The sequence below is a fragment of the Sminthopsis crassicaudata genome, chromosome 6, assembly GCF_048593235.1.
Source record: "Sminthopsis crassicaudata isolate SCR6 chromosome 6, ASM4859323v1, whole genome shotgun sequence".
Classification (NCBI taxonomy): Eukaryota; Metazoa; Chordata; class Mammalia; order Dasyuromorphia; family Dasyuridae; genus Sminthopsis; species Sminthopsis crassicaudata.
The window spans coordinates 38,512,977-38,657,155 of NC_133622.1; the positions used below are offsets into that span (position 1 = coordinate 38,512,977).

General features: G+C 37.1%; 2 protein-coding genes and 2 non-coding genes across 6 annotated transcripts; 3 read left to right on the plus strand and 1 right to left on the minus strand.

Moving 5' to 3' along the window:
* Nucleotides 1-15,732: 15,732 nt before the first annotated feature.
* Nucleotides 15,733-73,833, minus strand: USP46 (ubiquitin specific peptidase 46). Of its 2 annotated transcripts, none has more exons than XM_074275408.1 (9): nucleotides 73,704-73,833; nucleotides 49,307-49,387; nucleotides 45,523-45,736; nucleotides 40,264-40,493; nucleotides 33,255-33,331; nucleotides 27,370-27,453; nucleotides 23,524-23,721; nucleotides 21,805-21,883; nucleotides 15,733-19,112 (listed from the first exon to the last, which is right to left on the minus strand). In XM_074275408.1, exons 1-9 carry the CDS (start codon nucleotides 73,737-73,739, stop codon nucleotides 19,011-19,013), a joined length of 1,101 nt encoding a protein of 366 aa, XP_074131509.1. In that variant the 5' UTR covers nucleotides 73,740-73,833; the 3' UTR covers nucleotides 15,733-19,010. The 2 variants fall into 2 exon arrangements, with proteins under 2 accessions (XP_074131509.1, XP_074131510.1); XM_074275409.1 differs by lacking the exon at nucleotides 73,704-73,833 and adding an exon at nucleotides 71,228-71,351.
* A 49,472-nt stretch (nucleotides 73,834-123,305) lies between these two features.
* GVQW3 (GVQW motif containing 3) lies at nucleotides 123,306-128,703 on the plus strand. Of its 2 annotated transcripts, none has more exons than XM_074276010.1 (3): nucleotides 123,306-123,443; nucleotides 124,221-124,388; nucleotides 125,140-128,703. In XM_074276010.1, the coding sequence occupies exon 3, from the start codon at nucleotides 125,388-125,390 to the stop codon at nucleotides 125,796-125,798; it is 411 nt and encodes a 136-aa protein (XP_074132111.1). In that variant the 5' UTR covers nucleotides 123,306-123,443; nucleotides 124,221-124,388; nucleotides 125,140-125,387; the 3' UTR covers nucleotides 125,799-128,703. The 2 variants fall into 2 exon arrangements, with proteins under 2 accessions (XP_074132111.1, XP_074132110.1); XM_074276009.1 differs by having other exon boundaries at nucleotides 123,337-123,573.
* LOC141548104 (small nucleolar RNA SNORA26) lies at nucleotides 124,004-124,125 on the plus strand. Its single transcript, XR_012483807.1, has one exon. It is a non-coding gene; the product is annotated as a small nucleolar RNA SNORA26 (small nucleolar RNA).
* On the plus strand, nucleotides 124,713-124,835 carry LOC141548103 (small nucleolar RNA SNORA26). The gene has a single exon (XR_012483806.1). It is a non-coding gene; the product is annotated as a small nucleolar RNA SNORA26 (small nucleolar RNA).
* Nucleotides 128,704-144,179: the final 15,476 nt, after the last annotated feature.

The following is a 144,179-nucleotide window of genomic DNA, read 5'->3' on the forward strand; positions in this document are numbered from 1 at the left end:
AAAAATGAATACAAGGGATAATATTATAAAATATATATATATATATAATAAAAAAAATTAAAAAAAAAAAAAAAAAAAAAAAAAAAAAAAAAAAGAAACCTTTTCTGACCCTTCCACTTCTAGGGTCTTCCTTCCCCAAATCACTTTATATATACCCTTAAATATATGGCCATAGGATCATAGCTTTAGAAATGGAACAGACTTTAGAGATCCAAACTCATTTTATAGATTAGTAAAATCAGATTTCAAAAAGGCTGAATGATTTAGCCAGAGTCACACAGCTGAAAAACAAGAGCGCTGGCCTTGGAGGCACAAATCCCTGAGTTAAATCCTTAGCTGTGTTCTCTCCCCACCCCCTTCCTCACCCCAGAAAAGTACTTTAATGTCTTTTGCCTCAATAATAATAATATAACCTATGTGTGAGGTTTGTTGCAAGGATCAAATTGTGTGCATGTATGTATATACATTTATAATTATATTTTTCAAATTAGTATCATCCTTAAAAGGATTACTATTTACAAAAAAAAAAGAAAAAAAAAGAAAAAAAAAAAAAAAAGAAAGAAAAAAGAACTTAGCAACCTTCCATTTGGGACCTGGAACAATTCAGGAAGTTGTAAGCTAGGAGCAGGGAGATGAAAGCCTAGACCAGGATCTAGACATTCACTTTACTGAGTAAATTTCAGACTCCTTTGCTTAGCATTCAAAGCTCTTCCTTATCTGGCTCTAGCTTTATTTTCCCTTCTCACTATATTCAATGCCCTAGCCAAAGTGGAGCTAGAATAGAATTATAGTCCAATTTCACCACATTTGGATTTTGATGCATGGAAAAATCTTCTTATAACAAAATCTATACAGAGAAATCCTTATTTCAAGTTCAAGCACAAATCAAAATGATGCAAAGCATGGGTAGTTCCTTGGACTTGCTTGTCATATGGCTTTGACCCTTACTAAGCTCTTTAAAATCACTTTCTAATTTGGGATCTTAAATACTTACTTTCTTGTTAAATTTATTTTTGCTTTCAAATGTCAACTGAAAATATCAGTTACCTCAATTAGAACTGTGGAATGCTGCAGAATTCTTTTGATAATCATCACTAAGTAAGCATAATAAAGCATCCCCTTCCCTCTGACATGTTTTTGTTTTTTAGTTAACATTCTTTCATTCCTTACTCACAGCTTCAATTCCCAGAATCATCACTTAGATTTCTGTCCTTATTCTCCCACCACTCCCCATCCCTAGCTAAACAAAGAAGAAAAACAGCTTCTGCTTACAACCTCAAGCTTGTGGCCAAATATCATTCAGATTCATTGCCATGCTATAGTTTACAATCAGTACGTCACTTTGAGAAAGAGCAATAGCCAGTGAAATTAGATTTAATTACATTAACATTACATTGTATATCTGTTTCAGGCAAAGTTGCCAGGGTTAATTATTTATTTTTGAGATAAATTTTATAGATGCTTTTTGTTTACTATCACAGTAATTTCTGGATATTTTCCTTCCAATCTCAGAACAATTAAATTAAAATAAACAATAGAGTAATCACAACTGACAATGTACGCAACATTCTGCCCCAAAAGTTCCTCACATTTCTGCCAAGAGGAAGGAGACATATTTCATTATATTTCTCTAGGAGTTGTCCAAAAGATGGTGGAGAGGAAATAGAAAAGTCCAGCTCTCTCCCAACAATTCCAGAAAAGATTAAAAATAAATAAAAAGGACCAGATCAGGAAAGAATCAAGATACCCAAGGGGAAACTATCATAAGTACCTTTTTCCAGGCCAGGCCCTCACAAAGACATAGTCAGAAGACTAGGAGTACTAGGCAAGGTTTGCTCCAGTCAGAAAAGTCTTGCTAAAGAAACTAACATCTTGCTATTTAGGGGAGGTGGGAAATGGGGAGAGAGAGAGAAAAATTTGGAACAAAAAGTTTTGTAGGGGTGAATGTTGAAAATTATCTTTGCATGAATTTTGAAAAATAAAAAGTTAGAATTATTATAAAAGAAAGAAAGAAAGAAAGAAAGAAAGAAAGAAAGAAAGAAAGAAAGAAAGAAAGAAAGAAAGAAAGAAAGAAAGAAAGAAAGAAAGAAAGAAAGAAAGAAAGAAAGAAAGAAAGAAAGAAAGAAAGAAAGAAAGAAAGAAAGAAAGAAAGAAAGAAAGAAACATAGCAACCTTCCATTTAGGACCTGGAACAATTCAGGAAGCTATAAGATAAGAGTAGGGAGATGAAAGCCTAGACCAGGATGTAGACAAAGGTGTCTGGTGTCTTTATCTGAGATGAACTGGTTCCAAAATGGGATCAGAAGCCAATAGTGCTGAGACCTGGAGAACAACAGAGTGTACTCTGATCATTCGATCCCAGTGAAGACGGATCCCCTTTACCACAGAATGTTTCACCATTCATTCTAAAAGAGCACAAAAACTATCTCTGTTACAAAGTTACAATTCAAGAACTAAAGCAGGAAAAATTAGCAAACCCAATTTTAAAAAGCCAACAATCAAGAGATATTATGGAACAAAAAAATATTTTTAAAAACTATTCTCAAAGAAGAGAATAACATTGCTCATTAGGATAATCCAAAAAAGCCACAACAATAACATCCTCTCTTTATCTTTCTATGCTGGCCCGAGTTTCTGCAAAATAAAAGGAAAATATGGAACTGGAAGGAAGAAGGCAATGGCTTGGTCACCTTTCCTTCACTTTTTGTTCTTAGCTGACTTCATTTGCATGCCAATCAAAGGGGATCTTAGAAGAGAAATAGCTTAATAATCCATTATATAACTCGTGTATTATCTAGTTGTTGGTTTTTTCCTTGGGTAGAGCACTCCAAAATGGTTGTGGGGACACATAATGCCAATTGGGGATGTAAAAAGGAGTTCAATTTTCTAACTCTAAGTCGTATAATTATCTGAGGCCATGAGCTTTAAATCAGTGCCAAACATTTGTTGCTAGGTCTTTTCAGTTGTATTCGACGTTTCATGACCCCATTTGGGGTTTTCTTGGCAAAGATATTGGAGGAGTTTGCCATCTCCTTCTCCAGCTAATTTTACAAATGAGGAACTGAAACAGGGTTAAGTGACCAAATGAACTTCCCATATTTCAAAGTCTGCTCCAAATGTCCCTTCCTCCTTGGAATTCTCAGTGGGTCACGTATTCCTCCCTAAGACTTCACAGAATATTTTGTACTTTAGATTTCTTAATTAAAAATTCACATTCTCTTCCCATCCCACCCTTCCCCCATTAGAACAGAAAGGAAAACAAAACCTTTTTTAAATACACAGTCAATCAAAACGAATCCCTACATTGGCCATGTCCAAAATGTAGGAGTATGTACATAAATAGATAGGTGGATATAAACAGATAAATATAGGTATAGATATATAGAATGGAAATGAATGCCAGATGAGTCCTTCATCTTTTAAAAAATTCTTTAATTCTTTCTTTTATTCCAAACACTCAAAAATTATATTAAAAAATAGACCAGTAAAAGAACATTAGGGTAACCAGGTGGTACAGTGGATAGAGTGCCAGGTATGAAATCAGGAAGAGTTGACTTCAAATCCAGCCTCAGAAACTTACTAGTTGTGTGACCCTGGGAAAGTCACTTAACCCTGTTTGACTCAGTTTCCTCATCTGCAAAATGAGCTGAAGAAGGAAATGGCAAAATACTCCCAGTATCTGCCAAGAAAAGCTCAAAAAGGGTCATAATGAGTCAGACATAACTGAAAACAAAAAATAAAAGAGGTTTATTATTATATGAAATTGCAAATCTCTATTATTTGCAGCTTACACTTTTGCACCTTCATAAAGCATTCATCTTGATAAAATATTTTGTCTAAGAGTTAATTGTGCATGTGTCATATCCCTCTACTTAACTGCATCTCTCCAAGGCAAGGGTCTGTCTCTTAGCTAAACTTAGCATCCTCCCCTTCATCCTGTCATAGCACAATGTTTTGCATGCTGTAGATTGATGTTTGTTGAATTGAACTGACTTTCAGTCCCAGCTCTCTCAATTCTCAGTGTGATTTCCATTCCTAAATTTATTAAATGAGAATGATAATAATACTTGGAGGAACATATGATATAGTTGAAGAAGTGTTTAATTTGGAGACAAAAGATCTGAATTCAAATTCCATACTTCTGACTATATGATCTTGAATAAGTCACTTTCCCTCCCTGATTCCTTATTTTCTCATTTTTAAAATGAAGAGGTTGCCCAAGATCAGTGATATCAAGCTCAAATAGCAATGGGGACCATTTACCATGGTTAAGGGACTATACATTAACTCAGAAAACTACATATTAATATTATCTGTTTCTATTGAATTTTAATTTTGTTTAAAATTTCCCAGTTACATTTCAATCTGGTTTATATCACACTGAAGAGTGTTGCTGGAGATAATATAGTGAGTCGGGCACTTCTGGATTAAGTGACCTTTGGGGTCCCTTTCAGGTTTCAATCTGTGATCTTTTGCTGTTGTTCACTGTTGTTCAGTCATTTCAATCATGTCCAACTCTTTGTGATCCCATTTGAAGTTTTCTTTGAAAAGATACTGGAGTAATTTGTCATTTCCTTCTCCAGCTCATTTGACAGATGAGGAAATTGAGGCAAACAGGTTAAGTGACTTGTTAGTAAATATTTGAGATTAGATTTGAATTCAGAAAGATGACTCTTCCTGACTCCAGAATTGTTACTCTATTTGTACCACCTAATTGCCCATAATCCTTTACTATGCTCAAAATCTGTGATCCTTTGCTCTTTACTTTACAGTATTATTTTGATAAGCAAGAGCTCTATAAGACATTCTACCAATGTGGTCTATTATTAGTATTCTGTTACTTATATGTACTTGTCAAAAAGAGGTATTAAAGTAGGCAGGGGTAAAAAAAAAAATAGACTCTGGCTGAGATACCATCTGGCTTAAGTTTTGGCTTGAGTCTTATAGAAATTGTCAAAAATCAGTGATAAGAATAAACACCATCCCAACCTGGCAACCCCCCAAATAACAGAGTAAATGGTTAGCTTCAAAATTCTTAGCTGAACAAGAGGATGAAGAACAAAATTTAATCTCTCCGTTCTAAGCCCATTTAAGAAAGTTTTTTCCTGATCAAAACAAGACAGCTACCACAGGAAGGGCTTGGGTAAACCACAAGTCTCACACCTGGAGAAAAAAAAATCCACTTCACAAGTACACAAGACAGAGATGCTTGGTTAGACAGCAGTTGTTTGGGGGGAAAAAAAAAAGATGTGGGAGTTGTAATGTACTGCAACTTCAGTGTGAGTCAGCAATATGACAGCAAAGTCAAAAAAAGCTAATTGATCTTGGGCTCCATTAAGAGGGCCATAGATTCAAAGCTCAGCAAGTGATGGCCCCACTCTATTTTGTCCCAGTGAGATCTCATCTAGCTATTGAATTTAATTCTGGGCACCTCATACTGAGAAGGACATTAATTAACTGGAGAGTGTTCAGAGAAGGGCAGTTGGGGGATAGGGCTTTGAGTCTATGTCATATGAGAATCCTTTGAAATAATTTGACATATTTAGCTTGGGAAAGAGAAGATCCAAGAGGAACATAATTGGGAAAGAGAAGATTCAAGTTGTTTTAAAGGGATATTATGGGGAGAAATGATTTGATTGAACCAAAAGTAATGGTTGAAAGCCATCAAGAGGTCAATTGAGCCTTGATACCCACAATCAGAGCTGTCCAAAAGTGGAATGGGATGCCCTGAGAGGTGGTAGTCCCTCATTCTTGGAAGTCTTCCTGAACAACAACCTGTCATGTATCTTTAAATAGGGATTCCTCTTCTATATAGATTAGATTAGATGGCCACAAAGTCCCTTCCATCTTTCAAAATTCTGTGATTTAACAATTACAAATGTGCCAATTTCAATTGGCTTTGAGGGGTGGTAAAGATTTAATCTCAAGCATTTATAGCCTTCAAGTTGGGTCCTTGAGGTTCCACTCACTGATCCTTGGTTTCCTCCCAAGCAATGTCCAATGGTCAGTTTTTCTAATAGAGTACTAAAACAAAATCTTGTAGCCTTCCTTCTCCCTGTTTTCTAGCCCTTCCCCCAAAAGGAAATTCCAAAGGAAAGGTCGATGGCTTAATTTATCTCTATTCCACTCCTCTTTGCTCTGCCTTCCAAACTAATGAATTTTCTCAAGTCTAAGGAAGCAACAAGCTGAACTTGAGACCCTCCCTGCTAGAATGAATTAGGATCTTTGCAGGAAAACTCTTATCTTCATAATAATTCATATTTCTTTAGAGTAGAGGTTCTTGATCTGGAATCCATGCACTTATTTTTAAAATGACTATCTCAAAATAATTAGATTCCTTGGTAAGCCTGTGTATTTTATTTTATGCATTTACAAACACTGCCCTGAACAGAAGTCAAATTGCCAAAAGAATTCATGAGACACATTAGAAGGGGTAAAGAACTTCTGATCTTGAGGCTACAAAACACTACCTCCACCACAAAAATCCTGTGAGATAGTGTGCAAGGCTATAATTGTTAATTTTTTTTAAATTTTCAATGAACAAATATTTATTTTCTCTACTTCCTACAACTCCCAACTGAAAAAACAAACAAACCTTGAAACCCAAATCCTTGTATCAAATATTTATAGTCACTTGTATGAACTGATGCTAAGTTAAATGAGCAGAACCAGGAGATCATTATACACTTCAACAACAAGATTATACGGTGATCAACTCTGATGGACGTGACTCTCTTCAACAATGAGATGATTCAGGCCAATTCCAATGACCTTGTGATGGAGAGAGCCATCTGCACTCAGAGAGAGGACTGTGGGAAGTGAGTGTGGATCACAACACAGCATTTTCACCTTTTTTGTTGTTGTTTGCTTGCATTTTGTTTTCTTTCTCATTTACTTTCCTTTTTGATCTGATGTAGCAAGAGAATTATATAAATATTTTTACACATATTGGATTTAACATATATTTTAAATATATAACATATATTGGCTTGCCTGCCATCTAGGGGAGGGGATAAGGGGAAGGAGGGGAAAATCTCAAACACAAGGCTATGAAAAATTAGCTATGCATATGTTTTGAAAATAAAAAGCTTAAAAAAGAGAGAGAGAATTAGTATCCTTACATCATCTTATATGTTTCAAACTATGGACCCAACTAGCGTAACTCACAGGAAGAATTAATTGCAAAATAATAATAATAAAGAATGTCAGATAATTGAGAGACTAAAAAAAAGAATGCATGTCTCATTCTGTATCTTGATTCTATCACTTCTCTATCAAGCGATAAGTAGATGTCTCATTTCCTCCATTATATAAAGAGATTTGATGGGGAATCCTTATCAGCTTGATGAAGCTTCAGGAAGATGAGCCTTTGCTTGAAACTTCTATTACATCTCCTCCTGGAAAATATCTACGTACTTGTTGGTGCCCCCTTGAGAGAGTTAAAGATAGCTTCTGGACTTAGATACCTGGAGTAGATACGGAGGAGGAATGATTATGTTTTAGCATCCAGGGTTAATTTGACTGATCCAGGCTAGTGTAGATTAGAACTCCCCTTTACCTGGCCTGTAGAAGGGAATTTTGAAGCAGTGGAAATATTGTAATTATCTCAGTTGTACAAAATGGGATTAGTGAGATCCAGAAGGAGTGTTGACCTATAGCAGAGAGAAAAGACTGGACCTAGGAAAGAGTATGGGGTGTAGAAAGTGAGGGAATGATGACCTAGTAGGAGATCCAAAGTCTCTACTCTATATAACTTCTCCCATTGGAGGAGCTAATGGCACTTAAGAGAACAATGCACAACCCCTCACTCTGAAGAGAGGTTTGTCATAGAGTTACCCCACAGGAAAGTCTAGAGCCACATAACCAACTTCCTAAATGATTCCAGATCCTGATCTTATATAGAAAGAAGAGGGACATCTTGCCCAGTTCCAGTCTTCTAGAGAAAAGTAGACTGAGGATGTGGTCCCAAAGCTTGACACACAATTGATCCAAATTAATGAAGATCACAATCCTAGTCTTTACCTTTGCCAATGTTGTGTTTTTTGGACAGTGCCGATCCATGGTTAGGGGACTGCCTCTCTATCAATTCTGAGTTCATTTTGCTTCTGAGAGAACTCCCATCCTTAGGTACTATTATGAGGCTGGAAATCTGTATGAATGTTGACTCAGAGGAAAAGGAGAAAACTTGTATAACTAGGATCATAATTCTTTTAAAAATATTTCAATTTATGATTTTATTTATTTATTAATTTATTTGCTGAGGCAATTGGGGTTAAGTGACTTGCCCAGGGTCACACAGCTAGGAAATATTAAGTGTCTAAGGTTACATTTGAACTCAGATCCTCCTGACTTCAGGGCTGGTGCTCTATTCAACTTTTAATTTTAAAAAATTATTAGGATCCTTAATTTTTACAGTATTTTTATATCCAAATCCTTTATTTCCCCCTTAGTGTCTTCCCTTGTAACAATGACAAATAATAAATAGGAAAAAATGGCATTCAGCAAAACTACTAAGCACAGAGAGGAATCTGATAGTATGTGAAATATTGGATACCCATAGATAATCTTCACTTTTACTAAGAAAGAAGGGAGGCACAGGTTCTCAAATCTGGTGGTCCAAGCTTGTCCTTATTATAATAAAAGTATTTGGTTTAATTTTATTATTCTTTCCACTCTCATTATTATAGCCCTTGTGTTTACTGCTTTCCTAATTCTACATCAATTCATCTACAGTGTTTCTGTGAATTCTTCACATTAGTCATTTCTCATGTTACACTGCATAAGTGGAATGAGTGAAAGCCTTGCCCTCCTTCTCTTATTCATCAATAAGTCTCACAGTTTAAGTACATACCCAACAAGAGTATGTTTCTTAGAACACTGGGAAATGAGTGTGGAACTACTTGCATTTTTGTTTTTCTTAGGTTATTTTTACCTTTCTGAATCCGATTTTTCTTGTGCAACAAGAGAACTGTACAAATATATACACATATATTGTATTTGAGATATAGTTTAACATGTATGGGACTGCCTGCCATCTATGGGAGGGGGTTGAGGGAAGGAAGGGAAAAGTTGGAACAAAGTGATTGCAAGGGACAAGGTTGAAAAATTACCCATGCACATGTTCTGTCAATAAAAAGCTATACTCAAAAAATAAAAAAACTATGTTTCTTACATCATTTTAAATTTCATTTATAATTTTTGTTCCTTGAATTTTTAGGTGATGCTTTCAGATAATTTGGTATTTAACAAGCATTTTTAAGCAATTACTAGAAATCAAGCACTATAGAAAGTGATGAAGATACAAGAAAGGCAAAGGGTGGTCCCTGCACTGAAGGAACTCCCATTCTACTGAGGGAAGACAACATATAAATAAATAAGTACATACAAGACATATGGAGAGTCAATGAGGAGAATCTGAGGGAAGTCTCTAGCAGTTGGGAGGAGAGGGAAAGATTTGTGCAGAAGATAGGATTTGAGTTGAGTCTTGAAGGAAGCCAGGGGGAGGAGGTGAGGAAGGGAGAGCATTTCTGACATAAGGAACAGTCAGTGGAGAGGCAGAATCAAGAAATAGAGAGCCATATGCAAGGAGCAGCAGGAAGACCAATGTAAATGGAAGATGCAAAGTGGGAGAAGATTACAAAGGTCAGAATGTGCCAGGTGGTGAAAAGCTTTAAAAGCCAAATAGAGCATTCTCTTTAATCCTGGAGATAAAACTGGAGTTTTTAAAGGAAGTTTTTAAAGAACTACTGGAGTTTATTAAAGAAGGGAATAGCAAGATCAGTTCAACAATTTAGAAACACCATTTTGACATTCAAGTGAGAGAGGGATCGGAGAGACTCTAGAGAGGAGACCCAACCGAAAGCCTGAGTAGTCTGGGCATGAGAAGGTACTGAGGGATGGCACCAGGGTAGAGACCAGGGGATACCGACAAGAGAGACTCCAACGGTAGAAATTACAAGACTTGGCAAGAGCTTGGACATGATAGATAATTGTGAAAGAGTCAAGGATGATACAGAGATTGCACATTAAATGACTGGTGCAATAGTAGTGCCCTAAAATGTAATAGGGGATTTTTTAGGTAAGATGAGGGCTTGGTAGGAAAGATACTGAATTTTTTGGACTGATTAAGTTTGTGGTGCCTGAAGAATATCCAATTTGAGATGTTGAAAAGGAAGTTGATAAATAAGGAATGGAGTTCAGGAGAAAGATGAAAGGTAAATAACAATAAGGCTAACATTTATATAGCCCTACTAAAGTGCTGGAAACAATGCTAAACACTTTATAAATATTATCTCATTTGGTTGTCTTAACAACCATGGAAGATAGATATTATTATTATTATCCCAATTTTGTTGTTAAGGAAACTGAGGCAAACTGAGGTTTATGTGACTTGCTCATGGTCAAACAGCCAGTAAATGTCTGAAGTTCCACTGGAACTCAAAAATTCCTGATTTCTACCCAGCTGCCTCCTAGTTGCCTGCGTCACCAAGCTGGATCTGGGATCTGGGACATCATTTGCATAGGGATGATGATTGATCCCATGGGAAGTGATGTGAACACTAAGGGAGATAGTCTAGAGGGAGAAGAAGGACCAATTTAGATTCTTAAGGGACCCCCATAGCTGCCTAGATGGAAACTGAAGGGTCTGAGAAGTAGAAAGATAGAATGAGAAAAAAAGGGGGGGCAGCTAGGTGGCGCAGTGGATAGAGCACCAGCCTTGAATTCAGGAGGACCCGAGTTCAAATCTGGTCTCAGACACTTAACACTTCCTGGCTGTGTGACCCTGGGCAAGTCACTTAACCCTAGCCCCAGGGGGGGAAAAAAAAGAAAAAAGAAAGGAAAGTGTATATAGGAGAAGAAGGTGTACAACCAGGGATGAAGACTGAGAGAAGGTCCTCAGGTCAAAAAGGTAAAGAGTTTGTTGATAACTTTGGAAAGAGCAGTTTCAATTGAAGGTTGAGGTTAGAAGCCACATTGCAGAGAGTTTAGAAGACAGCAAAAGGAGAGGAGATGGAAATAATATTTAATTTTTTTCTTTTTTGCTTTTTATATCACATTCATTTTTCTTAACCAATCTCCACCCTTCCATCCCAATTCTGAACCTTTGCTTATAGCCACCAAAACAAAAATCTCCTGTGCAAAGTCAACCAAGATGGCAGTTGTAACTGACTGCACATATATGTCTGGGGGCTTCTCTGTCAAGAAGAGGATGGGATACTTCCCTTACAATTCTCGGAAACAAAAAGGATTCATAACAACTCATGGCAGAATCAAGAAATTCATGATAATTCAGTTGCTTTTTAATGTTATCGACAGCTTTGGATATTAAGGTCAACCTTGAGGCTAAACCAGAGAAGGATCTCTGGAGTGTGGGACAGGATCTCTTGTGAACTTATGGAGGATCACGGCTAAGGGTTCACCAAGGATGAAAAAGCATATGCAGATCATGAACCAGAAAGCCCACATAGATGATACTGATACTAAGCCAATAATGGCTCACTTTCATCCACAATGGTTGTTTTAAAGGCTTCTCAGTCATGAAAATTTCCTGAAGTAGGGTCAGATAAAGGACTATAGTACCAATGCAAGTTATGGATCATAAAACTCACCTTATTTTAAATATACAGGTAATACCATAGACAGAAAACAGTGGCTCCAGTCAGTGAAATATTTCCCTTCCAATAATAATAATAAAATGCAAAGCCAAACAAACATCATCTCGTTCTTTCCCTTCATCCCTGCTCACACAGATGAGGCACTGGATTCAAATCTCCGTGTTGCCGTTATCCATGTGCCTTCAAACAAACTGCTTCCACACCTCACTGGGACTCAGTTTCTCCTTCTGTAAGTGAGGGGGTTATAATTCCAAGATTCCTTCCAGACCTAAATCTGTGGTCCTTTAATGTGGGTCCCTAACTTTCCCCTAACAATGTCCTTTAGAACCTGGCTTTTCCAAGGTTATTTCATATACCTTCACACCATCTTCCAGAGAAAGAGGATCACTTCCTGTTCCTTCTATTTCCCAAACTCAGAATTCTTGTCTTTGCAGGCTCCCTTGGTCTGGAATGGCCTCCCTCTTCACCTCTGCCTCTTAGAATTGCATTTTATTCATCTCTTGGCTCAAACTGAGTTGTGTTCACTCTCTCCTCCAGTTATCATGTACACAATTATTTTTTGATGTATTCTACAGAAATGTATCCCACCTCCAATAGCATATATGGTCCTTTAGGGCAGTGACTAATTTTAATTCATCTTTGCTAGCTGACTGATTTTAGAAAAGCTTCAAAAAAGAACATTGTCCACAGGAACAAGATTCTAACAACCTGGCTGGGCTCGGCTCTTTTCAACAAGGAGCTTGAAGGCAATTCCAATACATTTGTGGAGAGAGCCATCTGCATCCACAGAGACTAAATGTGGATCAAAACAGTATTTTCACCTTTTGTTGTTTCTTTCTTATCTTTTTCATATTTTCCCCTTTTGATCTGATTTTTTTAGCAGCATATGAATATGGAAATATGTTTAGAAGAATTGCACATATTTAACTGATATTAGATTGCTTGCTGCCTAGGGGAGGAGGGAGAGAGAAAAAATTTGGACCACAAGATTTTGTAAAGGTGGATGTTAAAAACTATCTTTACATGTATCGGGAAAAATAAAAAGCTATTAAAAATAAAAGATATTTATATTTGTATTCACAGCACCTGGCATAACATCTTGAACATAGTATGAGCTTAATACGTGTTTGTTGGACTGGCTGAAAGAACGTCATCATGAAAGCCACTAGGGATGCTGGGCTTGCAGCTGCCAACTATTGTTTACCATAATCCCTCTAAACTCAATTTATTTTTTTCAGATTGAGATGGTTATTTGTAATCCATAGCCTGAAAAGTGTGCTCCAAACTTGGTAGGATTATAATTACAGAAAACAAAAATGTGCAAATAATTATAGCTTATGCCTGGAAAGGAGGTAACCGAGTCTCACAGCAAGAAGGAGGCACAGCAGATTGCAGCCCACGTCTGTGGGGGTGTCCATATGACAGCAGGAAGCTTGGGGGTAGGCTCGAGCATCCTGGGTGACCCCTTGTGGCATATTTACCAGAGAATACAGACGAGCTAGAACAAGGAGACACGGAGAGGCTTTGATCTGCACCATGGGAGACGTCACATTGATGAGAGTATAGAGCCGTGGAGATTGAAAGTATTAAAATGTACAGGAAACAGGCATGAAATTTGCCATTTATTGTTCAGCCTCCGGGTCCCCAGTTAGGATTTTCTTGGAAAAGATACTAGTTTGCCATTTCCTTCTCCAGTTCATTTTACAGATGAGAAAACTGAGACAGAGTTAAGTGACTCATTTAGGGTCACAGAGCTAGTAAGTACATGAGGGTGATTTGAATTCAGAAAAATAGTTCTTCCTAACTCCACGCCCCAGAACTCTCTCTACTCCACTCCAGGCACAACAAACATGAAATTAGGAATCTTTAAAAAAAAAAAAAAAAAAAGCCAGCTTCTGGTATCTCATATCTAAAATGCAGTTGGAATGTTTTAGGAAGAGAACAATATTTGAATTTCTCCTCATTTACCTACAGATTTTTAAACAAGTGTAATGTGAGAACTTATTTTGCTAGACTATATTTCATAATGAGAATTTTATTTAAATTCTTTTCTATTGGAGGAATAGATTAAAATACACACACACACACACACACACACACACACACATATATATATATAAATTTTTTTTTAAAGAATTCTAAAGAAAGTCTCTATGTCTAAATTTCCTGAAAGACTAATGATAATAGTACCTACCATACAGGGCTGGCTAGGATGATCAAAATAGCTAATGTATGTCATGTTTTGCAAACTTGAAACACACTATATAATTATCACCTTGGCAGAGGAGACAGAGTACCAGACTGGAGTCTGCTGACCCAGACCGAAGCCCGCCCTCAGCCACAGCCACGGACACACCACAGCCTCTCATTAACTTAAGTTTCCCAGGCTATACAATTGGGATACTATTCTGCTACCTACCTCAGAGGCAGTAAAGTAGTTAAAAAAAAAAAAAAAAAAGTACGCAGACAAATCTCAAATGTGAGTTTATTTCATTTTTTCGTAGAGGGCTCCAAGAGCAATCGTCCACAGTGAATCACATTGGTGAAGATAAGAGTGGGAAGGGGCTCTCTATATTTAAGGCTCAAATCTTCCTCATCCCTCAGAACCCTTAACCTGGCCGGGAAGGGACAAACACTAATCCGGTACCTATTCTGTGCCAGGTACTGTCCTAAGTGCTTTACAAATATTATCTCATTTAATCCTCACAAACCTCTTATTATTCCAATTTTATAATTGAAGAAACTGAGGCAGGAGTCAAATGACTTGACCAGGGTCACATTAGCTAGAAAAATTAGATCTAAACTCATGTTTTCCTGACTCCAGGACCAGAACTCTATCCACTACAATACTTAGCTGCCTGTGAAAAGGAGTTACAATGAATTTTATTCTCCAGGCATGTATACGTCCTGAGGTTGGTGACTACACAAAGTGTACACTCCTTTGCACCAAAGGATAGGTAACAGGCTATTAGAACATTGATGGTATTTCCAATATACGATTTCTAATAAAAGGTTTCTTTTCTCAAGTTCCTCAATTTATAGGGCACAACCAATAGCCCTCAACCTGCAGGATCATTTGGAACCAAAGTGGAGCAAAGGGCCAGGGTTGATAAACACACCTGGGGAATTTTCTTCTGATACACCCACTGGAGAATCCCCATATACCCAAACATTCTCTAATAAGATCTGGTCCCATATTATAACCTAAAGCACAAGCTTTATGCATTAAACCCATGGGACATCATTATTTCCAAAAACCCAAGTTTCAAAAGAAATGTACCATTCCATTTCAGAAAGTTACATTATAAAATCACTTTGCATTAAAAAAAAAAAAAATCAAAGTAGATCCCAGCTGTGCAGTTATTTTTGTCTCTTAATTGCCACCTCTTGACTACTCTCCTTATTTTGTTAACTCGACATATTGTTCCATAGACTTTGGTTATAGGTTCAGTGTTGATTTTTTGTGTGTGTTTTAAAGAAAAAGCAGCAGTTTTCTCCTGGAAAAATTCATCAGTCCTAATAAGAAGAGAGCCATTACTGGGAAATAAAGAGGACCCAGATTTTCTTCAAATTCCAACAATTTCAAGACCAAATTATAAATAACTTTTCCATGTCACCCTGTCCCTTTCTTTCACATCACCATATTTTGAAGTCTTCACGCAGAACATTACCCGACATAGTTCTCTACAGAGAGAATTTCCATTTATTTATTTATTTGTTGTTGTTGGGTTTTTTTTGTTTTGTTTTTTGTTTTTTGCAAACTCCATTTTAGAGGCAAGGGGTTAAACTGATTGAATTTTCACACGATTGAAATTATTGCTTAAAGTGCTTGGGTTGGTTACATTTTTAAAAAATGAAAGTACAGAGTATTTAAAATTAAAACTATAGGTATTAGCAACACAAATAGAAACTACATGGATACAGCAAATACTTCAGTTATGCAGAAACAGGAGGCAGAAATAAATTAATATAACACTGGAAAACAATTTACTTATGTAAATTGAGCAAGAAAAAAATATACTTATTTTTCCCTGACTCACACCACTTACAAGGGCAAATTATTCGGAATGGTGGCTATGAACACCTTGGCTACATAATAGCAAACAAGGGCAAAACATTTAGTGCATGATATTTAATTTCACACGAATATACAAAATTGAACAAAAAGTCACGTTTGAAGATAAAATCCATTGGTGGTAAAATGTAAGAATCCATGTATCTAAAATAAGCCTTAAACCTCAGTTAGAACTTGGTTCGCCATTATGCAGCTCCATAAAATTCAAGGTATAGGAAAATGTTTCTATCACTTTTCCCATCTTCAGCTGCCTCAGTCTAGCAAACCCCAAGAGATGCCCGTCCCATTTTCAGATCCACCTTTATTTAGCTGGTGGTGTTTCTCTCCTCTCCTTCATTTTCAGTTGCTCATAGAATAGCATCTCAAAATGAGGAACGTCTTGAGCTGAGCAAGACTAGGAGCTGACGATCTCCCTTTCAAAGTGCATCCTTCAGTGGCTCTTCCCAGAGAATGTTGTCCTGAACGCTACTATATTCTCATTTTTAACTAGGAACCCATAAAACCAAAAGATTTCTTTTTTCCTTTAGCACGACATAGCAGCTTGTTTTAAAATACACAACCAATAAGAATGATGCTGTAAAGCAATTTTTGCAGGGGCCCAGCAAGCCAAACACAAAGATGAAAGCCACAAAGTTGTGCTGAGTCTCTGAAATCTGAATTCTTTAGGTGATTTTGAAGATGGGTTTACTTGTTTTACACCATTCTTAGGCTCTCTCATAATGGGAAGAATTTGTTAAAAAAGAATCCACTTGGGTGAAGTCATCTTTAAATACAGTGAAAAGATTTTTTAAAAAAGGTTATAGCTGATCTCTATTACTAATGGAGGAGAAATGGAGGGGTAAGTGGGAATGGAAGAGTGAGCAAACAGATCTAAAACAAAGTAAATGCTGATTAAATTTTTATAGTAGGTAAGTTAATTTTTGACTAGTTACCAATTGCTTACTTGCACTAGTCCACACGCCTCTCTAATACCTTCCAAAATACCTTCTTACAAATACCAGAAATCTGTTCATAAACTCTACATTTTCCTTTTTCTTTTGCATGAAAAAAATAAACTATCATAGTAAAAATCATTGGGAAAAGCTGCTTGTAACCTCATAAAAGGTCAGACCGTAACCCTGGTTTAACATTTCAATATTGCTTCACTCATCACAACTTAATTCCTTAACAGTTTATAAACCTCTTCCTAGCAAAATGGACATTTATTTCCAAAAATCTATTTTAAAATAATTTTAACAACTTCTCTCCCCAAAGTTATCATTCAGTCTCCCAACTCTGATTGTGTAAGGTTCGCTATACATTTCTTGAGCTTTGCAATCTACAGCCAAGGATCTGGGGTACAATAAACATAGACATTCTCTCCTCATCTTCAGTCTGGAAAGTGCACTCATTCACAACCAGAGCCCAAGATTCACCTGCTAAGCAAGTGATTGCTATATAACTTTAATGGGGGGAAAAAAAAGCGAGGCATGAATATTCAAAAATAGGAATTCGCCTCTAAACAAGGTAAGGCATTTTATACTCTCACCAAGAAAGTGGGAAGGGGGAAGGGAATCACCCCGTTTTGGTCTCCGGATGGAAAGCTGAACATTTCCCCTTTAGCATGACAAAATGAAGCACGTGGGACTAATGAGTCACGTTCTGAGTAATAAACATTTCAAGGTATTTCAAAGATAAGAAATCCAGTTTCTCTCTGGTTAAAGTGCTATATTCCTTATGATACAAAATGGTGGTTCACCTTTCCCATTCCATTTCAAACCACATCATGCCAAAGGCTTATAAATTCATGGATCATAAGGTACAAAATAATATCACATTCACAGTAGATTATAACATCGAGAAGTTAACTGACTTCCTTAACAGAAGCAGAAATCCAAAATGAGAATTTCAAACAAACTTTGCTAAGAGGGTTGGGGAGGAGAGGAAGGGAAGGGATGGAGAGAAAAGGAAAAGACAAAACCAGCTAAGGACAGAAAGGCAGTTGACCCTTTTAATGAAAAGTACTGAACTGTCTAATAAATATACATTAAAAAAAAAAAAAAAAACAATGAAAATAAGTAAAAGTAAATGTGTGAGATGAGGTTCTTTCTTGGAAATCTGTCTTGTCTAACAGCCTACGGGCTGATTGAACCAAGAAAATGTCCGTCACTTAGTCCACTTTTCCTCCTCCTACTTGTCCTACTTCCACTTCCTTGGACTTTGCCTCCTTCCTACTTGGATATTTCCAGTATTCCCCCTAGGGAACAGTTCTTTATTAGCCCTGACACTTGCCAGGTCCTCAGTAAACTAACTGAAAAATAAAAATTACTAACAGTCACATAATGTGGCTGAATAGCAGTAAAAATGTGATTTCCTGTTTAGTCCCATGATATAAGGGCAGTGCGGGTACTAAATGATTTGGGGGGGACTGGAGTCAGGTGTCTTTTTCTTTAGTCCCTACTACTGTAGGAAGTATTCAAGGATCAGCTGAAGTTACCCTGAAAAGATTAAGAGGGCTATTTCCTACCCACAGGGCCTGATAAGAGAAAATGTTGATGGTACTGAAACTCCTTGAAGTATATTTTGAAGCTAAGGATCGCTGTCCTGAAAATTCTCTCCTGTTTCTTCCTCTTTCTTTCACCTACCCTTAATGCCATACCTGGTTAGACCCTTGAACTTTGACAGTTGGTTCCAAGGCCCAAAGGGCTAACACTAATGTCACCATAATAAGCTCCCTACCCCTCTCCCCTCCTTTGAGGCTATTTTTAGTACTGAGGTTACTCATTTCTAAAAGTTTTTCAACTTAAAGTTATGGTTTCGGCCCCAGAGGGCATGAAATCCATCCAGTTCTTTAAGCCTACTCTATAGAAAACTTGGCTTAGGAGCTAGAAATGGAGAGCCACAGAGCCTCTGACTTACACCATTAAGAGGAATGCATCATAAGTTGGCCCCTGAAGCCATTTACAAAGTTCAGTAAAAAGCCCCAAAAGAGAACACGGCCATTTGTAGAAAACATTACTCTAGTTCACTGGGAGGCAGCGGATGGCATAGTGTGTACTCAATCCTAAAAATCTGTAAATGTTATTCATGTAAATCTGACTACAACTGGATAACATTGAATTCTACCTCGGACTGAAAGAAAACCAAAAGTGCTGCATATCAAAATGGCGGGAGGAGGGGGGTGGGGGGGAAGGGGGCAACAGCCTAACACCGTTAGACCATTCAGGCTCAGGGTGTCGATGGCGGGCCATTAAGAAGGAAGGTGATTGATCTGCGGAGAAGCCAGTCAGAGTGGGCACTATGCCATTCTCCCACTTGAAGCAGTTCTGCACTTCTTCACATCATTCTCTTGATTGATAGAATAAAATATATCCTGACTCCGAATTTTTTGATATATCTGATGTCAGACCATAGAATTCTTCGATAGCTTGAGCATCTATTTTCTTTGGGAAGGAATGAAGGGGAAATATAAGAGAGAGAGAGAAAAAAAATTAAAATAAACACAAATGTTCAAAATGCTAATTGGAAGAAAATAATACAAACACATTACAAATAAATGGCATCTCAAGGTCAAAACATATAAAGAAGCAATTCAAGGAGCCAGAACAATCCAGTACTTTAAGTTCTTCTAATAGTTAAGAGAAGGGGGTGAGAGAGGTGAGAGAGCCAGAGGGAGTATGAAATAGAGTCTAATTTTAACTGTTTCTGTTTACCAGGAATCCATTTAGTGTTCTGAGGAATAATCTCATAAAATAGTCCCCTAGTCAAATTTAATGTGTGTCTCAAGCATGGAATTTACACTTATAAATCCCCCTTACACCAAAACCATGACACAGAAAATATCCCTGTAACAACAACAAAAGATCCTATGGTTCCAGCTGATGGTCCATTTAACTTAAGAAATAATTAATACAATAAAATTCTAGCACAAGAAAAAGAATTTGGACAGACCTTTGAAGTATAACCAGAATGCATTCTGTCCTACTTAAGAATACCATCGGCTGCTTGTGTCCATGGCCAATTAGTACAGTTCACTGTATAATATTAATGAGGTCAAGGTCATAAGTTGAATTGAAGCTCGGATCAGTTAATTTTATTTGGTTTCTCTGCTACAGACAGTAATCCTAACTCTTTTTTTGCCCTTCTGAAAATTTGTCCCCCTTGGCCCAAAGCGGATTCTGGGTGAGGGGGATATTAATGAATGTATCACTACTACTGGAAAAATGAGTCAAAGTGAATGAGCTACCCAATAGTGGCAGGAGCCATTAGTATCACCTCATTAAGAGACTGTTCATATATTTAACATGTATGGGACTGCCTGCCATCTAGGGGAGGGAGTGGAGGGAAGGAGGGGAAAATTCGGAACAGAAGAGAGTGCAAGGGATAATGTAAAAAATTACCCATGCATATGTACTGTCAAAAAAAAAATTATAATTATAAAATTAATTTTAAAAATAAATTTAAAAAAGAGAGAGATTGTTCATACGTTAAATTACTTCTATAGAAGTTTTCTGTTATGACTATGGGACAGTGATGATAACTGGAAAATATGTTACGAACATTTCCTACTAATGTGTTATAAAGAGAATTTTTTAGGAGTCAAATTTGATTACTCAAACTTTCATTTATTCAGTGTTTTCATTAGTGTATTATCTTCTAAGAAGTTTCAAGCACTTAAATCCTATCTCCCAAAGGGATCAGGGGAAGAAACAAGTCCCACCCTTTTTTTCGGTCCCTTCTGGTGCCCAGCAGAAAACTTTTTGGATATAGCAGTTATTCAATAAATGTTTGCTGAATTGAATTAAATGTAAACCATTCATTGCAGTAATTCAGAAATACTGGATGTCAAAGGCTATTTGAATCTCAAACTTTCATCCTGAATTGCAAATATAAAATTTTGGAACGCTCAATTTGAAAGTCAAATGTTCTTAACTCTCAGATTCCTTGCAGAGATTGCACACAAAGCTTTCAGGTAATTGCCATAGAAATTTGTCAAGTTATGTCCTCTTCCTGCTTTGTGAATAGGGATGTGTGCAGCAGACTAGTCAAACACATCTACTGGGACCTATTTCCTATCTTTCTCTACTCCCAAGCAGAATTCATCAGAACAGGGGTCATGTAGGCCATGCAGTTTTATAGCTCCTATGTGCATAATTGGTAGCATTAAACAATGATTACAGACATTCTAATAATAATCCACTAGGATATAAAATGCCAAGTTAGATGAGAAAATAGAATCTGGCACATTTAAGTCACATTTAAGCATAAATTTTTTAAAATCTGCTTGACTTAAAAAACTCTGCCCTCTACATGTTTGCTTCTCACTACATCCTAATTTCCAATCTTCAAAAAATTCAACTTGCTATTTGGTCAATTATGTAGCGTAGCATAATTGCTCACAGGTACTGTTTAGTAATAATCTTACTCTTTCCTCAGAATCTTAAAACTCCCTCATGTTCTATACTAGAGATTCTTAAGCTTTTTTGCCTCATGTAACCCTTTGGCAGTCTGGAGTCCATAAACCCTTTCTTATAATATTTTAGATTCACAAAATGAAATCTGTAGGATTAGAAAGAAAATCAATTATATTGGAGTAAGAATATAATCCTTTTCTCATTCAAGTTCATGAACTCCCTGAAATCTACCCTCAGGAGTCCACAATCCCCAGCCTAAGAATTCCTGCCTTAAATCCCAGCTTCTTTTTCTTTTAATTTAAATTTAATTTTTTTTGTTTCTTTTTCTTTTTTTTAATAATAGTATTTTATTTTTCCAAATGCATACAAAGACAGTTTTCAACATTCACATTTGTAAACTCTTGTGTTCCAAATTTTTCTCCTTCTCTCCAAGACAGCAAGCAATTTGATATGGCAAACATGTATAATTCTTCTAAACATATTTCCATATTCATCATGTAGAGTCTAGCTTCTTAAACTGTGAACCCATGAGATCTCATAACTGAATGTGGGAGTTGCAAAATTGTGATTTTCTATCAATAAATTTTTAATTTGTATTTGCCTATATGTCTGGAGTCATGGCACAGAAAAAGAGAGGAGAGAGGGAGGAAAAAAAAATAAAAGATAGAGAAGGAAAGAGAGAAGAGACAGAGAAAGATATAAAGAGAGACTTCACACTGACCTCTACAATGTCATCATCAAATAAAAGCCAGAAGCCATGACTCTTCACAATGGTAATATAATGCCCACGATTAGGCCCACTAAAAAAAAAAAAAAATTACAAAGAATTAGCTGTGATTGGAAGAACATTTCCCCACTTTGCTCTTCTATTTTTCTATGACTATTATCAGCTTTACTGGGTTTGGGAAAATGAAAAGCTTTGATTTAATTTTAGATGTGCGTCAACACTGGAAGGATCCAATTCCCCCAGGGTTTGTTCAAAATGACACGAGATCTCCTAGGTACGTCCTAGAAGAGCACAATAGGATTTAGGGGGTCCCCTTCAAAAGATGTTGACTTAATAACATTTCTCTAAAGAATTAACAATCTGGCCAACCCTTGGAGCCACCTATATTGAAATCACTGGCCGAGGACAATTCCTTAGGAGTTGAAGTTTCAAAAGAACTTAGATTTAAACGAAAAATGGAATAACTGGCCAAGAACTTTATGGTGTGAATCTTAAGATGAAGCTATCACTACTACTTCTTAAAATACTACCCTGAATACTACAGTGACAAAATTCCAAATTTGGTGTTTTCAAAATTATAGAATACCAGGGTTGATAGAAACTTAAGAAAAAAACAACCAGTAAGGCTGATGAAAATATATCTCAAAACCACAATTGAATCTCCTCCACTTTGTGTTTGTTTGATGTATACTTCCAGTTTTGTCTATAAATGCTCTGTATTATCTGGCTTAGCTGGATCTCTTCCAGATTTTCCAATGGGTGCATCATCAACTTTTTCAACTACTTTTTCAGTGCTCATGATCTTTTGTTGGTCTTCTCTGTGAAGTCTATAAATGAGCACTCTATACAAGAGAGCCTTAACTACGCTGGGAAAACCCAATACCACTGTGGTCTCCTGCTTACATTCAGACTTAAGGAAAAATGCTAGCTGGAGGGTAATGAAAATAAAAATATAATATTTTTCCCTATTCAAGTTCATGGATTCCTTAAAATTATCTTCACGGACTGTAAGTGAAGAACTTCTGTGCTAAACCATTAGTGTCCTTGGGTGTCATGTCTCTTTGTTTGGCAAGCACATATGTCTGCCAGCCAAGGATGTACCTGAGCTCTCTTTTAGCTATTAGTTGTGATGACAATTTTCCTTTGTTTCAAGTTTTCTTTCCATCCTTCCATTTAGTCACTATTTCTTTCTGTTTTCATTTACAGTGGAAATGTAAAAATAAGTATGGTTTATATCTTTCGGTAGCATGCCAATACACCCTTTACAAGTCATATATGAAGAGAATCACAGTTAAGTTAAATTTGCATTAATTTATTGTATTGTTTGCAAATGCTCTAAAAACTGACATTCTTGTACTCTCTGGTGATTCCTTCAGAAATCCTTTCAGAAAATCCTAACAGAAATATAAGGAATATATTTTTTTTAATTGGGCAAAAAAAAAAAAAAAAAAAGCTAAATCAAGCCTGTGCAAATAAGAAAATGAACAAGGATAAAGATTTTCAATTTTTCTAGATTTTTGTTATCTTGAAGAATAAAGACATCTTTGCCCTTTATTTGGTGGAACAATCTGGGGGACCTCTATAAAAACAGGTAGCAGCTTTTCCTATATAGATCAGTGGTTTTCTTCAAATTGTACTCAGAATCTCCCTAGACTATGTATTTTTAATAGCCCTTCAAAACACGAATAATGACCACTCAAGATGCAATGATACCTGCCACAGTGGACTACTACAGCCACCAAATCATACATGCGGTCCAGATTCACTGCGTCACTGGATGTATTGAACAGACGGAGCTCCAACGGGAAGACCACACGGTAGGAGAGCTTGGTATATCTGTGGAGTTGTTCCATATATTTGAACCTCTTAAGATGTAATGCTAGGATCATCGGAAGCTTTTTTACTCTCATCCTAGAAAGTTATAAATAAGTTGTCAGTCAAATCTCATCCTTTTTTGGGGTGGGAAAAAAAAAAAAAAAAAAAAAGCACAATCTGTTTTCTGTATTGGTTCATGGAGAGCAGACATGGCCCTGGTAACCTAAAGTAGAAGGTACTAAAACAAAAACTAGTATACTTCACTATCTACTAGACACCATCTTGTATAGTAACCTCAACTATCCAAAACATGGCTGAACAGATCTCTGAGCAGCCCAAATGGTCAGCACCAGTCAGTCCACCAAATACAATCCACATACTTAATAAATAGGACCAGTCCAGGACTCAGGTCTAACAAATTTGGTTATCTAGTTTCCCTGCCCACTACAGATGAGAATCATCCAGTTGATGCTCTAGAGAAGAAATAGCTAACAGGATCAAAATTAGAACGACAAGGGGTCTTAGAGGTTACTTAGCTTAAGCCCCTCTTGCAGTTGAGGAAATGGGCACAGAAAGGTAAGGGGATGTGACTTGTAGCAAGTAACAAAACCCAGATTCTCTGATTTCAATCTAGGCTCCTTTTCCATTGCATTACCGTGCTTTCCTCTTGAGGCAGGGGAAGAAAGAGAGAATGAAGACGCCAACTATCTCACATAAATCATGCAGCTCCTTAGAATTGTCAACGTCCCTTTAATGAAGTTCTAGAATGAGACATTTTGCTGACAATATCAGTGATGAAAACAGAAGCTAGCCCAATAGATAGCATGCGCCTTATTTCCAACCTCGAGTTAAGAGATATGCCTCTGCCATGTGCTAGTTTTGCGTCATGGTATGGAACAGAAGGGAGAGCTCCTTCAGAGTAGGGAAGGCAGAGCTGATCACCCTGCCTCAATGGTTTCAACTTAAGTCTTCCATTTAATTCATTTACTCTCAACCAAGCTTCCTCAATTCAATGGCAAGATGTGAGATCCAAAGGGGAAGAGACAGAAAAATTACAAAAAGTAGAAATAAGAACCTAAAGGTATAGTGTGGAGCCATTGAATGTAGGGATAAGCAATCCTACTTATTTCCCAAAGCTCCTAAGGGCATTATATTATTATAGTAGAGTGGGCAAGGACTCAAAATAATAGAGATGGGGGAACCTTATAGATTCCATTCCCAAGTCTTCCATTTTACTGAAGTCGAAATGTATCAATCCTGAGAAACAATCAGTACTCAAGTGATACAATAATAGATACACATAATAATACCCTGCAATTATCAAGGTGAGATCAAATTATGTTCAGTAAATGCTTTTTAAGCCTAGGGAATGCTATGCCTCGCTGGGTCTCCTTTGGTGGATCATCTCCTATCCATTAAATGACCCCTTTGGTGGACCATCATCCATCCATCTCCTATCTATTAAATGATCTCCTTTGGTGGACCATCATCTATCCATCTCCTATCTATAAAATGATCTCCTTTGGTGGACCATCATCCATCCATCTCCCATTTATTAATGACAGTATGTTCCAAGGCTTAGGTCTGCGCCCTCTTCTCTTTTTTTATGTTGTCTTGGTGACCTTATAATCTCCCATGAGTTCAACTAATTGACACATAAGATATGCAATGTAAATGATGATCCAGAGAAGGAGACTGAGTAAAATTGATTACACGGGTAGGAAGAATAGTGTATCCAGTAGTGAATGCTCAAGAGTGTAAAACAGGAATGAGGAGTGAGAAAAAAAGCCACTGAATTTGAAAATTAAGAGATTATTAACAATCTTAAAAAGAAAAGCATTAGTCAAGTAGTGAGCTTCAAAGCTAGTTTACAAGGGTATGAAAGATAGAAAAGAGAATGAAGATAAAATATAAATTAGATCTATATATTACTTCAGAGAACCAAAACATTTCTCTCATTTCTTGCTTATCAATCTATCATGCTTATTTAAAAACATTTTTAAAAATAGAACAGAAGATAGTATCTGCAATAAAGATTTCCTCTTTTGCCTTTCATTCTATGGAATAGACCCTTTGGAAGATTCTACAAAGCTGGAAAGGTTTCAAGCACAAGTTCAATCAAGAATTGTACATTGATATTCAAGGTCTAGACTAGACTGGCAGCAATGTCATGAGCAGGTAACAATTCTCAAGTCCCATTTACTAAGTTACAGAGGCCTTGCATTCTGCACTATTGGAAGTAATACCCATGCTCATAAAATCCCAGATCCCTGAAGCATTTAAGTATGAGGAGACAATGTGGGAACATTTCTTGAGTACTAATGATTCAGAGAACAAAGGAGTTCTCTTTCTTCAACTGGGAGAAATGGTTTGACAGAAAGTTATGTTAGAAAACTACAAGGATTTTAGCTGACTACAGGTTTAATAAAGTATAGTGTACAAGATGGCGGCAGCCTCTCAGACTATAATAAGGCTCATCTTTTGACATCAGACACAGAGTGTACTCAGTGGCCTTATATTCACAGCCTGTCAAACTTGTTAGAATCTGCCAGACCCTGAGAACTCTTAAATCACTATAAGGATTTCCGAGCAAGACTTTAATGATCTTACTCAGCATTTACACATAGTTTCCAGAATAAGCAAGATGATAGTAAAATTTCTTCTAGAAATTTCACATATTTGCAAACTATATTCAGAGAAAAACAATTTTTAAAAAAAGACAACTTAAAACTATTCTGTAACCATGAAATATAAGGACTAACTGGAGAAAAAGGGGGTAGTAAAGCTGGAGAAAAGATTTGGTTAGGGGGTGAAGGTGAAATGAGACAACTAACTTCCACTGTTCTAAGACCTCTCACAGGAGAAAAAGGATTAACCATTCCAGAGGGTCCAAGAAGGGAAAACTGGACCAAAGGTTAATTAATTTTGCACATTTTGCCTTAACATGAGAAAGAATTGTCTAATGTTATAACTTATAAAAAAGAAGACTTTGTGAGCTACAAAACTTCCTGTTGTAGGAAGGGTCAAGTAGAAATTTGACATCTCCATTTGTTTATAGAAGGGGTTTCTGCACCAGGAAGGGTTTGCCTATGACAGAAATGATTATTAAACAAATGATTTGGAAAGATTCAGATTTCACCCTTTTTAAAATCTTTATTTGAAGCCCTCAGTCTCTGAAGGTTGAGCTAACTTTTTCTTCGACCCCACCCAGGTGGAGCAGCTATGTGTTCTTCTTGGGTTTGGGTGGGGATAAATTCTTTGAATAAATTGCTCAAAGCTGGGAGGAATTTAAGAACCAGATGACACAATCAAAGGTCAGGTCTCGTCCCTCATAGTAATATTCATTTTCTCATTAATTGTTAATCAGAGTTGATTGCTACTTTGGGGAATACCAACTCTTCTAAGGGCATAAAAACTGTAAGTCACCTCCATGATTGTCTTTGGTCTAAGAGAGAGACAAACAAATGACCATCCTTTTATTAAAATGCTGATAATATTAATAAAATGATTAAATTACCCAGAAATGTATTTTTTCAAACTTTTTAAAATGCTACACTTAGTTGTCCTCTCAGATAACTTCCAAATCTAAAATTCTGCAATCTCCATAACCTACCACCTCTATGTCTAAGGCTGATTCCCCGTCCCTTTCTCACTCATTCCCACTCCCAATCAGGTGAGTATCTACATCCCCTGTCCTTAAAGACCAAGACAAATTTGGAAGGTGCATCTGAAGTTTCCACCTACCTTTTCTGGGCCTCCTGTTTACTGCAGCAAGTTTCACAGTAGTATTTCTGTTCACTACACAGTGTCTCAGTGTTACTGAAGTCTCTGTAGAGAAATACAATCTCATTTTTAAAAGGGACCAGGATATATTTTGTTTACTCGATCAAAGACACTTCTTATGTCACATTGCAAAATCCATATAAAGATGATTTGTAATCTGAATATAGAAAAACAAAGTAGAAGACTTCTGAAAAACATAAAAAATTGAAAACTCTGAATTATTTTCATCTGAAGCCTGGAGATAATGTTCATAGCATTATTACTTCCATTGTCTGGGCTATTATTTCACTAGACAAGAAAATTTGAGTCACTGAATGGATCCTAGAGCTACAACCTTAAATCCCCTAATGGTTCAGAAAACTCCAGTGTTCAACAGAATGGACTTTTAATGGAAGATCAAACAAATATACAGATAATATTACTGGTTGAAAAAACCTTTCTTCAGGCTTCTTTTTTCAAAGCTCCTTAAAATAGTCTTTAAATCATTACTTGAGGGAGTCACTGGGAACGCTATTTTTAGGCTATTGACAACAGTATTTAGCATCTTCAAGAAGATGCAGAAACATGGGTGGCTTTGTTATTTTCACATTAAATTTCATATACTCTCTTGAAAAAAAAACCACACATAATACAAATCTGAAGACCCCTTTTTTTTTTGTATATTGAAAGGTTTACATTTGTTAAGATTATAATAAAAACAAAAAATCATTTTAGAGATGTTTCCATTTGCATATATCTGTGCAGAAGTGAAGTCAAACCAGGAAACATCACATGTCATCACCATCATATTTATGAAGTATTACTATGGGATAGACACTCTGCTAAACATTGCAATCATCATCTTATTTGATTCTCAAGGGAGGGGCTATTATCATCCCCATTTTACAGATGAAGAAATGAGGCAAAAAGAAGATTTTCCAGCTTAGTAAGTGTCTGAGGCCAGATTTAACTCATCTTCCCAATTCCAGACCCAGCGCTCTATCCACTGAGCAAACTAGTTACCATGACTACAATAAAATGATAGAACAAAACTGTAATGATCATTTGATCCCAGAGAAGAGGCAAGAAAATGCACTTCCCTCCCCAATTCCCAGTTTCCCCATAGCACTGGGGGACCTCAGCTATAGAATGTTGCATACACCTTCAGGTTCCATTGATGGACTGAATAGCTTCTGCTATCTCTTTCCTACAGTCCTACCAAGTCCCTTTCCTTTGTATTCCTTGCTTCAAGGGACAGGCTTTTCCTTGTTTTGGGGAGGGAAATGGGAAAAAGATATATTTAGAAATACCACATGGATCCTTGCTCCAGCTCTCAGGTCATACATATTAATTAATGAATAATTCTGCTATATTCTGGGTTAAACAGGCTTTGATGACCTTACTAACCTAATCCTTATGTAAGGCAATGTTGCTTGGACTCTTTAATTAAGATGCCTTCTGTCTACTGAACACAGCACACAAAACATAGAATACAAATAAGGAACCGATTATAGAAGACAAGTAGCTATCAGGTGGGTTGTTAACTTTATATTTAACAAAATGATTGACTCAACCAGGAAGTCCTAAGTCACCACTTCTGACACTTCCCACCTCTATGACCATTTTATTTAATCTCCGAGTCTATTTCCCCATCTGTAAAATGAGGCAAATAATACCTCAGGGGATTATTCTGAAGCACAAATGAAATAACAGATGAAAATACTTTGCAGATTTTCTTCACAAATTTCAGTTATTTTTGAAAAGTTGTATAAGTAATCATTTTTTGAAGGGCACAATTTATACAATAACAGCAGTCTTGTAAAACTGAACCACTCTGAAAGACTTTTAAGGGCTCTCATCCATACTTCCAAAGTGCTAATTATGAAGAGAGATGGGAGGCAGAGAAAATAAATGCATGTTAATTGAACAAAAAGTTAACCGAAAAATGCCAGAAGGAAACACAAACAAGCAAGACAGCTTTGAAAATGACATGTATAATTCATTATACCTTTACAAGAAAAAACAAGCTATAAGTAAGAAAAATGATTCTGAAAAATATATCCTTTTTCTGTTCTGTTCCCCCAAGTGGGCTTTGTCATTTTGTGTTTATTGAGTCTATCAGCATCACTTCTGGAATTATGAAACATATTTTGTTTTGTTTCATCTGTGCCTTCCCACTCCTGCCAAACCAAGGTTCTCGCCCGGCTGGTGAGAAGAAGAATGGATATGGGAGTTTTTGTTTTATTTTGAATGAATGAATGAAGTCATGTCAAGTAGTGTAAGGGGCCTGGTTCCCCAGTGAGTATTAGTACAATAGTCCTAAGAGTGGCAGATGAAGACTAAAAAGCTCCTTCCTCTTTAATGAAGAATGGTCTATGAAAGCATAGCTGAAATTAGCTCTCTGAAATACTGTGCAGAACACAGGAGTTCTGACCCCTTGAACTTTTTTTTTTTTTTTTTTTAATAAAATAGATTCTCAGTTCAGAAAAGGTGTGGATATGATAATACGGAAGACCCTTTGAGTTTCTTATGTAAAGAGATCTCAACAAACACAGACAGAAATAAAACAGAAATAGAGAGACGGTCTCCCCTACTAGCTTAAACCTAATTTCTCCAAGTAGGGGACAATCAGGGAGGTTCCAAGGAATTTGCAGAGTTCTGCAAGAGTTCAGGAGTGATATTATATGGAGGAGGAACCGGGAATTTCCAGTTCACTTCCTGACTCCTCCTCCTGAATGATCTTAGGAACACAGATAAAAAATTTAACATTGAGGGACCTTATCTAGTTTAATTGCTTTATTTCATAGCTGAGAAAACTAAGACTTTAGGAGATAAATGACTTGGGCCAAGGTCAGCCAGGAAGTAAGAAGCAAGAGATGAACCCATCCCCTGATTAGAAAATCTTTCTAATGTGACCACACTTTATACTGACCACAAGACCTGCTCGCATCTTTCCCTAGAGCTCTTATGACTGGTTCAAAAACTGCTGAAACCATATAAGCCTGGAGACTTTGAGAACATGTGTCTATACAGGAGCAGGAAGGTTTGACTATTGTCAATACGGAGCATAAGAAACAGGCTCAAATTTGAAGGGAAAGGAAAGATTTCAGTCAATTCATTGGTCTGAACCACCCCAGAGAGATGGGAATCTCAGCTATTTTTAAAGGCATTCAGAAAAGATTCCACAGTAACCCACTTGAATGTTTAGTATGTTTTTTAACAATTCCAGATGTTATATCCTTTCTTCTCAAGCACAGCTGACCAACAGGGGGCACAGATACGTTTGCAAGAACAAAGTAGAAGAAATGTTAAAAAGTCACATTTCTCTGAGTACCATCTCCTTGCTAGGAGTCCTGTTAATGATAAAATCATTGCAATTTTGAGTTGTTTGACCCAAAGCATTAAATTGTGACCCAGAAATACTTCTACTACTTCAGCACCCTGAGAAAATCAAGGAGGAAGGAAAGGGATCATTCCTAAACACAAGAATGTTTACAGCAGCTTATTTCATTGTTGCTACAACAAAGAATTGGAAAAAACTAAAGAAAGGGGTGCTGATCAATTGGAGAATGACTGAACAAATGATGATATGTAAAGATAAGGAAATAGTCTATTATCATCCTATGAAATGGGGAAAGGGAGAGTTCAGAGAAATCTGGGAAGTTTTATATGAACTGATGCCAAATTAAGTGAGCATAACCTGGAGGAATCATTTCTACAATAATAAAATTGGAAAGAAAACAACCTTGAAAGACTTAATAACCGTGTTTGGAACAATGATCACTAAGAGGCTGGAGCACACATTGATGATCAAACATGCTACCAGCTTCTTAGAAAGAGTAGATGGATTCAAAATGCAAAATGAGACATACATTTTTAAATATAGGCAATATAGGATTTTTTTTAACAATTAATATTTGTTGTAAGGATTTTTTTTTTCAAAAGGAGAGTAAGAGAAGTCTAGTGACAGAATTGTCAGAGAGAGAAAAGGTCACTGAAGCATTTTTAAACTATTCAAGAGAACAATTTATAAAATCACAACCATATAAAAACAAAATGAAAGAATTTTGAACTCTGTGATCAATGAATTCAATGACCAACTATCATTTCAAAGAATAACTGAAGGATTTATCCCACCAATTTTCTTATAGAGAGGTCATGAAACATAACATTCTGGAACATAACCAATCCTGGAATTTGTTCTGCCTGATTGTGTATATTTGTTACAAGAGGTTTTTTTTTTTCCTTTTTTCTTTATTTTTTACCCAGTGGGGGAGTTGGTGTGGGAGAGAAAATAAATGCTAATTAATGAGAAAAAAGAAATTTAACAAATAAAATGTACAGAGGAGAACAGATGGAATGCCAGTACAAGACAAGAAGGTAACACAAAGACAGCCAGAAAGAAATACAGATAAGCATTAGGCCATCTCTGAAAGTGACATAATGAAGTTAATTTTATATTTTAAAAGGAATATATTTATATTTTATATTTTAAAAGGAAGAACAATCTATAAAAGAGACTAACAGGATCATGTAGAATCCTCTTTTTCCTATTCTATTTTGTGTAGTGGAAATAGTCATTTTATTTAGTGTTTATCTAGTTCACATTTTTTTTATTTCAAATTTTTAAAAACCACCAAGCCTTACTTAAGAGGCTGCTGCTATGTCCCACCCCCTTCTGTAGTTTACTTAAATTGCAGTTTGGGAGTGCCACATAGCTGACAGAATCTTTCTTTCCTGGGCATCAGTTCATACCATTACGAAATCTTCCCCCAGTCTCTGGGCAATCATCAAATGAGGGCAGCTAAATGGCGCAATGGATAAAGTACTAACCCTGGAGTCAGGAGGATCTGCACTCAAACTGACATGACACTTGACCCTACTTCTGTTCTTGTCCCAATCTACCAAATCTCTATAACTCTTTGCTTACTTGGTTCTTTTTGTAGATCAAAGAGGCAGTTAACAAGCATTTGTTAAATGTTATTAAAGTTCCCTGCCAGATCCAACTATTGGGAGTGGTTCCCTCTTTCAAGGGGAGCTCACCTTCTCATCCAGCTCACCCACATATATCTCTCCACAAAATCTACCCTGCCTTCTCTCTTTGGGAAGTTGTTTTTTTAATTTTTTTTTTTTTTTTTTTTTTTTTTTCAATCTTGGTTGCCCAGGATCACATAGCTAGTAAATGTCAAGAGTATGAGGCTACATTTGAACTCAGGTCCTCCAGACTTAAGGACCAGTGCTCTATCCACTGCACTACCTGGCTGCCTCTTGGGGAGTTCTTGGAATAGAGAGGTCCAGGGTCAGCCAGCCTTCAATTCTCTCCCAGCCCAATTCCTGACTTTCTCTAGATTTCAAAACCATGTCCCTCCCCAGCTCTGTGTACTTTCAATTGCTCTCTCCAGGACTTTTTAGTTACCTTTTATATGAAGTCTCTCCCTATTTGAATGTAGGGTAAGGACTTTCTTTTTTGCTTTTTTGTTGTACTTTTATCTCCAGCACTCAGCACAGGATCATACACAAAAAACTAAATTATTCCTTTCTTCCTTCCTTCCCTTCCTTCCACAAAGCCAATATATTTACACAACTGAGATTGAAATAGGCAAAAGGCATACATTTCATATTTAAGGGATTAAACAGAACATCAAACATTTAAAACTTTTAAAAAATTAATAACCGGTCTTATTTACTTTCAATATATTAGGAGGGAGGGAAGGTAATGAAATGACAAATTTGAGCAGTGTGGGGCAGAAACATCTCCTGAACAATGAGAAGGAATTGTTTTGTTTTGTTTTGTTTTTGTGTGTGTGTGTGTGTGTCACTAAATTAAGCCAAAAGGTATAAATAGGAACATGAGATGATCCATTTACCTTAGACAGTGTGTGATTGATGTGTTCTGTTCCACGTCAACAGAAAGGTCAAGAAAATCTTCATCTTTGCTACTAACCTGTGGTAAGAAAAAACATCATATTAGATCCAAGGCTACACCATGGCTAAGATTTTCAATAAACATGTTTTACTTGCAATTAACCAGACTGTATCTACCAAAATAATCACTGTCAAGAAATAAAGAAGTTAAAAGGAGAGTTTATCATGAAATATAAATACTCTGCAGATAAATCTGAAATTCTCTATTCTGGAGAGCAATTTGGAACTATGGTCAAAAGAGCATAAAACTGTGCATACCCTTTAACCCAGAGATAGCATTACTAGGTCTATGTCTCTCTCTCTCTCTCTCTCTCTCTCTCTCTCTCACACACACACACACACACACACACACACACTCTCACACACTCTCTCTCTCTCTCACACACACACACACACACACACACACACACACACATACACAAAAGCAAAAAAGAAAAAAAGACCTAAATGTACAAAAATATTTATAGTAGCTCTTTTAGTGGTGACAAAGAAATTGAAGGCATGCCCATCAATTTATGAATTGTGATGTTATACTGTTGGGCTATAAGACATGATGAGAAGGATGCTCTCCGAAAAACCTGAAAAGAATTACATGAACTGATGTGGACTGAAGTGAGCAGAAGCAGGAGAACATTGTATATACACAGGGACAGCAATACTATATGATGATTAGCTTTGGATGATTTGCCTATTCTCAGCAATGCAATGATCCAAAGCAGTTACTAAGGATTTATGAAGAAAAATGCTAGCCATATTCAGAGAAAGAACAGAAATCTGAATGCAGATTGAAGCATACTTTAAAAAAGAACAAACAACAACAACTTTATTCTTCTGGGGAAGTTGTATGTGTGTATCTGTTTTCTTTCACAACATAACTAAAATAGAAATATATTTTACATGACTACACATATAATATATCAAATTGCTTGCCTTCTCAATGAGAAGGAAGGAGAAAGAATGTAAAACTCAAAAGTTTTAGGAAATAAATGTGAAAAACTGTTTTTCATGTAATTGGTGGAGAAGACCAAAATATTCTCTCTCTCTTTTTTTGTTTTAAAGACAAGACTGACGATCTAATGACTAAATTCAGAGACTTTTTCTCAGTCCTCATCTTCTGACCTCTCTGAAAATTTTAACACAACTGGCTATACCCTCCCCCCCCCACTTTTAGGCTAACTCACATATCACTCTAAATTCTAACCTAAGCATGACACTCTCTACTAATTTTCTTACTACCTCTTTAGTTGCACCTCTTTTGTTTTAATTACTACCTCTTTTTCCCCGGGTTCATTAACAGAGATGTTCCCCAAATGTCTGTTCTTGGTCTTCTTTTTTCTCTAAACATTCTTCCTCAGCAATCCCAATTATTCCTATAGATTCAACTATCTCCTTCTATTCAGATGATGCCCAAATGTCTGTGCCCTGTGTCCCTAAATTCCTTCAAGTCACCTTCACCTGGAAATCCTCCACTCAGTAACTCAGATTTAAAATATCCTAAACCAGGATTATTACTCTTTCTGTAAACTCATGCTTTCTTCTTGTGAGCTGAAAATACTGTCTCCAAGAAAACTTTCAAGCCTCAAAAATGATAGGTATATCATATATGTGTATACACCTATAGACATATGTGTGTATATGTATGCACATATGCATGCACATAACATATATGACATGCACACACACACACACATATATATATTGACTCCTGCTCCTTTTTTCTTCAGTGAATCATAGAATTAAAAAGATCTGAAAAAAGGAACTTGTCTAGCTTCCTCATTTTCCAGGTGAGGAATGAATAAGAGTGGTTAATGACCAAGATTGTATAAGAAGTAAATAGCGGTCAGGATCCAAATCCAGATCTTTCTTCTTCCCTATCTAACTTTAGATCATGTATCTCTTAGTTTCAGTTAGTACCTTGGACAGCTAAGTGATGTAGCCATTGCTATCTGCATAAGAGAGAGGGACTTCTGGGTAGAGTAGAAACATCTTTCTTGTTCTACTGGCCAAGAACTAAAATGACTTTCTGACCCTAAGTGGAGACAACTAAACTGAGAGACTCAGAGGGAACAGTAGACAGGAGACACCAAGGGAGTACTGAAGAATCCAAATGAAGAAGTCAAAGAATAGACCTGACTTTAAGCTAAGCTTCTGCATTTTCTAGTAGGGTCTGGATGAAAGAAGAGCTTCAATTCTTTTGCCTGAGAATTGGACAAAGGACTTCATAGTCACCATATGAGAATGCTGGCTAAAGAGCTCCATAGTCCTCCCTTCTGGAAAAGGGGATTATTGATCAAGTGAGTGGAAGGACAGGTGCTTCTGAGGATAATCCCTCAGTTGAGAACCATAGCTGAGATATAAAAGGAAGTTGAAAAAGTGAAAAGTTATAGCAAGACAAGAAAGCAGTAAGCTCTTTTTGTGGTAGCAAAGGATTGGAAAAGGAATGGATGCCCATCAATTGGGGAATGGCTGAGCACACTGTGGGACATGAAGGCAAATGAATATTATTGTTCTGTAAAAAATGATGGACAAGCTGATTTTAGAAAGGCCTGGAAAGATTTACATGAACTGATGCTGAGCAAAACAAGCAGAACCAGGAATACATTGTACACAATAACAGCAAGAATGTGCGATGATTGACTATAAAAGACTTAGTTCTTCTCAGGGTTCATTGATCCAAGGCAATCCCAATAAACTCTGGATAGGAAACACCATCTGCATCCAGAAAAAGAACTAAGGAGACTGAATGTAAATCAACACACTCTATAGTCACTTCTTTTTTATGTTTTTGTATCTCTCACATGATTTTTCCCTTTTGCTCCGATTTTTCTCTTCCAACATGATTTATAAAGCAATGTGTATTAAAAATAAACTTACTACAAAATAAAGACAAGAAAGCAGTAGCCTACCCTATGGAAGAGACGTCCCGTCTCCATCCCCCACCCCCATTTTTGGCATAGCCAAGGAGACAGCTGGGGTAGAGATATGACACCCACCAGGGAGTGGGTTCATTCATCAGGGAGCACCTGAGACACACCATTTGGCAGGTAACCAAAGATAGTGATGCTATCGGTGCAAGATAATGGCAGTCTTGCAATATCAGAAGCATGAGTTTTCCTCCCCATCCTCTATGTGCACATATTTTCTGTGTATATTCCCCTTTGGGAGTACCCAGGACACATTTCTTCCCCCTAAATGGATGTCCCACATATGACTCCTATCAAGGTTTGTTCTTTGAGAATGTTTACAATTGTGGGAGAATGAGTTATGGAGGGGTTAGCAATGTTAGTACATTCCCATTTAATTAAGCCTAGTTAACTAGTAAAAGTGAATTATCAGCGGGGACTTGTAAGCTATAGTTTGGACAAGGTTCTGGCCACAAAGTATCTAGAACCTGGTATAGCTAAAGGAGTAATGTGAGTGATAGGTCCCTAGGTATTAAAAATTACTTGGAAGAACCACTAGGTGATACAGTGGATAGAGCACTGGGCTTGGAATCAAGACACCTTTCTGAGTTCAAATCTGGCTTTTAGGTACTTACTAGCTTGTGATATTGGGCAAGTCACTTACTTTTGTTTGCCTCAATTTCCTCATCTGCAAAATAACCTGGGGAAGGAGAATCTTTCACGAAGTCAGAAACATAACCCAAAAACTACAGAGCTGAATGGGACTTTCTATCCAGATCCCCCATTTTACAGGGGATGAAGTACTGTAATTAAGTCTCAAAGATGGAACTAGAATCTGGAATCTCTCCTCTCTTAACCTTATGTTCTTTCTAACACACTCCCAGATTCCAGAAGGAAAAGGGGGGAAATGAAGATAACTTTTATTTACCTAACAGGCGCCACCAAGGTGCTGAGAATAAAGTCATAATGACAATGAGGGAGTCCCATTAAGTTAGGAGGAAACTGTGTACAAACCTGCCACTATAGACCAGGAACTAAATAAAGCAAGAACTTCTGAAACAAGATCCTTATTGCATAGGGATAAATCCACCTAAAAAACCCTGGGAACAATAGGTGTGGCAAAACTAGTTGGCAGCCTTAAAACAGCAGACCTTGGAGGCAAGAGAATAAAATTTAAACATAAAGAAAGTATGTATATTAAGATTCAACAGGCCTAGAAAATGGAAGGGAGGAAGCAAAAGAGTAACCAGTATAAAACTAAGGGAAAAGTCACAGCTTTTCAATTCTGAAGTAACTTTACCAAAGTTAGCTGGAAAATCCTTTCTCCGTGCCATTTCGAAAAGGGGACTGAAAGCAGCCCTGTCTCTACAAATCTGTTGACATTTCTGCAGCAAGTACAGGCAACATTCCCAATTGACTTCCAAAGGGTGAGAACCAGAAAAACAACATTGTTTTCCAGAACATGAGGCTGAAAGCTGTTTCTCCGTAATTAGAAGAACCTTTGAGTTCTTTTTATCACGCTGACAACTCTCCAGGGGCTAATCTACTCAGCACAATCTCCTCCAGTTTGATCCCACTGTGAGATTTCACAAATGCAGTCATTGATAATGTTTCCCCCTTAACTCTTGAAGTATCCTCTATTCCATAACTGCCCTGTATAGAAACACCAAGCATTAATGTGCTCTCCCTTTTACATCTTTATTAACTCTTCATGCAGCAAAAGTAGTTTAAGCTTTCCACAACTTGTGGAAGAGATGTATAACAAACTCGATATGTTGTTGTGCCACAGTTCTCTTATTATCCTGACTCGGTTTCCCTAATTATCCTGACTCAGTTTCCCTAAATTGTCCTGTCTCAGTTTCCCTAATTGTTCTGCCTCAGTTTATAATTGTTCTGCTCAATCCTGCAAAGCCTCCCCTCCCTCTTTATGGAATACTTGATAAGGATGAAAGATCTTATGTTTTAGAATATCAGAATGCCTCTCCCCATCTCAAGCTATCGGAATGTCAGATATAGTCTTATCAAGATGCCTCCCCTCCATGTCCAGGGTGCCTCCCCCCCATTATGTCATCTCCCATGCCTTTCCCCCCACCCTGCCAGAATTCCTGCTCCTACCACTGTGACTCCACCCCTGCCTCGGCCTCCCCCCATATGTGAGCATATATGTCATTGCTCACATTGTTTGCTGGATTCTCCGAGACTATAGTCTCATTCAGCCCTGGGACCCCACCATGGATCCATTTAGTCCCAGGAAATCTCTGCCTTTCAAATAAAATATTAGATCCTCTCTGATCTCTATCTTGCCTCAGTTTCTCCGGCATTACAATGTCTAAGACCAACTTTATCATCTTGTTCCCCAAACCTACAATTCCTTCTGATTTCACTATTTCTGTCAATTGCACCATCTCCTTTCACTTAGTCGTCAAAACCATTATGCTAACTCAGAGTCTTCCCCCTTCACCTCTCATACTTAATCAGTTGCCACATGCTGATGATTTTACCTCCACAACTGTAATCTCTCTAGACTGCATTCTCCTACTCTCCATTATCACTGTCATAACTCCCACAGGTCCTGAATATCACCCACCTATACTAATAGAATAATTGCATAAAAGCTGTTCCTGCCAGTCAAAACTAATAATCATGGTGCCAGGGGCAAACAGCACCAACATGCCCTCAAACAACTTTATAATTCATACTGTGAAAACGGTATAACAAATTTAGACAAGTGAGTGGAGTGGGAAGGAGAATTAGAGGCTCAGAGATAAGTCTTATTAATAGTGCCTACCATCTTAGAGTTTCCTATTTCAATGAACTATCCTTGCAACTGATGTAATGTGACTTTGGGGTCTCTGACCTTGGGGCTTCTGTTCTAATGAGTCCCGGGTCTTCTGGCTTTGGAATCTGCCTCAGGAAACTGAGCACACCCACTCTATCTGAAGTCCACTCTTAATTCATCTGGAGATTACTTCCTAGCCCTACCTTTGAGCTATAGAATTAGCATATCTATGACTGAAAGTATATCTCCTCAACACACTCCTAGACACTGCTGCTTTACTGAATTTGCTTAGATTTCAGTCCCCTCAGTAATAGCATCCCGTAGCTTTTAATAAACTTTGCTCCTTGACTAGGAGATGGGTTCAAGCCCACAAATTCTTTTGAGACACCTCCCGACACCGGTCTGGAACTTTTAGCATCCCCCTCTTCAACCTCAACATTACCTAGATCCTAAATTTAGTTGTTTCTACAATGAGAAGAGCATATGTACTTACTGGAGCAAATTTTCAAAATTCACAATCTTTTATAATCATTATTTTACATTTTTGATAAAGCTTCTCAAGGTATTCCTGAGGAAAAGATGCAGAGAGCTAAATGATAATTGAGAGAGATAGATTCAAAACAATACAAATGGATAGACTCAACGAGTAAGTCATAGATACTTTCCTACAATTTTGAAAAGAAGTCTCCAGTATCCAGGGATCCGAGGTTGGCCATTTGGAGTTTAAGGCCTTGGATAAACATATAAATGGGATGTCATCAAATTTATAAATGACCAGGATGGGAAAATAGCTAACACTTGATTAACTGAGCAAAAAAAAAAACAAAAACAAAAACAAAAACAAAAACAAAAAAACCCAGTGCAACAGAATGAATCTAAGAATATTAAATTCACAAAAATAAATGTAAGGTTTTATATTTGGGATCAAAAAAAATTAACTTCATAAGTTCTCTCATGATGAGAAAAATATGACTAAACGACACAAAATAAAGCTCTGAATTAGCTAGCTCAGGCAGATTTACTTAAGCATTTACATTTAGTAAGAGATATAAGCTCTTAAAGGGTAGAGGTCATGTTTTGTTTTTTATGTTTTCCATATGTGGATACTGTACATATATTTCATTTGACATTTGGACAGTTTGAGGTTCTCTTAGAACACCGTTTCATCTAGAGCAGGTTTGGGAATATTTTTCTTGCTGTTTAAGGAAAAAGCATACATGTAAATGTACATAGACACTTCAAAATGGAAAAAAGAATTCTAAAGCTTACAGTTTCACAGTTCAAGCATCGAGTTTCATTGGTCAACGTTCCCTGAAAGATTTCATGTACCCAAGTGAGTTCTGGCTTATTGTTCTCCACAGGTTCATTCATGTTGCCATTTTTTAACTTCCCATTTTGTTTTTCCTGCTTTTTCTCCTCCTGCAGGATGTCTGCAATAGTGTTTAGCAAATAATTTAAAAACTCATGGGCATCCTGCTGCATGTAGTTGTCAAAGAGATCTGGAAAAAAAAAGAAAGAAATTCATTATTGTGCTCTCCATTTTACAAAAAGCATATTTAAAATCAAGTACCACACCTACGTATTTGTTTTAAAAGATGGACAAGTATAGAATATTAATATACTTACCTGTGATATGCAGCTTTAAGAAAACTCTTAGCCATTTCAGTTTTATTTTCTAAGTTCCAAGCTCTCCACAGAGCTGCATTTGAATGACAAAGAAAATCTCTAAGGTACAATGAATGATTTTTGCTTGAAATATGGATTTTTTTAAAAGTTCACTTTCTTGATAAAACAAATTCCCTCATCGACTGAGTATTGAAAAAGACCACTCATCCCTTCATTTTACAGGTAAGGAAATTAAGGCAGGGAGATGAGGTGACTTACTCAAAGATCATAAAGCTAGCTAGTGTCTGGGCCAATATTTAATTCTGGGGCTTTCTGACTCCATAGTCCAGGAAACTATCCCTTGTCCTACTGTCTCAGAAAAAAAAAAAGAAAGAAAGAAAAAGAACTACTATTATATTATTATGGGTTATTCAGCCTACTGTGAATTAGCCGTAGTGAATGGAAGTCTCTCCTAAAGATTCTAGCTGCTGTTCTTCATTTTCAAAGAGGACCATTATATCAGGGAAGTGATGTCATGACAGGCAAGTGAATTGGATGGAAGGGAGGAGGGCTTGGCAAGGTCACCTCCCTCACTTTCCCATCCAGAGCCATCTGGAGTGGCCAGATATAGAGCTGGACTATGGAGATGGCTCCAGATGCATGATTCCAGGGATCCAGAGCTAAAGGATATTGAAACAAGACATAGAAAGAAATGAGACACACTCTTGTGTGGGGAAGGAAGATTTCCCAATGTAAGTCTCCTTTTCTTTGAGGTCTCGTTGACTCAAGCCTCTCCTCCCTCCAGTTCACCGTCCACTCAGCTGCCAAAGGGATTATCCCAAAGTGCAGGTGTGATCATGTCATCCCTCTTTTCAATAACCTCCAGCCGGTCCCATTTGCCTCCAGAATCAAATATAAAATCCTCTGGCTTTCAAAGCCTTCCATATCACCCCCGACCCCACACCCCAGTCTTCTTATAACTAACTTTATCTACACATGCTCCAATCTAGTACACGGGCTCCCTTGTTCTTCAAACAAGACCCTCCATCTCCTGACTTGAGGCAATTTCACCGGCCATCCAGAGTGCCTGACTTCCCCCTCTCCTTATCTCTTGCTCTTTCCGGCTTCCATCAAGTCTCTGCTAAAATCAGAACTCTAAAGCATCTCAGTCTTGGGGTTCATTACACACTCTGTCATATCTGCTTGCTTCCTCTTGCAGTTATCCATTCATTCAAATCTTTCCAAATTTCTTGAAAATTAACAGCCACCTAGTAATTAAGTGCTATGTGCCATGCACAATGCACAGTGTGGGTCAGGTAAGGGTGAGGAAAGAAATGGAGGTGAGTATTTGGGCAAGGATGAAGGCTTGCAGCAGTCACAGAACTTGCTGGATTGGGGAAATAATAAGCAGGAAAGTGGGAAAAGATTTATACTATGGTATTGGTGCTTGATTGGGATGTCATAAAAATGAAGAATGAAACAATGGGGAGGCAAGATTGCAAATCAATCGATTTGTGGTGGACAGGAACATATAATCAGCTCCTAACTTTGAGACCAGATTCCAAGAAACAAAGCCAAGTGGTTATACTCTGAATTTAAGTGTCATATATAGCATGTATATCTGATGACGCATACAAGGCTGACCCTGCTGTATACACAACCAGGACTACATCACAGACACATCTCCTCAAGTAGTGGTCAACATTGTTTCAATCAGCGCACTTTTATTAGGCAATTACTTTGTGTACCAGGCACTCTGGTGTGCTCGGCGGAAACAAATATAGAATGGAATAATCCAAGAAGCTGATATTGTCTAAGTGGAGACAATTTGTGCAGATAAAAACATCCTGGAAAAATATAAATGACACTGTAGATAAGGAAGAAAAGCAGAGGGAGTGGGGGGCAGCGAGAAGTAGGGGAGGAATCGGGAAAGGCTCTGTGTAGAAGGCAGTGCTCAAGCTGGGTCCTGAAGGAAGAGATTCTATCAGAGCTGATGGGGGAGCATGGGGGCAGCTAACCAGTAGAAAGACCAAAATGTCATTGTCCTTGATTCTCGAGGAGGACCAAAATGATATCACTATGTTGGAGCCAAGTTAGTGTGAGCGACTGGCTGATCAGATCAATAGGAGCTTGAGTGCTCTGCTGAAGGTTGGGCACAAGTGGTCCATGTGAACATTGGGTGGATTCTCTCAGTCTTTTTTCTTTTGGGCTATTTCAATTCTGCTTTGCTCTTAGAGCAGAGTACCTTCTGTGATGAAGGCACGCCATATTGGGAAGTCGAGTGTCATCTGAGAAGCTAGACCTCTGAAGAAGGGGAAAGGAATGGCATGAGGTTGGAAAGTAGAATCGGCCAGGAAAGGCTTTAAAAGCCAAAGATGGGAGCAGCTAGGTGGGCAGTGGATAGAGCACCAGCCCTGAAGTCAGCAGGACCTGAGTTCAAATTGGTCTCAGACACTTAACACTTCCTAGCTGTGTGACCCTGGGCAAGTCACTCAAATCCAATTGCCTGAGCAAAAAAAAAAAAAAAAAAGCATGGAAATGGATTCTAGTTATGTAGTATTATGGAGAAAGAAGAATTAAGGATAATATCGAGATTATGAATCTGGGTGGCTTAAAAAATAATGGTGGCTTCAACAAAAAATAAGGAAGTCTGAGAGGGGCAGAGATATGATGGTGGAAAGATAATAAGTGCTACTTTGGACATATTGCTTTTGAAAAGCCTACAGATCATCCAGTTTGGAATATCCGATGGTGATAAAAGGCTAAACATCACTAGAACACTTCACTGTAAAGCACAAGACTGTCCCACGTTGCCATTTGACTTACTGTCCATTTTTACCATTTATGCCGCTGTTCCACAGGGTCTTACCACTTCCTCTAAAATCATTTCATCTAATGAGTTTTTGCTAAACTAAAGGACAAGGTATTCCTGAATACAGATCAAACAACCACCTTACTCAAAAAAGTTAATTTATAGTTTTCCATCCCATGTAACTCTTCTCTTATTTGTTTCTGTTTTTGTTTGTTTTAGATCTTCTTTTTTGAGGAAAAAAAATTAAACCACAGCAAGAAACCAGCAACAAGTCAACTAAACAAACATCATTTAATGTTTCATATTGATTGTGAATTGAATTGAACCAGACAAACTAATTCAATTGAACCAGACAAACTAATTTAAAAGAACTGGATTTTTTTTAAAACATTACTTAGTATGAGATAATATTTACTTGCTGTAACGTCTGAGTGGAGACAATTTGTGCAGATAATAACATCCTGGAAAAATATAAATGTACAAGATAGTACAATTCTGTTTAAATAATGCATCAAAGTTTTTTTTTTTTTTCAATTGGTATTCTATTTACAAGGATATATGGGTTATCTTACCTAACTCTAGATATAATTCTACAAGAAGAAGACTTTATTTGGGGGGAAAAGGGATGTCCCTGGACAAGAAGCAGAGAATTTTTAGAGTAGAGAGAGCTCTCTGCAACCACTAAGTCTAACCTATACCCATAAAAGGATCTCCATGATATTATACCCACCCTCCACTTCAAAACCAGTGAGGGGCAATCCTTGGAGATTGGGCCATGTGAAAGTTTTTCCTTTCCTCTCCAAGTTTCACTCTGGACTGTCTCTTCCATACCCAAGAAACCTCTTCATCCTAAAGCTCCCTCAGACCTCAGAAACACACATTAGAAGTACCAAACTTGCCTGATGCCTTTTCCTTGGAGGGTGCTCAGGTCAACCAACACCTCATCACACCCAGGATTTTATTATTTATTATTTATTATTTTATTTTTACTCTATATCAGGGGTTCTCAAACTACAGCCCGCAGGCCAGATGCGGCCCGCCGAGGACGTTTATGCGGCCCGCCTGGTTATGGCAAATGGGCTGAGGGGCAGAGAGTGTGAGCTTTTGTTTTTACTCTAGTCCAGCCCTCCAACAATCTGAGGGACAGTGAACTGGCCCCTATTTTAAAAGTTTGAAGACCACTGCTTTATATCTTCCACAAAGCACCAGAACCACAGATCTTTGTGTCTGCCCCCAAACTACTCACACACATTTCCAGTTTATTCCTTTTGTCTTCTCCCAAGAGAATGTAAGTGCTTTGAAGTAGGAACTATCTTTTTGTATCCTCAATGTTGAGTACATAGAAAGTACTAAAAAGTGCTTGTTTACGCACTCATTTTCATCAAAACCTAAAATTGCCTCTCTATATTACACCCAAGGCTCCTGTTCCTTCTCCCTGGGACCAAACAGAACACATCTAATCCTTCTGAGAGCATTCTCAAACTGAGGTGCTCAGCCTATTTTCACAGCCTGGTAAAGCAAATGGACTCCTTCTCAGAGAAACCCTTCAAAATGTCTAAAATAAGCTACAAAGAAAACCCATTTTATTGAAATATAAGTAGAAACATATTCCCCCCTAAAATGAAATGATAAATTTTGCCCTGATATGGGAACCATTCCTCCATTAAGAGTTTATTTTGAAATTTTTTTTATATAAAGTTATAACTCACTACTCAAAAGCCCCATCAGTGAAAAGCAAACTTTTAAAAAGGTCCATCAAACTAAGAGAAGCTTTGAATATTGGCCCAATGATGGCCTTTGTTTATGGCTAGACAGATCCATCACTAGGTGAACCAAAGGCTAATGATCAGTGGGATGCACTTAGTGGGGGGGAGGAAGAGGGAACTAGTTCTAAAGTAAAACCGAGTAAGTTGATTTTGTTTTAATCTAATAAGAATTGCAGTCTCCACTGGTAGAAGGAATGCTACCATCAAGAAAATGACAGACCTTGAAAATAAACCTTGAGATTGAAGGAATTTGATCTACTCCATCCTGTTATTAACTTTTTCTCACTTTATGGAAAAGCCGGCAAGACCAGTCATGCTTTAAATAAGGCGTTCCTTTATACTCACCGTTCTCCTTTCTTAACCTTGAAATGAACTTCTTTGGTGGAATCACGCCAACTTTTTTCTTCTGAGTAGCAATACTATGAAAAAGGTCTGCCAGGCAAGTCAACAGATTTTCCTTCTTTTTTTGCTGGGCCTTGTACGCCAATACATTTTCTCGAAATGGCCGACAGAAGTACAATGCTTGAAGGACAGAGTTACAATAGCATGTGTTCCCAAACTGCCAAAGGAAAAGCAGAATGTCATGAATCATTTTCCATAGGGACCTGAATTCTAGAAAACCTTTGCCTATGGGGACCTTAATACTCAATCACCAACCAAGTATGACATTTGTATACAGTCTGCTCATTTTAGCAGAAAGTACAATCTTTTTGTGTGTCAAGTCAGTATGGATCAATATAAATAGATGAAAAATACAAATATTCCCAGTGATGGTCTTTGGATCTTTCCTTTCAGTACTGCAAATTACATGCTAAATCCCTTAGTATTCTCCCACAGATACAATATTCTTTTTAATTTAAACCTTTTATTTTCAAAATATGTGCAAGGATAATTTTTCACTATTGATCCTAGTAAAATGTAGTGTTCCAATTTCCCCCCCTTCCTCCTACCCTCTCCCCTAGATGGTAAATAATCCAATATACATTAAACATGGTAAAAAATATGTTAAAGCCAATATAGGCATATATATTTATGCAATTATCTTGCTGCACAAGAAAAATCAAATCAAAAAAGAAAAAAAAAATGAGAAAGGAAACAAAATGCAAGCAAACAACAAAAAGAGTGAAAATGCTCTGTTGTGATCCATACTCAGTTCCCACAGTTCTCTCTCTGGATGTAGATGGCTCTCTTCATCACGAGATCATTAGAACTGGCCTGACATAATATTCTAAAGTGACAATTAGCATTATTCCCTGAAGGGAAAAATGGTTCAATCTTATTGGCTGGGATGATGAGCCAAATCTAACAAATAAAAATGACAGATTCAAATCTGATAAATCCTATACTTATGTTTAGGACATTACAGGAAGGAAAGACCTTTTTCTCATGAAAACGATGTAAGGATTTTGGTCAACTGCCAACAACATACAATAAGTATGAAATGATGGACTAAAAATGGCAAGGCTGTCTTTGGCTGCATACATAGCAGGATAGATACTAGGAACAAAGCATCTCAATAGCAATCTCTGCTATGGCCAGGCCACATCTAAAGAAAAATTACCAACAGGTGCATGGTAAAGAGAAGGGTAATGAGGATAATTAATTCGAAACCATATCAGATAAGGAAACGTTGAAGAAACCAGAGACATTTAACCTGGAGTAGATAAAACTTGGGAGGGGGGAGAAAGAAGAGGGCAAGATAGTTGTTTTCAAATATCTCAAAGGCTGCCATATGGAAGGGGCATTAGACAATCTTTAAAATCCCAGAGGGTGAGACTAAGATCAATGAATGGGAGTTATAGAGAAGGTAGAGTTCAACTGCTGATAGGGAGAAATTTCTAAATGTTACAGCCTTTTCCACAAAAGGGGTGCTCACGGTTCTCCCTCAAAGGAGACATTTCAGCAGAAGCTGAACACCACTCACTTGTGAGGGGCAGAGGCTCTTGGAGATATGGAGACATCCAGGTGACTTTGAGCTTTTGAGATCCCTAGCCACCATCATAACACAGTACATAAAAATAAAATAGGACACAAAAAAGAAGAATCATTTAAACAAATGCTTCTCTAACATTTATCTTTACAAGTAAACTAATTGAAGGAGGGAATGGAGAATCTAGCTTTGGTACAATGTCACAGCAGACATTATCAGAGCCCAGAAAGACCATTCAAATGCTCTTGTCTCACAGCTGAAGTCTCTGCCTGCTGAATTTGAGCTCACTCTAGGCCAACCAGCCTTTATGGTTTACCAAGTACTTTATATGGATTTTCTCATTCGATCCTCAGATCAACCCTGTAAAGGAAGTAGTACAATTATTGGGCTTAGAGATTCTTTGTTGTTGCCACTGTTGTTTTTGACCAGATCTGTGATTTCATTGGTATAGGAAACTTCATGAAATGAAGAAAATCCCTCTATCACTAAAAGACGGGACCCTTATAATATTAGAGGGTTATTATTCCACTGAAATTTGGCCCTTATTCAACAGACAGTGCTAGGGAGAAAGGGCTTCGATGGATAAGGTTTCTGGAATATACTTCTCTTCTCTGTATTTGAATGGTCCTGCCAGGTTTGATAATATGTATACATAAAAAAAGGAGATGGAGGAAAAAGTAGAAAAGATGGAGGAAGAGAGAGAAAGGAAAGGAGCCAAAAGAGAAGGCATAAAAGAAGAAGAAAAGGGAGAGGGAGGAGGAGGTAGGAAGAGAGAAATGGAGAGAGAGAGGGGGGGGGGAGGAAATGACTTCTTTTAAGAAACTAGACAGAGCTGTGATATATCACATTAGCTGTGAATACGGAAAAATTAACAAGTCTATGGGGAAAGAAAATAAGCATCAATTTCCATAATTTTTTTCTTCCTTCATTCAATGACCTACATTTTCATCCCTCCCCACATACCAATAAGATATTTTTCTTCATTAAGGCAAAAACTCCCACCAACTTCAGTAATGGCTTTCACAGACCGATTTAAGCCAAGGACTGGTGCCCAAGGTCCAAGACATTACATTTAAATAAAATGTTCATATTTCACTCCCTTTTATGCTTCTGTTCCAACCCACAAGCATCACTTCCACTTCTATAATCTTCCTTCTCTCCTCACAAGCCTTTCCCTATGACTATTATAAGAAAGGCCCAAGGTGGAAGCCACACACTTTGTCACACACGGGGAAAGGGGCTGCATTCAGGGGGCTTCTGGGTTCACTGGAAATTCTACATAAGCCTACAACCACACTGTCAGAGAGCACTTCCAGAGCCATATACAGGAGAGTCAGGTGTTTCTGAGAGAGTGGTTATGCTCTGTTAAGTCCTGCACCCAGAGAGGCAGATCAGGAAGGGAAACTGTAGGGGCGATGGCTTATATTACTTGATCGCTTGGCTATAGCCAGCTGGTCAGGAAACCAGAGCCTGGTAGATCTTGTTATGCACAAGGTTTTGTTCTGGGGCAGTTCAAAGAGGATATTACTACAACAAGAGTGAAATGGGACCAGGAGTTTGCATAGAATATCGAGTCTAGCTTACCCCAGCAAGAGCTGGGATGCTTTCTATGTTCATTCCATTTAGGTTAGGAAATTCCAGATCAAATGTCACTTTCTCCATAAAGTCTGACCTAATTATCCCTCTATCTCCCCAGACCTGGAAATGGTACTTGTTTCCTTGTATTTTGCATAATAATTTGGTTGTATTTGCTTTATAGAATTATCTTTTTCTATCAGGTTTCATATTTATTTCTCTCTGTGTCTTAACCCTCAGTAATCTTACAATCTAGAAAGAGAAATAAGTTTTATTTAATCTTTCTTTCTCCTGTACTTCATATAAAATGTAGTATTTAATAAATATTTGTGAAGAATTCAGTATTACCCTAAGATTTTATCCATACGATTTGGGAAGCTTTGTAGGTGGAGGGGATTTTATAAGTACCACTCCAGAAACATGAGCCCAGATACAGTAGCTAATGTCTATTTTAAAGCATCTAAAATTGTCTTAAATTAATAGATTGAAGTTGTCCTTCTTATACCTCTGACTTGCCACTTGCTAATCACTACAATGGAATTATTGCAACTCAATCAGTGAAAACAAAATCGTGGATTCCACATAGAAGATTAGACCAGAACATTTAATAAGAACAATACTTACATTGACCAATCCAAAGTAGTGTTCATTGATTGGAAACTGCTCTGGACCAATGTCTTTTTCCAGAGCAGAGGCATTGGTGCCCTGGAGAAAGAAAAGTGATATGTTCAGTTCAATGTAAAATAGACAAGACGAAAAAACTCCCAAAAGAAACATTTTCTTTAGTCAGACATGTACAGTCTAGTGGGTAGAAAAATGAATTCCAAGTAGTGGGACTTGGCCAGACCACAAAGTACAGAAATAATGGGCAAGCATGGTATTGTCTCCATATCATTATTTCTCATGCTGGATAATAAGGGGTCAAAAATGGAAAGGAACAAAAATTAAGCATCCCACTATTCTTCCTCAGTCTTGGCAATATGGGTCTCTTTTCCTCAAACCTTTTGTTCCCTTTTCCCATTATGTCCTAAAAGAATTCTAGGAAAGAGGAGGCATGAAACAATTAAGTGGGGAAATCAAGAGTATAAAATTCCTTTGGAATAAATGCTGGATTTACTTGGGAGTGAAAGTCCATCAGTCAGAATAGTATATAGGTTATACCATCAATTTCAAATTTTTATCAGAAGAAAAAGGAAGGAAGGAAGGAAGGAAGGAAGGAAGGAAGGAAGGAAGGAAGGAAGGAAGGAAGGAAGGAAGGAAGGAAGGAAGGAAGGAAGGAAGGAAGGAAGGAAGGAAGGAAGGAAGAAAGGAAGGGAGGGAAAAAAGAAGGAAGGAAAGGAGAGAAAGAGAAGGAGGGAGGAGGATAGGAGGAAAGGAAAGGAAGAAGGGAGGAAAGAAAGAGGGGGAAGAACAAAGAAAGACCCATTTTGAAAAAAACAGAAGTTATAAAAGCTTTTTTAAAAGGGCAAGTTTCATTTACCTCATTTGATCCTCACAACAATCTTAGGGAGCTAAGGCTATTATTAGCCCTATTTTATAACTGAGCAAACTGAAGCAAAGTTTAAGTGACTTGCCCAGGATCACATTGCTAATAAATTTCTGAGGTTGGAATTGAGCTCAGATACTCCTGAGGCTTGTTCCAATGCTCTACACAGGGTGCAATCAAGCTGAATCAAACAGAGTAATATTTGTAAAAGCACTTAGCATGGTTCCTGGCACATAGCTGGAACTTAATAAATGTTTCTTCCCTTCCCTTCTCTTCCCCCAGGTAGAATCTAGTCATTCCCAATGAAAACTACTTGATGAGCCAAGTAAAACAGTCTACACTTTTGCACAATAAACAATGATTTCTCTTCCCTGACCTTGGTAAAGCTTCTTCAACAATGAATCTATTACAACAAGGAAAAGTGAAGCAAAGTTTATGCAACAATGTAAAATGAACAAGGTCAGGAAGAATAGAATTCAAATCAAGTAAATGACCAAGTTCTCTTTGTCACAGGACAGTGACAAGGAGAGCCTCAGGAACTCATGCAAGAATATGTCTCTTGGGAGCCTATTCTCTGGGCAGCCAGCCTGCCTGCCTGCCTTCTTATTTGAGTACCTACATTAAAAGGCTTAGTTCTTTTAAGCCATAAGAGATCTATGATATTGATATTATTAAGGTAAGAATTCTACCTTTTAAAGAACTGTTTCTAAAAGAAAATAAACATAGCAGGATGGAATTTCACACAGATCTGCAAGGGGACATAGAATAAAAGCCTTTTTTTAAAAAAATTAGTCGGGGGCAACTAGGTAGCGCAGTGGATAGAGCACCAGCCTTGAATTTAGGAGGACCAAGTTCAAATGTGATCTCAGACACTTAACACTTCTTAGCTGCGTGACCCTGGGCAAGTCACTTAACCCCAGCCTCAGGAAGAAAAAATTTAAAAAATAAAAAAATTAGTTGTTCATTAATATATTTCTTTCTACTTTGCTGAAAGTTAAAGTTCTTTGAGAGACTGTACTCATTCTGTAAGTATCTGTTTTGGTTATTGGTTAAGTTTACAATAAAAAATTTGTTTCATCTGATTTTAGCTTGTATCATGCTGCATGCAATTAGCACCTCCTGCCAATAGAGTGAAATCACTTCTGAAGAACTGACTGGATGGGGTGAAAATAGCCACAACTGCTAGTGGGGACCTCGAAAAGCTGAAATGCAAAAACAATGTGCTGTAAAGCAAGTATCTACTTGAAGGGATGGAATTTTTCACCCTCATCTCAACTGCCTTTTCCTCCTCACTGAATTTCTATATATTTTATCTGCTGTTTCAATAATCCAATTTCTTTAGCTGTCATTTAGGAACAAAGTACTGTACAAGACTGCTTAAATCTATTTTGTCTCTAGTGATAAAGGAGCCTATAATTAACAGTTGCTCTTCTTAAGATTGTAAAAGACAGCAAACAAAATTCACAACCCCTACAATATTCTCAACTTTTTTGTGTTTTGGACATCTGGCAATATGGTACAAAATAGAGACCTCTTTTCTGAATGTTTTTAAATATATATAAAATAAAGGATTACAAAAGGAAACCAATTATGTTGAAATATTTTTTAATCATATGCATGATGTATAATTATGTCAAATTACATAACATCTCATGGAGGGAAAAAGGGAAGTTGGAACACAAAAATTTTTTTTAAAAGGAATGTTAAGGAACAGATAAGTGATATAGTGGATAGAGCAACAACCCTCGAGTCAGGAGTATCTGAGTTCAAATATGGCCTCAGACACAACTAGCGGTGCAACACTGGTCAAGTCACTTAACCTGACTGCCTCAAAAAAAAAGTTTGAAATTATTTTTACAAGTAATTGAAAGAAAAATATAATTCATAAAGTTAAAAAAAAAAAGCAAGATTAAAAATCCCTGCCCTAAGGGATCAAAACGAGTATTCACTCCCCAAGATTTCAATCTTATAATTCCATTTCAGCTTGATGCAATGAATAGGCCTTGGAATCTGAAAGCCTTAGCTTCAAGTATTGCTTCTAGCTATGTCACCTTCACAAACTACTTAGCATCCCAAGCAACATTCCAAGTCTCTTAATTTCTGATGATTTGCTCTGATCAGCATCAGTATTGGCATGAAATCATAGGTCAGAAAGTAAAAATAAAAATTTCAAAAAAAACCCCACCTATTTACCAAGTCCCTACTATGTTCCAAAGTTTTATAAATGCAAAGATCATCCCTATCCACCTCTGCTTTTGAATCTCTAGCTTCCTTCTGAGCTAGGTATTATACTCCCCCCCATAAGAAGACTTTCATTTATTAGTTACCCTTTCCTTCCAGAAATTATTTTGAATTGGCTTTTTATAAAGTTTATAATTGCTTCTCTGCATATAGGTTGTACTCCCCTGATAGAAAGGAAATTCCTTGAGGTCACAGACTCTATGATGTTTTTTCCTTGATGTCCCCAGGACCCTACATAAAATGGATACTTAATAAGTGCTGGTTAAATTACTGGTCAGGTATGGGTTCCACTTTGTGATTCTGAATGTTTTTGCAAGACACACATCTAATATAAAATCATAATGCTTGGAGCAGACAAAATGTTTCTCCGTAAGGCAGAAACGTTCCTAACCCCAGAAATGTAAACAAAGAAAAAATAAAAACAAACTACACACACACACACACACACACACACACACACACACACACACACACACATTTATCTTCTTATGATCAGCTACTTTCTTGTTTTATCACCTAAGAAACATGTAGTTGAAAATTCCTGGTCTTAATAGGAAAAAAAATAAAAGGCTGTGTACGGTTCTTACTGAAAAGAGTGATCCTGGGCCCAAAGCCCAAGAATCTTTGTAATGAAGTAACACTCGTACAGAAGAAGCAGGCCAATAAAATGAATTAAATGGACTATACTTCTCATCCTTCAGTTTCTGTTTGTTTTCTTTTAGAACAGTTAAGTAGCCATCATGTCAGTGACATACCAGTAAAACCTTCCTGACTCCCAGTCCCAAATTCTATCCCTCGCTGTGTCTTTGGGGAGGCAATAACACCGGGTCAGAGAATACGCAGTTTAGCCAAGGCCTCTTGAACAGGGCTATGACACCAGGGACATGCTGACAAGACATGCAAGTGAACTGGACTGAAGTGAGGAAGGGTTATGCAAAGTACTCCCACTTTCTCCTCCAGAGCCATCTGGGTCCAGTAGCCAGATCTAGATTAGACCCTAAAGGCAGAGCTACAAACATCAATCCATCTTCCTCAAAGCCACCAATGATTTTCCGAAAACACAAATCTAGTCCTCGTCAAGCCCCTATTCCAGCCCCAGTGGCCTCCTATTCCCTCGAGGATCTACAAATAAGCAAGGAACTGGAAACGGAGCAGATGCCCATCAGTTGGGCATATGAATGTTATGGTTTGATGAATGTTATGGAATATTATTGTTCTATAAGAAGCGATCAGCAGGATGAATACAGAGAGGCCTGGAGAGACTTACATGAACTGATGCTGAGTGAAATGAACAAAACCAGGAGATCACTATACACTTCAACAAGATTATATGATGGTCTATTCTGATGGGTGAGGCTCTTTTCAACAATGGGTGATTCAGGACAATTCCAATAGACTTGGGATGGAGCCATCTACATCCAGAGAACTATGGGCACTGAATGTGGATCACAACATAATATTTCCACCCTTTTTGTTGTTATTTACTTGCTTTTTTTCTCATTTTTTCCATTTTGGTATGATTTTTCTTATGCAGCATAATTGTGTAAAAATGTATAAAAGAATTGTACATATTTAACATTTATTGGATTATTTGCAGTCTAGAGGAGGGGGTGGGAAAAAGGAGAGAGGAAAATCTGGAACACAAGGTTTTGCAAGGGTAAATGTTGAAAACTATCTTTGTATGTATTTTGAAAATAAAAAGCCATAATCAATTTTTTTTAATTTAAAAAGTATTTAAAACTCTTCAAATCATGGCCCCTTTTCTTTCTTTACACATTCTTCTCCTACATAATTACTATTCCTCACACAAACACTACATTGCCTATCCAAATGGCCCATACGCTAGCTATCCCCATGCTTGGAACATCCTCTTCCTCCTTACCTCTCTTGAAGTGCTTGGCTCCCTTCAACCTACTCAAATGCCAGAAGGTTTTTTCCCAGTATCCCCAGTAGCTGAAATCTTCCCCTCTAAATAAGTCTTCCACATATTCTAAGTGTACCTTGCATATGCTTTTTAAAAATAGATATACACATACATGTGTATATATGCATATATATTTATATCTATGTATATATATGTAAAATTTTTCCAGTTACAGGTACAACTTTTTTTTTTTTACATTTGTTTTTAAAACTTTGAATTCCAGATTATCTCCCTCTCTCCCCCACCCTCAATGAGAAGAAGGCCCATGTGAAGGTATCAAATATACTTTTTAAGGCAGATGTAGTCTCCCCCATTAAAACGTAAGTTGCAGGGGCAGCTAGGTGGCGCAGTGGATAGAGCACCAGCCCTGAATTCAGGAAGACTGGAGTTCAAATGTGACCTCAGACACTTAACACCTCCTAGCCGTGTGACCCTGGGCAAGTCACTTAACCCCAGCCTCAGGGGGAAAAAAAAAGTAAGTTGCTGAGGGCACTATTATTGGTTTTTCTTTCTCCCCTCCCCATGTAAGGATAAAGAAAGGCTTAAAGAGACTTGAAAACTATACTTCAAATATTTGAAGAATCAATACTACAGAACAAGAATTGGACTTATTCTGCTCAGTTTTAGAGGGAGCAACCAATAGTAATGGACAGAAGGTGCAGAGAGGCAGATTTAGGCTTGTTTACAAGAATAACATCTTAATAGTTAAGAGTTATTCACAAGCAGAAAGGGCTGCCACAGGAGACAGTAGGTTTCTTCCTTCCTGGAGGTCTTCAAACAATGGTTGGATGACCCATTTGTCTGAGCGATGCAGGTTTCAAAATCCCACGGAGAGATTGATTACTCAACACAGTATGCCTTTGTGAAGGGAGAAGTGGGAGCCAGAGCTTGGGAAGAGTCCTTTTTCCTTCCTGCTTCAAAAAAAGACCTAAGTGACTTCAAACCCTCTGGGAGGAAAACCAGAGACAAAGAGAACAGAGTTGGAAAAAACAGACATGTTGGAGGGCCAGCTGTCTCCCCAAAGCCTGTTCTACTTTCCTACAGGCTCTTCCCCTAATAGAGTCAGCAACCACTTGTATCTTTTCTCAAAGCAGAAAAAAGAGAGTCTTCTCCCCAGCTCTCCTGCCAATTCGACGCCTGGTGCAAGCATTCGGTGCTGAGTAATCCCTGTGTCCATAAATGCAGTCTTACCTCCACAGCAGCTCACAAAACCCAGGTTATCTTTCTTCCCTGATTTCCTTTAAACAGGAAACAAAGCTTCCAACTCCAACTGAATGTAAACAACCTATTTGGACATATCCAACCTATGGGGACAACACATACCATACATGGAAAATGTCTGTCAGGAAATTCTGGTTTCACACACATGGAGAGCATCAGGCAGCCTCAAGTCTCCTCCAGTTCTTGATATGGCATGAAACTGAGTAGCTGAGCTTGGCAGCCTACCAGCTAAGAAAGGCACTACCCTAGGGGAACAGGAAATGCTGCTCCCTGACAAGGGCTTTGGGAACACAATTTGCTTCATGGCAATGCTGGCAAAGTCAATTAGACAAGAAGGACAGACTCATAAATGAATGAATGAATACAAAAAAGAGCATTTGTTAAGTGCTTACTATGTGCCAGGAACTGTGCTGAGTTGTTTGTTGTTGGGGTTTTTTTTCTTGTGGACTTTCCTGTTGCTGTTCAGTTGTGCCCGCCTCTTCATGACCCCATTTTGAGGTTTTCTTGGCAAAGGTACTAGAGTGCTTGCCATTTCCTCGTCTGGTTCGTTTTACAGATGAGGTAACTGAGGCAAACAGGGACATGTCCAGGATCCCATAGCTAGCAAGTTTTTGATGCTGGACTTGGACTGATGAAGATGAGTTTTCCTGACTGCACCAGTACATTACCCACTGTACCATCTAGCTTCTTCATTCTGCTGGGTACTGGATACCCAAATGCAAAAAAGAGAAATAGAGAAAAATAAGACATTTGGAGGGGACAGAGATCAGGGAATGGGTAAGGGAAAAGAAAGGGACGGATCAAAGGAGGTGCTTGAACTGAAAAAGAATTGCAAGAAGCAAGAGAGTAAGTTCTACCCATTAAAGACAAGAGTACAAAGAGATGGGAGATGGAGCACTTGTTTGAAACAAACAGACCAATACAATTGCTTTGCACAGTGTATAGAGTAGAATAATGAGTATAGGAAAACTGGACGGATAAAAAGGGAGCAGGCTGTGAAGAGCTTTAAATGCCAAAAAAAGGAGTTTATGTTTGATTCCAAATATAATAGAAAACTACTAGACTTTCTTGTTAGGGAGGGGTGAGGTGGACATGGTCAGACCTGTCTGTGTGTTACAAAAATCACTTTGGCAGTCATGTGGGGGATGGATTGGAATGAGAAACTTGAGCTAGGGAGAGCAAAGAAAAAGCCACCAAAATAGTCCAGGTGAGAGGCAGGTCCTAACTAGGGTCATGGCTACATAAGCAGAGAGGAAAAGATGAAACTGAGGGAACCTCATAGAGGCAGAGGAGACAAGATGTGACTAATGACTACCAGATTTATAGAGTCAGGATAAGGAGCAAATAGGAGGGAGAAGAGAGAGAAGAGGGAGAAAGAGGAGAGAAAGGGGGGGAGAAGGGGAAGGAGGGAGACAGACAGAGAGAGGGAAAGAGTGTGAATGAGTGCTATGGGGCTATTGATTTGAATATTGTTAGAAGAACAAGAGGTATAGGTGAGAGAGGTAGTGATACATGAGTAATAGCAGGACAAGAAGAGGATCAAAGAACAATGTGGTGGATCTGGAGCTCAGGAGAGTTGGGTGATAGAATTCCCTAGGGTAAAATCAGGAAGCCTTGATCAGTAGATGGACCTATGACATCATGGGTACTTTCATCTTAAGGAGTAAAGAAGAGGAAACAATGAAGGAGATGGAAAAGTGGTTAAAGAAATAAAAGAGGAAAATGTGATGATTCTGAAACCACAAAAAGAGCAATTGCCCAAAAGGAGGATGATCACTATGAGTGTCCAAAGAAATGTCATGAAGAAAAAGCACTGGTAATTCATAGTTCGCTGGTCCCTTTCAAGAGAATATTTTCTATACAGGGTGGAAATTGAAAATTTCAATGAATTAAAGAGAGGATTTGTGATAAGTAAATGGAGACAGTGATTGATGGGATATCATGGAAAATTATAATAAAATTTACTAAGGGAACTGCCACCCCAGCACTTAGCATAAAACCTGGGATTATAATAAGCATTTAATAAATGTTTACTGACATATTGAATTTAAAAAGAAAAATATACAATATATATATATATGTATATGAAAAATGTATGAAAAAAAATTACTCAAAATAATGCAAAATGAAAAAGGCAGAGCCAGAGTATCAGAATACATATCAGCTATAATTATATTTTTGTTTTATGCTAGATTTATGATTTCATGAAATCATATAGGGAATTCCCAATGAAGAAACTTACTGATTATAAACAATATTTGCTCTGAAATTTTTTTGAAAGTGACTTGCCCAACATCACCCAAGTATAATTATGTAGATATAGATATTTTAATCCAGAAACGTGAACAAAATTTTATGTCCACAAATGTGGACAGTGTGGTCACAGATAATAAAATGGAGCAGAGAAAAAAGGATTAGCTGTTAAATTATTATAGATATATGCAGATTTGAAGCTTAATTTGTTACATATTAGGTTTCATTGACTTTCCATTATGTAAAAGTTAATCTCACAGACACACACAAAAAACCACTTGTAATTGTATAAAAGTTAGTTTCACACACACACACAAAAATTATTTTATAAAAAATAAGGCATTTACCTCCTCTTATCCTACTTGTTTGAAACTCTTGATTCAGTCATTTTCTGAGGAAAGAGAACCCAAAGTAGCTTATATATTTGAATAAAAATAAATTTAAAGGAAAAAACCACACTACAAATAGATCTGTCTAAAACCCCAGAAAATCTATATGTTGTTTCCACTTTCAGAAAAATAGAGAAAAACGGTCAACTAGTTTAGGACCAATGTATCCCAAGAGTTATTAAGGGATATGTGGAATTCTATCATTTTTTTTTTTCCTATTTAAAAAAGTTTTCTCCTGTGTACACCCTTTGATCCAGCAGTGTCTCTACTGGATCTGTATCCTTAAGCAATTATAAGAAGGAAAATGACCCATGTGTGCAAAAATGTTTGTGACAGCCATTGTTATAGAGGTAAAAAACTAGAAATTAAGTGGATGCCCTTAAGTTGGGGAAGAAATGATGAACAGACTGAAGTCTTATATGAACTGAGAGAAGTGAGCAGAATCAAGAGAACACTATACACAGTAACAAAAAGATTATGTGATGATCAACTGCAATGGACAATGAGGTGATTCAAGGCAATCATAAGATGGAAAATATCATCCAAATCCAGAGAGAGAACTATGGAGACTGAATGAGGATCAGAACATAATATTTTCAACTTTTGTTGTTGTTGTTTGCTTGTGTTTTTTTTTTCCTTTTGATCTATTTTTTTTTTTTTTTTACTCAGCATGACAAATATAGAAATATGCTTACAAGAATTATATACATTTAACCTATTTTTAACCTATTATAACCTATTGCTGTCTTGGAGAGGGGAAAGGGAAGAAGAGAGAGAGAAAAAAAAAAACTTGGAACAAAAGGTAATTGCAAAGGTGAATGTTGAAAACTATCTTTGCATGTATTTGGAAAAAGAAAATACCATTACAAATATTTTCTCTTTCTTCTACCTCTCCTCTAGTAGGGGAAGAAGAAAACAACAACCTTGTAACAAATATGCATAATCAAACAAAACAAATTCCCTCATTGGTCTTTATTACTTTTCAAAAAATATTAAGGAATGAAAAGAATGGCTGTGAGGGAAGAACAGAACCACAGACTTCATAAGTAGGACAAGGCAACTAGGACTGGATCCAGCACTAAAAATCCTGTTCCAGGCAGTATTTCCCTTTCACCACATATCCCACACATATATATCCCAGCCTAGCTTCTCTAGCCCCTCTCACTTATTCTAAGTGAATAAAATCTCTGCATATAACTTAGAAACTAACTGAAGAACTGGAGTCATCTAGGGTAAATCCAAGTCGAAACCAATTTGGGATGATCTTCTAAGCTGAGAGTTTGAGTAATTCCAAAGTGAGAAATTTGGGGATGGTGTACAAAAAGCTGAACAAATGATAAAGATGGTACTCCTAGCCATATTCAGTTGGCTACTGGCTCTATTTGTTGAAATATGTAAGCTCAAGACCCAGAATAATGTTCACTTGCCACTAACCATCCACCACACTGAGTAACACATCCAGCCGTCACTCTTATAACTATAGAGAGAAAACATTTCCATAGGATATTAGTCACTTTGAAAGAAATAGAACCCAAAAGGTTATAAGCAATGTCTGTTGAGTCATATTTCACGCTTGTGTAGCTCTTCATGATCTCATTTGGGGTTTTTGTGGCAAAGTTACTAAAGTAGTTTGTCATTCCCTTCTCCAGCTCATTTTACAGGTGAGGAAATTGAGGCACATAGGATCAAGTGACTTGCCCAGGGTTGCTGTAGTAAATGTCTGAGGCTGGATTTGAACTCGGGTAACTCAGATTTTCCTGGCTACAGGACTGGTACTTGTAGGCAATACAAGGAAAAGAATGTCAATATCGTTCACTTTAATCTGATTAAGAGGCTAGATCCAGGAAAATGTTAAAATGAAATCCTGTGCCAAAATGATTTAATTATAGAATTATCCTCAAGAAAAAGATTTGATTGGGAGAATTATTCATTTCTGTCTTTAATCTTACTCTTCAATACTTATGAAGAAAGCGTATCAGAACACAAGAATGTATCTATATCATTTGCAATGATATAAACTAAAGGCTATACTTGAAATGTTACTAATTTCTGGCAACAACACCAGGTTTAAAGGAGGAAAATAAAAACAACAATAACAACATGTAGGATACAAAGTGTTTTTAACACTATGTTCTGTGGTATTTTTGTTTCTAACTATACTTATCTGATAATAGTTATCACTGAAGACTGGCAATAAACAGGATAAAAGGAGAGGGAACTGGGCTCTATTACCACTTTGATTTAGCTTTTAAAAAGGAAAAAAAAAAAAACTTTTAAAAAGCACTTTTTAAAATAGTCTGTCATCATGTGTGATCTTGGCCACTGGCTCTCCAAGTGCCTCAAATCACCCTTAGATTTATCACCTAAGTCACAGGTAGGTTGTTATCGCCTATACAGACAAAATCCCAGATTCTTCATGTATTCCATATAAATCTTCTTATCTCTCTTTTTAATTCAGCTTCACATTATGCTTGTAATACAAGTAAGATATGTATTATTTATCAGGGCTTCTTAAGCCTTTTCCATTCTTGACTCCTTTTCTCCTGAGAAATGGCCTCAGGTATATAAAATAAGTACACAACTATTTCAAAGTCCAATTCTTTTTGTACAGCAAAATAACTGTCTGGACATGTATCCATATATTGTATTTAACTTATATTTTAGCATATTTAGCATGTATTGGTCAACCTGCCATCTGGAGGAGGGGGTAGGGGAAAGCAGGGGAAAAGTTGGAACAAAAGGTTTGTCAATGGTCAATGCTGAAAAATTACCCATGCATATATCTTATAAATAAAAAGCTATAAAATAAAATAAGTACACAAATCAAACATTTACTGAAAATAAATCATAATTTCATGACTCCCACATTAAGTTACATGATCCCATATGGGGACTGACCCAGTTTAAGAACTTGAGACAAAAAACCTGAAACCCAGAGATTGTAAGTGATTTGTTTAAATGCCAATGAGTGGTAAAACCCAAACCAGAGGCCCAAGTCCCAGCCCATCACTCTTGGCCCTGTATCATGCTCCTTCCAAGCTGTCACCCAGAACGGATTCATGTAAATGCAGGCCAGTGGCACTTTGGCCTTCTACCACATTTTCAAAACTTAATGATATGTGAATTTAAAAAAAAAAAAAAAAAGAGCAAGTGTTAGGAAAATTCACTAATCTGACTTCTTGTAAATAGTCTCTGCTTCATGCACCTGAGCTACAAAGTGTCCAGCCAAAGAAAGATGGCCGCAGGACATAAGATAAAGTAAAATAACCGGAGGTCTAGCTGGAACACTGAGAAAAATACACCAAGAGGCTTAGGTCAGCAAACCTAAAGTTAGAGACCAAGCTCACAAAAAGACATTCCTTGCAGGCACAGATAAAAACAATCATTAGAAACAGCAATTAACTTTAAAAAATGAAGGGGCCAAAGTGTGTTTCCACTTGGCCATTATCAAGTACTTTCTATTTGTTATTTAGCAATAACCCTATGATCCTTAGTCAGATTTTGCTGATTTCCTTTTAAGCAGAATTAATTATGTTTATTTTACTTGTGGAAACTGAAAAATATAAAATTGTGTAGGCATTGATCACAGGAAACAGGATAATAGAGCAAATTTGAACTTTCCTTCGTCCCTTAAATTACAAAATTTACTGGCTATCCTTTGCCTAATTCTCTCATACGCCTACCTAACTACAGGAATTGTATCTGAATTATTCAGGGGAATGAAGGATATCACAGATGGAGAGCAGAAAGGAATACTAGCATTTCCCCCCAAAACCCAGACCTTTTTAGATAAGTACATTAGAATTCTAGAGATGAACCAACAGGCTGTGTTTAAATGGTAGGATTAGAACCAGCTCCTAGGAGTCCAAAGCCAGCCTTTTTTCTACTGCACCTCGCTGCCTTTCTTAGGATCAGGGATTCCATAAATAGCGTATCCTTGGAGAGATTTTTTTTTTTTTATCTTAACTAACCCAAGTCAATTACTCTTGGTCCAAACCCACCCAAAGTGGAAGGACGGAGGAGTCTTTCTCTCTTTGCCATAACCCCCTCCTCCCCAATTAAACAACTAAACATTTTAATGCAATTGAGCTTATCTGATCTATTAACTTTTCTAGTTAACAACTAGTTAAACAACTGTACCAAAACACTGATTTCTGAACCGAGCAAATGACTAAATGTTTTTGGCTATATGATGTACTCTCATTACCAGGAAAAGGAGAAATGTATCATATCTTGAAGGGTTATTAGAACTTTTTTTTTGCCAAATACACTCACAATTACATTCAGTCTGAATTTAGAGACTGATTTTCTTTTTCTCTTCCAATTATTCTTTAAAAGTCCTCTCTCCCTTTAGAATACATTTTTATATTAAGCAGGCAAAATCATTAAAAATTCTTACAAACCCAATATCCCCTTATCAAATTAGTTTTCAGACCACTATCTTCCAAATTTTAGTTCTGCCTTCAAAAACTGAAACCACAAAACTCATTCATTTTTAAGACCCTAACTATCCATCCACTAATTCTGGAGGAGGACAGTGAATGGTGGACCACTTTGCTTAAATAGCTTTTGATACTTTTAATAATTAATCAAGGTCTTCATAAATAACTAGGGTAATCAGATGTAGATACAGTCATCTTTCTATTCCCAATGGCCAAGGAAGACCGAGTTCTTGACTGGTGTCTAAGACCTTCCACTATCATAGGTTTATAGATGGTATACATGGTATACATGGAAGGGACCTTAGAAGCCATCAAGTTCAACCCCTTCACTTTACAATGAAAATATCTTTGTTTGTGAAATGTGATTCAAACATAAGTGGATCTGTAAATAGATATCCAGCGATCTGAGAATAAAGATGATGAAAATAAAGTTCTTTTTGTTGTTGTGCAATCATTCTAGTCACATCCAATTAATTCTTCATGGCCCCATTTGGGGTTTTCTTAGCAAAGATTACTGGAGTGGTTTGTCATTTCCTTCTCCAGATCATTTTACAATTAAGGAAACTGAGGCTAAAAGATTACATGACTTGCTTAGGGTTGATTGAACACCTAGAAAGTGTCTGAAGCTACATTTGAACTCAGGTCTTACTGAATTTAGGCCCAGGACTCTATCTACTACATTATCACTTGTGGATTTTATTTCATGCATTTAAACATGTTAAAACATTTTTCTGAGAAAAGGTCCACAGGCTCCCCCAGATTGCCAAAGGGTTCCATAACACACACAAAGGTAAAAGCAAAACAAGCAAGCAAAAAACCTGATCTGGTTCAACCTTCTCATTCTAAAAAAAAAAGTAAACTGAGGCCCAAGGAGGTAAAGTGACTCAAAGAATAATCACCACTGATATCTTTTCCACCTTTCTTTTCTGATTGCTTAAAAGCAGCACAGCTGCATTCTTGGGAAGAAGAAAAAAAGATAAAAAAGAAGAAAAAAAAGAGATAGCACAAAATCCATTGTTGCATATTTTGCTTTATTATTCCATTCTCATTAGGAAACCTGATGTTCACCCTGGAAGAAATGGGGCTAGGAAAGAAAGTGCTTTGAGTCAGGAGAAAAATTCATTGCCAATATTGTTTCCATGATGGAACCTGGTGAGAAGTTGGTTCCACCTGGCCTGGCTACAGTTTTAAGGGAACAGGTTAGAACAGGGTTTGCTTCCACCTAATCCCCTAATCACTCCTGACCCAGCTAAACTCCAAGGGGATTATTTAAACCACAGCTTCATATCTGCAAATTTTGTTTCCTATTTTGTCAGTCTAGTTAAAGTGAAATGTTATGTGTGTTCTTGCAGGAATGTCATTGTTTTGGAGATACTTCTCAGACTCAAGCTTTTCTTCCTGAAAAGAACAATGGAATGATCCAACACAAATTACATAAACCATGAGCTGTCCTTTCAGCCAATATGAGGTCATCTAAAGAGCCAATTATTCAATTTATGGATTGTTCTCTAGAAGGTCCCTTGCTGCCTTCTAGAATTCATCTTTTATCCATTAGAAGGAAAGCAAAATTGAAATGGAGAAGTTAAAATCCGTAGAATATTTATAGGTATGGCAAAGTTTTATTGAATGAAAAAAGAGACCAAATTGAGAGCCAATGTTAAGTTTCAAAATTTTAGAATTACCTTTGGATTTAACTCATTCATTTTAAGAAAATTATTCTGAATTTAACAAATACTTTAAAGAGAAAATGTTTCAAATATACAACAGAGCCTTTTCTGGTCTCCAAATTGCTAAAGCAACCCCTACATATATATAAATATATGTGTGTGAATATGTATGTATGCATGTATATATGTATATGTGTGGGTGTGAATATGTACGTATGTATACATATATGTGCATATGGATAGATCGAAAGAACAGATAGTCTCCCTAGATAGAAAGTAAGCTCTTTGAAAGCAGGAGCTATTACATTTTCACTCTGTATCCCTTTTATTTAATGTCTAGCCCATATTTATAATCATATAAAAAAAGTTCTATATCACCACTGACTAGAAAAATGCAACTTAAATAACTCTCACCTCACACCTATCAGATTGGCTGACAAGAAATGAAAATAATAAATGGTGTAGGGGATGTGGGAAATCTGGGCCATCAATACAACAGTGGTAGAATTGTGAACTGATCCTATCGTTCTGGAGAACAATTTGAAATTATGCCCAAAGGGCTAAAAAAAAAAAAATTGTGCATATCTTTTGATCCAGTAATCCTAAAGGGGGCTATCGCCCTCATCAATCCTACTACCAGATCTGTATTCCAAAGGGATTTTTTTTAAAGGAAAAAGATTTATAGCAGTTCTTTTTATGGTTGCTGAGAATTAGAAATTGAGGGGATGCCCATTAATTAGGAATAGCTAAACAAGTTGTGGTACTTGATTGTGTTAGAATATTATTGTGCCATTAAGAAATGATGAGCAGCTTGTGCAGCATGATAAATGTGGAAATATGTTTAGGCATTGAATTGGACATATTTGACATATTGGATTACTTGCTGTCTAGGGGAGAGGGGGAGGGAAGGAGAAAATTTTGGAACAAGGTTTTGCAAGGGTGACTGCTGAAAAATATCTTTGCATGTATTTTTAAAAATAAAAAGCTATTTTTTTTTTATCATCCTGATGAGCAGGAGGATTTCAGAAAAACCTGGAAAGTTACATGAAGTGATACAGAGTGAAGTGAGCAGAACTAGGAGAACACTGTAAATATAAAAGCCAATACTGCAAATGGCTTTGCTGTTCTCAGCCATACGATGATCCAAGACAATCTTAAAGGATTCACAATGAAAAATGTGATCCATACTTAGAGAAAGAACTGGTAGGGTCTGAATACAGACTGAAGCATACTATTTTTCACTTTCTTTTACTTCGTTCAAGGTTTTTTCCCTACAAAATGACTCATGGAAATGTTGTGCATGATTACACATGTAAAACCTATATCAGATTGCTTGCTGTTTCAGGGAGGAGAGGAAAAGAAAGAGCATTTGGAAATCAAAACTATTTTATATGAAACTGTGGAAAAAATAAAATATGTTTAAAAATTAAAAAGGCAACTTACCCAAAACAAGCACAAAAAAAGGAAATCTAAAAGATTAGAGAAGAAAGCTATTGATATCATCACTAGGCCTGTACCCCCAAGATAAAAGAAAGCAAAAATGGACCTATAAGTGCAAAAATAATTATAATGGCTGTTTTTGCAGTGTCAAAGAATTTAAGAAATACCTTCCAGTTGGGAAATGGTTCAACAAATTATGGTATATGAATACAATGGATTACTATTACGATAAAAGAAATGACATGTGTTTCAGAGAAACTTAGGAAGATTTATATGAACTGATAGCACAGTGAAACAGACAAAACAAGAGTAATTTATCCTATAAAAATAAACAACCTTGAAAGACTTTTTTTAAAAAGTCTAGTATTTAACAGGACTTGGTAATGATTGCTGATTTTTGCCTGAATGATTACATGAGTCAAAAATACCTTGCTATGGAAGATTTTAGAGGCTATATTTATTCCCCTTAGTTCCTGTCCCACTTCTGCTCCTGATTTGCTAGACTTTGCCCTCATCCTCAGCTGCCACCTACCCCTTGAACTCCCCTCACAGGTTTTGACCTCCTCCTGCTAGAATCTCCTTGAACCTAGCTGGCCCCCTGCTCCCATTGATGAATTCCTTGTACAAACTTCATTTGGGGATGGGGCCTAGGCTATCCAAACTTCAATCTCCTCCTCTAGTCTGCTTCCCACAATTTCAGTCCTTTCCTTTTCTTTATTATTTTCTATTTATCCTGGATGTAATTTGCTTTGTCTATCTGTTTTCATGTTGTCTTTCCCATTAGACTAAGTTCTTAGAGAGCAAGGACTATCTGTTTAGCTTCATTTTGTATTCCCAGCACTTAACACAGTGCCTGGAATATAGTAGATATTTAACAAATGTTTATCAATAGCTTGACACCATGTGTTCTATGCAGGCACCCTCTATCCTGCCTTCCAGCTTATCAGTTCCCTGTTTATGGCATCCTTCCCCATTAGAACATAGTGTTTTGCACAGTGCTTAAAACCTAGACAGTGCTTAATTAATACTTCACTAAATAGATTCAAGAAGAAGTATATAGGTATCTCGAATTGTTATAGATTCACATAATTACGAAAAAATAGAATTACATTTTCTCAAAAATGGAATAGACTTAAGAGGCCATCAAATCAGACTCGAACATGACTGAGAATCCACACTAAAACATTATCACTGGCAATCAATGTCTCAAAAATCCTCAGTGAGGAGGGGCAGGATATCCAGTATTTCTCCAAGGATAATCATTTGAGTTGGGAGACAATTATAATTGTGAGGAAGGTTTTCCCAAGGTGGCATCTAAATCTACCCCATAACAACATCAACCTGCTTCCTGTTGAATAAGCTAGTAACTGTTGCAACTCAATGTAGCTAGAATACAATTTTCCAAGATAACACAACATTCTGAAACATATAGTGTGGGTTAAAAAAAAAAAAAAAGTACACACAGGATACCTATCACAAATATGTGTTCAGGCAGACAATGAAAAGTCTTATTACACCAAACTCAATTGAAGAGAAAATTACTTAGATGTAAGTAAAACTATTATGAACTTCACTTTCTATAAGGATAACAAAGAGCTTTGGAGTGTAAACAAGAATCTAGAAGCCCATCCACTTCTTTTTCATAAGTTGCTAAAAAGATATTTTCTTCTAATGTTCATTTTAACTGAATACAAATTACTTTACAAAATTAATAATATTGAGCTAAATTGAGATTTGATTTTGAATAATAATAACAGTCATTTAAAAATTAGCAAGAAATAACTAACTTTTGTCCTGTGATTTATAATCTTTTTGTGATACCAGCTTATACTTTTTCTCATGCAGTCATCACTCCTTCATCCCATCCCCTTAGCTATCACAAGACAGTCATGATCTCTTCCTTGGGACGCTTACCTTTTACTTACTGCCATACTTTTACACACACACACACACACACACACACACAGGAAAGTGTTTCCTCTACCTCCAGTCAAAGAAGTACTTATTAAATACTTACTATGTGCAAAGCACTGAGAAGGATGACATTGTTCTTGGGAATTGTAGAAAGAAGTCTAACAGCTAGGGTACACCTTCAATGACTTAGAAGGGGAAGAAACTTCAGTGGTCATCTTAAACTTTTAAGAGATCATCCAAAATCACTGCCTTCAATTAGGCTAAAAGGTGATTCTAGCTTGAATTCACTATGAAATTCAGAATGAATAATTTGAAACCAGCTAAAATAGAACTCAAAATTAATACTGGAATTGTAGGAAGCATTCTGACCTCAGAGTTACTTGTCAACTGAGACTGTGATTAAAAAAAATAAATTTAATAGTATTTTATTTTTCCAAATACATGTAAAGATAGTTTTCAACATACATTTCTGCAAGATTTTATGTTCCAAATTTTTCTCCCTCCCTTCCTCCTTTATGTCTCCCCTTCCCAAGACAGTAAGCAATCTGATATAGGTTAAATATGTGCAATTCGATTGTATTTTAGACAGATTCAGATATATCTTTGTTATTCATCTGAATAGTTCAGATCTTGCATTTAGATAAATATCTAGATATCTACATTTATATAAATACATGTATGTATATGTATATGTATGTGTCTATATCCCTGATCCAAAGAGAGGTAGCATGGTGCATATACAATTAAGAATTGCTGTGCCCTTTTTCCATACCCTACCAATGTTTCACTTTACCATAACTATAGGCTTGAATATTGCAAAACTACAATAATAAAATGTGAACTGCTAATCAGAATAGCAAATTAGGAAGAGAATATACAGGGAAGTCACTGAAGGATCTTGGGAAATACATTTTGGTTTTTATGAGCAAAGCCCTAAATAAACCTCTAGTGTAGTAGAGAAATGTCCATAATGACCAGTGCTAAGATAGCTTGAGCCAGTTATTTGATTTTGCTTCTACTTCTAAAAAATGGATATAATAGTAAGTATAAAGTACTTAGAAAGTTTTGTAAAGATAATGTCACATAAAATAAATATGACTTACAAAACTTTTTTTAAAAAATGCTGATTGATTAGGAGAAAGGCAAGAATGAAAAGATGAATAGTCTAAGTCATAGAACATTAAAAATAAACAGAAATTATTTTCAAGTATATGCAATATCAAATGTCACAGAAATCTACATGAATAGTTTTATTGTTTTTTTTTAATTAAGTATAATACACATTCAATATTATGACACTGGTACAATTAGCCAACTTCCAAATATAAGAAGGTTGAATATAGCTTAATGTTTATATCATGAATGGGGAGAAAACTGATGGAAGAGAAGTAATTCCCTTTCATTACACTATTTAATTTGATTTGCATCTATCTTACAAGAGTCTCCCTTTTACACAATTTCCATTCTCAGATTTTAGATTTGAACTTCTGAACAACTGTCATCTCCCATTCATTTTGCCCACTTTCAGGTTTCAGTTTCTCACATCAGTAAACTAAGCAGGTGAAACCCCATATGCTGATTTTAAAGACTTATAACTGATTCTCCCAAAATAACTGAACACAGTTATCTAGTAGGCTCAGTTTCTAATTATTTCAAGAATATCATGGAAAACTAGCAACTAACTATAACTACTTCCTAAATTAAATTACTTCTTAACTACTTAAAACTAAATTTGCTACTTTTAAAATTTTTTTCCCGACTATGACATCAGCAAAATTGTTTATTTGTCCAAGTGGATGAAAAATCTCCAAAGAAATTCCCTAGATTTAGGGATTTTTCAAAAATTCATTCATTTTAGCTGTTTGCTATCTGGATATTCAAAATGGCATTCTAAGGCAATAATGTCCACTTTAAAAAAAAAAGTTAACATATATTTTAATGATTACTAACATTTTTTAATATTTAGAAAGCAGTAAAAAAAATTAGCTTAGAAAGGGACCTTAAGAATCACCTAATTCACTACTGTCACTTTACACATAAAGAAAATAAGATCTAGAGACATGAAGGAATTTGCCAAGTTTGTACAATTGGCAAAGCCAAGCTGAATCAAGGATTCTTGCTTCTCAAACCAATGCCATCCCCTTCATCATGCAACACAAGGATCTATAACGATTTACAGAAGGAAAGCACTCAACAAATATTTACTGACCAGTAGTAAATACATATCTTTTTATAAAGAGCTTGCCTAATTGTGTTTGATCATTTAGCAAATAGAAATCTACATTAAGTACTTCCTTAGCTTTACATGGTAAGAAGCTGAGACCCATAAAGTATAGTAATTTGCCCTAGACCATAACCTAAGCCAGCTGTATAGGGAAAGGGCCCATGTTTTACTAAGATTATGTTCTAACTAGATTTTATCGATTATAATTAAACCTCACTTAGATACAAAAGCCATAAATTCAGAGTGCATCATATATTTTTCTTTTTTCTTTTTAATTATAGTTTTTATTTACCAGAGATATACATGGGTAATTTCACAGCATTGACAATTGCCAAACCTTTTGCTCCAGTTTTCCCCCTCCCTCCCCCCAGATGGCAGGTTGACCAATACATGTTACATATGTTAAAGTATAAATTAAATACAATATATGTATATAGCATCATATATTTTTCAAAGAAAGAAGTATTACATCATGATATCTACTGGCTACAGAAAGCAACCACTAACTAATAATAATGGTGATTAGACATATTTCAATTAATTTGTGTCTATTAAAGTCACATTTTGAAATGTCATTTAACTTCCCCAGCAAAGGCTACTTCTGAAAAGTTCTCAGATTCTCATTTTTCACCTGCCAATATTTTCCATCTCAATTCATCCATTTCTGGGATACTGACTAGGCTGAAGATTCAGTGAAGCCTTCTTTAACCAACCATCAACATTTGAACATACTTTGGTAACTAATGCATTCTGAAAATTTCAACACACCAGCCAAGCAAGTTTATTACCTTTGCACAAGACACTGTGGCCAGGATGACATTCCTTAAGCAAGTTTATCAAGAAGTGTTATGGCAAGAGTTCAAATGGAGAAGAAAAAAAATTAATACAAATAAGATCGAGCCTTAACCTCCCAACAGACTGAAAAAACTTCTGGGCTTTTCTCTTTATTGTATATTGAGATTGTGTAAGGTAGAAAAGGAAAAATATTTACTTCTCAATAAAGTGAATAATATTGGATGCTATTTTCTTGTGTCTTGCTCATTTCAGTCAGGAAAACAAAGCTTAATACAGGTCTTCATTTTGTTAAGTCTTCGATAAAAAAAGAAATCCTTTTATTACAGCCTTCCTTAATAGACATCAGTCTTTTCAGAATGTACCAAATCCAGCCTGTCTAAAAAATGTAACCTCAAAATCAATCAATGATCCCTGCTATTTGTTACAGAGACTGAAACTAGACCTGAACTAGACCTTGAAACTAGACCTTGGCAAGGAATAAGATATGGATTAATAAAAACAGATCCCGGAATACAAATCGAGGGAGGAGGAGACTCGTAAAGGACCTACCTGAAAACAATTCATCATCAAATGCAAACCCTAAAGTGAAGTCCACTGAGCATTTATGTCTGATCAGCTGAAAACAGCAGCATCCCAGGCAGAAGTAAGCTCATCTCACTCAACATTCTCCTCTGGCTCAGTCAGATAGGGAGGGGCTGAAATTACTTATGTGTTTTAAAAGGGGGAGTGGTCACGATTTTCCACTCCACCTCCCTGTGTATATTATTATTTTGTTGGATTAGCATCTATTTTGCAAAGGACCAGACACTTAAGATGGTTTACTTTTGTAACTTTTGCCATCAAGCCTGGGATAAACAGTACAATTTCCATTTAACACCAGGAGGAAAGGGAAGCCGGAGAGCGGCCTGACCACCACAGGAAAAATGAGCAGTGAGGAGTTTCCAACTCATCCTTTATGGTTCACTATTTAGCTGAGAGAAGACTATTAAATGTGATTCTCCCTTTGTGAGAATTTAGGGAGACCGGTACTGCACACGCCACAGGCCCACAATGTGTAATCCGCAACGATTCATTCATTGGCCAATCCAGACAGACTTGCTACATGGCATAGCAAGAAACAGGTTCTCGCTGGGCAGAGATGCCCATGCCCATAGTCTCCCCCTACCTATATGAGGGATAAAGGTGGAGGAGGATTAGGGACATCCTAACCATCACCACCAATTTCTTTTCAGTTTCCTCCTCCGCTTTCGGCCTTTGATGCTCAGTGGAGAACAGCTCTGCAGCAAAAGGAACAGAGCACACTGAGAGAGACCACAAGAACAGCGCACAGTGTCCCATGAAAAAAGCCAATTTCTCTTTCATTCCCATGACTACCCCTGCCTGGGAGGGCCAGGCCAGGCTGAAATAGTATCCATCACGAGCCATCACAAATGAAAAGTCGGATTAGGGAAAAATAACAGTTTTCTTGCCCACTCCGGCATGAGTGCACACACCGGCACCACACGGGGGACCTGATCTCCTGGAGGCAGGGAAGGAAGATGAAAATTAGGAAGGTGTCTACAGTCTCACCCCAATTCTAATTCTCTCCGAGCCAGTAGGCATTGCTGCTTTCTCGTTAGTGAAGCCCTGGAGTGCCCGCTGTAAGCGGTGCCCTGTTCCATCCTAAAGCAGGGTGCTCCTTTGCCATATGGTAGCCTGGCATCTCAGGTGTGAAATAGAGGATTAAACTGGGGGAGGAGGGGCGGGCGGGCCTGATCACCTTACCCAGGGGCTTCCAACTCAAGTGTCACTTTTCATTTGGCTACTCTCATCGAAGCGTTCTCAGATTCCATCTTCGAAGCCCGTTCTACCAGTTCCCAGAGGGCTTCAAAATAAGGCGATTAATAAATAAGAGATACGGAAAAAAAGGGAACAAGGTTCCCTGAAGGAGTCTAGACACCCCGGGATGGCTGGAGGGATGCTGAGAGGAACCGGATGATAAGCAAGCATGGCACACCCAGAAGAGGTGCCCAACGCCGGAGGGAAACGGCGTCCAGCAGGTTGGGGATGACAGCCGTGCTCCGCGAGCAAACCGCCATCCCCTGGGGCACAGACGCAGAGTAGGGGCGTCGGGGCCAACAACGTGCCCACGGGGTGCCCCGTGGGGTGGGCTCGGCTCGGGGAAACGGCGGGGAAGAACCAGCGGAGGGCGTGGAGCACCGGAGAGGAGGAGCCCGAGTCAAAGTAACTGTTAAAGCCCCCCCTTAGGGCAAATAATAACTCCACTAGCAGGGCGACGTCTCTCCTACCCCACCCCCGCCCCCGCCCCCGATCTGCTAAAAAGTGCCAGAAAAGAAGGACCACAGCTGAACCGTATTACGCAGTCCACTCCCACAGCCAGGACCAGAGGGCCTCCAAGTGCCACTGATCTCCCGCCAACATATGCCCCCGTTTCACGGATGGGCAAAACTGAGGCTGGCTGGTGGAGCCGAAGTGTTTTCACAGAGGCAGGAGTCCAAAGGAGAGGTCGGCGGCACACTTTGAGTTTCAATGACAGCACATTATTCCCAATGGCTAATGCCCAGTGCATTTCCAAGGCAGCTCCGCGACGCAGTCCCCGAGCCCGGGGGTGGGGGTGGACGGGGAGGGCCGGAGTCCAGAAGCGCATTCTCCCACGGCGGGGGTCACCGAGCCGGGGTTTCCCCCCGACGCCGGCCCGAGCTTGGGCCCCACCCCCAGCCCCCTCCGCCGCGAGCCGGCCGGGTGGAGGCTCGGCGCGGGAGGGGGGCGGCGGCGGCGGCGTGGCGGGAGCCCGCGGGAGCGGCCGCCGAGCGGGCAGGGAAGCCGGTCCCCGGCGGCTCCCCGAGCCCGCCAGTGCCCGGGGCGCTGAATGCAGCCCCGCGTCCTCCCGGCCTCCGGACCTCCCCTCCCCACCCCCACCCTGCACCTAGCCCGGGCGCCGGGGCCGGGGGCTCGGGCTGGCCTTTCTTTCACTGCTTTTGCTCCTCTTTCCTTCCGAGCCAGCTCCAGGCCGGCTGGTACTCACCATATTACAGATGGAGGCGATGTTTCGGACAGTCATTAGTCTAAAGGTTGCAGTGATCCCGCACCGCCATCTTTATAAGGTGAAAACAGAAATGCCCATGGTCTAGAGCTCGCGGGGAGGGCCGGGCGGGGGGAGGCGGATCGGGGTCCGGATTTCGGTTTGGTTTGGTTCTAGGCTGGAGGGGGTGGGGGAGGAGGAAGGGAAGGCGGGCGGGGAGGGGGAGTGGGGAGTGGCGGGACTGAGCCGCGGCAGCTGCGGGAGGAGCTGGAGGAGGAGGAGGAAGAGGAGGAGGAGGTGGGGAGAAGCTAGATCAGCCTCCCAGGCCAGCCCACTTCCCAGCGCTGCGTGCTGCAGGGGAGCCCCCGAAGAGTCGGCGCTGCCTCCTCCGCCCGCTTCCCCACCCACAGCCTGCTCTCCTCCCGCTGCGGAGCGCCGGCGGAGGCGCGCCCCTCGCTTCTCCCCTTTCCCCCCGCCGCCGGCCCTCCACGCCCCCTGACCCTCGCCCTGCCCCGCCGCCGGGCTTTCTGCTCCTGTTTGGGGGCTAAGCCGCGAAGGAGCCGGGAAGGCTACGGCCTCTCCTTCCGGACTCTGCAAACTGCCGGCCTTCGGGAGCGGCCGCGGCGCCGGAGTCCTGCCACCTTCCTCCTCCTCCTCCTCCTCCTCTCGCGCCGCCGCCTCCTGGCTGCTGGTTGCTATTCTCTCCATTTCAGCTCATAGCCGGCGATCAACTTTGACAAGCGCCTCCGGGGAGGAAGGGGCCGCGGCAGTAATTGGCACGGGCTGGCACCAACCCGGCCTAGCGGGCTGAGGGGGAAGCTGCCCACCCCTCAGCCAATCGGCTGCCTGGCCAGGGAGGGAATCCTCTGTTGTTCGCCGCTGACACCCGGGGGGATGAAGGGGGAACGCAGGAACTTTTCCCTGTAATTACAAATTCTGCCCTTCCCCCCCCTCGGTGTGGGGCTGCTTGTGAGTCCGGTGCGCTTTTGCACCATTTTGGGGGGAGGTGGAGGATGGGGAAAACAGGGCCAGGGGCATACGTTCAGGTTTCCCCTCGGTGTTTCTGCCAGATGGCATCGTTGGGTACTGGAGAAAGCAAAATAGGGTCAGGACTTGGGAGTGGCCAGGAAGCTTCTCAACGCCTGGAGCTGACTAGTTGGCTTGGGGGGGGGGGGGAGGAGGGAAGGACCTGGCAGGAAAGAGAAATTGGGGTTTGGGCAGAAGCCAGAAATAATGTGCCCAACCATGGTGTCCATGACATTGACAACGGGAAGTTCTGGGCAAATATCGAACGCGGTTCTCTCACTGCCACCCCGGCCCAAACACAACGCAACATCCCTGTAAGGTCCGAAAAGCTACAACTCTTTCCCTGTCTTTCAAAATTGAAAATGTTTGCCTCCAGGGTTGACACATGAACTGAAGAGCACTTAGATGGTGGAGTTATTAAGTACCTGATTTGGCCCTCAACTGTTCCCAAATCCAATTGGATGATTGTAGAAGATGGTATGGTCAATCTGTAGTAGGTTGCTGGCCTATCCCCGAGTCAAATTGAGGCCCGATAAAATCAGAATTAGAGAAGTCTGAATCGGTTCTGTTGGCTTTTGAGACAAAGGACCCCAGTTCAAATCTTCCCTCTGTCACGTACTTATAACCTTCCATTTCCTCATATGTACAATAATGATAGTTGGACTAAATAATCTCTAAGATTCCTCTATGACCTTATGACCTTGAATTAGAAGAAACAAACTTAAAGATGCCTACTGTGGTAGTTGAAGCAAAGAACACCTTAGCAGACTACCATTTCCTCTTCCCCTAACTTATGTTGTGTCAGTAATATCCTATGATTAGACGTAGAAATAAAAGAAACTAAATTCAACTTCTTGCTATATAGTATTTGTATCTTAGTAGTTATTTGGGATCTTGGATTTGCTCTATATTTCAAAAATATTTCTGGAACAGAATAGACTGGGAGATTACTTGAAATATTAACTATTCTAAAAATCTTTGAAGGTGTTTCTGAATATTTCATCCAAATCGGCACAGTACAGAAAAATTTACATTTAAGTTGACAGTTAAAATTCCCTCACCATTAGCGTTTAATTTTTCTGCCAGTATTGATACAGTAGGCTGCAAACTTCATGGAGCCATGTAGCAAAAGTAGAAAACCACTGTAATTACCAAATCATTTTTTATTAAGCTTCCATTCCACATGGCATGACATCATGTCACTGAGCACTATATAAGCAAGTAAAACGGCTATGTTCAGTATCCTCTCAAAGCTTAATGGCTAAAACAAACATCATCAGTATGAACAAACAGAAGGAAATTCAAGCCAAGAGATGTACAACAAATCGATAGAACATAACAGACCTCCCAGGATCATGAATAATTAAATGCATTTTTACACTGTAACAGAAGTTGGCTAGCAATGATGACTTTAAAGCTGAGGAGTCTTGAGTAGGAAAAGTCATTCACTTCACTACAAGGGAAGATTCTATAACACTTTGAAGTAATGGGGAGGTCCTGGCAGAGCTCAGAGACAAGGGTGACCCATGTCATCATTGCTATCCTGCATTTCCTTTGTGATGTTCCATATATGTGATCTTATGGATTCTTCACAACAAACCTGTTATTCTTATCTTTTTTTTCCTATTTCCACGTCAGCTTAATGTTTCCGAAGCATTTCCCTATTCACAACTGTGTCAGGGAATGCAAGTATTATGAAGGTTCAATGAAGTCAGACTTGCCCATCCTCAAACCTTGTTTTGTTCAGTCACACAATAGCAGTGGCTGCTTCTCCTTCTTCCTTCTTCTTTCTTCCTTCTTCTTCCTTCTTCCTCTTTTTCTCCTCTTCCTCCTCCTCCCTTAATGAGGCATTTGGGGTTAAGTGACTTGCCCAGGGTCACACAGCTAGGAAGTGTTAAGTGTTAGAGACCAGACTCAGACCCTCCTGACATTAGGGCTGGTGCCACCTAGCTGCCCTGGTAGCAGTGACTTCTTACCCAAGTTTTCTGACTCTTTGCATTATACCACATCTCAGGAAGCCTAGGAAACAACAGCATGTGTAAAGGCTCAAAATTGGATCTAAGCAAAGTGGATGATAAGCCATCTCTGTTTTCTCATCCTCTGTGATTCCTGGCCATGGCTTTATTCAAATTCATCACTGAGGATCAATCTATCTTATGTGTTAAAGCGTTTCTTTGGTTCTCTTATCTCTGAGCAACTTTTTCCAAGCCTTTCTGATGCTTTTTATACAACTCATCACAGATGAATTATCATTAGTAATATGATGAATGACTCATAATTTTCATTCTTCCAAGATTATGGTAGTGTTCTGACTCATATCCATATCCATTGGGAGGATATTAGAACTTTAAAAAGAGAGACTCTGTACTAATACACACTTTAGAATTGTTTTTAAAAATTACTGTGCTTCACAATTTCCCCAATTCAGACAAGGGTTCAAGTCCCCCTACCACTTAGTAGCTGTGTGGCCTGTGGGTAAATGATTTCGCCTCTCAGTGCCCCTGGATAAGGCTGTAAGCCATTACAATGCAAAGTGTGTGTCAGTCTACATTAGGAGAATGTGTTTCCACATCAGGAATTCTGATGCAAAAAAAATTGCATGTGTTTATACACATGCTTGCATACATAGACACATGTCTACATGCATGTATATATGCACTGGTGTCTGTGGACTAACTCAAAGGAGAACCTCTTCGAGGAGTACTCATTCTCATACTTTAGGTCTCCCAGAAAACAACTATCCAAGACTCTTTTTTTTTTTTTGTGAATCCACACAATAATAGTTTCTGAGGACTTATGCTATGTCACCATGTTCAAAGAAGTAGTTCAAAACAAAAGCATTTATTGAAATGAGAAAGTATTACAAAACATTTCTGCCATGAACCAGAGATACAATCTCCCATAAATGTCTCGAGCACCAGTGGGAAGAGTGAGCACACACATACAGAATAAACTAATAGAAAGCCATTGTAGGGAATCCACATCATTTATACCTTTGGCGTTAGAGGACCCTGGTAGCTTCTACTGTCACGTCGTCCTCACATTGCTTCCCTTGAAGCAATATCTGCTAAACATGGCACTCTGCTGTTATTTGGGGGTTGTGCTCTTGGATCTGGCAGGATCAGTCCCTTCTGGGCTGGGTGTCTGATGACTAGATGCTTCTGCCACAAGATTCCATTGGCAAAGGAAGAAGAAAAGAAAATCCTTCTCCCCTCTGATGTATTTTCAAAGATGTGTAAGAGATGCTGTGTTCTGGAGAGCAGGGCTTCTTCAACTTTTACCACTCATGACCCCTTTCACTCAATTATAAGACCCTAGACATATATAGATATATGTATACATATATATATATACATATATATATGTAAAATAGGTCTATAAATCAAACATCTGCTGATAATAAATCATAATTTCACAATCCCCATATTGTTATATAACCCCATATGGGGTCGCACCAGTTTAAGAAACTTGTTCTAGAGCTGTGTTCTAACCCCACATCTCACCATCTTCTCAACTACCAGAGATGACTCTTTCACAAGAACTTGTTGTTACTTTTTAAAAACCACCAGGGATGTGAGTAATCCTTTGGCCAATCTGTGATTCTGACCTAGAATTCCATCAAGTGGATTGAAGAGCTTTTTTATTGATCTTAAAGGGAAAGGGAAGTATAAAGATTTCTGTAAAGTTCACTTTATTACATAGTAGTCACTGACCAATCCAGATCTGAAAAGAGGAAATCCTTATATTGCATAATTTAGATTATCTGACCCACACATGCTATAGATATAACTACTCAGAGTCTGAAAGAACTAAATCATAGACTCCATTGTTTCTATTATCTGCCCTTTATATTCCATGATTTATTCAAGTGTGTTGTGAGGAGGGGGAGGGGGAGTCAGTCCATCATGAGTCATACATGTCTGAAGTGTGTTAACACAAGTGTGCTCTTTTAAAAAAAAAAACTGCTTCCTGTCTTTGAGCAATTCTTTTTGAATTCCTAGGGGTTTCACTGAGTTTGCCACATTACTACACTTGATACAATTAGTACAATGTCAATCCTTTGCACTTACCTACTAAAAACAATTCCCAATATGGTAATATAATAAGTGTGACTGCTTATAAATGATTCATGTGCCATAAAAGCATAAGATAATGACTGTAAAGTGAATAATTAGCATTAATGTAAAAGGGAAGCATCAAAACCCATAAATGCATTTACTTAAGAATTATTAAAATATGCTTCTATTTCCATTGGAAATTTTAATGCAATCCTATCAATAAGTCCTTCCCACCCTTATGATTCCTGTTTATATGGAAACCATCAGGAAATATGTAGACAATGAAAATATTCATTTTTTAAAAAAAATACCATACTGCACCATTTCCTCAATTCAGACAAAGGTTCTGCCCCTCTGGTATGTACTAGCTGTGTGATCTGTGGGCAAATGATTTAGCTTCTCAGTGCCTCTGGATAAGTCTGTAAGCCATTACAATGCAAAGTGTGCGTTGGTCTGCATTTCTTGATAATACTAACATCAGATAGTGATTATAGAATTATAGCATATGAGAACTCTAGTTCTAAGAATTGTCCCCAATTCTTAAAGATTATCTAATTCAGCTTCATTTTACAGAAGAGAAAATTCAGGCAAAAAAGATTAAGTAACTTGTCCAGTCCTAGAGCTAGTTAGTGGCAGCATTGAGATGAAAATATAACTGTCCTGACTCTTCACCTAGTAAGTCACTGAATAATTTTGATGTAAAAGGAGTGAAAATTTTTTCATTTGTGGTCATGATCCAATTGGTAAAAAATCATTTGGTCGAAGAGCCTTCAAAGATCAACAGCAATTGTGAGGCTTTAAGTCTGGTATCTGGCTTCCCAGTCTTGCATCCTGAATATTGTTAAATGACATCTTGGTCTAAAAATGTTTCATATATACAAACATGTATACATATTTAAGCATATATATACATATATATACACAGGCAAACATATATGCATATCAGTGCATAGATACACACAAATAAAGAGAGAAGGGATCTATTGTTTGACACTTCTGGTTGTATTCTTTATTATACCTCTTATTTAAGGATTCTGGAAGATGAAGATTAATTATATAATAACAAGAATAATATTTCAACTGTAGTTGTGTCTACAATTTCAACCACTTTGTCTCTGGCATCAATTTAAAAGAAACTTTAATTACGAGAAAGTACAAGAGAAAGCAAGAGGATGAATGCCTTAATTGGTACGGTGGAACCAATGGAAGATGTACTAAAGCAAAAACATCCTTTGTCCATTTACAGTCCTCTCTTGGCACTTGAACAATAAATTGACAAAATCACTCAGCGAAGGCTAAAACTAGTATAAGCATCAAACCTATTACTCTTGTCTTTCAACAGTCCTAAAAGTATGGTTCAAACAAATGTTGAAGTACCAGTTACTTCAGTTTAATGACTATTAATTCACTGATATGACAAGTTCTATTATAGTTGCCAAAGTTAATATATCGTGGCCCTAGGATTTATGATGGGAATGATGTTTTATATTATTTCCCTAAGAAGGAGTGGTAAATGAGTAAAGCTTACTTAACTGTAATGCCTAAAGAATGAGGTATTCTACTAAAATTTCCAGCTTAATTTTAATTTTTAATCATTATTGTACTATTCTTCCTTAAAATGCATTAGTTCATTTTTCTGCCACAGTTAGAAGAATATTTTGGCCACATAATTCAATCTTTCTTCAAAAAAAAAGTATCTTATCTCATTGAAATTATTTCAAAGATTACTTTTCTCTACACTATATTGAAACTGTCCAAGGTAGAGTGATATGCTTAAGATGTAATGGCCCAAAGGCAGCCCCTAGAGATATTTTAAAAATCTTGTTGTGATCTTTCTCCAATTTCTACTAGGAAATAAGCAGGAGAAACAGACAATGGAAGTTAAGTTCCAATTATTCAAAATTTTCTTGTAGAAGAATCATTTAAAACTCTATCACAGCTATAAAATTGTCTTTATTGGCCTTGCCAACCTAAAGCCAAATGAGAAAATTTATTCACATTTGTATGAATGACTGAACCTATGTAAAGAGCTTTGCTTTATTTCGCAAACATTTGTAACCCATGGCCCAAATTCAAAGGGAAGGAAGGAGGAACTAAGCATTTAGTATCTGCCTGCTATGTGCCAAAAATACATATATAGCTTTATAGGAATACAGTAAGCATAGGGTCAGTCAGATATTGTTAAGACTCTAAAGGTTAAGTTCCTTTTTCTAGTTTTAGTAGATAATTTCTCATTTTTCTTTTTCTTTTAAAATTTTTTTTATTTAAAATTTAAATAGAAAAGAAAAAAAACATTATGTGCAAAGCAGGATCCAAAATATGCAACAATAAATTTCCAGTTCAAGAAAGTGTATACCTAATAGAACACATTATATTCAAAACTGTCCATTTTTTCTTTACTTTCTTGTACTGTGTGCTCTTTTTCCTTTATACTTTTTTTCCTGTCTTAATTTCCCTTTACTGATTACCTCCCCTTTCCCTCCATCCTCCCCTCCATACCCTCCCCCCTTCCCCTCAGTGCTACTCCCCCCAAGCATTTCCCAGGTAAGCATAAATATATTTTTGTTTATATGTTTTGGAGAGTTTTATACCCTTCTAGATACACATACATACACACAACATAGATGGATGGATAGATGGATGGATGAATGGATGGATGAATGTTCGCTCTTTAACCCATTTCCTATGCCTGTAGGATTTCAGAACTACCAGCATTCCCCCCCCTAATCTAATTGCTCCATGTCAGTTCTTGCTCTTGCACCTCATTTGTCTAGCATAATTACCTTTCTCTACACAATTTTGCTTTTTATAATCACATCATTTCTACCTCAATCTTTTTTTTTTTTTTTTTGGATTACCCAATTAATAATGACAATCTAGTTTACATTTCCAAGTATATAACAGTTTGTCCTTATTGAGTCTCTTAAAATTAATCTTTGATATTGGTTCTTAGATGTCAGTTTTTCTATTGAATTTGGGTTTGTTTGCAACAAATCCTGAAAATCTGACAGTTCATCAAATGTCCATTTTTTAAATTCAGCATTATACTTAATTTTGCTGAATATGAAAAATTTTCTCTTTGATCTAGGGGTTTTGAAATTTAGCATTAAGGTTCCTATATACTTTCCTTGTAGGATCTCTTTCAGATGGTGAGCGATATATTTCTTTCTATTTCTACTTTCCTCTCTTGTTCTATCACTTCAGAATAATTTTCTTTAAGTATATAAAGGTTCTTATCTTCCTTCTCTTTCCTCTCCCTCTCCCTCTCCCTCTTCCCTCTTCCCTCTTCCCTCTTCCCTCTTCCCTCTTCCCTCTTCCCTCTTCCCTCTCCCTCTCCCTCTCCCTCTCCTCCTTCTTCTTCTTCTTCTCCTTCTTCTTTTTTGCCATAGCTTTCAGATAATCCAATTCTGAACCCACAGTCCAGGCAATTCTCCCTCTTCAAGAAGTCTCAGATTCCCAGATACTTATGTCTCAGGTATTTATATACTGACTTATAGTACCATCCTGAGGTTAAGCCCTTTCCCCTTCAAGAGAAAGCACTCAATATTGCTAAAGATTCACACAGATCACTCCTCTAGGAAGCTGTACTTTCCCCCAAGATTTGTACCTCCTCTACACTCATAAAACTATGCTAGTCTTTATTTATTTATTTTTATTTATAATTTTTGACAGTATATATGCATGAGTAATTTTTTTATTCTAGTCTTTAAATCCTTCTACTTAAGTTCTCAGAGTCACTAAAGATCTTCCCCTAGATCTGCACAGTCCACATTACTCACAGTTCCAGTAAAGAGCTTCCATATTATGACTCCTTCCATAGGTATATGAATTCCAGGAACTCTTCTTATGTGTATACTAGGTTTATCCCAGGAATTCTCCCATGCATTCTCATCTCTGGATCACTTGGTTCACTAGAAGGATCTAGTGAATGCTCAGACTTCCTCTCCAAGGAATTAAGTTTAAGTTTCCATGCAGATCCTTTCATCCTGGTATTTTTCCTCAGACACTGGGTCACTATACTCTCCTATCAAGGCTTTACAAAAGAAACAAGACACATTATCCCTCTTTCCCCCCTCTATTCAGGTACACTAAATATGGTGACATGATTCTCTTTTGTTTTGAAAAAGATGTATATATAACTCAAATGCACAATAGGGAATTATATGCTATTAGAAATAGGTTTGTGAAATATGAATAATATCACTAAGAATCCATAGTGAAGGTGTTAAACGGTGTTCAATTTCATTTTATGTCTGAAAGAACTTAAATGAACTGATGCTGAGTGAAGTAAACAATAACAGGAGAACACTGTACACAATTAACAGCAAGATTATGTTTTGATCAACTATGATAGAATTAGCTCTTCTCATAATGCAATGATCCAAGACAATTCCAATAAACTTGAGGTGGAAAGTGCCATCAGCATCCAGAGAGAGAAAACTAAAGAGACTGATTGTGGATTGAAGCATAGTATTTACATGTTTGTTTGTTTGCTTTTTCCTCCTTTTAGTCTATTTTTTTTTTTTTGCACATGACAAATTAAAAATATGTTTAAAAGGATTGTACATGTTTAACCTATATCAGATCATTTGCTATCTAGGGGAAGGGTAGGTAAGGAAGGGAGAAAAAAAATTGGAACACAAATTCTTACAAAAATGAATGTTGAAAACTATCTTTACATGTATTTGGAAAAATAAAATACTATTGAGAAAAAAAAATTATTTTATTTACATGTGATGTAAACACAGCTCTAAAACTAACACGTTTGGTTCACTAGGCACTTAAGAGTCATTGAGCAGAGATTTGCTTTGTTTAAATATAGTTTAAACTCATATATGGTGAAGGTACAATGTCACTGCTTCTCTGATCTCAGGGCCATTATCTCAATCAGAAATGTGTCTGGTCAGTGCACAGTCAAGGAATGAAAGCTCACCCTGGTCACGGGCAAACACCAACCAAACAACTACACCCAACTGGGATCTTTTATTCCCACAAGGTGAAATCTGAGACCTACCAGGGTGAAAGAGAAAAGGAAGTCAGGGAATTTAGGGATTCTGCGACAAGAGAACAATAATCCTATCAAATCTAAAATAAGTAATTGTATCTAATAACCCGAAACACACTTGATCCTAATTTTGTCAGAAGTTATATGATGAATATTAAAAAATACTGATTCAAAAGAAAAAAGAAAAAAAAATACTGGTTCAGATTTACCTGGAGCCTTTAGAAAAGGAGAATGTGACTTCCACTAACCCCAAAATGTCATAATATAGCACAATCATCACTATTACTAGGATTTTCTAAAATGTGTATATAATAGTCATATATTTTACAAATCCAGACATGAAATTTCATCCATTTAAGAAACTTCTACAAATACAGATCTGTAGTTTCCGTAGTGTAGAGTGTTATAGTAACTGTCTCACTAAGAGGCCAAGGGTTTGGCCCACAGCTAGTATTGTGTCAGAGGCAAGATTGAAATCCTGATCTTCTTGACTTCAAGACCAACCCTCTATAAATTACACCATTATCTTACATGCCTCACACTCTCCCATCTTTTTTTCTCCATTTCTCTCCCCCCCAAAAGCGAATTTGTTTATTTTTACACATAATCATTAAGCTTTTGGCCCACTAAAAGTTTTACAAAATGGTAAATTATAGCTATAAACATGTTGATGAAAAAATTTTTTTTTTAATTCTATCCTATAGGTTGATTAAATGTTTTAAATAATAAAGGGGTCATTGTTCCTACAAAGTACTGTGTTTATTTTACCAAAACCAAAACCAAAGCAAAAAAAAGTGTCTGCTTTCATTCTAGAGCAAAACAGGGAGAACTGTTTCTAATTCCACATTATTAATGAAATTGCTTTTGTCAGGATGTGCACACCCACCTCTTAGTTTTCTTTTAGTCTCATCTTGATCATGTATCTATGTCACAATTAATACAAAGATAAAAATTAGAAATGTGATAGGCTCATCTGTACCATCTGGCTACCTGAAAGCTTCATTTGATATTTCCTTGACACAAAACTTACTGTAGAAATGAGAATCGGCTTACTAAAGCTATAAGACTAAAGTAAGACAAAGACAAGGTTACTGCTCTCTTTTTTTCCTTTACCCAAAGGTAAACAAATAAGTATAATTCAGAATTATACTATGAGACTTGGAGATATGTTATAATTAATTGTGGATATACTACCTGAACAAAGATTTCCATACACATATATTATAGTTAAATGTCCAAACTGTGTGTGTGTGTGTGTGTGTGTGTGTGTGTGTGTGTGTGTGTGTGTGTGTGTGAGAGAGAGAGAGAGAGAGAGAGACAGACAGACAGACAGACAGACAGAGAGAGAGAGAGAGAGAGAGAGAAAGAGAGAGAGACAGAGAGAGACAGAGAGAGAGAGAGACAGAGAGAGAGAGAGAGACAGAGAGAGACAGAGAGAGAGAGAAGAGAGAGAGAGAGAGAGAGAGAGAGAGAGAGAGAGAGAGAGAGAGAGAGAGAGAGAGAGAGAGAGAGAGAGAGAGAGAGAGAGAAGATATTAGGAGCATGACAACTCTAAAGTTGAGCTATGACCTTACTTTGGAAAGAAACAAACAGCAATTCTCTCACATTTTTACTGTCTTGCTAGTAGAGCAAGGTTTTTTGTTTGTTTGTTTTTTTGTTTTTGGTTGTTATTGTTTGTTTTTTTTTAGAATGTATAGTCTCTTTTTTTAATTAGCATAGCTTGTCAAGGAAAGATATCTCTTTATCTTTTCAATCACACAAGGGGTGCTAGCTATGCAATGTGATATCTTTTACATAGGAAGATGTCACCAGTAACTCACACAATTTCCTTTGACTTGGTTAATAGTTCTGAGACACCACTGGGTTTTGGACAGATACACAGTGTCATGTGATCTGGGAGTCAGAAGACTTAGGTTCCACCCCAAACCCTTTATTCCTTCACTGGATTACCTTAGGCAGGTGCCTTCACCTCTGGACTCAGGTGTCCCATGGATAAAATGAAGAAAATTGTTAAGACTCCTTCTAGTGTTCTTTGAGTGTTCTGTTTCATGGTTCTGTTTGTGCTGATCCCATTCTCATTAATATAAATGTTACCCAGATAGATATATTCATATAGACAGATAGAGAGATAGAGATAGATGTGTACACATGATAAATAGTATTTACACTTCCAAGAAAGCTTTGTACATCTGATTCCCACCAGCCTTGCCAGATTTATTTCACATCAGTCCCCATCATCCACACTGTGTTCCAGAAAAACTGGTCTACAGGCTCTTCTGAGAACTTAGTGCTCCATATCCTGTCCCCTCTGTATAACATGCACTCCTAGCTCCTCCTTCATATGTAAGCTCAGTTGCCAATTCCTACAGAAAACTTCTCTTGATTTGTCCTTCCAATAGTTCATTTTCTTTCATTCAACAATTGCTACATGCAAGACACTATGCTAGACACTGAAGATAAAAGAACAAAGATGAAATTGTCCCTCCCCAAAGGAGCTGACATGCTGAAGTTGCTGGTGTTCTCTTTTTCTCTCTCTCTCCTTCTCCCTTTCCTTCCCCTTCCTTTCTTCCCCTTCCTTCCTTCTCTTTCTCTCTCTTCTCTCTCTCTGTCTCTCTCTCTTCCTCTCTCTCTCTGTCTCTCTCTCTTCCTTTCTCTCTCTCTCTCTCTCTTTCTCTCTCTCTCTCTCTCTCTCTCTCTCTCTCTCTCTCTCTCTCTCTCTCTCTCTCTCTCTCTCTCTCTCTCCTCCTTTTTCCTTCATCTTTCTTTCTACCTTCCTCCCTCCCCTGTCTCTGTCTCTGTCTCTCTCTCTCTCTCTTCCTCTGTCTCTGTCTCTCTCCATGTCCCTCTTCCTCTCCTTTTCTCTCTCCCTCCCTCCCTTTTGTCTTTATACCTTGATGCTTTGTTCACAATTTGTATCTAATAAAGGTTTATTGAATGGAACTCAATATTGATTGAAATGTAATTTTAGTTTACAGCCATGGACAGAGAAAAAATGATTGTCGTATACAAAAACTCCTTCTGTGATCTTCACTAAAGTGGTACCATCCAAATAGAAGTCCCTCAATTTTTTTTAAATCACAGATGTTAGTTTTGGTACTTTCTGAAGCCTAATGAGGAAACAACTCTACTTGATCCTGAAGCTCCTAAAAGAAGATGAAGAGAATATTCTTCTATAATCAGCTATATTTCAGGAGGAAATGATGAAAGGATAATGACAGCAATCTGTACAATCTCAAAACAGAATAGGATTAAAGAAATTAATTATGATTCCCCAGCATGCCATGCTACTTGTGATGGCTACCTGCTAGCAAAGCCTACCATGATGTTACATTCATTCATTCAGTGGAGGAGGAAGGGGATGCATCTTCAGAGCTTGCTGATTCTCACACAGAGTATAAGTATGTCAGTGCTAGAGATGTTCATTTTCCAGAATGGGCAAAGATATCTGTAAGTTTGCCTTTTTAAGAAGTATGTACTTTTATGGAGGTCTTGTTATTCAATGGGCTTAGTTTATAGCCAATAAATAAATAGTAATAACATTTCCAGAATCTGATCAGCACCTTTATGGAATACTAAGTATACAAATGTTATGCTTGAAATGTCAAGTATTGAAGTAATAAAAAATTGAAAAATCCATTCAGTAGATGGACAGTTCTAAAGAGAGAAGTCCATTATAATGATATAATTAGCACTTTTTTTTCAAAAGATGCTTATCAGTACTCTAATAAAGGAAAAAATATAGGTAGTTCTGAATTTGGGAAGAAGTTTAAATTGCCTTATAGGTCAAAAAAGATTAGGGGGGAAATGGGCTATTTTATAGTCAATAACGCAATTGTGTGATAATAATTAAAACATGAAACTTAAACAACCTTCAAATGGAACTCACAAAACACACTGCTCAACTCACTCTGCCCAATTTGTGCCAACCCATGGTCTGTTAAATGCCAAGAGGAACTGGTGGCGACAAAGAGCTTCTATAACAAGGTCAAAGAAAGGAGAATATATGTTTTGAAAGTGGCACATACTTCATACTTCATGCTTTATTTCAATTTCATCCAATACATCAGCAATTGTCCAACATGTCCTGCCAACTAACAGGACCAGATTTATCTATTGTAAGGATGGGAATTGAATGACTATAACAAGTAAATTACTTCATTCCACCTAAAGTAAATTCTAACTGTTAATATTTTACCAGGTAATAATGTTTTAAGCAATCAATCATGGCTTTCAGGTTAAATTTTAGGAAGTCCTTAATCAATAAGAAGGGAGTTCACTAGGGTTAAAAAAAAAAAAATTGGTAACACCCTCTGGGATCTGCAAAATCAAGGAAGTAGGTCAGAACAAGATTTGACAAAGTGGAGAGGAGGAGCCTCAGTCTCTCACAATATTGTTTCGCCATCTTGATTTGTGTACTTCTTTGTAAGAAAACCTTGCATCAGTGTCGTAATCTCAAGGCTTGTCATGTTCCTTTTCCTTATGGTTGAGGGGGGAAAAAGTTATACAATGAAATCCAATATATGGTTTGGGAACCTGTGGGATGGTTTATCATACCTGTGCATGAGCTAAGATTATAAAACATAGGAATATTGTATTTAATAGACTCTACAAGTAGACACTGAATAAGCAAAGTGCTCTAACCATGCTGCTGGAAATGCTTTTGAAGCATAAAAGTTTCCTAAAATTTTAATACTATAGAACTTTCATATCTCTCATCCAAAATATAGAATCCCTTTAATAACATAGCACTATTCTTCTTCATTGGACCCTTACTGAAAGGGTCTGTGCATCCTTTTGAATAAACAATTATAATAAGATCTAACAATTGTATAATACTGTATGGTTTGCAAAATGCTTTGTATTTATTATCTAATTTATCTTCACACCAACTCTGTAAGAAAAAATGTGTTTTTTCTTTTAGAGTTGGTGTAAGAGAAAAAGTTTGCAAGAAAAATATTATCATCCCATTTTATAGATGAAGTGACTTGCCAAGGGCACATAATTGGGAGTGTTTAAAATTGTTTTTGAACTTAGGACTTCTGACTTGAAGCTCAGTACAGGATCCCCTGTACCACTTTGTTGCCTCCATATTAAATATAAGATGATGGTTGTATTCTGTGAGAGCCTAACTTACCAATTCCAGATTATATGTATACTGTTTACCCTGAGATAATGCTAAAAAAAAAAAATTTTTTTTGTCTCCCCTTTGTCATTCTTAAAAATAACATATATTAGCATTGGGTGGCCCCAAAAAGCTGGAGTATTGTGCAAGCACGTACACACACATGCACTAGTTAACAAGCATTCATTAAGTCTTTACTGTATGCCAGGCACTGTGCTAAGCTTAAGGATACAAAGAAAGGCAAAATAAAGAACAAATAAATATCTAGTCCCTGTTTTCAAGGAGTTTACTATCTAACAGAAGACAATGTGCAAGCAACTATGTTACAAACAAAGTATATGCAATACTAAATGGAGGAGAAACTGGGAGGCCAACTAGCAAGCTATTTCAATAGTTGATGAGTCAATGAGAAATTGGACCATGGCCGTGGCAGTTGGAGAAGGGAGAAAAAGGACCTAATGGAAAAATGTAGGGGGGGGGGAAGGACCTATTGGAAAGATGTAGGTAAAAAAAAGATCTATTGGAAAAATTTCATGAAGGTAGAAATGAGAGAACTTGACAACAGATTGGATATAGACATAGGTACAGAAGAATGAGAAGTAAATAAGAACACTTAGGTTTCAAAACTAGGAACTGCAAAAATAGTGACATCCTCCACAGCAACAAGGGAGTTTAGAAAAGGGGCAGTTTTTTGGGAAAAGATAATGAGTTCAGTTTGGAACATGATGAGTTTCAGATATTGATGAAACAACCACTAAAGGCATGTATCTTCACTGGAACATATTATAGGGCAATATAAAAAAGGAAGAAAGAGAGGGAACAAGTGCTTATAAAGCACCTACTATGTGCTAGGCATTGTACTAAGCAAACATTTTATAAATATTAACTCATTTGGTTCTCACAACAACCCTGAAAGATTGCTATTATCCCCATTTTATAGAAGAGATAACTGAGGCAGAAGTTCAGTGACATAGCTAGTAATTGTCTGAAACTGAATTTGAACTTGAGTCTTCTTGACTTATACCCAGTGCCCCATCCAGTGGTCCAGCAAGTGCTTCCAAATAAACAATTTTAAGATATATTCCTATGGTACACATATCATGAATTATTCTTTCTTCTGTCCATAGGCATTTAGTTCCTGCCACTAAATCTTTTATGTTCTAACCTCACCAAATATCTGGGTACCTTCCATTCCCACCAACAAACCATTGCAAAAGCAGAAAACTATTTATTTTCTTAACCAGTCAAAATCTCCCTTATCTAACACCAAGCTGTAGAGTCAGCCTGGAATTAGGGGCAGAAGGCTAACTTGGAGACAGGAAAATCTGAATTCAAATCTTGCTTCAGACCCTCACTAGCTGTGTGACCCCGGGCCAGTTAACTACTCTCAGTAGCTACAGTTTCTTCATCTGTAAAATGAAGATAATATTACTTACTTTATAGAATTGCTATGACACTCAAAAAGATGTATTTGTTTTTATTAGATGGAAAAAATATTCTTTTAATAATTATGACATTTGCTAACATGATTGAAATGCATTCTATCTTCCATCACTGACTTTTAGAATCTTCCTTCTAGGCTTTGTTCAAGTGCCTCTTGTTCTACAAAGCTTTCTCTGATTTTTCTTCTGAAGAAAGCATTCTAACCCTCTTTACATTTCCCTAGCAAAGATGGCTTGCTTCCATTTCACTCCAGTTTGTGCAATGTAGAACTATGGTCATACATTTTCACCTAATAGAATTTAAGTACAAGGATGTTAATCTTCAACTGTAGCCACAGCCAGGAGCACAGTGCTTTATGTATAGCAGAAAACTAATAAATGTCTGTTGAATTCAGGTCCCCTGGCAAAGCCTCTTTAAAAAACTGAATTTTGGAAACACAAAGTGTGATTTGCTATTCTGAAATCTAGTTACAACTTTCAGAGCACAGGAATTTGAGTCACATTCTCAAATCATAATCCCTTTTAAAATAGTTTACAAGAATGAGCAAAATAAATGGAACCCTACATTTTAGTCATTGTCATGGGTGTTATCCTGAAGCATCATTTGTGATGGAGCTTATCAAATACTTTGTTAATTTGTAATGTCACCATGGCACCTATTATTTTCTGTTCAATCTTATCAAAACTATGGATACTTTCTCCCATCAGATCTTGTGCTTTGTTGATTTGTTAGGCTGAAAAAGGCCTCCAAAGTCTTTGAAATTAGAGATAGTTTCTTTTCTTTTTTAAAATAATATTTCTAGCTCTAAAAACTAGCACTATATTCAATGTATTTAAGAAATTTATTGAATTTCAAATTGATTTTGATGATCTTTATTCAGAGATATTGAGGAGCTTTGAATATATGAGTAAAAATATTTCATCTCTAGATTAAGTATAAAGATCAAGGGGCAGAAATGTTGAGAAAGGGATTTACTTCTTTAAAAGTTCTTTTCAGTGGAAGAAATAGAATTAACAGCAGCAACACTACTTTAAAACAACAAAAAATTTTTGCTATCTTGGGGAAGGCATGGGTAAGGGAGGGAGGAAGAAAAAAAAATCTTACCAAAATGAATGTTGAAAACTATCTTTACATGTAACTGAAAAAATAAAATACTATTGATATTTTTTAAAAGCTTTACTGATGCCTTTTGGTTTTACTTCTTAGTCATTTCCAGATTCCTCCTGACATCACTTTTGCCTAAGTTTTTCCTTGTAAAGAAACTGGATCCAGAGACTTGAGTCACCTGACAACATTTATCACATTCATTACCTTCACCTAACTCTACTTTGGAGCCAAGATCGGTCATTTTAATTAAATTATATTTATTTCATTTATAAGAAGAGCACCTCTCAAAAATTATCAACTAAATCAAAGGGATTAAGATCTTCATTAGTTGAAGAACCCACATTGATAAACTAATAGATCTTTATAATATTCAAATATCTTTGTAGTATTCAATAAACATTTAAAAAGTGCTTAATAATGTGTTTGAGTGCTGGGGCTACAAAAAAAAGAGCAAAAATAGTCCTTGATCTCAAGAAGCCCACAGTTTAATGAGGGAGACAATATGCAGATAAACGATTATGCACAAGAGCAACTATATACAAAACAAAATGGAGGTAATCTCAAGGGAAGGCACTAGTATTAAGGGGCATTAGAAAGGGCTTCCAGAGAAAGTGAGATTTTAGCTTACTTGAAGCCAGAAAAGCCAGGAGGCAGGGATAAGGAGGGAGAACATTCTAAGGATGGGAGAAGCCAGTGAAAATGCCCATTTGGAAGATGGAATATCTACTTAAAAGGACATCAAAGAAGCCAATATCCCTGGATCACTGAATATTGGAACAGGAGGTGTATGGTGTAACAAGACTGGAAAGATGGAGCCTGGGGAGAAGTCAGGTTATGAAGAACTTGAATAAAAGAAGGTTTTATATTTTGATCCTGGAGGTGACGGGGAATCATTGGAGCTGATAGGGCAATGACAAGGTCAAACTGGAGTCTTAGACTAACTTTGACAGCTGATTGGAGGAGGAAGAGACTTGAAGCAAGAAGCCCAATCAGCAGGCTATGCAGTAGTCCAGAACTAGGGTGGTGATGATGTCAGGGGAGAGAAGAGGTGAAACTGACTGCCCTTGGCCACAGATTGGATGTAGGGGATGAAAAAGGAAGAGGAATCAAGGAAGACATCTAAGTTATATGTCTGGGTGCTGGGAGGGTGGTAGTACCCTCAATAATAATAGGATTGGCAGGAAAAGAGAAGGTTTGGTATGGATAGGAGGAAATATAAATGAGAGTGAGGATGATAGTGAAAGAGCACAGGATGAGATCACTTATACATATAAGAGGGTTTGCCTGAACAGGGAGACACTGGGCTAAAGAGAAGATAGAGGTTGAAGGCATCTGGATGATACAGGATGAAGAAGGGAAAATAAGGAGTCTTAGGTGAATGACCTCAATATCTTTAGCAAACTATGAAACAAGATTCTCAGCTGAGAGGAGGAGAGGGAGAGCCGCGGGAGGTTTGAGGAGGGATGGGAAAATTTGGAAGACCTTCCATTGTGCATGGGACAGTGAGTTTCTTAGGGAAGTAGAAAAGAATTGTTTTGCAGCAAAGAAGGCTCAATTAAAGAGACATAGCATAAATTTGTAGTTTCCCCAGTCAACGTGACTTCATGATTTTTTTCCAGCTTTATTCTACAACATGTCTGCAAGGGTGAAGGAAATAAATGATGGAACAAAGCTTTGCAAAATCAGCAATACAATAAGGGGGCAAGTGTTTCAAGAGATAGGATAACTCAAGTAGAATTTAACTTGTTCAAAGGGGCAAAATAGGGAAGAGAGGAGAATAACTGGTGAGATTTTGGTCATGATATTGTTATTATTGTTTGTCCTTCTTTCTTCTGGGCTCTTCTTCTTCTTTTTTGCTAAGACAATTGGGGTTAAGTGACTTGCCCAGAGTCACACAGTTAGGAAGTATTAAGTCTGAGATCACATTTGAACTCAGGTCCTCCTGACTTCTGGGCTGGTGCTCTATCCACTGAGCCTCCTACCTGCCCCTGTTCTTCATTCTTGAAGAGAATCATGATATCAGGGAGGAATTGCCATGACAAGAAAGTGAGTTGGATTTAAGTGAAGAAGGATTCCAGGGCCAGATATAGATTAGAGTGACTGGAGATGGTTTTGGAAGCAGTAGGACACCTTGGTAATAGGGATAAGTTAGAGTGAGATAGGTCTCGGTTTAGAAAAAGAATAGGATTTAGAGTTTGCAAGACTCTTTGTCTTGAGAAATGGAATCACAATGGATTGTGATCACATAAGGGAATTTCAGAATTCATGAACATGGGAGTGCTGTGTTTGTTAGTATGGCAAATTAAAGGGTATGACTGACTGTCCTTATATGGTTGAGGGGAGAAATAGGTCATGTGAAATAAATAAGCTGAGAAATTGTAAGATGTATTGGAGAAATATCTTTGTCTTCTAGTATGAGAGCAGGAGTAGGGAAGGAAAGAAAGACATTGAATTAAGAGGGGGAAAGTGGGGTCCAAGAGGGCAGAAGACCACAGCTACAAGAATTTTGACTGAGTTGTAGATATGAACTGAATGAATCTGAAGGGCAAAGAGATTACGGAGTGATGATAGTAGAAGAAAATGTGGAAGGCACAATAGGAAGCAAAGGACTTTTCCACTTCTCCCCACCTCAACCAGTAAATGGGGGTGGGAGGGTGGGGAAAAAAAATATAGCCATTTGTGGAAAAGGCCAGAAAAGCTGTGTCAATGAGAGGGAGCCAGGTTTCCATGAGAGCCCAAAGAGCAAGGAGTGGGAAAAGTGCAGATGAAAGCAAGTTTGGTAGCTCTAGATATTTTATTATAGTACATGAGGCCTTCTCCTATAATCATTGTATATATTCTGTAGTACTTTTAATGGCATTTTTTACTATTTTAAATTAACATAATTATAGTTTTCTACTCTTATAGGGTATCATTAATTCTATTTATAATTCATTTGATTCCAAATCTCATTCAGGAACATGACATATTCTCTCCCAATGATACACCATTTCTATAGGAAAATATTGCCACAGTGAGGTGATTCAGGTCAGTTCCAAAGGTCTTGTGATGAAGAAAGCCATCTGTACCTAGAGAGAGGATTGTGGGAACAGAGCATGGATCACAACATAGCATCTTCACTTTTTTTGTTGTTGTTTGCTTTTTTTGTTGTTTTGTTTTCTTTCACATTTTTCCTTTTTGATTTGATTTTTCTCATGTAGCAAGATAATTGTGGAAACACGTATAGAAGAACTACACATGTTTAAAATATATTGAATTACTTGCTCTCTAGGGGAGAGGGTGGAGGAAGGGAGGGAAAATATTTGGAAAACAAAGTTTTGCAAGGGCAAATGTTGAAAATTATCCATACATATATTTTGAAAAAAAAACTTCAATAAAAAAACTAAAAATAAAAATATTTGTGTTTATCCAATCCAAAATTAATATTTTCTCCATTCCTTAGCTAGCAATGTTAGACAAACTGCAATGAGCAGGCTAGTATATGTTTTCTCAGAGAATTGAATTTTGGCTAGAATAAATTCTCCAAGTTTTGCATGCTTTAACTTTCAAAGTCCCCTATGTCCCAAAGTCCAATCAATTACCTGCTGTTTTCCTCTGCCTTACACTACTGCAAAACCAATCTAGATAGCAGCCAAACTGTCTTGGGATTATGATACCATTTATAGATTGACATAGGAACTATCTCTCCTAGCACTCCTCCCTAGCTCTATTGTCCCATACTGTGAAGTCCCAGGTAGAGAGCCTCTGGAGTAGGAGCAAGATTAGCCCTGTCCTATCTCAGGAGTGTTTAGGGTGGGGCTAAAAGACCATCTCTTCAGTGCTAGGTCAAAATTAGGCATTGATTCAATGGTTAACAAAGGAAGGTTTACTTAGCTAGAGTAAAGATTTTCAACTAGGATACTCCTACCCTTAAATTAGGTGGAAGGGCTCCATTTCTCTCCAAGTGGAAATGTTTCTGATCAGCTAGACAGCATGTGGTCACTCCACAGCTGCAGGACATTTGCCCATCTGAAAGGCCCTGACTCCAGAAAAGTGGGCCTTTTTGCTCCTAGGTAACCAAGAGATCATAGCAATGTGATCAGGGCTACTGGGAGGTCACTGGAGAGGCACCTGGAGCCTTCAGCAATCAAGTCTAAGGAATATTTTTGTTGCCTTTTAGGAAATAAAGGTAGCCTAAGCCAAGTTGGGGGGATAGGAGAACCTCTCACAGGAAGGAAGGATGCTGAGGAAATGCACTTTGACAAAGTTTGGATGAAGACCAGACAAGTACAGTATACCTCCAGAGATGGGCACGAAGTCAAAACTGGAGGACTGAGGGGGTGGATTAGTTTCTAGGAGTAGATCTGAAAAAAAGAATAGAAGTGTAATCTGGTATATTTAAACAAAACATTTCACTTTCCAAGCCCACCCTATGCAAACTGATATTGTTTTCCTAATTGATCAAAACCAAAACTACATAAGGTATATAGCCCAGCTTCTTAAACTGTGGGTTGTAACCATAATGGGGTCTTGTAAGTGAATATGTAGGTCATGAAATTATGATTACCAGAAAATGTTTGATTTACATACCAATTTTATCTAAAAATTTCTTGGGTGAAAAGGGATTGGAAGTGAATAAAGTTTAAGAAGCCCTGAACTATAGAAATATTCCTCATACCCTCATTAGCTTCCATGGAAACCATGTGGTAGAATGATCTGCTCCCACTCCTGTCAGCTGAAGTGCTCTCCAAACTGCTACTGTCCTCAAGTGAAACAAGAGGGAATAGACACTTATAGATGTCATGCACATGTTGTCTTTCCAATTTTTCCTGCCCTTAGTTTTCTTTTTTTTCTTTATTATATATTTTTTATAATATTATCCCTTGTATTCATTTTTCCAAATTATCCCCCCTTCCCTGTACTCCCTCCCCCCAATGACAGGCAGTCCCATACATTTTACTTGTGTTACAATATAACCTAGATACAATACATGTGTGTAAATACCATTTTCTTGTTGCACAATAAGCATTAGATTCCGAAGGTATAAGTAACCTGGGCAGACAGAGAGTAGTGCTAACAATTTACATTCACTTCCCAGTGTTCCTTCTCTGGGTGTAGCTACCTCTGTCCATCATTGATCAACTGGAAGTGAGTTGACTCTTCTTTATGTTGAAGATTTCCACTTCCATCAGAATACATCCTCATACAATATCATTGTTGAAGTGTATAATGATCTCCTAGTTCTGCTCATTTCACTCAGCATCAGTTCCTGTAAGTCTCTCCAAGCCTCTCTGTATTCCTCCTGCTGGTCATTTCTTACAGAGCAATAATATTCCATAACCTTCATATACCACAATTTCCCCAACCATTCTCCAACTGATGGACATCCATTCATCTTCCAGTTTCTAGCTACAACAAAAAGAGCTGCCACAAACATTTTCTGCCCTTAGTTTTCTATATTCTACTTCAAGTATTTTTAAAACATTCTTTTTAACCTCTGCACTTTTTGTTTCACTTTTCCAGGACTATTTATTTATGTGGTTGGTAAGCATAAAAATGGTACTAATAATAAACTTTTATCAAATAAAAGGAAAAAACACAAGTTTTTTTTAAAATAAAAATTAGACATTATAAAGAATTATCGTTAAACTATTTGAAAGGATTCAGAAGATTCAGTTCAAATTACAAAAAAGTCTACATATACCCCCCCCCATGATAAAGAAAGCTTTTTCATTAAGCAGATCATTCATTCATTGAACATTCAAACACACACACACACACACACACACACACACACACACACACACACATTTCTTATTCAGTATGATTGGGGGGGTTTCCATGTTGATAAATTGCAGCAATTTTTTTTTTACCACCTTATAATTTAAAAGCATAACATTTCATCAGCGTTATAAACTAAATCAGACCTTTGTGTGCTAAAAATCATTGATGCTATTTTTTTTCCTGAGGTACATTCTAAGCTTCCCTTATGTTTTAAAAACATAGCATTTCATTAGTATTATAACCTAAAACAGAATTTTGTGTGTGAGACATTGGTGCCATTTTTTGAGGTAAATATGTTCTAAATTTCCCCCAAACTGACCTAAAAGTAAAATTTTCTATCATGAACTCTAAGTTGATAAATACCTGTGCAAATATAATTTTATTTTTAAAAACTGTGATGAAGCTGGGGAAAAGGGGTAATTAAAAATGAAATCCTTATTGGATAAATAGCTGAGAACTATTCTTGTCAATTTCTCTAAGATAATTACTGTTCTCCATATTTGTGCTTTAATTCAATCAAATCAACCAATTAAGTCACAGCTTATTATAAAATATTTTATCTTATTGGTCTGTTTTAAAAGGCTGACTAAACAAAATGGGCTTAACTTTTATGGGCATACCAACTATACTTTTGAAAACTCAATTCCATCAGATTAGCATTTAAAATCTGCTAGATGCTTTTGCAATATCCTGAATAGGCATTTAGCTGACAATAAAGCCCCCTCTATTTTCTAGCTTATTGCTTAATTACATTTGACAAAATTGTTTTCTCTATGTAAATTAATAGCTCTGCGCAACAGAAACACTGAATCAGCTCTTGCCTCTGGTTGTATAGCTCACTCATTCGTGTTATCTAGCTTTTCTAGGGCATTACCCAATAAAAAATATTCATTGGCTTCCATAATTAAGGAGCCTGCTCAGCACCAAGGGAATTACATCACACAGATGTCTAACTCAGCAAAAAACCAAGCAAGCCAAGGATTTAAAATAATCCTTTTTGCTTCAGGTAATTGTCACATTAATGAAAAAGGAATAGCAGTATTTTTATAGGTGAAAACCACTACCAGCAACCTATTCCACTTGCAAGTGGAAAAGATCATCATTACCAACATCTCTCATTCATTAGGAACAGCCTCCCTATTCTCTCACCCTCCTTTTTCTACTCTAAAACCTTGGCAGGACTCAATTGTAGATTTATTAGTTGTCTTCAAAGATGTCACTCACCTTTCTTCCCCCACTCCCTCAGCTCATTAAATTATTACTCAGGTGCCTAATTGTGACATGGTAGTAAACTGGACTCTCAAAGATTGTTTGTTACCAATAGATTAAAAAAAAAAAAATCAAGCAGGATGGAAAAGACTCAAATAAAGGTCTGACAATGGGTTGCCATTCATGCTTCAGATTTAATCATTCTAGAGAAGCTCAGAACAGGAAGGTTAACAAATAACAAAATTTTTCTGGATCCAGCAATTCATAGTCACCTACTAAGATGTGGATATGAATTCTGTCAAAGGCAGAAGTGTTAGCACTGATGGAATCACATAGTCTGGGTTTTCTTTCTTTTTTTCTTTTTCTTTTTCTTTCTTTCTTTTTTTTTTTTTATACTTGACAGGCACTAACAAAATGGATATTTCTACATGCAAAGGAGAAAACAGGGATTTATACATGAAAGCACAACTCTGTCACATAGTTTAGCACTTCTTCCTTTAAAGTATACAATAAGTTCAGCATTATACTACCAAAGCTTGTCTACATTTTGCCATGCACTTCTTTCTTTTCTACTCAATGGCATTTTTAAAAAGGCAACAAATTCTGAAATACTAAACTAAGTCACTATGAAGGGGTAATAAGTTTAGAGAAGGACAAAAATTCTTTTCCATCCCCAAGTCCTTCTGATCTAAATGTACTAACTATATAAGGTTCCATCTTTATGAAACCCTTCCTATTTTTGAATTACTTGACTCTTACATTAATTCTTTTACTTTCATCTTTAATTTTCCCCCATGAAATCCTGTTTCAATCCCCTATTGTGGAAGAGAAGTGAAACTGAGTTCTTGAAAACTATTCCAGGAAAGCAAAAACCTTGACAAGTTCTATTATGTTGAGAAGTAATATGGGGCAAAGATAAGTGATATTTGTAGACAAAGAATCTGGGTTTGATTTCAGGTTCTGTACCTTACTCCCTGTTTGACTTTGGAAAACCACCTTTACCTCTGTGGGCTTCATTGTCCTTGTCTGTAAAATAAGAATATCCGATCGGATGTCCTCCATGGTCAACTTTCAGCGCTGAATCCTCCTTCTGAGAACCAATCCAGCTGAGTATTAGGAGGCTCATTACCAGAAGGCACATGACTGAGAGAAGGATTCCTTCTCTAGATGTTAAAGGTAGAGATATTCTATGAAAATGCTAAGATCTGGTGAATATCAGCATAGAGCAGTATGCTAAAAGGTTTATTGGAAAATATGCTTTGTGTTTAAAAAAGTGAAAAAGATAAGTCTTGTAGAATGAGCAGAATATAAATATATCAAGACTTTAAATATAATTGGAAGCTGTTGTTCACAGCAGTATAGAGCATCAGAAAAAATGAAACAGACTATATTTCAGCAGCCAGGAAATGACCAGTGGAAATCCAGATGTGGAAATTATATCATAATCATTTGTCATACACTATTTACTAGTTAGAACAAAGGTCAAGATCAATATGAAATTAAAAGAAAGGCTAATAATGGCAAGATAGCAATGTATAGAATTGCATCAGCTTCAGCCTCACATATTTAAACAAGTCATCTGGTTTTTAAAAAGGAAAAATTTCTAAAAGTAAAGATATTGACTTTAATTATCACCATTTCCCACAAAAAATTAACTTGCATAAAGCGATCTATACAACAAAATGCTCTGAAAGCCCAGAAATTCTTTAACAACACAGTCTGGACAATCAGCACTTTTTATCCACTTGGATTCTTTTGCTCTGTGTGGATTGTTCAAATAAACTCTTCTGAGGAATTATGAATCTCATTTAAAAGAATCCACAGTGTTATAGTGTAACGTGCTCCCCTGGCAGTTACTATTACTAGTCTGTCCTAGACCCACCAGAGTACCTTTGACCACTGTCCTTTGCAGTGTGAACTCTACCCGGCTCGCCTCCTCTGAGGCCTTAAAAGGTCTCTGGCCAAGACCTCTTGAATCTATAGCTTAATAACCGGTAGCGCGCTCAAGAACAGCCACGTGCAATCTTAAAAGCCTTTATTATACCTACTCACATAATGCCCTGACTGATGCCCTGACTTGTTGGTTCCCAAGTGAACACCTGGTCAGAAGACCCACGTGTTCACTAACAAAATCCTTACCTCTTTTGGCTATCCATCTCGGCTTGGCCACCCAGGCTAGGGAGCCAGGGTGAAGAAGGCCAGGTTAAAGAGAGTGACTGCTGCCTACAGTGGGCTTATAAAGGGCCTGTGAGGTCACACACACAGCCAATCAGCGAGAGAGTCACCCATTATGAAGCTATCTCATCATGGCCAAGATCCCACCTACAAGGCAGTCCTAATATCCATAGAAATTACTTCTGGGCCTCAATCTCCTGATGCACTGTGTCCGCCCATTTAAAGGGCTCTTACATTATAGTGTTTGATTTAATCAACCCATTTGTAATGACAGCAGTTAATAACATTGATGAGAAAAGAGCCCTTTTTTTTTTGCTCCTCATTTACAAAAAGATTGATGAACAAAGCAAGTCTGTTGTAACATCTTTCAGAAAATCTTGAATGATTTTGATAGCTATGTGGTAGTCATGTTATTGATGAACAACCTGTAAGGTACTAATTTGATCTGTGGAATTTAATGATTTTTTTAAGTCAATACATAAGGCCCAGTCAATCACTGTGTGACTCAAAAGCTATGACCAATGGAAGAACATTATGAAAACCTTCCCATTCCCTTCTTATTGTTTCTTGATTAATGTCATAAAAATGCTTAGAAAAGGAAAGTAGATATATGCATTGTTAGTCATCTGATATTTTTTTAAACAGCCATTTTTGATAATATTGTTTGGTGAGATTTTTTTCCCAAGCTTTTGGTATTTTCCTCTCTTTCAGAAACAACAAATATGGACTTCTCAGTGCCCTCACAATTATATGATCTCCAGCATAGACTTCCTATTGCATTTGTTCTTCTTCCCTTTGCTTTCTTAGATTTCTCCTTCCTATTACAGCACCTTTGAGACTTTTCTGTTAAAAGTCCAAATGGGTGACTTCATTGTCATAGATGCTTAAGAAGTTTGTTAAATCTTTATAGATTTCCCCCCTCCCAATTCTTTGTTTGTTGTCCTATTTTCAGCTTTATGCTTAAATATCCACAGGGTGATTATTCTTAATTGGGTTTTTCCAGACTTTCTGCAAGCTTTTCCCCTCTGCTGCTTCTTACTGTTTTCTCATTAAGTAATACTACTCATAATCTTCCACCAAAGTCCATAACATTTCACAAATTAGTTTCTATTCTCAATTAATGTTGCTCTTGGAAAAGAGATTAAGCATTAGTTGGCACAGTTTCTAATCTTTAGTAAATTCCTCATTGAGGTGACCAAATTGCATCCTTTAGGCTTCTTTGTGAAATGGTCATAATCTGTTAATCTGTTTTTTTAAATTCATTTCCTATTTTTAACGATCAAGAGTAAATAGGTCAGGCTGGAGTTTCTATAATTGTATGTCATAGCTTTTCATTTGTATTCCTTTTTATTTGATATATTTTTAAAATGTTGTGATATGTACTTTTCAATCCAGTGACAATGGCCTCCTTGCTCTTCTACAAACAAGACATGTCATTTCTTGGCTCCAGGCATTTTTCCTGGCTTTTTCTCATAAGTGGAATGCGCTCTCTCTCTCTCTCTCTCTCTCTCTCTCTCTCTCTCTCTCTCTCTCTCTCTCTCTCTGTGTCTCTTTATCTGGCCTATTGGCCTCCCTAGCTTCCTTCAAGTCTTGAGTAAAATCTTATCTTCTAGAGCCCACCTTTTTAAACTGTCCATGGCAACCCCACAAAGGGTCTCATAACTGAATGTGGAAGTCACAAAATTATGATTCATTGTCAGTTAATGTTTTAATTGCATACTTATTTTATGTATCCATACACCTGAGGTCATGTTAAAATTTCTTGAGTGAAAAAGGGTCATGAATGGAAAAAGTTTAAGATTTTCCCAATCTCTTTATTTTAGTGCCTTCCCTCTGTGAATTAGTTTCTATTTATCCAATATTTAGCTTGCTTTATATATAATTTGTTTGCATGCTTCCCTAATTAGATTATAAACTCCTTGAAAGCAAAAACTGTCTTTTGCCTCTTTTTGTATTCCCAGTGTCTGGCAATTAGTAGGCCCCTTGCTGATTGATTGATGTTTAGTAAATTAATGGCCTGATGTCAAACTAGGCAGCTGATTTGAAAATGACTCCAGGAGACTTACATGAACTAATACCAAGTGAAATGAGCAGAACTAGATCATTGTACACGGCAACAACAAGATTATATGATGGTCAGTTCTGATGGATTTGATTCTTTTCAACAATGAGATGATTCAGGCCAGTTCCAATGATCTTGTGATGAAGAGAGCCATCTGCATCCAGAGAGAGAACTGTGGGAACTGAGGGTAGATTACAACATAGTATTTTCACCATTTTTGTTGTTGTTTTCTTACTTTTTGTTTTCTTTCTCATTTTTTTCCCTTTTGATCTGATGTTTTTTGTGCAGCAAGATAACTGTATAAATATGTATACCTAAATTGGATTTAACATATATATTTTTACCATGTTTAACATATATTGCCATCTAAGGGAGGGGATAGAGGGAAAGAGGGGAAATTGGAGCATAAGGTTTTTCAAGGGTCAATGTTGAAAAATTATCCTTGCATATGTTTTGAAAATAAAAAACTTAAAGAAAAAAAAAAGAAAGAAATGATTCCAGGTATTTCCTGTTGGTTAAACTGTAATCAGTGTCATTTTTGTTCATCTTATTTGGGGATCACTACATCCAATGCCTCCCATCTCTCTTCTCAAAGATATGTATAATATACAGGTGTGAGGTTTCAGTATATTTGCAAAAATATATGTTTACCCTGAATATTTATCACTTTCTTCTCCTATACCCATCTGTTATGGGCCAGAACTTGAAACAAGGTGCTAATACTTATGTACTTAGTTCACACCTTTAAAGGAGTTCGAACTTTTAGAGAACATATATAAGGAGGAGATTTACAAGTTGAGCAGAATTATAAGAAAAAATCTCTCAGGGCCAGACCCACAAGCTCACAGAAACCCACAAGCCCACTCTCTGGGAGGAGGAGTCAAGATTCATTCCAACTTCCACCTTTGTGTTGGCTGGATATTTGGAGAGAGCTCTTAGAAGCAAGGAGAGAGATAGGCCTCTAAGAAAGCTAACCGGGCCCAAGAAAAGAGACAAGACTTTGAAGGAGAAAATAAAGGATTTGGACTTTAATCCCTGGCTGCATTTGGAGTGATTATTCTGAAGTGAAACTAAGGCTGCCTCCAGAAGCTCCAAGAAACCTGCTCCCAGAGAACATTAAATCTTTAGAGAAGAAAACTCATCTTTGCATCAAAGTCACCAATAAATATAGATTACATTGAGGAATCTTCATAAGTCTTCATAGAATGTCCCGTCTTCATCAACCTCTGTAAGAGATGTTGGCAAGTAATTTGAAAATCTTTTCATAATAGTCTTTTTATAAATGTTTATTGCAATCATTGCAATAGGAGATGATGAGGAGACCAAATAAATGATATTTCTTCTTACCTTTGTACGCACATTAAAACCAATTCTGCCAACCCCATTATTTGCATTTCCAAGGACAGTCTGCGTGCCATCTTTCATTTAGCTACAATTACCTTTTTTCTTTTTGGCTTCATTTTACATTGCACATAAAGATTCATGTACTTCACTTCTTCCAGAGCATACTTACCAAGTACATGGACAAGGATGTCATACTTAGAGCCCTGAGAAATGTTATGTCTGGAGATGGTCTGCTCCTCAATTATCAGAGGGCTGTTGAACAAAGAGTATCTGTGATAATATCTTCCAGGAAATCTTGATTGATTTTGATAACTATGCAGGAATGGCATTGTTGTGAACCATCTGCAGGGTACTAATCTGATCTATGGAATCAGATGATCTCTTATACTCAACAAATAAGTATTCCTTATACTTCAATCATTCTTTGTGCTTCAGTCAGAACAATGGAAGAACAATATTTGTGAAAACCTGGCTATTCTCTTCTCATTGCTTCTTGATGAACATCATAAAAATTTGGGGAAAGGTCAAGTGGGTTCATGGATTTCTTCTATACCACAACAAAGCATCAGAGTAAAACTTTGCAAAGGCAAACAGACACACAGAGGGAGATAATGATGGTATAATTGTGGTAGGGATAAACTTAGAGTTTTCAATGATAAATATGTATCGGCTATAGATCCTCTCTGAGTATTCATAGCTACTGAAAACTTAGAAAGCAAATTCTTGCACAAAAGTTCTGAACATATGAAATGGCTCAACATCAAAAATGGATAAAGTTTTATCAGAGTGAATGACATTAAAGAAGATGCATTACTTTGTGCTTTGAGTTCAAATCCAGCCTTAGACAACTTACTGTGTGATGCTGGGCAAGTCATTTAACCTATTTCTGCCTCAGTTTTCTCAGCTGTAATATGGGGATAATAAAACCACCTACCTCCCAGAATTGTGGGATTAGAATTAAAGGAAAGAACATTTGAAGCACTTAACACAATAACAGTAGGTGCTAAATAAATGCTTCCTTCTTTGCAATTGTTCTCTATAGCCCTTTCCATCTTAAACCTCCTATAAGTATTATTTTCCCTTGAAATTAGGAACTGTAGGATAACTAGATAGTACAATGAATAGAGCACCAGCCCTGGGGCCAGAAGGATCTGAGTTCAAGCCTGGCATCAGACATATAACTTACCTGTGAAGCTCTGAGTAAGTCACTTATCCCCATTGCTTTGTGAGGATGAGAGAGAGAGAGAGAGAGAGAGAGAGAGAGAGAGAGAGAGAGAGAGAGAGAGACAGAGAGACAGAGAGACAGAGAGACAGAGAGAGACAGAGATAGAAACAGAGAGAGAGAGATTAAGAACCATCTCCACTATTCTGTATGTGTTTTTAATGCTCATTACAGCACTTTGTACATTGTTCAGTCATTTTTCAATCATATCCTACTCTTTGTGACCTCATTTGGGTTTTTTTTTTGGCAAAGGTACTAGAGTGGTTTATCATTTTCTTCTCCAGCTCATTTTACCGATGAGGAAACTGAGGCAGACAGTGACTTGCCCAGGATCCCACAATTCATAATTATCTGGAATCAAATTTGAACTCTTTCTGACCTGGTATTAATATGCTATCTGTTTATATGTTATATATTATAATAAATGCTTTTCATTCATCCACTCATTTACTATAATAATGGTTAAATTGATTTTAACTGGACAAATGGAATTCTACAATAATTAAAGTCTGAGTTCCATGTAGACAAAGACTATTTTATTCAAAAAAACAAAAACAAAACAAAACAACAACAAAAAAAAAAAAAAAACCCATTGTGTTCTTTCCCAGTAGTGATCACAATATTCTACAAACTGTGGATATTCAATATTATAGTTAAATTGAATTGTGGTAGACTAAGAGTAACACCTAAAAGTAGGAGAGAGGAAAAAGGCTTGGGAATAGTCTAAGGACATACAAATGGGCAAAATGTATACCACTTTTTCCATTCAGGAAGCTTCCTTATCTACCTCCTGGTATCAATGGTTTCTTTCAAGCCTCAGTTAAATGCTCACTTTCTACAAGAAACTTTTCTTGATCCCTTGTACTACTAATTTCTTCCTTCTGTTGTCCCAATTTATCCTGTAGAAATCTTATTTTATGTGGTTATTTGAACATTATCTCCCTTTTAAAGTATGAGCTCATTTAGAGTAGGAACTGTATTTGTCTATCTTTTTATCCTCTGTGCTTTGCACAGTGCTTGACACACATTGTCCAGGTACTATTTTATAAGTGACTTTTGTTTGCCCTTTGTTCTCCAAGAGGGAAGTAATGGTATCAGGCAAATGAATTGGATTTCAGTGAGGGAAGGTTGGGCAAAGCCACCAGAGCCAACTGGTTCACTGGCCAAATAGAGATCAAGACAACTATCCAATTCTGAAAGCCTATACCTTTAGCAATTGCTCACATGGAGTTAGCTACAGACAGGAACTAAACTTTGGGTGAAGAAGTGCTTCAAGCCATTTGAAATTCCCAGGGCCCTTTTCTGGCAGTTGACTCAAGGACCAATTAAAAAAAAAAAAAAATTCCCATTCACTCTTTGTTCTACCTCTCATTTAAAGGACTCCATCAAACATAACCCACCAATCTGAAAAACAAACTTCCTCATAGGTTTGAGTCTGGACATAGACTTAATAAGGTCTAACAAAAACAGGTATCTTTATTGATTCTTATACTCGGAGCTCAGTGGGTATGTGATTGCCCACCATTGTAGCACAATTTGACAAAATAACAGGAAACAAAAAAGATCAGAAAGGGAAATGAAGCAAATATCCTTTTGTTAACGTTATTTTATGCACTTTCATTTTTAATTGTAGTTAGTGATATTTTAAAATATGTTCTTTCTTATCATCAAAAAATGAATGGAAATCGATGATTTTGTATCTTTGTGTGCTTTATGTAGGGGAATTTTTACCATTGTGGTAACATTTCCTTTATATGTTTTATAAACATCCATTTATTTGTAGTCATGATGCTTTTTTTTTTTTTCCCCCTGAGGCTGGGGTTAAGTGACTTGCCCAGGGTCACACAGCTAGGAAGTGTTAAGTGTCTGAGATCAAATTTAAACTCAGATCCTCCAGAATTCAAGGCTGGTGCTCTATCCACTGCGCCACCTAGCTGCTCCCCATAATGCTTTTTTAAAAGTGAAATCATTTGGACAGAAAATGCCTTCTGCATCCAGAAAAAGAGAACTAAGGAGCCGGAATATAAATCAACAAATATAAATCACTTTTTTCCCTGTTTTTTATCTCTCCCATGGTTTTTCCATTATGCTCTGATTTTTCTTTCCCAATATATTTCATAAAACAATGTATATTAAAAATAAACTTAGCAGAGTAAAAAATAAATTTAAAAGTGAAGTCATAATTGTTCCTGTATGCTTATTTGGAATTTTGTGGAATTATTTCATATATTTTTTAAAAACTTAAGGCATTCTTCATTTCCCATTCTTAAATTGTGCCTTTTCTTTTTCTATTCAAAGGCTCTCCCTTTACTAGGCAACACCTCTATTATAGTATACTTTCTTCAAATGATTCTCAGGATCTTTGGTCAGGAACTGAACAACATAAATGAGAATTGGACAGAACACACATTTTTAGTTGTCACAATTCTTTACTGAGCCACAGAAAAGATAATATAGATGAATCTGTACATACACATAAACATGTAAATATATACATGCATGCGCACACATACATATGTACACACATACATCATGGAAAAAAAAAATATATATATATGTGGTACTTACATAATAACCACAGCAACCAATATGTAAACCACAAAAAAGAACCAAAATTGGATTCTAATCCCAGGTCTACATGTTCTTAGCTCTGTGATCTCACCCAATTCTTTCACTTCAGTTTTTTCATCTCTTAAGTGAGCATAACATTTTCACTACCTATTTTTGTAAGGATCACATTGAGTGTGAGTACAAATGTACACTCCAGTAAAACAGTTCCAGAGTTCAAAATTCCTTTAAAATGGGGTCAGTTTGCTTTTTGCTTCAGCCAATTACTATATGGCCTTTATGTCTCATAAACTTCCTAAATCCAGTGGCTGACACAATAATCTCAATCAGATTATTTGAAAATCTTAATTCAATGCTATGCTATAAATCAAGGGAGCTAAAATATGATCAATAATAATCAATCCAGCAGGAAAATGGGCATTTGATGAAATAAAAAAAAATTTCAGGAATTCATGATGAAATAAATAAGAACTGAACATTTAAAATATGAGACCTTTATCCGAGAAACTGTCTATATATATATTTTCGATTTTCTGCTTTCCTTCTAATCTTGGCTATATTTGTTTGTACAGAAACTTTTAAAATTTAATGTAATCAAATTTATCCACTTAAACCTCATTTTGTTCTCTATCTCTTATTTTATTTATTTTTATTTTTATTCCCATTTTTCTTTAGTAGTATGACCATTGTACAAATATGTTTTGCATGCCTTCATATGTCTAATGGTTACCATTATAGTTGTCTTCTCATTGGATTAAAGAAAAAATTTGAAATTAAAAAAAAAAGAAAAGAAAATATTAATTCCGTTTATTAAACAATAACAAATGACCCATGCTCCACAAGAAAGGTGTTAAACATGCCCAGGTCCCCCAGTGCAGTCTGAACCAGATTAAAATGTAATCGAGAAATCTTTTTTAAAATTAAAAAATAGGGGCAGCTAGGTGGCGCAGTGGATAGAGCACCAGCCCTGAATATAGGAGGACCGGAGTTCAAATTTGGTTTCAGACACTTAATACTTCCTAGCTGTGTGACCCTGGGTAAGTCATTTAACCCCTGCTTCAGAAAAATAAAAATAAAATAAAATAATAAAACATAGATAATCAGTCTTTTCCCAAATATGTGGCTCACAAGGATCCTTATGTATAGTTTAGTGGATGATTCTGTTCTACAGTGTTATCAGATGGTTTCAGAAAATATCCCTGTTTGAGCAAAAACTGTTAGTTAGGACCTCCTTTACACCAGGCCTTCTTAAATTTTTTCCACTCATGATCCCTTTTCACCTGAGAAATTTTTATGCAACTCAATGTATGGGCATGTAAAATATACAAACCAAACATTTACTGATAAAAAAAAAAATCATAATTTCATGACTTCTATATTCAGTTGCATGACCTCCTTTTAAGACCCACAATTTAAGAAACTTTGCTTTATACTAAAGTTAAAAATGCTCTTAAATCACAGATATCTGAAATTTTCTATGGTCCACTGTGATGATAGCATTAGCATCCGGGAGACCTTAGAATCAGCCTGAGTCAGGATAAGCTAAAGTCCTTAGTCTTTATTCTTGGTCTTTAGTGGTAGAAGTCAAGAGGATGGAAGCAGAATCTCCACGACCTCACCTCTTCAACCCCCACCCAGAAGTGACCCTGGCTAGTCTCCCTGTACCTCCTAGTCCCTCCCACAATTCTCTGTATACACCAAACGATTGGCCCAGCACAGAATAGTGGGAAGGGCCATTTTCCAAGCATATTCTTATAGAGTATCGGCCAATCAGTAATTAGCCTCAAATGCTTGATTGTCCTACCTCAGTGCATCAACTCAAGTGTTTCAGCCCTTTACAGCCCACCAAACTGATGGCTCTTTCATGGCTTTGCAGCTTTCCCAATCTCAAGTGAAATCAAGTTCTCCCTTGAAATTTTTGCAGATTTTGACCCTCTTATTCTTTATCCACATTTCTACCTTGTATCACATTTATTCATAACTACATTTACTTCATCATTTCTCCTTAGATTCTAAATTCCTTGATGAAAGAGCCACTGTTGTTTTTTATTCTTTGAATTCACAGCACCAGCATAGTTTCTTAAACATAGCAAGTACTTCTTAATTATTTGTTGAATTGTCAGAAGTGATACTGTTGGATTCTTGAAATATCCTTTTACTTACCTAAAATGATTAGATGAAATAAATAATCTTAACAAAAGCCCAACATTTATCTGTCTTTTAAAAAGAATCAGCAAAATAACTGTAGCTTTAAAATGACTTAAACTTTTATCAGTAGGATTCAAGTAGATTAGCTTCTCTTTTAACACAAATGTAATGAGGCCTCCTTCATTGGCTTTGTTCTAACTCAGAAAAAGAACACAAACTATTTGAAATTCTGTTTCTGGCTGAACCATTGATTTGGCTACTCTGCACTGAGTCAGAGAGATTCATTTTTCCACTTTCATCTGTAACATGCAAACCGTGTTTTTAATCTTTTCTCCTGTGGTGGTAAGATTAATGAGCCACCAACCTGACATTAAAAGTCATTTCTATCAATAGATATTTAATGATAAAGGCTAAGGATAGAAATGAACAATTTTTAGATTATAGCCAGTAGGTCCTTTGCTCTGTTTTAAATTTCCAATTTCTAAATTTAAGCAAATGGGCAACAGAGAAATCTTTCAAGTGATAACACAAACTGAAAAAGGAAGTAACAAATGTTCACCTTTAGAATAATGAGTTTCTCAACTTTAAATAATTTTGTCACCTTCAAATAGATTTTTCATTGTCAGAAAATTTTTCATGTGCTGGGACAAGAATCAATAAAATGCCTTAGTCTGAGAAGGAGAACATCATAAATTGCAAATGATAATTCTCTACTGGTGCCCCAAATGCTTTTTTATGTACATGCAACAAGGAATAGATAAAGCTGATTTACCATTTCATGTGCTTATTAGAGTTTTTACATTAATAAGCCACATTAATCAATACAGATCATTAAACATTATTAACTATTTTATAATACAAACATCTAGTCCTCTAGGAACAAACCAGCAATTTGATCTATAAAGGTCCTGGTATGTATTCATTCATGACAAGGTTCCTTCTGTGAAACCTGTGCCCTGTAACTTCCTTTAAGATGACATTCTGTCAAATATCCCATGAAATAGTACTGCTTTCTAGTGAACAAAGGATGTAACATCACACATCCAAGTGCAAGGAATAGGATTCTGTCATAGAAACAGTCCAGAAACCTATGATAAGTTTTTGTGGTGCTGGCTAAGAATGTTTAAAAATTATATCTAAGATTGGGGACACAAAAACATGTCATTAGCAGCTGTTAACCAAATGTGGGAGACACTGAATTAGTACTTGTTTACTAAATTCGGGGACAAACATTATTGCCAAGCTATATCACTCAAGTGCTTACCTTATTACAGCAAACCACTTAGTCACAAAATGGAGTTGTTCATCCTAAATTAACATATTTATTCCCCCTACAGTATGCCTAATACTAATATTAACCATAAATGGGGTTAACCTGGAAATTTATTTTTTTTAAAATTGCTATATTCCTAAGCTTTTATTAGATGGCTATCTAATATAGACAAAGGTATTTTCTTGTATATGGAATATTCTTTTTAACTTTGTGATGTGACACATTGCCTTCTAATATATCACTTCCCCATTCTAATATATGAATTAATTTCTGAGTTTATCAATATGTATATTTCTTCCCCTAGGACAGACCACAAGACTTCTCATACTGTGGAATTTCTGTATATTTCTTTTTGTAAATTATCAACATAGAAACCACCTCACCTGTGAAGGCTTATATCAGGTTCTTCAAATATTTTGCAGGTAATAATACATCTCTAAAGCTCTAAACCATTACTCTTACTGAGGATATTGCCTCCTTTTCTTTCCTTTCTTTTTTTTTTTTTTTTTTATTATATATAGGTAACCATCAAGCAGAACAAATTTCCCATCATCCATGTACAAAAAAAAAAAAAATGTCTCCATCTGCAATCTGAATTCATCTCTGTTAGGACGTAGGAATCATGCATCATCATAAGTCCTGTGGACTATTGGTTGATCATTGTATTGATCAGAGTTCTTAAGATTTTCAAAGTTATTTGAAAAAGTTTGTATCAGGTCCTACAAATTTTCCCAGGTTTGCTTACCACAGCAATAAGAAAAACAACAAAAATCCTAGGACTATATCAATGGATGCAGAAAAAGCCTCTTGACAAAATACAATACTGATTTCTATTTAAAAAATAAATAAATAAATAACCGGAAAGCATAGGAATAAATGGAAACTTTTCTTAAAGTTATAAGTAGTATGAATCTGAAATCAAGATTAAAAAAAAATCTTTGTAATAGGGATGAACTATAAGCCTTTCTGATAAGATTAGGAGTGAAGTAAGGATGACTATTATCATCCCTATTATTCAGTATTAGACTAGGCATTAGTGTTTGTTTAGTCTTTTTTTTTTTAAATCTTGCCTGACTCTGTGATGTCCACTGGGGTTTTCTCAGAAAAGATATTGGACAAGTTTGCCATTTCCTTCAACTCATGTTATAGATGAGGAACTAAAGCAAATAGAATTAGGTGACTTAGCAGGTTCTACTGACTCAGTATCTGGGTCAGATTTGAATTTAGAATTCCCTAACTCCAGGCCCAGTTCTCTATCCATTGCACTACGTAGATGACCTAGCATTTCTATTGATGAGGTTTAGAATTGGGGTAACTAAATGAAATTAGGGTTTAATTGAGGTCTAGTGTCAGATTCAGGGTACAGGGAGTCAAAGAGAGCTTCCCTGCAATTCCTTTGGATTCGGTGCAAGGATACAGAGTTAAATGAAGTCTAGTAGCGGCACGAGAGTCCCCTGTAAAGGAATTTATAGACCTGAAAACCTAGATTGATAAAGGAGGTTTATTTTGGGGTTTGGAAGTAAAATTAAAGTCTAGTTAGTAAAAGGTAAGGCCAGGCAACCACTAGGAACTTCTGCAAAGAGAAAGCTTCAGCTTGGCTCTTTTATAATGAGAGATTTAGCTAAAGGGGCCTGTGGGTGGAGTCCCAAGTTGGCTCAGATCTGGGTGGGGGTTGTGAGAGCCTGGATCTCCAATTGGAATTCAAAAGGGTGCTTTTGACAGGATTTGTGAATCAAAAGTCCTAGCTTCTTGAATTGATAATGCCTCAGCTAGGAGGGTCAGGGAATCAGAAAGGAATAAATCAATCTGAAAGGATTAGTTTCTTAAAAGTAGCACAATACACATCACTATATGTTACCAATAAAATCTAGGGTAAAGAGACTGAAAATTGGAAGAAAATAAAGGGTACTTTAAAGCAAAAACAATTAAAATGGAAAATAGACTGAGAAGAAAAAATTTAAGATCATTAGATTTCCCAAAAGCATAACCAAAAAAGGAGCCTAGACATCATATTTCATTGAATCTTAAAAGAAAATTGCCCAGATCTCTTAGAACCAGAGAGCAAAGTGGAAAAGGAAAGAATTTACCAGTCTCCTGACAGAAACTCCCAAATAAAATCACCTAGGTATGTAATAGTCAAAATCCAACAGTTTCCAAATCAAATGTGTATATATATATATATATATATATATATATATATATATATATATATATATTTTTTTTTTTTTTTTTGGAAGCCATCAGAAAGAATTCAAATGCTAAGCAATAACAGTCATGATCATACATAACTTAGTAACTATTGCTCTAAAGGACCAGAGAACTTGGAATACAATATTCCAAAAGGCAAAGGACATAGTTCTAGAGCCAAAAATAACTTAACCAGCAAAAGTGAATGTAATGTTACTCAAGAGAATATAGATTTTTAATGAAATAGAAAAATTTGAAGCATTCCTTACAAAAAAATCAGAGCGAACGAAATCATAAATAAATTGGAGGAACATGAGATGGTTTACCTCTCAGACTTGTGGAGGAGGAAGGAGTTTGTGTCCAAGGGAGAACTAGAGACCATTATTGATCACAAAATAGAACATTTTGATTACACCAAATTAAAAAGTTTCTGCACAAACAAAACTAATGCAAACAAGATTAGAAGGGAAGTAACAAATTGGGAAAAAATTTTTACAGTTAAAGGTTCTGATAAAGGCCTCATCTCCAAAATATACAGAGAATTGACTTTAATTTATAAGAAATCAAGCCATTCTCCAATTGATAGATGGTCAAAGGATATGAACAGACAATTTTCAGATGATGAAATTAAAACTATTTCCACTCATATGAAAGAGTGTTCCAAATCACTATTGATCAGAGAAATGCAAATTAAGACAACTCTGAGGTATCATTACACACCTGTCAGATTGGCTAAGATGACAGGAACAAATAACGATTTATGTTGGAGGGGCTGTGGGAAAACTGGGACACTGATGCATTGTTGGTGGAGTTGTGAAAGAATCCAACCATTCTGGAGAGCAATCTGGAATTATGCCCAAAAAGTTATCAAAATGTGCATACCCTTTGACCCAGCCATACTACTACTGGGCTTATACCCCAAGGAACTACTAAAAAAGGGAAAGGGACCTGTATGTGCCAAAATGTTTGTGGCAGCCCTTTTCATAGTGGCTAGAAGCTGGAAGATGAATGGATGTCCATCAATTGGAGAATGGTTGGGTAAACTATGGTATATGAATGTTATGGAATATTATTGTTCTATAAGAAATGACCAACAGGAGAAATACAGAGAGTCTTGGAGAGACTTACATCAACTGATGCTGAGTGAAACGAGCAGAACCAGAAGATCATTATACACTTCAACAATGATACTGTACGAGGATGTATGCTGATGGAAGTGGATGTCTTCAACATAGAGAAGAGCTAATCCAATTCCAATTGATTAATGATGGACAGAACCAGCTACATCCAGAAAAGGAACACTGGGAAATGAATGTAAACTGTTATTTTTACCTTCTGAATCCAATTCTTCCTGTGCAACAAAAAATTCGGTTCTACACACATATATTGTATCTAGAATATACTGTAATATATTTAACATATATAAGACTGCTTGCCATCTGGGGGAGGGGGTTGGGGGAGGAAGGGAAAAAATCTGAATAGAAGTAAGTGCAAGGGATAATGTTGTAAAAAATTACCCATGCATATGTACTGACAAAAAAAATGTTATAATTATAAAATAAAAAAAAAAATCAGAGCTATTTAGAATTTTAAAGTTCAAACACAGGAATGATGAGAAACAAAAAGGTAGACATGAATGTACAATGATAAAGGATGAAACAAGAATAAACTACTTAGAATCAAATATGGGGAGACTATATAAGTGTTTCCTCTTAATCCTACCGGGGTCCACTGGGAGTAGTTCTGTTTTTATCTTGATAATCTTAAGAAAGGAGAGAGGGAAAAGTAATACAGTGGAGGTAGAGGGTTGGAGAAAAGAAAGAAAGATTACATAATCAGAGTGTACAGAGGAGGTAAGTTTAGGGGGAGTTACTGCTACTTGAATTTCACTCTCATCTGAACTAATCAAAGGAGAAAGAAAAAAAATTATATATATATATATAATTATATACTACGATAATATATATATATTTGAATGTAGAAATACATTTCATTCAAAAGGGAAATAGGAGGGAAAAGGGAGAAGGTAGAAGGGAGAATTAGAAGAACAGTAAATTAAGGGAGGTATGAGTCCAAAGCAAAACAAATTTTAACTAAGGAAGTACAAAAATAGCTTTTTCAGGAGATAAAGAATGGGAATCTGAATGGGTGCTCAGAATCTGAAAAGTGGCTGAACAAGTTATGGTATATAAATGTGATGGAATACTATTGTGCTGTAAGAAATGATGAAGGCATGGTTTCAGAAAAACCTGGGATGTCTCACCTAATGAAGTGATAATCGAGTTTAGTGACTGCAGTCAGAGAAATTTATATGATGACAACAGTAGGAATCAATGACTGAAAAATTTAGGAATATTGATCAGCATAAGGATCAACCACCACTGGGTGACTCAAAGTACAGAGTAAGAGTTTTTTCCCAATATGAACAGTATGGAAATTTGTCTTGTTTGATTATATTTGTTTGTAAAAAGTATTTTGTTTTTCTTTCATTTTCAGTTTGGGGAGGAAGTTAGAATGGGATGGAGAGAGGATGGATTTTTGCTGATTTAATACAACTTATCAGCCAAGAAAGGATAGCATTTCTAAAATAACCAAATTTCCACTTAGAATTCATGCTAATATTTCAGATAAAGGCAATGCTACAAAGAGCATTTTACTGGGAATCAACCTAGACATATTTAATGTTTTTATCATTGTAAGGGGTTCATTGATAAAAGAGCTAAGATGCATACCTTCTTGCCTTCTTTGATGGCTGGGGATTGAAAATACAATATTGACTATATTGTGAGATAAGGTTGATATATTGATTGTTTTTGCTGAACTACTTTTTGTCCTCTTTCTTTTTTTATTCTCTGATACATGAGATAATTCTCTGGCCAGAAGAGGGGGGAAGAGATATTCAGAACATGAGGATACTAAAACAAAGGCTATCAATAACATATTTTTAAAAAGAAGAGTTCTTCTAACCTATTTAAGCTGACTCATTTGCTACTTATCAACAAAGCTGAAATTAGAAACTGTTTAGATTCCTGCTCTAGTATTTTTTTCCCAGTAGATTTCACCAGAACCAAAACTCATCATATTAAATGCAGAAGGAATGATGTGGTCTATTTTAAACTACTTGATCATCTGCTTTTTTTGTATGTACTACATTTATAAAGGCAATGGTTTCTACTTGAGATAAATAAACTACACTTCAGATTATTTTTGTCTGTTATTTAAAGATTAGAAAATTGGAAACTATTCTCAAATAACAGTAAAGAGATGTAACAGCATGTATATAGCACTTTAAGCTTTATAAAATACTTCATTAATAATCTCTCAATTTATTCTCCTAATGTATCTGGGAGCTCATGCTATTTTGCAGATGAGGAAACTGAGGCAGACAGGTTAAATGACTTATCCAGAGACAAAAAACTGGTGTTTGTGGTTATATATGAATTCAGGTCTTCTTGACTCTAAGCCAATGCTGTCTTCATGGTACCATCCAGCTAAGTCAAAAAAGAGAGATCAAGAAAAGTAAATTGACTTAAAATGGATTTAAAACCTGATCCTAAGACTTTATGTTCAATACTCTTTCCATTGTTCTATGTCCCTTATTCTCCCTATTCCTAAAAGTCACTCTCTTCCAAAGACTCTTCCTTTAACTTGTCTCCTTCTACATCACATATTGTACTATCATTTTTTTTTCTTTCTTTTTTTTTTTTTTTAAAGTGTTCTCTTGACTTAACTCTCTCAAACCTAATTTCTTCCTAGGGATCAACACTTTTTCTGGACACATGGTTGATAGGAAGGATCTTAGTTTTCAAGCAAACTGTTTTGAGATAGCTAGAAAGAACCACAAATGGCTTTTTCATTAAGGAGTAATGAATTAGAGTTAATAAGTGGAGAATATGTGCCTAGGACAGAATGAGATTGGTAGGCCTATATACAGAGAACTTTGTCAAGGATAACAATTTGTTTTCTGTTGTTCAATTATGCATTTATACTATTCTTGAATATGATAGAGAAAAAAGATTTATTTGATATCTGGCTGATATTTAGCTGAAATACCATTTTCCAACATTAATTTCAATTAAAATCTTAAGTGGTTAGTATGATGAGGTAAAAGGCACTGGAGAATTAGACTAAAATATCCTTAAGTTCCTTTCAGGTCTGTCTGAGTCTAAAAACTGATTTAATCAGCTGAGAACATCTTTAAGGACTCTAGAGGCTAAAAGCAGCTTGAGATCAAGAGATAGGTTAGATTAGGGTGGAGCTGGGAACAGGGGACAATTTGTGATGTGATATGTTTTAATGGTAGAAAGGAAAGAAATAGCATGACGTAATATTTGTAGGTCACTTCTTTGGGGGCTAAGCCTTTAAACATTTTCTTTTCCTTTGGCAATTAGTAAGGTCTTCCAGTATGTCTGCCCTCATTGGTTTAAGGGCTCAAATAGCACCTCTCCCACCAATCTGAGGAAAATGTGTTTGACTTGGCTGCCATCAACCTTTCCTAATTTTGTGTTCTGGTTTAAGAAGTAGAAGAAATGGTATTTTTGTTGTGTCAATTTGTCAAGGGACTGTCTTATTTGTTTTTGTTCCCTTTTGTATTGTTAACTTTTCATCATAGCATTTAGAGGAAAATATGGTCTCCTAGCAAATCTCAATTTTCTTTATGGAACAACAAAATAATAATACTTGTATAGACAAGTAGAAGAAAAAAGCCTGAAAGGCATTCATCTGAAATGTACTGATATGTATACCTTTTTCTGTTTGGATTCCTTTGAAGTGAAGATCTGAGGTGGTCCTTTCTTACTAGCTCATCTTTGATGTTTTTTTTTTGCTTTGCTATTGCTTCAATTCCATACATAGGCAAAACATAAAATAGGGCAATATATAATCATCATTCTATGATTAACTTAAATGAGATGGTTGTCAAGGAAAACTTAATCTGTTATGGTTCAATTAACTTTTTATGATGTTTCTGAGTATATCAAAGAAAAAGATTAATTTAGTTGAAATGTTATTTTTTGGCACCAATTTCAATTTATGCCATAAGTTAGTTTTTAAATTGCCTTAACAGATTAAAAACAAATGCGTTAAAATGCCTATGAAAAAATTTTATTATAGTTTCAGCTTGATGTTTAATTGGAAAGTAAGTAAATCTCCTGGCAATCTAGGGTATAATTCCTTCTTTACTATGTTCCACTAAAATGGGAAAGAGAGGAAGGAACAATTTCCAGAAATAAGTTATGAGCCAAATCAATCCTGCTTATAAACTTAGAAAGCTGGCCTTGCTCACAAAGCTTCCACCAAAAGAACCAAAATTGAGGCAAGAGATCAATTTAGAGCCCAAAATGTTCTAGGATGGAGATGTTAAATACATGGTAGGATGCTGTAGAACCAGATTAAAATGTACTTGGGACTTAACATGTCCTAGCTATGTGACTTTGGGCAAGTCACTTTATTCTAATTGCCTCAAAAAAAAATGTACTTGGGAAAAATTCAACAAAATAGATAAAAAGAAAATAAAATATAGATAATATTAATATGTGATTTTCTAGGACAATATGCAGCTCACAGGGATCCATATGTATGGCTTAGTGATCCCTGTGTCAATGTGGGTTTGACAACATTGTTCTAGGATGTGGCTAACATATGTGTCAACCTGGGAAGAAGAAATTCAAAGGCAAGAGGGAGGAATATCCAATGAGGGAGAAATTCTACTACTTCTTTAACAAAGAAAAAAGCAGGAAGATTAACTGAGGTTCTATATAATCAAACTGGGACAAAAAGCAGTTGGGAGACTAGATCACTGGTTCTATCTAGCAACAGTATGTTGAGTGACAAAAAAATGTTTGAAAGAAGAATTAGTATTAAGTCTTGAGTTCTAGATATTGACCTTCCCAGAGTTCATAGACAGAAGGAAGATAACAACACCAGGAATGTTTGTTTGCTCGTGGTAGAAGCAGCTGGCAGAGTAGTCTAAATCCAAACACCTAAAATGTGCTACTGAATGAAGATGGGAGAAAATCATGCAACCATTCTGAGTCTACTATAATTTTAGGTTATACAATCTCAACTGGGCCCTTATTGCTACTAGGCAATCTAACTATACCTCTTATGCTATTCTTATATTCACCATGCTACTCTCCAGAGAGGCTCTTCCAAGCCTTCTCATCCTTCCTCAAACTTTTCATGGCTCTTCCTCTCAGCATTCCCTCAACCAAGAACTTTGTCTCATATTTTAATATTGTATTTATCCCCCAATTACATGTTAAAACAATCCCTAATATTTATTGTTATTAAGTTTTAATTTATTGTATTTAAGATAGAATCTGAATTCGATTCCTCCCTCCTTTCCCCTCTTCCATTTCTCTGAAAAAACTGATATTGTCTGAATACTTCTCTACTTGTTCAAGTGATCCTGTTCCAAACTGCCTCCTCCAACAGATCATGCTTTCTGCCATTCCCATGCTTTCATTCATTTTTTCTCTCTACTGGCTCATTTCTTATTGCATCATTTCAAATATGCCCATGTCTCTCCTATTCCCCCACCCCCACCCCCCCAAAAAAACCCTTCACTAGATCCTTCCATTGGTGCTATGATCACATATCTCTTCTGTCCCTTGTAGTTAAGGTGCCTCCACTTTTTCTCTTCTCATTATCTTACTAACCTTTTACAATCTGGCTCTGATATTATCATTTCCACCAGAACTATTTCTCTAAAGTAACCCTAAAGATCTTTTAGTTGTCAGATCTAATGGTCTTTTTTTCTTTTTATTCTTAATAGTATTTTCTTTTTCACAATACATGTAAAGGTAATTTTCCACATTCACCTTTGCAAAACCTTGAATTCTGAATTTTTCTCCCTCTCCTCCCCTCCTCCCTTTTTCCCAAAATAGTAAGCAATCTATTATAGGATAAAGGTGCAATTCTTCTACACATATTTCCATATTTGTCATACTGTGCAAAAAAAATAAAATAAAAAGATCAAAAGGGAAACAAACACAAGAAACAAAACAAAACAAAACAAAACAACAAACAAACAACCAACCAAAAAAAAGGTGAAAATACTATGTTTTGATCCACAGCTCTCCATAATTCTCTCTGGGTGAAGATGGCTCTTTCCATTACAAGTCTATTAAAATTGCCTTGAATCACCTTATTGTTGAGAAGAGCCATGTCCATCACAATTAATAATAATCTTGTTGTTGCTGTGTACAATGTTGTCTTGGTTCTGCTCACTCTACACAACACCAGATCCTGTAAATCTTTCCAAGCTTTTCTGAAATCAGTCTATTCATCATTTCTTATAGAACAATAATATTCTGCTAATGCTCTTTTTTTTTTTAATTCCCCACCCTTCTTGAACTCCTTGCAGCCTGATTGTCAATCATGCTCTGCTCCTTGACACTTCATTCAGTTGCAACTGTTCTCTTCATAGTAATGATCTCTTAATAGCCAGATCTAATAGCCTTTTCTCTTTCTTTCTTTTTTTTAATTTTATAATTATAAATTTTTTGACAGTATATATGCATGAGTAATTTTTTTTATAACATTATCCCTTGTATTCATTTTTCCAAATTTTCCCCTCCCTTCCTCTACTCCCTCCCCTAGATGACAGGCAACCCATACATTTTACATGTGTTACAGTATAACCTAGATACAATATATGTGTGTAAATCCCATTTTCTTGTTGCACGTTAAGTATTGGATTCCGAAGGTGTAAGTAACCTGGGTGGTTAGACAGTAGTGCTAATATTTTACATTCAATTCCCAGTGAATAGCCTTTTCTCAATGCCCAATCTTGATCCTTCTGCAGCCTCTGATAGTCCTGATTACTCTCTCTCTCTCTTTTTTTTATTAAGGCTTTTTTATTTTTCAAAATATGTGAGTGAATAATGCTTCAACATCAGCCCTTGCAAAACCCTGTATTCCAATTTCCTTCCTTTACCCCCACTCCCTCCCCTAAATGGCAAGTAGTCCAATACATGCTAAACATGGTAGAAATAAATATTAAATCCAATATATGCATACATATTTATACAATTATCATGTCACACAAGAAAAATCAAATCATTAAAAAAAAAAAAGAGGGGGGAGCAAAATAAAATAGTGCTGATTACTCTCGTCTCCTTTTTTTGGGACACCATTTTCTCCTGGTTCTCTTCCTATCTATCGGACTGCTCCTTCTTTGTCTCCTTTTTCAGACAGTCTTCTGGATTATGCCCTCTGATCCAGGTGTCCTTAAGGGTTCTATCCTGACACCCTCTTCTCTTCCCTCCTATCTATATTGCCCCAAACCCTCTGCTGATTCTCATATCTCCAAAATTAAAATTCCAATTTTTGATTTGACCAACCCATTGGTCTTTTCTCATACTTATTCTAGTTATAGAATAGTAGTAATCAACATTGTTGACATTTTTCCTCCTAGACACTATAGCCTTGGCTTCCTTGACACTGTAGCACATGAAGTAGTGAAAAGTGTTGCACCTGTTGGCTAGAAAATTTCCCCTGGATGTCTGATTGCACTTTAAATTTCATTCATCCAAAAATGAACTCACCACATTGAGAGGATTCATAAGGTAGCTGGGAGGGGGAACCTCTGGAATTAAATGTGACCTCCATTTTGATTTTGGGGGGGGACACCATCCTCTTTTGGTTGTTCTCCTATCAGACCTCTCCTTCTCTGTCTCCTTTTCCACATTATGCCCTCTGATCACAGATGTCCTTCAGGATTCTGTCTTGGAACCCTCTTCTCTTCCTACCTATACTGCCCCAAACCTCCTGCTGATTTTCTTATCTCCAATTGCCTTAACGAGGTATCAAAATAGATGTCCACTACATATCTAAATCAATGTCCAAAATGGAACGCATTCTCTTCTTTCCTACTTTCCCTATTACTGAAGAGATAACAGAAACCTCCCAGTCCCTCAGGTATACACCCTAGTAGTTCCTTCTCATTTCCCATATCCCATCTGTTGTCAGGGCCCATCTCTTGATTATAACCCCTTCTCTCTGACACTGCCACCATTCTAGTCCGTCATTGTTTTCTTGGGCAAGTCTGCTGAATTTCGACCTTCTGTCTCTAAGTTCCTACCTATACTTACAAATACATATTCCTACTCCATATATACATCTACACAACTACATACATAGATGAATTTGTATAGAGATGTATGTAATTGCTTACTGGCTCCCTGATTAGAATGTGACTTCCTTGAAGACTACGGCTTTTAAAAATTCGAATCTTTATATCGGTAGAGCTTAGCACAGCACCAGGCAGACAAAAGAGCTCACTAAATGTTTGTTGACTTAACAACCCCTCTCCCGGACCCTCAGTTTTCCAGCTGTAAGATGAGGGCACTAGATTAGAAGGCCTCTGAGGTGCTATGACTTCAGGACGCTCCTATGACCAAGAGTTTGTGAGAGATGCTATTATGCTGGGAATATAGGTCTCAAAACTGAACATGACCTAGATCTTGCAGTTATGTTTGGAGACCAGTTGGGGCGCAGGGAGGGGGCTTCAGGTGGAGACAGCTGGAAGAGATCCGCTTTCGTTCTCCTCTCCCGGCTATCATTAGGAGCCACGTGGAAGCGGGCTCAGGTTTAACCAGGGCTATTTAGGGGAGAGGAGGAGGTAAGTGCGGGGGGAAAGATGAGCCAGGTGCTTTTCAGAACCCGGCGAGAGAAGGGATGGCGAAGGAGGAGCAGTCGCAGTTTTGGTAGTGGGAACACGTGTCACAGTCCCCAGTTCCTGCATGGGGGGAGGGACGGCGTGGGGAGGAGAAGAAGGGGGAGGAAAAACCAGAATGGAGGTCACATGCTCCTGCTGCTTTCGGCCAATAGCAATGGCCGGCCGCCCCTCTCCCTCCTCCCCTGCCCGTCTCTTTCCTTAGGATTGGTGGGCCCACCCTTGCCGCAGGCACGCACGGGCGGGCTCTCGCGAGGGTAAAGGCCTTTGTTAAAGCCCGGCCACTGACTCACCTTTCTCTCTTCTTCGCGGCGGCAAAGGTTGAGGATGCGGGCGGCCGCCGGGGCCAAAGGTAGCCGGGGCTCCGGGGCCCTCCTCCTTTCCTCTCCCCTCCCCCCTACTTCTTGGCCCATGCTGCCTTGGCCCTGGCCGCAGCCCCTTGCGTCCTGACCAGATCCGGACCTTGGTGTCGGAAGCGGGCGGTGAGGAGCCGGAGGGCGGGCTGGCTGCGCGGGGGAGGCGGCGGGGTCGGACGCGGCCCTCGTGGGCTTGCATGCATGCGGGGCGGGCTGGGACGGGCCGGGACGGGCCGGGTGCTCTGGGCCACACAGGGGACTTGCGCTCCTGGATCTGACTCCATGCAGTAGTTCACTATTCACCCGGGTTCTCCATTTCCCCAGCTCCTCGGTGCATGGCCAGAGGCGGGGTCCGAGGAGTCGGAGGGGAGGCAGGCTGTGCAGGTCCCACCTCGGGTGGGCTGGGTCGCTACTGGAAATCCTGGAGGGTGGGTGAAAGTGGGTGGCAGGGACTTTCGCGCCTCCATCCCCACCCCCGGAGCAAGGCCTGAGGCTGGGCCTCCTGTTGCGCCTCGTGTCTCCCTGCGTGTTTGGAGTCGCGCCCTCCCCTCGAGCTTTGCCCACCTGGAGCTCCCGGTGCTCCACGTGGCCAGAACAGAGGGGTAAAGCAGCTTTCTCTCTCAAACCCGGGCCAGACCATCCCCACCTCTGCCCCGGATCCTGTCGTGAGAAACAGTCTAACTCCTAACCCCTAACCCCACCCCCGCGAGCTCCGCTTCTAGGCCGGGACCCTGATCTACGCTAACTTGCAAAACTTGCCCATGTCTCCCTAGGAGCATCGCGGAAGGGCCGCCCGGGCTTGCTACAACGTTGCTGCTTGGAAGAGGTGAAATGTGAAGATCCGTTCGCCAAAGGAACGGGCGGGCCCTGAACCCCTGAAACCGAGGGCATCAAAGGCCTTGGAGAAGCGAAAGTTAAAATAAGATACTTTGCAGTATCAGGTAGTAAGATTTGTATCCCTATTATTAAACTCCTTAAAAGAGTGTCTCAGTTTATAACTATATGTATATAATTTTGTGGGGATACATTTGCTATAATCTTAAGAGATCAGCTTTTCTATTCCTGCTCTTGATATGGAGTAATGTGTTTATATATATATTTTAAGGACCATATTCAATTTGTATGAACATTTCCCTTGCTCTAAAGCAGCATTTTCAGGAATTTCTTTGTATATAGAATGCTTTCTCCTCCCCCAATCAGAATTACTAGCTGTTAGCTGTAAAAAACATGGAAGGAATAATTTATACTAAAAGCAACCCTTTTATGTGGCCTGTTAAAGCTGATAGTGCTTTAAGAGGCTAACCCAAAAGGAAGGGTATAATATTTCTCCATTAAACCCAAATTTGAGATTTAAAGCTCACTTTTGGATCCTGTCTGGAGTTACAACTAAAAATTGGTGGGTTTAGAGATTTCTTAGGCAAATTCTTGGGAGTGCTTCCTCTAAAGATCAAGTTAAAGTTATGCAAACTACTTAGAAGTCTAATCTTGTTACTGAAAAGGACTAGTTCAATGAAATTTTCAGCAGATGAGGAAAAAAATCTGATAGGTCGTTAAATATCAAGTTAGCTTTTGTAATTAATGCACCAAGATTTTCTAGCATTGAAAATATTGCAGAACTTATTGCCTCTGTATCATCAGTACTAAATGCCTTCCCCCTCCCTTTTTTTTTTTTTTTTTTTTTTTTTTTTGTAGGTAGGAAAAACACACAAGCTGGGATGATCTGATTCTGAGACAACTCCAAAAACTTTGATCTACTGCTGTGTAATTTACAAGGTGTGACCATTACATGAGACTAGTTTTTATTGTCTGACTTGTGGAAGCAGAGAAGTGACCCTAGTAGAATATGCTTAATTTTGTAGAAAAAAAAAAAAAGGTCAAGGGCCATGAATCTGTATTGTAGTTGTATAGTATAGTAAAGCAGGCTTCCTATTATTACAAAAATGAGTGACCGTTACTTAGAACAAAGAATTCATATCAAACTTTGTGTAAAATTAAACAAATCTGCCAGTGAGACACTTGAAGTGTTAAAAGAAGCTTATGGGGATGAAGTAATGTCCAGAGCGAGAGTTTTTGACTGGCACAAAAGGTTTAAGGAAGGTAGGGTTGATGTCCATGATGATGCACGTAGTGGGCGCCCCATCACTCACAGGACCAATGAAAATGTTGAAAAGGTCAGAGATTTGGTTCGTTCGAATAGCCGATTAACTGTGAGGATGATGGCTGAAAAGTTATCTTTAGATAAAGAGACAGTCAGACTTATTTTGAAAGAGAATTTGAATATGAGAAAAGTTTCTGGGAAGATCGTTCCCTGTACAGTTTCAGTAGATGCTACTGAGGGAGAGCTAAAGTAGCTAAAGAAGAGTTTGTAGGATTGATTTAACTTTCAAAGGTTTTTTCCCCCCACTTCAAGCATTTTCATTAGGTTTTTTTGTTATGAAATGTGAAAGTATAAATGTAAGTCATGATGATATAATGGAGTTGGCACCTCCTTTATCATAATAGAAGAACTAGATCTTTTTTTTTTTTTTTTTTTTAATGCATGAGATGGTTTTGCCTCATTGTTAAGATACAGTCTGTATATCTGAAAGGTTGCTCAAGAGTAAACCAGTACTCCTATTGCATCATTTTTAAAACGGGAGGAGGAAAAGAGCAGATTGACCAGGTTGTATGCATATCTAAACAATGTTGGCAGAGAAGGAATGAAGGCTTACCTTATGACAGGACAATGATTATGAAGCAAACCAGCAAGATAAGATACCATGAAAAAGGATGGTGGGGAAAAAAGGACTTTAGCAAAAAGGGGGGAGGGACATAATTTTAACTTAAAATTTACTAGTAGATTCTTAATTTTGTGAATTACAAGTTTCATTACTGAAGCTTCCATAAGTTATTTGAATCCAGAATCTTTTCTGATGACCTTTCAGAGAAATCAAATTTAGTAGGGAGATTAATTCAAAGTTGGTTGGCAATTGATCCATGAAATCATTCATGGATGTCATAAGGCCTAAACTCTTCAGAGCTAATAAAATGTTAAATGACAATGCTGTTGCAAATGGTGAGGAAGCCATGGTGACTATAAAGCAATTTACATAAGAGTAGTAATTAATGCAAACTGCTAAGATTTGGTAGACTATTAGGTAGACTAATTTGTTGGGATTAACTATTCCATTAATTTCCTTTCATTTTAAAAATTTGGTTCAATGAAATAGTACATTTTCAGTATCAGTAAAGCAGAAAAATTAGTTCTTATAAAATTGCTGTTAACCATAGAAATTGGTTTACAATTTATTTTTTATAATTGTCAAATGTTGAATTTATTCTTTTGAAGCAACCAGCAGTTTTAGAAAGGGAATGGAGAGGAAGAATAATCAGTGTCTTAATGATATGTATTGCTGTTCTGAAATCATTTTTGGAAGTATTTCACATGAAGAGGCCAAAGGACTTAAACTCAAATAGCGTAGAACACTAGCAATCAACAAGAACTGTTTTAAGTCTTCAGGTAAATGGTTATACTGAAATATTAATGATTTGGGATATTTTTTTCATTACACCAATGGAATTAGTTAATGGCCTCCCTTAAGCTTCACTAATAAATCCACAGGATATCTAGGGAGTATTGGAGAATTACATTTGCTCCACTAGGGATTGAAGTTCACAAACATGTAAATTGAAAAACAAGTAGCTGTGAAGTTAATGAAGGCAGAATTTTTAAAAATTTAAACAATTTAGGTAAAAAGAACAATAGTTTAATCTAAAACAAACTAATGTTTTAGCTAGAATTTGTTTTGGTCAGCAAGGTTATTGTATAAAGTATATAGACATAACCCATAGATATCTAAGGAACCACCACAAACTATTTGACCATTGTCATCAGTTAATTGCTGTTATCTGCACATTTAGCTAGATTCTACTCATCTTCCCTTCCTAACTTAACTGTGCAATACTGTTACTAGTTTTTAAAAATTTGAAATTTGATACAAATTGATTTTGTTTGATTGAAACACTAACAGATTTCAAGAGTCTTTAACACTCCTAATCTCTTTTAAACTCTCCCTTAACCTCATAAATTACTTTCTTTTAAACCATAAAGCATTTGTACTTTAATAATTTTCATAACCTGCATTTTCCCAAACTACATTCTTTTGGCAAAAATCAGGTTAAAGTAAATGTTCAACTGTTGCTAACAAAACTGGCTGTAGGATTTATGTCACTAACCCTCTAGACTCTAAATTATCCCCTTGTTTACAAATTTCTACAACTATATGTGGATGAGTATCTGTGTTTTCTATTAGACTATAGCTATTTTATCAGTTAGCACTGATGTAAATCCCCATAATGTTCACATCATATATTCTGTAAAATGAATACTCCGTATTTGTTTTTTAAATGTTTGCACAATTTGCAGGTATGACTAGTTGTATTCATGACTTATTCATGATGCCTTCACTTGAATTTTGTGCTTTTTTTTGTCTGTCAAGCCTGTTAATATAATAGAAACGTGAGCTTACACACTAATTTAAATTTGTTGGCATGAAGTAGCTTCAGATTTTATCTTGTGGCCAAAGGTTGCCAAATGATTTCCAAATCTTGCAATAATTATCATTGTGTTGTGATTTTACTATGAATAAGTGATTCAAGTTTTAGTGTTTAATGTGTCAAAGATACTGAGTCAGCCAGTGTATGACCCTTTTTTGTCAAGTAAAGGAAAATTGTATCAATATGACTGAAAATGATTACCAGTTAGAGTTGTTGGATAACTACTGTAAAACTCTATTGTAAGTCTATTCTGATCATTTGAGATAAGTATGACAATCTTATCTCTAAGCCTTTACAAAAAAGTATTCATTCACTACCAGCCCTAACAGTATAGATGGCACTTAGCTCTAGTTTCTTACAAAACAAAGCAATCTGGTAAGATTATCTTTTTTAAAACTTAATTACATCTTGAGACTTAACTGGTTTTAGGTATGAGCATTAGCCAATCAGGGGCTTTTTTGTTTTGTTTTTTGTACTAATACATTTCTCATACTCTAAACCTTTAAAGATCTTTAACTCATGGGAACACTTTAAAACTAATTTATTTGGAAATTAACAATTTCCAAATAAAATTTCCAAACAATTGTTTGGAAATTAACATTGTTGCCTATTGCTAGTAACACTGTCTTTTCGTAGTTTAAAATTCACCTTTTGGGAAAGAGCATGGGAACATTGAAGTTGTTTAAGTGTAATAAAATACAAATAAAGCTTGTACAAAAATTAAAGTTCTCTGGTGATCTTTCATAATCAACACATCTCCCTCTAAAACTTTAACAAAGTTCACACTAGTAATAATGCTTATTTTAATCAAACAGTAAAGAAAATGTGAAGGGTGCTTTGACACTGAACTCATTCCCTTATGGCTGTGTTCTCATCTTTGCTACTTGCAAAAGGAAGTAGGATATAAGAAGACTTGAATGAGAAGGCAACTTAAAGGTTTTTGGAATTAACTCCTTGAAGTAAATAAAATACTTGTTATGAGTAAGAGAAGTATGCAAGGCCTTCAGGTAAGGAGGTAAAGAGTTTTTGAGGGAAAGGGGAACAAATTAAGCACATATACGCCATATAGTGTTTTACAGATGATTTGATCCTTACCACAATCCTGGGAGTTAGGTACTATTATACTATTAACAGTGGAAGAAGCAACTTGCAGTTTAGCTGAGGTCACTCAGCCTGAATTTAATGTCAGCTCTTCCTGATTCTAGGATTCTAGAGCTCAGTTATTTTGAAGAAGTTTGGAAAGGATAGGTCTAAAAAGTGGCTTGAGTGAATTAAGCCATTTCTTATCTTTAAGATGAATGTTTGATTTTAATGGCCTTTTGAATCTCCAGATTTTACCGAATGGCATAGGTTAGGGTGGAGAAAGCATGGCCAGCTACCATATGAATGAATGAACTTAGACTTCTAGGTATCCAATTGGAAACTTGGAGTTTCTGTGGCATGTTTTGCTTTTGGGGGGGATATTGAATATGGCTTCAATTTAAAGAAGATAGGATATGGGAGGGCTTGGACTTTATTCGCAACCCCTTATTAATTTTTGCACAACCCCAAGTATATAGGTACATAAAATAGGTATAGATATCTACTTGTAATCTGGAATTTAGCAAGCTTTGGAATATAGACCAATTACCCCCCCCCCCCCCCCCCGCAAGGGAAATACTACCAAAGGAAAGAAAAAAGTAGTTAAAGCAGAGTTGAAGATTTTAGGGGTTTATGAATTTTGATAGGGAAAAATTCAATTTATTAAGCCCTTGGAAGTGAGAACTGTATTGTAAATTCAAGTAAGATTTAACAGTTTGAATGTAGTAGACCAAAAGCAATAGGACTTTGATTTTAGTAGAGGAGTTGCCCAATACTACCCATTGGTTAGCAGCTTAGACAAGTGATGTCTAGTGCAGAAATAGCCCATTTCATATGGTGCGTTAGACTTCTACCTTGTTTAGGCATTCTTATTAGAGCTTAACCTATGTCAAAATGCATTTGTGTGAAGATTAGCATTTTAGCTGTCTCAAAATAAGTACTTACAAACATTGAGTTCACAGATGGCTTAGCTACAAATCTCAGTTTAATAGTAGCTAGAAAACAATGGATAGAATGCTGGGCTTGTCAAAAAAGGCTGCATTTAAAAACAACCTCAAATATTAGCTCTGACCCTGATAAAATCACCATACCTTTGCCTCCATTTCCTGTAGAATGGGAATAACAGCTACTGTCCACTGCTGGGAGAATCAGATGATACAAAGCAAGAACAGTGCCTGGCACATAGTAGGTGCTACATAAATGTTAGCTATTATATTCATCTCCACAAGAGGCATACCAGAAGGAAGGCAGACCTTGGGTTTGTGACAGTGTCAAAGAGCCACCTCCTCCCTCAGAAGACATCAATCCATAACATCACTATGGCTCTACCCAATGATATCTAGCATCACCTACCGCTTTTGTCCTACGCTGCTCTTCAGACTAAAGTACAGACACCTTTCTGGTCTTTTGCTTATCTTTGAGACTAATTATATGGGATTTCAAGTCACCTATTCTATACCTAATTTAGCCAGAATAATGTGATTGCCGTCTTCAGTTCTTGTTTGCTTCCCCCTCCCCCCACAACAATTCATGTTTATGGATGAGATTAAAGTTTTATGAGAAAAGTCAATAGGGTCGTTAATTAAAACTAACTTATTGTAACTAATTGTATGCTAGCAAGTAACTTCTATAATTGGATGAGTCAATCAAATTTTTTTGTAGCATAATTTTAACAGGCCACCAACGCTGAGCTCAGTTCAGAATCAGAAAAGAAGCAAAAATTATTTGGATTGTTATTTCTGGCCTTGCCACTGACTGTTATTATGCTCAGAGCATGACAATTAGGTGCTTTCCCCCTCCCCATCTGCAAAATGCAGACTAGTTTTGACCTTCCATTTGCTTTGAAAGTGCCAGGATATTTTAATTGCTCTACTTTTAATGGAGAAAAGCTAATATTTTTTATTATGCTAATATTAGACTATTTTTAAAAGATGAAGCACTGAGATTCATTAGTTGCTTTTTAAAGTTTCAGTTTCTAAAAGGAAACATGATGAATATCTTCTGAATCATAAAAGTTTCAGCTTTCAAAATATGACATTAAAAAGTGAAAGCCTATATTTTGATCAGATTTTTTTCCTGTATATTAGAAGAATGAGCCAGGTCACCAGAAGAAACTAACGGAACTGAACTGGTGTGATGGTGTGACTATATATTTAAACTTCAAAATCAGCAAAGATAATTACCTGCTTCAGGTTTGCCTGCAACTTGATATTTATCCTATAACCAAAGATGACTTGGATGTTGACTCATCTGGTAAAGTACAAAGACAACAATATGGAGTGAAGGTCAATATCATTCAGATTATGGCTGCTACACAATACTAGATCACAGGACTTGCCCTTGGGCAGAGCATGGTGAAGGTAGAATATGGGTTAAATTAGATCTGTGTTGCTAACTGTTGAATAGTAGGAAGGGAAAAGCCATAGGAAATTTTCAATGTGATGTTAAGATCCAAGAGACATAACTTCTGGGCAATTAATCATTTTATTAATCAAGCTAGCAATAATAAAAAAGGTCAGTGATACTCTCCAGTACCAAATACTCTCCATGAAACCCACTTAGTGCTTATATGACCTTGGAAGAGTGGCTAATGCCGAGGGTGACCATTGTCTCTGATGGGTTTAACAAGTATTGAGAGGATGAATAAATAAATATAATGAAAAGTAGATCTATTCTAAGAAGAGGCTGGGCCTGTTGCATTGATCAAGTCATTTATTTCCAAACCACCCCCAGCCGAGGAGCGCTTTGATAAATCAAAGAATTTATCACCTCCCAAACTGGAGTAGAACACAACAGACTTCCCCACCTAGATAAGAGTCTGAACAAGATTGAGGACAAAGTTTATCCAATCTTATTATCAGCAATATTCAATATTTCAATTCTGGCTTGGCCTAGTAAAGAATGAGGTTTCAGAAAGGGAAAAATCTGGGTCTCCCCAATATTGACAGTAAGTCATTTCTTTCAAGTGCAAACGGAGACTAAGAACACAGTACAACAAACTGCTCGAAATCAGGTGAACAGATGGATAAGTTTGAGAAAGCCAGAGCTAAGGATCCAGAAATTCATTAGAAGGTTTTAAGGAAGTGTTGACAAGCAGTAGTTGAATTTCAGACTTCAAAAGTTTGTTTTGGGGAGGAAGGGTCAGGCTGGGCAGGCAATCTTGTGCTGTTGAGCATCAGCACTAGAAGATCTGGGTTCCAGTCTTACATTTGATGCTTACTATTTGTGTGACAATTAACCTTTCTGGATCTTTACTTTCTTCATCTGTAAAATCAGGAACTTAGACTTAGATGGTTTAGGAGATTCCCTTCTAGATTAATGAGCTTATGGACTAATCAATCAACAAGTATTATGCTATTACCACATGCTAGAAACAGCTATACACTGTGGATACAGAACACATTTAATCAATCATACTTAAAACTTTTAAATCCTAAAGATCTGTAAGTAGGTCTATTTGCTGCTTCCTTCATTAACTTACATGGACTGTATGGGGCAGCAAACAGGTTTTTGGCCACTGATCAATTAGTACAGACCAACTAATGTTAACAACAGAGTGAATTCTTTTGTAAAATAGTTACATTTTGAAGATCTGACTATGGGCAATGAAGATTTTGTTTCATAGAAATCACAGAATTCTACAACTAGAAATTGCTATAAAGGGCCATAGATGAGGAAATTAGGTGGTTAGTGACAGAATTTGGGCTATAATTCAGACCTCCTGAGCCCCATTTCCTGACACACCATACTACCTTTTTTTTTTGTTGGAATATAATTAGACTTAAGAGGCAGTGTAGCACCAGTAGAGAGCTGGATTCAATCAGGAAGAATTAATTTTGAGTCTGACTGTGTAATCCTAGGCAAGTCATTTACCCTCTCACTGTCCTAAGCAATTCTCTAAGACTATGTGGTTCAGAGAAGGTACCAACTTGCATTTATATAGCTTCATTATTTGGGAGCTCTCTGTGAAATCATGTCTAGTTGCTACTCTTATCCTGAATTCTTTTCAAGAGGTGGGATTTAACTTTTATTTATTCATTCCACAAATTTAACAACTTTAATAATGCACTGTGATATCTGGTGCCAAAGATAAAACACATCGTAACCATAGTTCCTGCCCTCAAAAACAAACTATTTGTGTGACATTGCAAAAGTCACTTTATCTGTTTGGGTCCCAGTTTCTTCATCTGAAGAACCAAGAGAGTTTAGACTAGTTGACTAATAAAATCATTTCCAACTCTTATCATAAAGCGCTTTTTATCACCAAGATAGGTTTGGGGATTTAAGTTTGATGTAATAGAAGAAGCAATAATCTGTTGAATGAATGTCCATAAGTAATTAGGGCACTATCCCTAAAATATTCTGTAAAGCAGTTAGAATAAGGAGTAATATCCTGAGATTGGAAGCATCAGAAGCAGTAGGTAGAACCTGAATGGCATCTGCATCTATAAATCTTAAGTCAGATGTTTTCTGCCCCTTCCCCCCTCAAAAGTAAACATGGATCTAAAATTGGGACATGAAAAAAAATCAGCTCTGTCATTAAAGTCAATAGCAGCTAATGTTTTGTCTATCTGTTACCAATAATTAGTTCATACTTGTGATGACCAATTTAGCCTAACATTCTGGGGATGATTTTGAGGAGCTTTCAGACTAATTTTCCTATAAGTTTTGAAGCCAATTGGATATTTTCTAGCAGGATTAATCAGGGGATACATAGAATAGCCTAATAATTTTCTACCATCATCTCCATCTACAACAGCCCCTTTCCCAATAAATTTTTTTTTTTTTTCTAAACAGAAGAAACTCAATATTTTAAAGTTTCAGTTTTAGGGACCTGCTCTTTAAGAATAATGGAAATGTCTCCACTTCCCTGATCTTCTTTTGTCAATGAATAAGAGTAATCCTCTCATAAAGAAAAAGGATAGTTGCAAGATCAGCACAGGGGTTGGATTACAAAACATGTGCAAGGACATAAGGCCACTGCACAGTCAGACTTATGAAACTGAGTGCTGGAAATACAAATTTATAAGTTACAATAAATACTACTCCATAAGTATTTCTACAGACCAGACCAGACTGGACCAGACCCACCAGTGTATCAGAAGCAAAGAATGAGTAAGGGTTGAAGCTTTACACAAACTTTACAGAATTTTTTTTTTTTTTTTATCACTTTACTATGAAATCCCTGCTTCTAAACTATTTGATCAAGTACTTTCTCCATAGAATTTCACATAGCAAATTAACCACAGATTAGGGAAGTTATAGAGTAGAAGAAGCAATTGAAGTTCTCATTCTTCAAGGTCTTGTGATGCACTGGTGTGATGCTAGTGTCCACCAGACTAGAACTAGTCTCTAACTAGCTATCTACAGATAGCCAGAGCCAAACAAAGCAGGTTAGATATCTAATCAAACAAGGGTTTAATTTCAAAAGGGGAATATATTTGCAATCAGGAGATTGCAAAGGAGAACTTATGGTTCTGTGGGAATAGTTTCTAAGTTATTAGAATAATTGATCCTTGTGATTGTCTCAAGTGCTTAAAGTTGTTGAGTCTTGTGATCACTCAGCAGGATATAGAACCAGTTAGCATGGTGGGAACAAAACTATAGCACCTGTTCAGTTTACTCAGCACTTAACAAATACAGAAATCAGCCAAAAATTAATTAATTAATGTAATCAATTACAGGAAATGTAATCACTTTCTGCTGCAGTTATGAGTCTTAAGTCAGATTTCCCTAGGAAATAAGGAAATTATAAGTCCCAATCTGGGATTTTGCTGTATATGAGATCACCCAGAGAGTGAGCATAAAGGATTGTTGTTTTGCCAAACTCGGGGCACATCCTGCTTGCTAGGCCTTAGCTCTGGAAAATAGGGTGTTTCCTAATATCTTGACAGTAGTGGTATTGACTTATACAAATTTTTTTTCCAAACATCAAGGAGGTAGGAATGGAGGTAGTGGCAAGATGGAGTTAGCCTTTGGTAAATACTTGGTGAACCTACTGGTTCCTTTCCAGGTGCCTGCAAATATGAGCAGGACATCCTTATCCTGAAACATACACACACACACACACACACACACACACACACACACACACACACACACACACACACATCCTGTATTTGGCCCTGCCATCCTCTGAAGCAATTTTAAAATTTTCTTTCCTGGCTTTCACTATCAAGTACTTCAATAGTGTTTTCTGCATTTTCTGACTCTACTTTCTGACTTATTTCTCAATAACTTCTAACATCTAACCTCACCACTCCATTGAAACTTCTCCCAAAGACTACCAACAATTTATTTACTAAGTCCACTAACCCTTTTCTCAGTCTTCATTCTGTTGATCCACCAGATACTTTTTTCCTCCTCCTTGTCTTTTCCCTTGGCTACCGTGATATTACTTTATTCTTGTTCTTCTATATGCTTGAATGCTTCTTCAGACTCTAATTTGCTGGGATTGCCATTCATTTCCTGCCACATATGTGTGGATGTCATCTAATTGTCCGTCATGGCCCATCCTTGCTGTTCTTAGTGCCTTCTAATATTTGGTGATCCTCTCAGATTTCTTATCAGAGTTAGTTATCATCTTTATGTAGTTGATTCCCAAAATATATATATATATATATATATATATATATGTAAAATGAATGAATAAATAAAAGTTAAAATCCTACCTACTAGGAAGGATGGAGATTGGGAATAGGTACTAGATGTGATTTCATTGATATGGAGAGCTCCCAGACAAGGAAATTGTAAAATTACATGTGATATCTTCTCTGACTCATTATCACTGGCTCTTTCTTCAAATTTATACATAGTCAAATTTATACATAATTCAAATAATATTCAAATTTATACATAGTCAAAACAGAACAACTAAGCTTCTCTATTAAATCTGTTTCTCTTACAAACTCTTATCCAGTGTTTCACCATTTTCTCAATTTCCTAAGTTTATAGATTCAGAGCCATCAATAAATATTCTCTCTTTTACCTTCTATCTATTTAGATTACAGTTCTCATTTTCTATCTCCACAGTATCTCTCAAGTTTGTCCTCTTCTCTCCAGTCACACAACCACTATTCTACCTCAGGTTATTACCTCTCCTCTGAAGTGTTAAAAAAAAACCTTTTAATTGATTTCTGTGCTTTCAGTCTTTCCCTTCTTCAATCAATTTACACAGCTGCCATAATTGTCTTAAGGAAAAGCCTGACTATATCAATCCTCTGCTTATGAGAATGCTAACCTGTTTTTTTGGATAAAATACAAACTCATTAGTTTGACATTTAAGATGATTCAGGAGAAAATGTATAGTGGCCTGATGAGGCTTACTTTTCTCTATAAAACACACTAATGCTTGCATAAACAGCTGAGGAGAAAAGCCTGAATGACATTAATCTGTAAGGTATTGCTGTGCACATTTTTCTGTTTGAATCCCTTTGAAGTAGAGATCACAGATGATTTTCTCCCACCCGTATCTCTTTGATGTTTCACTGTGCCTTTGCTTAGATCTATTATATAAACATAAAATAGGAATATCTATAATCACCATTTTATTATTAAATAAGAAATTTGTCAAAGAAAACTGTTCAGTTATGCCTTATTTATAAATATTTGAGGCATCCAAAAGAGAAAGTTAATTTAGTGGCAATGAGACCCTTTAGGTATGAATTTCTGTTAAAAACCTGAGATTTTAATGGGTTGGAAATGAATATATCAAAATCCCCCCAAAGAGTTTGATTTTCTATAGTCATAATGTGATGTTTAGTTAAAAAATAAGTTATTCTTCCTGGAAATAAAATGTGAAATAATCATTTCCCAAAATCATTTTGAATACACTTGTTGTTGTTATTGTGCTAGAACTATAATTTTATCAATATAGTGAGAAAATTAGTGTGGAAACTACTACTAGTAAGGAAACTTCCTTTATCAAATTAGATTGGGATTTTTTCTGTAAGTGATGCACTAGATTTAGCACTGACCTTGCAGTCAAATGAAGCCTCAAATCCTGTATGATCCTGGGCAAGTCATTTTAATTCTGCCTGACTTAGTTTCCTCAGTTGTAAAATAGGGGTAATAATACCACCAATCTCTCAGCATTGTTGTGAGGTTCAAATAAAGTAATATTTGTAAAGCACCTGGAACATAGTAGGTCCCTAATACTTATTCTCTCTTCCCCTCCCCTCCTTATATAGTCTTAGAATTGCTTATGGGGATAGCTAGGTGGCGCAGTGGATAGAGCACCAGCCTTGAATTCAGGAGGACCCGAGTTCAAATGTGATCTCAGACACTTAATACTTCCTAGCTGTGTGACCCTGGGCAAGTCACTTAACCCCAGCCTCAGGAGGAAAAAAAAAAAAAAAAAAAGAATTGCTTATGGCAATGAAAATTGAGGGGACTTACCCAACATCACTCCTCCAGTATGTGTCACACGTGGGATCTGAAGCCAGATGTGCTTTGATTTTAAGAGAGGTTTTATATTTACCACACTCAGTCTCTCATATTCAGTCATTCATTCAGTCATTTCCAACTCCTCTTGATATTGTCGGTGGTTTTCTTGGCAAAGATAAAGGAATGATTTGCCATTTCTTTCTCCAGTGGAACAAGGATAGAACTAAGGTCACACAGCCTAGTGTCTAAGGCTAGATTTGAACTTGGGTTTTCCTGATTCCAGGCTTAATGTTCTATCCATTGAGCCACCTCACTACCTCTCATCTACATGTAAATGATTGATATTCAGAAATTCCCAAGTTTTAAACAAAATCATATTGTTAATATTATATGGCTAGTTCTCTGTTCTTCCTTATCCTGTCCTATCTCTTATCTTAGCCAACCATATTGAATCTTCCTTGTCTCCAAAGGCTGAAAGTACTTTTGCTTTCAAAGTCAGTGGAATAGGGATTTAGATTGTACATCGAAGAAACAGATACTTAAGTACGCATCTCTGTATGCTTTGATTTATAGCAATAAGCTTTCTTAACAGAAAGTTAAATAAATTGGGATTAGCTACATTTTACATAGAACATGGAAAAGGATTATCATAATTTGAAAGATCAAAGAAGAATCCCTTTAAAAGCACCTTTTTCTGCTTTTGTTTTACATATTGCTATTTGGTATTCTGGGAGCACAATCACAGAATCGTGCCAGGCTGAAGGATGATGTCAGTTTATCAGCTAATATTTGAAAATGAGAGGCTTTTTTGTAGCTTTTGAGAGGGTGCCATAGACTACATAATGTTGGCAACTGATTCTTACAAAAGTTAAATAAGATTTTTTTTAAAGGCTATACGTGAAATTGTGACCTATTATTTTAAACAATATATCACTTTAATAAGGCAAGGGCAATGTCATCCTGTTTGTTGCTGTGTTGACTTCTGAATTGTTTTTCTTTTTACACAGTTTTCCCAATTTTTGTTGCTCTTAGATGGTTATAGTGAGGGTCTATTTTAGTTGTTTGGTTCTGTATCACTTATGTTATTGCAGACTGGAGTTCTACTCTTCTGGGGCACAAGTCCTCAAACTGCACACAGTTAGTGACTCCATCTAACCCTCTTCCATTTTGGATAATATTAGGTAAGTAGCCCATGGTAATTTGCATCACCCTGTCCTGGAGGAAAAAGGAAATAGGCAAATGCCTCTCCAACACCAAAAGACTCAGTGGGAAATCTGACAGGAATGAGAAGAATGGGTGAGGGAAGAGGTAAACTGAGTCAATATGGTCTGACCCACAGCAAAACCAAAAATCCAAAGTGTAGAAGTGTTTTCAAGAGGCCTATCACCCAGCTGTGGTCTCAGACCAAAAGAGAATGGCCATCTGTATGATGCTCACATTTACTTCCAGTAATTCTATTTAGGGAATACTTTTATGAAGTCCTTATTTCCTTGGGGGGGGGGGGAATAATAGAGTGTATAAAAGCTCCAGAGATGACTTGAGCCCCACAGATATATTATCCCAACCACCAGCTCCCTATAGGAGAAGAGTATTGGAAAGTCAATGAATCGGATTCCACAAAGTTTCTATCCACCATGTACAAATGTCAAGATTTTGCTTGTATCACAGGAGAATACATACAGCCTTGGGGCTGTCTCAATCTTGACTGGAACAGGAATGAGATGTGAATCAGGAGAAAGTCACCTTTTTCTTGGAAGTCCCAGGGAATAAGGGGATATACAGAGACTAAGTGCTTAGGGAATAAAGAAATGCCCATTTGTCCTCGGCTATCCATGGGCCTCAAGCTAGGACCCTGGCCAACTGTCTACCCCTTTCCCACTACAGACAGTGGACTTTCTGGAAGGAACATTCAGTTATAGCAGAGGTGTCTAGGTACATCCATGTTACTGTGTTTCTTGAACTTGATATTTCATTTTTTTTTGCCTCTATGCATTCACATAGTCATTCTCCATGATAGAAAAGCATTTATTCCTCTATTTTCCATCTCAGAATCATCACTTTCTTTCAAGGCTTCATTCTAATTCAACCTCCTCTAGAAAGTTTCCTCTGATTACAATCCCCCTCATTTCTGCTTACATCTTCAATTAGTGTTTAATTTTAAAATTAGCATATACTTATTTTCTTTTTATTTTCTTTTTGATTATAGCTTTTTATTTACAAGATATATGCATGGGTAATTTTTCAGCATTGACAATTGCAAAACCTTCTATTCTAACTTTTCCCGTCCTTCCCTCCATCCCCTTCTCCAGATGGCAGGTAGATCAATACATGTTAAATATGTTAAAGTATATGTTAAATATAATATATGTATACATATCCATACAGTTATTTTGCTGCACACATATACTTATTTTTAAAATTATTCTGACCTCAAACAACTATTCCCATGAGTATTTCCATATGTAAGACAGTACACACACACACAAAATTATATATGAAATTGTGAATCTCTATTCCCTGGTATAAATATATGCATTTTATGTATACTTTTGATTATTTATATATATCACAATATATTTATTATTTATGTAATTTATCTATAGAATATATATTTAAAACAAGTAGTAGGAACTATGTTTTATATAATATATAGTCTCATATATTTCATAGCTTCATATATAAATTTAACTTTTCTCTGTTTATATACATATGTATTGCATATATTTATACATATATAGGCACACACATATGTATAGATATACATATATACACATGTGCAGCTCTTTCTCTGTGTGTGTATGCTTACATATATGCATAAATATATGCAATACATATGTATATACGCAGAGAAAATTTACATATTAATTTATATAATATTTTATATATTATTAATTTATTATATATTGTATAATAATTATATGCAATTATATAATAAATATATATTATATAATAATTTATATTTTAAATTTATATATGAAACTATAAAAAAAAGTAATATTCTTGTGTTTAGTGCCTGTCATGAAGCAAATGCTTTAAAAATCCTATTTGATTTGATGTCTGACAAAATAACTACTGTGACTGAGAGTTTTGTGTTCAACTCTTTAAGTAAAAGAAAACATTTATTACTTAGCCTCACTTCATCTCCAACAAACACGCTGAAAATTCATTAGTTTTGTCCTTCAAACCAAGAGCTATACTAAGTGGGATGGATACTCTGTGTGCTGTTTAGGTAGAAAATCTAACAAAAATCTATTCGAAGTAGAGACTATATCACTTGCAGCTCTGCTTTCATGATACAAGAATTTAAAGAGTTACCACTCAGAGTTTATGATTTCAAATATGAAGAACACCATAAAGCAGAATCAAGAAATGGTAGAATAACAGGAAGAAGGGGCAGCTAGGTGGCGCAGTGGATAGAGCACCAGCCTTGAAGTCAGAGGACCCGAGTTCAATTCTGGTCTCAGATACTTAACACTTCCCAGCTGTGTGACCCTGGGCAAGTCACTTAACCCCAGCCTCAGGAAAAAAAATAATAGCAGGAAGAAGTACAAGCTCCATTACCACACCCCCAACTCCTCCCAATAGATCTAAAAAATACAGCAGCCGGAGTTCTTATCAAGAAATCCAAGAAAAAGTCACTGTGAATAAATTCTGTGCTGTCTTCCAGACTATGTGAAGGCTTTGGGACTACTTTTGGCCATGTAGCAACTCATTCTCAAATGGACTTGATTTTTTAATGTGACATAAAAGATCTTGAATTGTTTCTTTTTCTCCTTCCCACTCCCTACAATTATCAAGGAGTTAATGAGATAATGCCTACCAGAGACTAAATAGTTTATGAGCAGACTCAGAACTGTTTTGTCTTCTTAAGGTTTAACTATTAGCCTCCTAACAGATTATAACAGGAGTTATGTTACTGAATTTTGTTCTAAACAATCTGTTGATGTGCATGAGGATTTTTTTGTTTGTTTGCCATTGCATTTTGTTCTGAAGTATCTGTCCTCTACCTTATTGCTATTATTGAATATCTCTTTTACTTTCCTTTTTGAGAAGACCTATGACTTTTATTGTAATTAGCACTTTTACTATAACTGGCTCCATCCCTGAGATGCTGGCCTGAGACGATTAGGGCGAGAATGGGGTCAAGCAGGAATGCTAACTCCTGGACAGAAGTTGTGTGACCATCAGCCCCTGGGCTGCTGAATGGAAGTCCATGTCAAGAATTGCCTATTTTCCCCATTCATCAAGCAGCAAACGTATGGCCTCTTCTTTCTAGGTGGTTCCAGCCTTTTTGATGAAGTTCCTGGCCTAGCTCGCCATTCTACAACATAGCAAACTTTGGCAGAAAACATCAAACTTCCATCTTTTTAGTGAGAAAAATCTTCTTTTGCTTTTTTTTTTTTTTTTTTTTTTTTAAATTAAGAAAAGGAACAATAGAGAAACCTGGCTGAGGAAGCCTTACTCAAGTAAGTAACAGGAAAATTTCTCTTTCACCCCCAAGTCATCAATGAGTTCTTATTTTTCTTTTTTCTTTTCTTTTTTTTTGCTGAGGCAATTGGGGTTAAATGACTTGCTCAGGGTCACACAGCTAGGAAATGCTAAGTGTCTGAGGCTACATTTGAACTCAGGTCCTCCTGACTTCAGGGTTGGTGCTCTATCCACTACCACACCTAGCTCTCCCAGTCCCTATTTTTCCATAATAAAGCATCGCTGAGGAAACTTATGGTATAAAAAGGAGGTGGTCAGGTCATGTGGCATGAGTGGGGGGTAACTTGAGCAATCCAAAGGATGTATTGGTACCCCAAAATGGTTATTTTTTAAATCATCAAAACCGGATGGAAGCCTCCAGCAAGTTGGCTGGCTCCTTTATGGAGGTACTATGCAAGAATCTGGGTGAAAATCACACTTAAAAGAGAAGGCATGAATGAGTAGCAATTTACATCAGAATGCTCATGTGGATGAGATCACAGATCAACCAATCAAGAAGTACCATTAAGCATCTAATGGGAAACATTTTGTTTAAATGATCCTATTTCAGAATCCAAGTGATTAGAAGAAGGGGTTTGTAAGTACTGATTCTCTCACTTTCTGCAGTTTATGTCCTGAATTCATAGGGCAGCTCATGGAAACTTTTGAAGTAGTGATTTTCCATGACATTCTTTAAAATCATAGTGCTCAGAAGTAACATCAACATGTGGCCAAGGTCTGGTGTAGGAAATGATCTTTTACTAATGATGACAGTCCCGGAATGTGGAGGGTTTTTTAAAAGGGGGGGGGGGAGAACTAAAATAATTAGCTAGTAGGCTTGTATTTTAGATAGATTATTTCCATTCAAATAATCCCAACCACTTGTAAGAAGTTGTTCTCCTACCGGTGGCAAGAACAGAAAAATATCTTCAGTTAGAATGCACTGAAAAGGGGATGATTGATACAGAGACAGGTTCCACCCTGTAATGAAAGTAAATTCTCAGTTCCAGAACCATAAAAACATATCAGAGCTACAAAGGAAGGGAAGGATCATCTAAGTAAGAGGTCTCCAAACTGATGGCCATGGGCTTCTGGGAGCTGATAGTTGCTGTAAGATGATACAATCTGTAGCTGGAATGTTGTTATGCATACATACACATTTGCACAAATATACATGTATACACATAACATTATTGTATGTATAGTATAGTGTATATATTCATGATTAAGAAAGTACATAGTTATTTTAAATTACTACTGATTTCATACAAGCTCTTTTTCATCAGTATATCCTAAGTCATTGGACACTAAGAGTATACTTACTCTCACGCAGGGGTCTGTGCCTCTGTCAATTTTTTCATGGTAAAGAGGGGTCCTATATTCAAAAGTCTGAGAATCACTGGTAGAGTTCAACCTCCTGATTTATAGATAAGGAACTTAAAGCCCACGCTTGCTGAAGGCCATTTAGGAAATCCTTACCACAGACAGACCTAGGATCCTGGGTCCATTAAATGCTAGCCCAGGTGTGCCTTTTACTACCCCCAGCTGCCTGCCCATGGCCTTGCATCATTTTGTGGCATTATCTCCCATTTTACGAGATATAAACCCAGTGTGTAGACATCAAATTACGTACATAGGAAGGCAGCTGTCAAAGCTCTCTACCTTTCCACCCCAACCTCACTTGCTAATCTGTTTTCAGTTGTAATGTTGCAATCACTACCTGTCCTAGCAAGCTTTCTTAGAAAATAGAAATAGATTTGTTTCCTTTAATTTTTCTGTAATCAACAGGTTATAACGAAAAGAGGAAAAAGGGATGGAACTTGCTATTTCTCATAAATGGGGCATGTGAAAAGAAAAATATACAAATAGGGAGTTAGAAAGGAAGTGGACAATGAATGAACCCTGTTCTTATCTGAAAAGGACAAAGGAGGTTTGAAAACACACACACACACACACACACACACACACACACACACACACACACACACACACACACCCCACATACACATTCACCCTGAGTTTGATGTAGAAATACTTTGAGTTCAAAAGGGAAAGAAAGGAGCAGGGACAGTGAGATAGAATGAGAAAGTGGATAAGACCAAGAAGGACATAGTTGCGAGCAAAATAAACTTTCCTTTTCCTGGAGTGGGGATTGAAGTAGGGAAAAGGAAAATAAATTAAGAAAAAAGAAAGTAAACTAAGCTCTAAATAAGAGCCTTAGATATAAGCAAGAATTGCACGTGATGAGAAGATTTGTAAAGATT

What these genes read in the sequence shown, in the direction of transcription:
- USP46 (XM_074275408.1), bottom strand. Translation starts at nt 73,739, where the DNA reads ATGACTGTCCGAAACATCGCCTCCATCTGTAATATG. An exon ending in TCGCCTCCATCTGTAATATG is followed by an intron (nt 49,388 to 73,703) that starts GTGAGTACCAGC and finishes TTCTTTCTCCAG; the next exon opens with GGCACCAATGCCTCTGCTCT. An exon ending in TTGATGATGACATTGTAGAG is followed by an intron (nt 19,113 to 21,804) that starts GTCAGTGTGAAG and finishes TCCTTCCCAAAG; the next exon opens with AAAATAGATGCTCAAGCTAT.
- GVQW3 (XM_074276010.1), top strand. Translation starts at nt 125,388, where the DNA reads ATGAGTGACCGTTACTTAGAACAAAGAATTCATATCAAACTTTGTGTA.